The sequence below is a fragment of the Gorilla gorilla genome, chromosome 16 (genome assembly GCF_029281585.2).
Source record: "Gorilla gorilla gorilla isolate KB3781 chromosome 16, NHGRI_mGorGor1-v2.1_pri, whole genome shotgun sequence".
Classification (NCBI taxonomy): Eukaryota; Metazoa; Chordata; class Mammalia; order Primates; family Hominidae; genus Gorilla; species Gorilla gorilla.
In genome coordinates this window covers 96438028-96582206 of record NC_073240.2, presented here as the reverse complement: position 1 = coordinate 96582206, position 144179 = coordinate 96438028, and the positions used below count along the sequence as shown (strand labels likewise).

Here is a 144179-nt window from a genome sequence, read left to right as displayed (position 1 = left end):
CTCTTTATGCTCTGCCTCTGAATACTTAATATGGTGTGCACCTGCCCACAGACAGCAGTGTACACGTACATGGACGTCTACCCCCAAGGAACTTCATCTTACCAAGTGAGACCAATATTTTAAAAACTAATGATGCAATAAATTCTTGATGATCCCGGTAATAAGCATGAAGAGAGATCAGTGACGGGGATGTGCTAAGGGAATGGCCAGAGAAACCGGACCCCAGATAGTGGCTGGGGGGAGAGGAGGCTTCATGTCTGAAATGAGATTTGGAGCTTGATGTGGTTTAGCTTTGTCCTCACCCAAATCTCATCTTGAATTGTAGCTCCCATAATCCTACGTGTTGTGGGAGGGACCCGTTGGGACATAATTGAATCACAAGGGCGGTTTCTCCCATACTGTTCCCGTGGTAGTGAATAAGTTTCACAAGAACTGATGGTTTTATAAAGGGAAACGTTTTTCACTTGTTTCTCATTTTCTCTCTTGTCTGCCACCCTGTAAGACATGGCTTTTTCCATCTGCCATGATTGGGAGGCCTCTCCAGCCACGTGGAACTGTGAGATCATTAAACCTCTTTTTCTTTACTAATTACCCAGTCTCGGGTATGTCTTTATTAGCGTGAGAACACACTAATACAGAGCTCCAATAGGAACTAAGCAGTTGAATAGGAAGTAAAATACATTTTACACAGAAGAAACCTCTCTTTTTCAGCAAAATACCTTTTTAAGTTGGCTTGGTGGTCTGAAGTCTTCATTCAGAAGGAAATCAGCTTCAGCACCATTCAGTGGCAAGAAACCTGTTCCCTGAGTTACCACAAAGACACTTCTGATCTCAGGGTATTTCTGTGACTCTTTCTCACTCCACTGTGATTTTTCTCCAGATTTCACTCCCGTGGATTGTGTGGCTCTGGTGAGGCATTAGAAAGCCTACTGGGTATGAGGTATGGAACTGCAAAAGTACAACTCAAACCAAGCTCATTGCAGGGGGAGAGGTTAAGTTACGAAGAGGTAGAAGAAATATTTTACATGATATCACAATATTCAGAGAAGAGGATGAAAGAAAAGCAGTAGTTAATCGAGGAAGAAGGAGAAACTCTTCTTTTCTAAAGATGCTTCCCATATTGTTAATAGAAGACAGAGGCACCAAATGCTTAAATGACATTAGGTAAATAATAGAGAGAAAACCGGAGAAAGCAGACACATCTTTACATGTGAAAATGCTCTACTTCCTTCCCTCTCCCATCGTTCCCACCTGGTTAGATTTTGCGAGCTCTCGCCCCTCCTCTTATGAAATAATTTTCCCCTGCAGCCTTAGTTCTGCAAAGTCAACGTGGCTTGTGAAAATCAAGTTGTATTCTGTATATTTAATACATCGTCTCTAAGGATAATCATTCCAGAATCTGAACTTGTTTCTGTTATCTAGCTCCGCTTGACAATGATTTATGAACCAGAAAACAAGACAGCTTCATTTTCATAAAGCAAACGGAACCTTCTGGAGCAGGAGGAGCTGTGAAACTTGTTTTGACTAGTAAACTGAAACAAATATGACATAAAAGTCAATACAACTGCACCACTGGGCTCTCATTTTACAAAATAACTTTTTCTCCCACTGCAGCAGGATGACAGTTGAAATGTTGCATTAACCAATAGCAATTGTTATCTTCACTAATTACTAGCCTGTTGTGATGATGAAGGATGCTGAAAAATGAAAATAAGCACATGACAATCACCTCCTAGAACAGTCAGCCTCACCCAGAAAGCAGGAGCTTAGAAAATGTTTTAAAGGAAGTATCTATTAAAAACACTGCTGTCTTAACTTAATTATTTACTTGGTGTGGGAATTATTTACCCATAGTAAATGTTACTTACGATGAGAATTTGCAAAATAATTTAATAGTGTACATGAACCGCACTAGACATTGTGAAATCACTCTTTTGCCCATAAAAGTACATAACCTATGCATAGTTATAGTAATAAACTTTTTGCCCAATCATATGGTCTGGGAGAGGGGGCAATACATCAGAGCAGAATAGAAAACAAACCACCAGACTTCATACCCCACCACAGCCACTTACTTTGGTTGTCTCTTCATCTTCTCTTTGTATATTTTCTCCTCTGTAAAAGGACAGAATAATAATGATGATATGAGCCTTACAGCACAGTTGAAAGAGGATTTAATGAGATATTGTGCTTTGTGTGTTTTTCATTGTTTCCGATGAGTTGCTTAGTTCAGCAAACTTCATGGAGTGCCAGTCATCTACTCCTGTTTTCTTTTGGAAAATAAGACAAAGGTAAAAAGTATTCAAATGGTATCAACTATTCTAAAAGGCAAAAATGAGAAGATTTATCTAAATCTCCTAAAATTTTACAACAGTGGTGGCCTTACAGTTACATCATAAACACACCTGGGAGAAATGAGATGGTGTGATTGCGTCCAGAGTTGGTTCCTGCCGGTGGGTTCGTGGTCTCGCTGACTTCAAGAATGGAGAGGCGGACCTTCGTGGTGAGTGTTAATAGCTCTTAAAGATGGCACAGACCCAAAGAGTGAGTGGTAGCAAGGTTTATTGTGAAGAAGGAAAAGACTAAGCTTCCACAGCTTGGAAAGGAATGGGAGCAGGTTGCTGCTGCTGGTTGGAGTGGCCAGATTTTATTCCCTTATTGTCCCCTCCCACGTTCTGTTTCTGTCTATCAGAGTGCCCTTTTTGCAATCTTCCCCACGACTGGCTACTTTTAGAATCCTGCTGATTGATGCGTTTTACAGAGCACTGATTGGTGCATTTTACAGAGCACTGATTGGTGCGTTTTACAATCCTCTTACAAGACAGGAAAGTTCCCCAAGTCCCCACTTGACCCAGGAAGTCCAGCTGGTCTCACCTCTCAGGATGATGAAGGACTTATGTACACTGACTTGCGTCTGATTTCATGTTTGAAAATTGTCTTAAAAGGAGACAGGAACATAAAACAATGGGCATTTTAATGGACTGCATTCGACTAACTTAAGCATCTGAATAATTGATTAAAAGCTTAGTCTTCATACAGTTAACTATTAAGCATATATTAGAAGTATAGAATAAAGGAGATCTCATATAATTGTCACTTGTATTAAATAATCTCCATCTAGCTTTGATTTAAATCTAATATTCTACAAAAATATATTTCTATATTTCTATTTGTGAAATAATTTTGCACAGTGTAGAAGGCTGCCCATTTTTGTCTACATTGAAGAATACTAGATGGTCACTGTCAGTTTTATTCATTTATTTATTTTTGAATGAAAACGAGATGTGGGTTTGGAGTCATCTCCACCTCCTTCCTACATTTAATTATCTATTGTTTTTAAATTTTGAAATTTATACTAAAAAGATGCATGAATTGTACATGTGCATTTTAAATAATTAGCTTTTTAATTTTATTTTGCTTACTTTTTTGAGACACGGTGTCACTCTGTCACCAAGACTGGAGTGCAGTGGTGCAGAGGGCTGGCTGCAGCCTCGACTTCCGGGGCTCAAGGGATTCTCTCACCCCAGCCCTCCAAGTAGCTGGAACTACAGGCGCACACCACCATGCCCTGCTAATTTTTTGTGTTTTTTTTTAGAGACGGGGTTTTTCCACGTTGCCTAAACTGGTCTTGAACTCCTGGGCTCCAGTGATGCACTTGTGGCCTCCCAAAGTGCTGGGATTACAGACACGAGCCACCACAACAGACCCATAACGAACTTTTTAAAACATTCTTACTCTTACCCACCAAAGTTAAGAAATAGGACATTATCAGTGCCTTATGAAATCTATTTACCCTCACCATCACTTTCCCATCCCTCAGCCCCACCCACGCCTGGGATCACTATCCTTCCTGCATTTCCCGTTAACAATTCTCTTCCTTCTCTTTGAAGTTTTTTATCTTCATATAGATCTCTCATCAGACCAGAATTTAGATTTGCTAGCTTTTAAGTCTGATTTAAATGGAATCATATTAATACCTCTTTCTATGTCTTCTGCTTTTGCTCAACAGCAGTAAGTTTTTGAGATTCACTTATTTCATACACATAGTTATCAGTTCTTTTTCTCCAATGCATACTCCCCACTGAATGAGCATTCCACAGTTTATTTTTTTATTCTTCCATTGATAATCATTTGGGCAGTTTTCAGTTGTGGACTATTTTTATTTTTATTTATTTAAGAGATGAGCTCTCACTATGTTGCCCAGATTGGATTCAGACTCCTGGACTCATGTGATTCTTCCACCTCTGCCTCTCAAGTAGCTGGGAATACAGGCGTGCACCACCACATCTGGCTCAGTGGACTATTTTTAATAGTCCTGGGCACCTGTATAAGAATTTCTGCAAGTATACATCTAGAGCTCAAATTACTATATCGGAAGATGTATACATTTCCAAACTGTTAGATAATCTCAAACTGTTGTCCAAGATGGTTATATCAGTTCATTCTCCATTTTGCAGCAGAATGAGCTCCCATTGTCCTGCAACCTCACCAAGTCAAAATAATGGGCATATTCATTGAAAAAACAAGTCAACCTAAAAACATCATCGAGGTGTTTAAATCATCAAGGTGACATTTTGATTTTAAAATCAGTTGTCTTCGAGGCTTATAAATAAGGCATTTAATTAAAATGTCCTCATTTAATTAACTCAATATTCATATTTTTGGTGGAGCACTAAACACAGAGTCAAGATGCTCGGCCAGGAGTTTGTCTGGAAAAATCTCAGCAATTGAAAATGTCCTACAGTTTCTCGAATCTCAAAAGTGGAAGTGGAGAAGTAAATTAGATCATGAGACCTACAGAGGCCTGATTGAGAGCCCATCTTTTCTCCCCATGTGTCTCATTTGGGTTTGGGGAAGAAGACATGTAACAACCCTTGCCCAGGAGGTAAGTCAAGGAAGGAAGGCCCAAACAGTGAAGTTTTGATTTGCTGTTTCCTGTTGGAGTGATTAAGGAAGACCAACTACATGATGTTGAATTTTCCTTCTAACTCTGAATGTTGTAATACTGTCTTTGAATGTTGTTTTGTGTTTTTTTTTTAATGTGATGGTCAGTCAGATCTGCCACGAGAAAAGACAGAGGAGAGGTTCAGAAAAACAAAGTGTGTTAAACTCTCAGGTCCTAGCGACAGGAGGCACAGCATGTCACACAGGGCTATAAGGGGAAGACGTGGAGGTCAGGAGGCAGAAGACGGGAACCAGTGGAAGGCTTGGGCCAGAGGCTTTGTTGGGGTTTCTGTGGGAGAGGCAGTGGAGGGCAGGGTGAATGATTTAGGATGGGTTAGTTTGAATAACTTAGCAAACTCTAAACTATAGGGGTGGTCTGTAGCTGTTTGGTACCTGTCCCTGGAATGGTTAAGGCAGAGGAATGTTGCCTCCTGGAGTATAAGGGCCAGAAGAGGAGATATGGCTCTGGATTGGCTAGTGTGCATATCAAAGACATGCTCTTGTCAGAGTTCTAAGAATTGGCTAGCCCCTGGAGGGGCAGTCTCTCCCCAGACACAAAGGTTTTTGTTTTTGGTTTTGGTTTTATTAGAGACAGGGTCTTCGTTCTGTCACTCAGGCTGGAGTGCAGTGGTGCAATCAAGGCTCACTGCAATATCAAACTTTTGGGCTCAAGCGATCCTCCCATCTCAGCCTCCCAAGCAGCTCAAACTACAGGTACATGCCACCTCATGAGCCTGGCTAATTTTTGTATTTTTTGTAGAGACAGGGTCTAACTCTGTTGCCCAAGCTGGTCTTGAACTCATGGCCTCAAGTGATCGTCCTGCCTCAGTTTCCAAAAGTGCTGGGATTACAGGCATGAGCCACCATGCCTGGCCCCAAAAAGGTTTTTAAAGATGTCAGAACATCAAAATATACAGAAAATTATATTTATATATAGATACACACACATATAACTTGTGTGTGTACATGTAGGTATATACACACACATATATAATGTGTGTATATGTAGATATGTATATATCAATGTATATGTACACATCTATACACATACATAACTTACGTGTGTGTATATAGCTATGGAAATATATCTAAATATACACACACCAGTTATATATGTGTGTATATATAGATATGTACATATACATCTATATATGTATGTATAGATATCTATACATACACACACACACAAGTTATATGTGTGTGTATACACAGATATATAAAATAAACATGTCAGTACAACAATATAGAGAAAGTACGGGGCTGTTTAGAAAAATAATTGTGCAGAAGCTCTCAAAAACTTTTATTAATCTGATTTTACACATAAAGACTTAACCAAAATAGATCTTCTCAGTACGAAATGTGATAAACTTGATAAATTTACAGGCTTAAGTAAGTCTAATTCTTAGTGATTTCTAGCAATAAATAGACTAACTGATTTTATGAGCAGCCATGGGACTGATGAGCAACAGTTCCGAATCGGCAGATATTAAAAACCTATTCATGTTAAGTAGACTGTGTGAACAGGAACACGTTCACAGGACAGTTTCTCAGCACATCAAATTAATGGTTTTCCTTCAGATGAAGAGGCATAAAATAGTCAAAAAAGGTTAAGTTAGGTCCTCATGTGACGACCAGACCCCACTGAAAAAGACACAATTTAATCATTTCTATTCTAAGAAAAATCAGCCTTAGTTACTAGATAATGAACCCATCACAGGCAATTATTGTATTGACTATAAAAATAGACAAATATAGGTTTGACCCTGCCCTGTCTTCTTATTCAGGTAGGTAGAGAGTGAGTCCAATGTTCTTTTCACTTAAATTAGGCAAATGCAATAGGAATATAGAATTTACATGTCTGTTTAAACAAACTGCAACAAAACTATTACACTGACAATATTTAGCCTAATATTTCCACTTTGTGAAATATATTTTGAATATTTCCATAACCAAAGAATTTAAAGATTATATGCAGAAGTAGAGATAAAGATTTAAATTCTTCTTGGGTTGTTTTTCCCTTCCTATTCCCAAAATGATATTTTTAAATGGTTAATGATAAGTATTTTAAGTTCATTAGAATAATTTGCTAACAAACATTTTGGATTGCCTAGCAGTATCTATTTGCCAATATGTAGTGCCTTGAGATTATCTGCATGTGGTCTTGCTCTCAATGCAGAAGCATATATGTAAGTTAATAAAGAAAGGCAGAGACTGGATTAATCTGAGATCAAGATGGCATAGCTCCTCCCATCTGGTGCATGTTTATTTCTCAGCAAGTAACCTATTTTGATGGCCATGGGCCAATGGAAACATAAATCTCCATATAAGTTGGGAGAAATAATGAATTCATCTGTTCAACCTTCCAAGCAATATTTATTGATTACCTACGATGTGCTAGGTCCTGAGCTAGATGCAGTGATTTTGACCAAAAGGAAATCACTCCATAGACCTCTTGATTTCTCATTTGAGATAAAGGGTGCAGGAGATAGGGCATACATTCAGTAACTAGTTGAGCACACATTTGGGGCAATGTACAGTAATATTGATACGACTGCCTAGTAAGATTGGTGTTTTGGTCTGAGCTCAATGAACTAAATTTTGCAGACTCTAATGTTTTCAATTATAAAACTATTTGAGGTTTTACTGATAATAAATTTCCCTTTGATTGTCTCTGTGTGTGTGTGTGTGTGTGTGTGTGTGTGTGTGTGTGTGTGTGTGTGTGTGTGTGTGCCCATTCTTATTTTTGGTATAGATAACGCTATTGTTGACAATAGTTAAATTTTTATGATCAAGGTCACATATGAGAATATTACAATGTTATTAAGATGGATGTCCTGCTTAGAATGAGATATAAACCAAGTTTATCATTTTATTACCCTCACAAAGCAATACATGTTTATTTTTGAAATTTAAAACACTTATACAACTCAAACTATTGAGTCAACTCACAGGATTTCTGTCTCTGGGTTTACATTAGCAATGTAGATAGACATTCTTAAGTCAATATGCTCATCACTGAAAACAAGAAAAAGCCTTTCAGGATTTACCCAAAATAAATGTGGGTCCTTTTGAAATGCACCATGAACTACAGAACAGATTGTAATTTAGGCTAGTTTACAAAAAAGGGAGACATGTATGTGCAGAAATTTCAAAGGCGTCTGATTTAGGCCTTGCCTGTCTGGAAAGTTCTTGCAGAGTTTTGGTTCTGACTGGGCTCCTCTCTCCTGCAGGTGGCCTCCACAGATCTTTGGGGAAGGAGGGCAGAATGGAAAAACTCTTGGTACATAACAAATAACTGAAGTAAGCAGGCAGTGAAATTACCCACAGAAAGCCATTCATTATGTGTTTCCAATATCCTCTAAAAGGGTAGCCCACCCCTAACTACGTATTTATACATATTTACTTGATAATCAATAAAGGAAAATGGCTGCATTATTTTGATTAAAACATCAACTCTACGTGTTACTATAAAATCACATTTAAGAAACCAGAAACAAGGAGATAGCAGTTCATGCTACCCTCCAGCCTATGATATATGATATTTTCAGGCTTCGAGGAGAGCAGACACATTAAGAAAATAGTGCTAATGATATTAAAGTACTTTACAAGGCTTGTTACTAAGAGCTGACAAACCTGTCAAGTGTATAATGTAGGAGACTATCGTAACGTTCTCAGAAAACCATACCTCTACCCCATTTCACTGCAATCTCCTAATAATGGAGCTGCTATAAATTCTAGCCAGCAATGGGACCGAGCCATGGCTTCTCACCCCAACGTGAGGACATGATAAATATAAAAGAAAATGGCTGTCAGTTTTGGCGCCCGGACCTTATTACAAAGTCTTAATCTTACTGGCCTCAGCACCTTTTATCACCGCCTTGTTATGAGCTGATGGCTTTTTTATTTGCTGGGAGATGGAGGATGTGTCATTTGATGTCCTTTTATGTAGCCACTGCTCTGTCCTCTCATGAAAAAAAACATTTTATATGTTTATTACAGTAACCGATTAAATGCGAGACTCATGCTGTTGGCTCATGTACTGTGGGCTTAGGATTTAACAGAGTCTGGATTTAAATACATCATTATGAGTATTTATGTGAATGGGATTCAAATAGGAAATTAATTTTTCTCAGCACCGGAGAGACAGCATTTGCAATATTCATGATTGTTTATTCTTGCTATTATATTATTGCTATTGGGATTGGTCATTCCTGGTTCCAAGGTCAGCCGGAAATCCCAGCTCTGGCTTTTCCACTTTCTTCAGACTGCTAGCTTTGAGGAAGGAGACCTTGTAAACACAGTTTAGCTCCAACTCGGCTCGGGTTCAATGAGCTTGATCCTTAAGAAGAGATAAATTGCAATTATCTAAATATTAGTCTGACAATCTCCCAGCTCACTTCCCATCCTCTTCATTTATGGCCAATGAGAGTCTGAACCTCACTTGAAACACTGACCCTGACAGAACCTTTATCCACCAGAACTGCCGCAAAGTGGCGGCATCAGGTATTTCACGGAACCTGACATTGATGGGCTGGTTTCAAGCTGTAGCTGGAGACTCCATCACTAGATCTTATCTTCAATTTGTGTCCATAAAACACGATGGCCCAGAGTGTGGATACACAGAAAGGCTTATTCTGTCTGTTGTGCCTGCCAGCTGAGAGTCAGAGTCCAGAGTGGGGAAGTCACCATTTTCATTCAGAGGTGGGACTAGCTCCGTATCTGTATGCACAGGAGCCGGTGCTCAACATACCTTTCTCTTCATCCAAGGCTCTTGTATTCCAAAGTCAAAGGCCAAGGATGCCCTAGAGATTTATTTCTCTATATGCTGGAGGAAATTGCCAAGTTGGTGGCTTTAGCTATTGGCTCTATGTATTGCCCATCTCTGAGGTGGTGTGTATGTGAAGCTGGCAGAATTCGTTTCAAAATAAAAATTCATTTATACCACTGAAGCTTCCTTTAATTGCATCTTACCAAATCACTAACGTGATTATGTTTTTGACACAATGGGTTATTATTATTATCATTATTATTATTATTTGAGGCAGGGTCTCCCTCTGTCACCCAGGCTGGAGTGCAGTGGCACAATCTCGGCTCACTGCAACCTCTGCCTCCCATGTTCAAGTGATTCTCCAGCTTCAGCCTCCTGAGTAGCTGGGATTACAGGCACACGCCACGATGTCTGGCTAATTTTTGTATTTTTAGTAGAGACGGGGTTTCACCATATTGGTCAGGCTGGTCTGGAACTCCCGACTTCAGGTGATCTGCCCGCCTCGGCCTCCCAAAGTGCTGGGATTACAGGTGTGACCCCGGCCTGGGTTATGTATGTTAAGAAAAGGACGGAATAATAAATTGGGCATTGGAGAGGCACAAGTCACATTTTCTTCTTATTTATTATATCCTGAGAAATTGAGTTATGCAGGAACCCATTTGTTGTGGGATCTAGTTCTGAGCTATGAGAAGATATAGAAATATCTTATGTTATTTTCTTTGAAAATGAAAGAATTTGGGTGTTTCCCTTTCCCGAATGCACCTGAAGTGTGAGAGTTAAAAATCCCCTTGGGTCTTTTTTTAGCACCTTGACTTTTCACTTGCAATTCTCTGTTGAAGGTGTATTTATGCTTAAAATGCAGGCTTGGTATGAGTGGGCCCCGAAGTGGCCCCTCCTATGATTGTTCCTGTAATGAGCCATTCGTGATTTGCCACTATATGAGAAAAAAACTGATGAAAAACCTAATATATCGGAAAAGGCAAATTGCATGTCTAGAAATTTAATTAAAAAGGAAATAACCCTCCCTGTATAAGGGTTGGCAGTCCCCTTCACAATCTTCCTCATACTCCTCCTCTTTCCTCCTCTCTCCAAGTACAAAAAGTACTTTCCGGTGAAATCTACACATGCATATTAATGAGAATAAGCAGTCAGTTGCAAGTAACCCAGAGGTGCTTGGCTCCTTTGAAGAGGTGAACAGGTTAACTGGTCTATAACTTACAATATCTCCTCTCATTGAATTTCACTGTACATTCCTCAACCTATTTGTGAACTCATGATGACCATAATATCTACACTAATAATTTGAGCATTCCCTCATGTCTGAATCACATGTTACATTTTACAAAGCTTTTACATATTATGACGATGACATAAAAATATATATATATTTTATATTGTAATGTCATCCTCATAATCACCTCCTAAGTTAACTAGGGTAAGCATGAATACACTCATTTATTAGACAAGAGAATTAATACATGGATTGACAGATAAAATCCAGGAAGACCATTTAAATTTGAATTTCAAATAAATGACAAATACTTTTTGGAGTACAGTATATTCCAATTTACATGAGACATTTTTCATACCAAAAATTATTTGTTGTTTTAGCTGGACATGTGGGATTTTTATTTGCTAAATCTGGCAACCCTAACTGAGGCTCAAAGAAGCATTTGCCAGTTCATGCAAGTAATAAATGGCAGAGTTGCTATTGGGCTCTATAAGATTTATATATGAACTCATTTAATCGTGATAGTGTGAGGTTTCCCTCCTCATTTTCCAGATGAGGTCACTGAGTTGCTTAGGGCATAAGGAACTTCCTCAAAGTTGTGGAAGTGGCAGGTAGCAGAGTAGAGGCCCAGTCCCACATCCATGTTCTAGGGACTCTGGTATTTTCATCACTCTGCCATGTTTGGGGTTGGGATTCTGTCTCCGTCTTGCAGAATCCTACTCCATTGCACACTTCAAACAACTGCTTGGTGGATCTCAGCCCAAACGTTGCAGACCTCATAAAGGAACTGGAGGAATAGCATCCACGGATGCCCAGTGTACACTGGAGTGTCAGCTCGCCTTAGTAGAATTGATTATATGAGATTTTGCTGCAAAGGGCATCTTCAGTAACTGCCATTGCCCTTTGCTGAGAAAGTCAACATCATCAAGTGAAGTGCGACTTTCACCAAATGAGAACTAAGTTGCAGATTAAGGGCACCTTAAAGTATACAGTTAGGACAGATGGGGGAAAGCTGTGGCAGCAGACTTACTCTGCAGAAGGGTTACAGAAGCCCAGGAGGACTTCAGTAAAACATATTCAGATGTAAAAATACAAACAAAACAAACAACACCCCTCCCCCAACACATACATACAAGAAAATCTATAGATAGAAACGTTGTGTCAGAAACCAAATTGCTGTTATATATATTATCCCCCAAAATTTAGAAAAAGGTGAGAAGGGAAATCAACTTCAGAAGCAAGAAAATCTGTTGCAATTTTTAAGCCTGTTCAACGTTTGCATGCAAAGATAGACCATGGAGCTTTTACTTTTCTCCTAAGTTTTTGTTCTTGTTCCTATAAACTGCCAACAACACATGTATAGGATCTCTGGATTTTCACACACTATAGATACATGAATCAGACGGTCACTTAGCAATCATTTTGCTTGTTTATCGGCCAATAAGTCATTGAGTGTTTGATGCATCAATTTCCAAGCCTTAGTTCTGTACGCTCTAGTATACTTCCCAACACACTTAAACCATCAATGCATTTTCTTTCTCTCCTCCCTGTGTAGTCCACCTTAAAAAATGTCACTGTCTTGATTAATTTTCTGTTCCCCTTCATGTTCCGATGACATTTGGGAAACAGTTTTCCCTGGAGAACCAATTTCTCATATTCCTGACCACTCTATGGGACTATAAGTCAAGATAAAAATTAGCATACCCCTTGAAATATCCACACTAGTAAAGCGTAAGATGTGTTAATTACCTTGTTGTGACTACCTTGTAATCACATGACTAGCACTATGGTCATGCATTAGCAAAGTGGGAGAGCATTGACAACAATGCTAAGTGGTATGTTTTATGGATATTTACAAGAAGGGTCACTATCTTCTCCCAATCTTGTGTACAGTATAATTGAATCCAATTTCCTCTGTGAATTTAAAATAAAAAATGTCTTGTAAATATGCATAATCAGTGAAAAATTGTTAAAAGTTACACTAGTCTCATTCTACTCCCCTCCCCACACCTCCCAAGGTGAAAATTTAGCCTGAGACAAGAATCAAGTTGCAGGAGGAAACAGCTTGAAGGAATTTAAGGAAGTGTCTGACCTTTTAAGGGAAGAAAGAGAAGGTAAGAGACAGGTCAGAGGGAAAGAAGATCACAAGTATCCTAATCTTCCTTTCGTCAGGTTTTGGTCAAAAGAAATAAGCTTATTTGATAAATTGAGGGGAATATCAAGATCAGAGTTCCTTACATTCAGCCCAGTGTTTGGGACCTCAGGGCCTGCACACACACCATCTCAGGGGCTACCACATCACAGTGAACTTGTGGAGGTAGAAGAGTGAGAAGGAGGGCATGGTTTGCATTTTTCATGATGTCTTCAGTTACACCTGGAGTGGACCCAATGTAGAGAAATGTCCGTGTATGCCTGGAAATCTGCACAAAGGTAACTTAGTGAGGCACAGCCAAGCTGCCTTGGGGCCCACTGGGACCAGGAGCCAGTGTGACTTCAAAGTAGAAGCCACCAGGTGCACAGACCAGCCCTGGGGTCAGATGAATAACGTGATGACTTAGAGGATCTGGTTGTACTGAGAGAGATGACTTGAAGCCGCCTAGGGACCACCAGAAGTTTCAGACGAGGATGACTAAGGCAAACTGTAAGTTAGCCCAAATGCAGACTGCAGCTAGGGGGTGTGGCCTTTATGCTGAATATCACCTATGCAGGAAGCAGCCCAGGGCAGCACCATGGTAGGAGAGGCCAGAGATTCTATGATGACTCAGGGACCTCATCTCTCCTTGAGTCTTTAGGATAAAACAAGTGTCCCTAATATGCCAGATGCTAACATAGAAAAGGGAAAGGAGAATGAGGATGTATCTGAAAGACTGAAAATTTTACTTAAAAAAAGATCACGCTTTCTGAGGAAATGGTTCAAACTATGCTGTTAAACAGAAGTTACCAGATTATTCTCAAGTTTATGTCCCTTGCTCCTCCATGAAACAGAGGGAGCAAAAGCCCATGAGAAACATCAAATAAATTAATGCAAACATAAATAATGTATATCAAGTCCGCATAGTTTTTGAGTAATTACGTGATTCTGCTACGCTATGAAATATGAATTAAAACCTTTCACAAATTAAATTGAACAGAGTTTATTTGAGAAAAAAAAGTTCATGAATCAAATAGCACTCAGAACCAGAGATTCAAAGAACTCAGGTCTGCAAAAGTGGACAGTGAGTATTTATAGACAGAACAGGGAAATAAAGTACAGAAATAGCTTGATTGGTTATAGCTAGGGGTTTGCCCTATTTGGGACACGGTCTGAACAGTTGGCAGCCTGTGATTGGCTGAAACATGGCTGCTTGTGATTGGCTGAGACCCTGCTTTGTATTACAGAAATTAGACTCCTAAGTTAGGTTTTGGCTCGTTTACATACTGTGAGGTTGCAATTCCTTACATAGAAACTCAAAGTACAAAGACAGCCTCAGGCTGATGGCCTCCTGCTTATTTAATTTAACAAATGTAAATGTGAGTTTCAAAGATGGTGAATTATTTATAAGCCAAGAGTTGACTTACTCAAGAAAAATGCAGAGAAGTGGGCTTGGAGATCATGCATATTTCTAATTTTTTAAAAAATGTGACCATGTACAGGAGATGTTTGGCTTGGAAGTGCTCTGGACTGTGTTATCGCCCCATCCCCTCTGTGGCTGTGTTTGATGGGAATCTCTCATACACAGCCACTTAGCACCTGGGTTCCTCAAGACCTCTCATTGCAAGTGATGGAATATCCCAACTCAAAGCAGCAAATGGGAAAGGGGAGTATATTGTCCTGCATACCCCAGCCATGAAGAAGGGAGGGCTGACTGGAGGATTTTCTCATTTTTCATTTCAGCTCTTCTCAGCTTTTTCTTGCAAACCAGCTTTCTCAGAGGTTCCCCTGGCAATTCCAAGCTTGCCTCATACTTTATCTATCAGCTATGCCTCAAAAATTCCTGGGGAAACATATCTCTTTGGTCTAGGTCGGTTTTCCCTGGATACTCTTTTATGTGTGTCTTACTGCTGCTATATCAGAATATGACAAACTTAGTGGTTTTAACAATACAAATTTATTACCTTATGGTTCTGCAGTTTGGAAGTCTGAAATCGATCTCTGAGCCAAAATCAAGATGCCAGTAGAACTTTATTCCTTTCTGGAGGCTCTAAGGGAAAATGCATCTTCTTGGTTTTCTAGCTTCTAGACGTCACCTGCATTCCTGTGTCCATGGCCCCCTTCCTCCAAGTTCAAAGCCAACAACAGCAGATTGAGTTTTCATATCATATTGATCCAAACTTCTCTTCTGTGTACCTCTTCCATTTTTAAGTATGCTTGTGATTACATTGGGTCCACCTGGGTAATCCAAGGTACACTCTCTCTATTTTAAAGTCAGTTGATTAACAACTTCAATTCCATCTGCCACTTGAATTCCCTTTTGCCATGTAACATAACATATTCAGAGCTTCTTGGGATCAGGATGCGACTGTCCTTGGGAGGTCATAGTTCTGCCTAACACAACTCTTTAAGCCAAATCATTTTGGCAAGAAAAGTGAAACAGTCTGATTGGCCCATTCAGATCAGAGTTTTACTCATGTAGCCAGGGCAGCAGTTTATCTGACTGACAGCACCTATTGAAACCGCATGGCAGCGGGTAGAGGAAAGTCTGCCTTTACAAATAAGTGGTTCTTTTGCAAAAGGAGAAAGTAAAGAGTGGACGTACAGACAATAGAACCTGTCCTGTACTTTCTGGTAAATCAGTATGAGAACAATTGCAGATCACACTGAGAAACTAATGTCTCCAAAATATGTTGAGGTACAAAGCGCCAAATGCTCCTAGGTCACAGGAAATAAGATTGCAGGTGAAAACAAATTTGCTTTAACACTTTAGAGAGCTCAATTGGTAGGTTCCCTGAACATGTGATCTAAAGTCTATGCTATACTACGTCTTTATGGCGGCACTCCCCAAATATCAAATATCAGATAATACATAATAATATGGGGAAGAGACTTGGGAAAAGATGTGTGAAAAGAAGTGAATATCCTTTAATGAACATGTGTCAAAGTAGAATAATGGTTTTCTGGTTACAAACCATACATCCCTCAAGTACTGAAAATGTGTTTCAAAGAGATCACGTACCGTTGAGTGAGACTTACGGTCACATGGGCTGGTGTTACTGATGAGACCATGGAGTATTCTTTAGGGGTATCTTCAGGGAAAAAAAGACTCAGCATAACCTAGCAGGTGTTGGCTTGAACAGAGATACCTGAAGAAATAGATAACTAAGCAGTTGTACCATGAACAGAAATATCGACATATTATTGCAAAGAAAAATATTTTAAAACCTAGCATTCAATAGAGGAAGGGCAATGCAAATGAAATACCAGGTAGAAATTAAGTAGGAACTTCCTGGATGGCATTTTTTAAAGTATGTGGCCCAGTTAGAAATGAAGCTGGCATTGAGAATGGAAGCCTCCTTGATTGCATGTGGAAATTGAAGATTTGTCCCACTGATCTGACCTATTGTACTTAATATTTCTGTTCAGTTTTTCAAAATTCTTTCTTATACATTAATTCATTCATTGCTTATCACAATCCATTTTGGTGGGCAGAGCAATTATTATTGTCCCTCAGTTACAAATCTGTCATTTCGTAGAGCCTTGTGCATGTCATTAGAGTCTATCTCTATTTTACTCTACTATATATTTTTTCTTTTTCTTTTTTTCTTTCTCCCTCCCTCCCTCCCTCCTTCCCTCCCTTCCTTCCCTACTTGTTTGCTTTCTTACCTACATACATCTTTCCTCTCTAAAGTTGGCTTTGTCAACACATTGTGAGTTACTGGAAGCTAGGAATTTGTATCTCCATGCTTGGCATCATTCTTGGGAAACAATTTTAATACACATTCAGTGGACACACAATTCATGCTAGTTGCATGGATGTTTGAAAATCACTCATGCATGAACTGGAGAAATGAAGAAATGTGGCAACACGGGACACTTTAAACATATATGATCTCAGCACACTATTCAATAACTATGAACAACGATCTCAAATGAATCCCCCCAAAAGTAGAAGGAATGAATGAATAGTAATACAAATAGATTATATTGCACTAAAATGTAAGATAGATGACGATATGTCTAAACACTAGTCTCTGCTGAGACCAAGAAAATAGACAAACATGTGGCATGCCCAAGCAAGACTTTTTTTAAAAGGCATACAAAATAAAACATCAAAACAGCATTAAAAGTAAGATAAAGATATACCATCAATTTGGAGGAAATTTAAAAAATAATTATATGAGAATACTGTTTACTCCTTAATGCCAAAAATAGAAATCAGAGAAAAAAACCGTTTTCTAGAAAGACATAAAATATCAAGGTTCTATCAAGACCAGGAAAACCTGAATACACCAATAATCATTGAAGAAACCTAAAAGCTTGTTAAAAAAATGACTCCGTGCTTTTGAGACTGAATTATAGAAACTTTATATAATAATCTATGTTATGGAAAGTGCCCAAAGACACAAAAAGCAGTGGATGGCTTTCCAACTAATTAGATGGTGCTAGTATAATCTTGACACCAAAATTGTCAAACACACACACACAGACACACACACACATATAAACACACAAGCAAACTCACTCATTTACAAAGAGAGAAAACTGTAAACCAAAATATCAGTTATAAACAGATAGAAATATTAGCTAACACAATCCAGCAGTGGGTTAAATGAATCATGATCACAAAGTTTGTTCCAGAGATGTAAAAATGGTGCAATACCAAGAAATGTGTTAATATGAAACACTATATTACACAAAGGTGAAAGTTAAATGAAAATTTCTTTAATAGTTATAGTAGTACTATTAATTCTTAGTGAATATTATGTACTCAGCCCTGTTCACAGTTCTTTAGCACCCATGATCTTATTTAATTTGAATTTTAATTAATTAATTTTTTTATTTTTGAGACGGAGTTTCAACTCTTGTTGCCCAGGCTGGAATGCAATGGCATGATCTCTGCTCACTGCAGCCTCTGCCCCCTCGGTTCAAGCCATTCTACTGCCTTAACCTCCCGAGTAGCTGGGATTACAGGCACCTGCCACCACGCCCGGCTAATTTTTTATATTTTTGGTAGAGACGGGGCTTCACCATGTTGGCCAGGCTAGTCTCGAACTCCTGGCCTCAAGTGATCCACCAACCTTGGCCTCCCAAAGTGCTGTGATTACAGGTGTGAGCCACTGCACCCCACCTTATTTAATTTTTAAGATAACTCAGTGGAGTAGGTCCTATGATTTTATTCACTTTTGGATGAATACATTGAGGTACAAAAATGAAAGTGGTGGAGACATGCAAGTTATGTAAGATTCTGACTCCAAAATGTGCCCTCTGCACCTTATGTTACCTTCGTTATAAATGACATTCCTGATTTAAATGGGAGAAAGTAAACTACGACAATAGCGCAACATAAAAACTGAGACAGGAAAACCATGTCTCAACCATATCTACCGGAAATATACAGTTTTTATATAACACTTAACACTGGAATATCAGAATCATTCTCATCAAAACTCACGAAAGAGGGGCAGGGAGCCTGACTGTCATGCTGGTATTTATCACTAGGTTAGAGATTCCGGTTCATGAAATAACATGAGAAAAATATGACAGAGATAAATGTTAAAATGGAAAATACAGAAGGTCATAATTTAGAGACAATGTAATTATTTACTAAGTTTTTACGTAAAAAATGGAAAAAAAAATGAATGAAAGTAATATCGTTCATAAGATGATGGCCAGATACAAGACCAATACTGTGAAAGCAATATGCTTTCTTAAGAAAAAAATAATCAACTAGAAAATATAATGGAAATAAAAAAGGCCATTCGTAATTGTCATAAATATGTTATAGCTAGAAATGTCAATGTTATATCTAGGAATAACTTTAATTGGAAATAAATAATGCCTATGTGAGCAAAAAAATAAAATAAGACTTTGCCAGATAACATAAATGAACACCTAATTAAGTGAAATGGAGAGACGTATGTCAGAGAGAAAATTTAATATTAGAAAGATATCAATTTTTATAAATATATCTAGAATACAGTTAAAATCAAAATTGCAGTAGGATATTTAATAACACTTGACAAGTTGACTCTAGAAAAATACACAAATGTAGTCAAGAAAGTTTAGAAAAGAATAATAATGGGACCTTATTATATTAGATTGTAAGACACACTGCAAACTTACAGTAATTAAGACTGTGGTACTCACAAAGTCATAGAGAAAATATATCAATAGAAGAGCAAATACCAACACAGATCTATGTATATATGATTTATTTATAATAAAAATGTACATTTTAAAATAGTGGGAAAAGAACAAGCATTTCATAAGTTTGGAATTGAATAAGTGATTAACCCTTTATGGAAAAAAAATTAACTGAAACCTGTGCTTCATAGCACAGAAAAACATTTTAAGTGTACCAGAGAGGTACATGTAATCATGTGCTGCCTAACACCATTTTGCTCAGGGATGGACTATGTATACAATGGTGTTCCGCTAACATTCTAATTCTGTATGTTTCCTGTATCTTTTCTACATTCAGGTTTAGACACGAAAATACTTACCATTGTGTTACAGTTCCCTGTAGTATTCAGTATAGTTACATGCTGTACAGGTTTATAGAGTAGGAGAAATAGGCTATACCATGTGGTTGAGGTGTGTAGTAGGCTACGTCACCTAGGTTTGTGTAAGCGCACTCTAGGATGTTCATACAATGATGAAATCATCTAAGGGTGTGTTTTTCAGAATTATTTCCCCATCCCTAAGCAGTGCATGACTCTATTGAAACTATAAAAGCACTAGAATAAAATTGTGGACAGTATTTGTATAATCCTCAGGTGTATATAACCCGAAACCTTAGGAGCCATCATATTGATGACTTATGTATCACACATTTATGAATAAGAAAAGACACCATGAAACAAGGCACAAGGGCCAGTTCAGAAAAATATAATATACTTAACCAAATATTACTACTCAGAATATATGAAGAACTACCATAAATGATTAAGAAAATAACATAACTCTGAAGATGGGTTATGTTGAACTGAAATAACAAGTTTCTTCTGTTTTTTGTTTTTTGTTTTTTGTTTTTTGAGATAGAGTCTCGCTCTGTCACCCAGGCTGGAGTGCAGTGGCACAATCTTGGCTCACTGCAAGCTCTGCCTCCTGGGTTCATGACATTCTCCTGCCTCAGCCTCCCGAGTAGCTGGGACTACAGGCACCCGCCACCATGCCCAGCTAATTTTTTGTATTTTTAGTAGAGATGGGGTTTCACCGTGTTAGCCAGGATGGTCTCGATCTCCTGACTTTGTGATCCGCCCGCCTCGGCCTCCAAAGGTGCTGGGATTACAGGCGTGAGCCACCGCGCCCGGCCACAAGTTTCTTCTTTTGTCATTAAATGTAAAATACCTAATATATTCTGTTTTAAAAATATTAACCGTAAGAATAGCGTGTGTGAGAGCTTCCTTTAACCTTTCCCTGAGTCCTTTCTTCTAATTTCTCCTCTACTCCCTTACCCCCATTCCTTTATGCCCAGGAAATATAAATTTTCTACAATTTGATGGCATCCTTCCAAGTCCCCCTTTGATAAATTTCAACACACACATTGACACATACATGCTCATTTTTTGCATACAAACATATGAGTATTGCTTGTTGCATTTTTTTCACTTGACATGCCTCAGAAGTCCTTCCATGCAAGGCATGTTTAAGGGATACTTGGAGTCCTATGGCACAGATACACAAAGATGTATGGAATCACTTACCCACTTGATAGACATCGAGGCTATTTCCAGTGTTTCACTGTTATGAACAAGTCTGCCTTGAAAATACTTATGCATAAATCTTTCTGTACCCATGGTAATAGTTCTTTAGAATACATTTCTAGAAGTAGGATTGGTGGGCCAATTTACATTTGATAGGACAAAACTTCTTGCCAACTCCTATCAACTATATATGATTGTGTATCATTGCCAATCTTTGTTTATCAATATTCTGCTAATTACTGTCAATAGGGGGAGGTAATAATTGATAACAGTCTCTCTAATTGCTTTTATCTGATAACTAGTGTTTTATATGTTTATTGCTTTTTTTCTCGTGGCTGCACAATTCATGTTTTGTCCACTTTTCTATGGGATTTTTATTGACTTGTAAGACATTGTATACTAGAATATTAATACTTTGCTTCAAGTTGTTACAAATGTTTCCTCATAGTAAAATTTTAAAGGCAAGTAGGAGTTTATTAGGGGAGGAGGAAAGCACATTTTAGGCATGAAGAAACATTTTGACAACTTAATTGAATCAGGCAGGTAGTAGGTAACCAGTTGAATTTTAATCAGTTCAGGTAAAAAAGGTTTTATATGGGGCCAGGTGCAGTGGCTCATGCCTGTAATCCAGCACTTTGGGAGGCTGAGGCAGGCGGATCATGAGGTCAGGAGATTGAGACCATCCTGGCTCATGCGGTGAAAACCCATCTCTACTGAAAAAAGATACAAAAACTTAGCCAGGTGTGGTGGTACATGCTGGTAGTCCCAGCTACTCAGGAGGCTGAGACAGGAGAATCGCTTGAACCTGGGAGGCAGAGGTTGCAGTGAGCTGAGATCACGCCCACTGCACTCTAGCCTGGGCGACATAGCCAGACTCCATCTCAAAAAACAAACAAACATAAATAAATAAATAAACATGTATTATATGTAAACAGTCTTAGCCAAATTTGAATGCAAGAGAGCTCCTTCAGGTAACTTGAACTAGGGCTCCATGTTGTGTAAGAGTGGAAGAGCTTGGCATGTGGCTGTAAACGTAACACAACACAAAGTCCAAACAATCTGACCTACTAAAAATAATAAATACAATTTGTCTGCCATATTCGCTACAATTTCCTTCAATAAATTTGTGTGTGTGTGTGTGTTGGTGGAGGGGGGAGTTTTTGTTGGAGTGGGTGTGGATGCCCAAGATGGAAAGGGTATTAAAGCGTGCTGTCTAGGAGTATGCTGCTATTATTTAAAGGGTTAATGATATCTGGCATTGACAGCTGCCCAAATGTTGCTACATATGTCTTCACCCTCAAAGGTGACATTCTGAGAAGTGTAAGGCCAGTGTGTTCTCTTCCATGATGTTAAATGACTTGCCCAAGGCCAAGAGCTGGTAAGGAGGACAGGACGCCTTTTCCCTTCCCCCTCCCTCTTTTCCATCTTATTTGCCCCTAAAAATAAGTGCTGAACCATTAGTATGTTTTTTCTTTTTTGGGAAATGTATTTTATCACATAAGTTAACATACCCAGTAGTGATAAGGGAAGTATAAAAATGTGACATAGGTCGTTTTATCAGTTCATTCAAAACAATGCTTCTTTAACATGTACTATGCATGAGGCATAGTGCTGGCACTGGGGGGAACAGGACAGCAAAGAAATAGACTGCCTTGCCCTCATGGAGGTGACCTGCAGAGTCAGGGACTATGTACTTATCTTGGGATGCCCAGCTCAGAAAACAGCATCCACCACTTAGCAGGCAGGCAATAAGTGTATGTTTAGCAAATTGTAAACCTTGGAGATTTAATGAAACAGTAACAACAATATGAAAAACAAAAATAATTAGTGATGGAAAAAACACAGTTGACTGTCAACATTTTAATTTTCCAAAGAAGGCTATTTAAAAACTATTACTGACTATCACCATCATTGGATATGTAAAGAGAACATTTGAATCTTGAAATCTTCTCCTCTAGACGATGGGAGGAGAGGGAAAGCTGGTCCCCACCTCTGCCCTGTTGGCCATTCAGCTTCTCTTACCACCTCCTGCTCCTTCCGCAACGTGGAGCGCCTCACCAGCACATGTGTGGACACGAGGGCTGCTCCTCCAAGTTCTTCCACCTCCACTCCCTGAGACGTTCACACCGCTGAAGATGCATTCAAATATTTGGACCTGAAGGTCTGAGGGCCTAAAGTACCTACCTTTGCTTTCTACACGAATACAATGAAAATAAAGCTCTCTGTTACACTAGGGAGTCAGGGACCTGTGGCAGACATCGGGAGTGGTTGGCAAAGTTCTATACCAAAGGTATGTGCCTTCCAATTCACTAAGCTGTACATTTGTATCGCACATTTTTATGTATGTGTTATGCTTAGTGACAAAAGGCGCTTTGGCTTTTTTCTTTTTTTTTCTGGTGGCTGATAATTAGATCAAAACATCAAATACAGGCTGGGCACGGTGGCTCATGCCTGGAATCCCAGCACTTTGGGAGGCCAAGGCGGGAGGATCACCTGAGGTCAGGAGTTCAAGACCAGCCTGGCTAACATGGTGAAACCCTGTCTCTACTAAAACTAAAAATTAGCTGGGTGTGGTGGCATGTGCCTGTAATCCCAGCTACTTGGAAGGCTGGGGCAGAAGAATCTCTTGAACCGGAGAGGTGGAGGTTGCAGTGAGCAGAGATGGTGCCATTGCACTCCAGCCTGGGCAACAGAGCAAGACTCCATCTCAAAAACAAACAAACAACAAACAAGCAAACAAAAAATCAAATATATAAACGTCTGTGAGTTCAGAGTGGCATTTAAAGAAAGAAAATCTTAAAAACAAGAAACTTTATTGGTCATTTTGGGAGGTTGACAGGGAATGACGTCTCCATTCAGAAAAGTAATGAAGTGAAAAATAACTTATTAAAATGTGACCAAAACTTCCCTTGACTTTGTGCCTCATAAGTACACACCTAGCCTGAAGAGGGAAGGCTAAAATGGCAAGGACTGATTGATTAGATTTAGCCCATCCATCTCCTTATGACTCCCTCAATAACAGGACATGTGACAAAGAAACTGACAGTACCAGGGGGACTGCCTTTATGAGCCATGATGGCCAGATAAGGGCTACATCAACAACTCTAGGTGACTTCTCCTGACCAGGAATGATGGCAGACCCTACAAAGGCAAAGAAGGGAAACAATTAACCAACAGGGGTAAAAGGCAAGGGCTCAACTCTAAATCAGATTTATCCAGAGAAATCTCAGAGCAGTGAGATTTGCACACTTTGAAAATGCCCAGCATCATGGGCAAAACTCCAGAGAAACACGCATAAAGGACCAGTTTGATGTGGTAACAAAATATGTCATTTAAGGATCTTCATCTCTAATATTTTTAATATACAAAACCAACAGCACCAAAATTATGGTAGAAAAAGTTACTACTACTAACAGTGATAGAGACATGAGGCCAAACACAAAATCATCAATAGCACCAATGACTCTCAGCTATACACATGCCCCCTCTGAACCAGGCGCTGTGCTCCATGCCTTGTTGAATTCTGACAAACACTGGTTACTATTATCTCCATTTACACAGGAGATTCGTGGTCACCACAGAACAGATTAAGTAGCTTGCTCATAAGTGGCAGACATGGGATTTGAACCCAACTGTTTCTGGCTCGAATCTTTTGTCGATAAACACCGGAAATACTCTTCCCTCTTTTAATTACAACCTCAGGAAGAAGTTGCAAATTGTGAGGAAAACCTTTGCGTTTAATTTCCAATGATTAAAAAATCATTTATTCAAGCAACAGGACCTGCACTTAATCAGTATTTGCTGCCTGCCACCAAACTCAGTCTCACAATGGTAATATCTATTTGACAACCAGGGATAAAGTGATATTCTTTGGAAAACAAGGCCACGATCTAGTTTCTTGAAAAAAATAAAACTGTCTGATACAAGATATGTTTTAGTTTAATTTACCTCTCAGGAAACAGCTTGCCCAAAAATGACTTTTGCAAGTTACGTCGAGTATTTCAGTCTGTGATTTTATATTGACTTTCACAGCCAGAAATATATTGCCCTGGACTTGGGAAGCTTATGAAAATCATATTAAAGTTGGTAATACTTGTTTAATCTTATTTTCTATTCACTCCAATATTTACTCCACTATCTGCAATTCTGGAAGCAATAATATTATAGAACATTCTTAGATATCTAATAGTTTTCTTGTTAATTAGAATTTATTGAGGTTAATTCAATAAATCACTGTTAGTATATAAAGTTTTACTCAAACAAAGAATCATATATCCAAAATAGTTCTCTCAATATTTTGATGCTGACTAGCACATTTTATTTTAATGTTTTATGTAAGTATGTTTAAGGCCTAGCACTCAGTTTAATAGAGTTTGTATACATAAGTTGAATTCAAAATAACTTGCTTTAATTAAATCTTATATCATTGAATATAACTCTTCTATAATCTATTTTTCCTATTTTAATTTCCATCCTTCAATAATCTGTTAATATAAATTAATCTTATTTAATGTATGGTACCTTTTCCTCTGGTGGCCAATGCAGAACCCAGTTCTGCATCATTTGTTCTACCTATCGGCTGCATTTGTAGTTAGTACGGCTCATAGGCTGCATTTACTGCCATTCTCCACTAATGTGGGGAATAATCAGTTGCTGAAATAATTAGTAATACATTACTTTAGAAAATAGTATTTAAACAATATAAATATTGAGTTAACTTTAAGAAGACATCGGGACTTATAGTATTCAAAATTAGTATCTTCTTGGCCAGGGTGGTGGCTCATGCTTGTAATCCCAGCACTTTGGGAGGCCGAGGTGGGTGGATCAGTTGAGGTCAGGAGTTTGAGGCCAGCCAGGCCAATAGGGCAAAACCCTGTATCTACTAAAAATACAAAAAGTAGCTGGGCATGATGGCAGGTGCCTGTAATCCCAGCTACTCGGGAGGCTGAGGTAGGAGAATCGCTTGAACCTGGGAGGTGGAGGTTGCAGTGAGCCGAGATCGTGCCAGTACACTCCAACCTGGGCAACAGAGCAAGACCCTGTCTCAAAAAAAAATTATCTTCTAGAAAAAGTGAGAAATTACAAATTATAATATTTCAGTATTTCTAACTAATATTTTTGCAAAGTGCTTTATAATCACAAATAAAATAATCAAACACTTTTGAAAAATATGCTTTTCCTTTCCATTTTAACAGATCATCCTAACTATATTATCATCTATTTGTGACATGCATAAATATATACAACTGGCTCTGGATAAAGATGGTGAATTGAACACACTGTCATGTGAAAACTGGTACATAAGACCAAAGGTTTTCTGTTTTATTTTTAGGGCATAATTCCCAACTGGCCGAAAAACCAGAGAAGACAAAAGCAGAAATGAACAAACAAAAAAACCTAAAGCTGGAAAACAGAAGCATGCTTGGTAACTGATTTGGTGAATCGGAGAACACTGAGTCCTAAGCTGACCATGGGGAAAACCTAACACCTAAGGGAACTTATGGATCCGGGTACCTCTGTAAGGGCAGGCTAAAGGGAAGAGTTGCAATAAAGCAGTGAGGTTGCGAAGGATATGAACAGACACTTCTCAAAAGTAGACATTTATGCAGCAAAAAAAAAAACACATGAAAAAATGCTCATCATCACTGGCCATCAGAGAAATGCAAATCAAAACCACAATGAGATACCATCTCACACCAGTTAGAATGGCGATCATTAAAAAGTCAAGAAACAACAGGTGCTGGAGAGGATGTGGAGAAATAGGAACACTTTTACACTGTTGGTGGGACTGTAAACTCGTTCAACCATTGTGGAAGACAGTGTGGCGATTCCTCAGGGATCTAGAACTAGAAATACCATTTGACCCAGCAATCCCATTACTAGGTATATACCCAAAGGATTTTAAATCATGCTGCTATAAAGACACATGCACACATACGTTTATTGTGGCATTATTCACAATAGCAAAGACTTGGAACCAACCCAAATGTCCAACAATGATAGACTGGATTAAGAAAATGTGGCACATATACACCATGGAATGCTATGCAGCCATAAAAAATGATGAGTTCATGTCCTTTGTAGGGACATGGATGAAGCTGGAAACCATCATTCTCAGCAATCTATCACAAGGACAAAAAAACAAACACTGCATGTTCTCACTCATAGGTGGGAATTGAACAATGAGAACACATGGACACAGGAAGGGGAACATCACACATCCGGGACTGTTGTGGGGTGGGGGGAGGGGGAGGGATAGCATTAGGAGATATACCTAATGCTAAATGACGAGTTAATGGGTGCAGCACACCAACATGGCACATGTATACATATGTAACAAACCTGCATGTTGTGCACATGTATCCTAAAACTTAAAGTATAATAATAAAAATAAAATAAAATAATATAAAATAAAATAAAAAAAGAAGTGAGGTTGGGCCGGGTGTGGTTGTTCAGGCCTGTAATCCCAGCACTTTAGGAGGCCGAGGTAGATGGATCATGAGGTCAAGAGATTGAGACCATTCTGGCCAACATGGTGAAACCCCAGCTCTACTAAAAATACAAAAATTAGCTGGGCGTGGGGGTGTGCGCCTGTAGTCCCAGCTACTTGGGAGACTGAGGCAGGAGAATCGCTTGAACCCGGGAGGCAGAAGTCGCAGTGAACCGAGATCGTGCCACGGTACTCCAGCCTGGTGACAGAGCGAGACTGTGTCTCAAAAAAAAAAAAGTGAGGTTCATTGAAAGTTGTTTTAGAGCTCCATATCTCCTTTGTTCTTTCATGTTGCAGAGCAAATACCCTTCACCCACCACAGCAGAACACTGAAAAATTATTCTCTGAAGAGGATAAAATAGATGGCATCTATTTCATCTGAGCTGTAGCAAACTGAAGACAGTATTACATGACCATCAGTAGGGTAGATACTGAAACACACAAATGTGTTCTTCCACTGGAAAGCAAAGCACTGTGGTCTGTGCATTTACCTTCAGAACCTTCTCTGGGAAATCAATAGAAAAGAATAAACTGGGCTTCGTCAGTAAAATGGCTTGGCTAGAAATGGTCCAACTGTAACATATATGCTCCACCCATATAACCAGAGCTCCCAATCACATTTCAAATCCTCCTATTGTAGATATGAGCAGATGACTAAGGACCACCTGATATGTCAGGAAAATTTTTTGCATGAAAACTGGAGACTAAGACAAACAAAAATTAAAAAAAATACTACTTAAAAAAGAATATGCAAACAAACGAAATGTCAAATAACAACCCTTAACATCTTCAGGGAGGTAAGTGGAAGATAGCGCAACCTGAAACTGTACAAGTACTACAAAAATGGGAACAAAAATTAAAAAATAAGAAATCATAGAAATTTGTAAGACTTACATGAGAAGCACAAAACTCTATAGAAGTTCAGAAAACACAAGGTAGGATACCATATTCAAGGGGCCTCCTAAGTGCCTAGCACAATGGACAAACACTGACACTTACCAGTGTCCACCTTAGTGAAAAAGTTTATCCTAAACTTTCAGATAGGAGGAAATCACATGAAAAGGATCAGAATTAGAATAAATTCATACTTCTCAGCGGCAACACGTAGAAATGGAGAAATGCTTGTAAAACACAGAAGAAAAAGAAGTTCTAGTTCAAGCCAGGGTACCAAGTAAACTGTGTGTATAAAACAAAACATTTTTCGACCGCACCATCTCCACACCTTTTCATAGCAGCCGCTGGAGGACAGGCTCCACATAGGAGAGGCTAAAGCAAGAAAGAGACATGAAGGCTGGAGAAAATAGGAGCCCCAGCATAGAAGGCAGCTGCAGGAGCTCATGGCAGGAGAGATGTGAAGAGAGAGCCCAGGATGACAGCTGTGCCCAGACACCAAGGGCAACTAGTCTAGAAGAAGGTAGATGGAAAGCTCTGGAAGGATTTTTCCTAGAAAATCTTCATGAAGTAACTGATGTATGAAAATATCTTGAGAGGGAACTGAGAGATTGACCGAGAGTGTAACGATGGCTTAGGGGTAACTACCTAAAGCTAGTAAAAGGTAGGGGGAAGGGACTTAAAACAAATCAACTGTTAACACCACAACTGAAATTTAGCAAAATCAGTAAATAAATAACTGTTTACTCCCTAGCACAGCCCTCAGGAAGATTTATTACTGATAATACACACTGAATACTAATTTAACAAAAATTGCAATATAACTGTCTTCAGAAAATAAGAACATGGGTATAATTGGGGGTATGAATAGTATAGAGAGACAAATCTTCATCTTTAGTAGAAAGTCAAGAGATGATTTCTAAAACTAAAATAATACTAAGAAGAAGAATGGGAGGAAGACTAGCAGGTTCCATATCGATAGGGAAGTGAATTCTGAAAGAATACAATAGAAATGTTGGAAGTAGTTGCCTTTGGGAAAAAGAAAATGGAGCTGGGCACGGCGGCTTCCCAGCACTTTGGAAAGCTGAGGCGGGCAGATCACTTCAAATTAGGAGTTCGACACCAGCCTGGCCAACATTGGGAAACCCCATCTCTATTAAAAATACAAAAAATTAGCTGGGCATGGTGGTGTGCGCCTGTAATCCCAGCTAGTTAAGAGGCTGACGTGGGAGAATCTCTTGAACCCAGGAGGCGGAGGTGGCAGTGAGCCAAGATTGCACCATTGCACTCTGGCCTGGGTGACAGAGCAAGACTCTGTCAAAAAAAAAAAAAAAAAAAGGAAAAGGGAAATGGGTGAGTGAGAGAATATGTTTTGCTATATTTTGGAGCTAAATGTTGGAAACTATAATTGATATAATTATGCCACATATAATCTGCAACATATGTAAAGGTACTTTATTTAGGAGACCGAGATAGAAAATCCAGTTTAATCTGCAGTCATCAAAGTTCAAACTGTTCACGATTTTTAATAAGCAATGCTCTTATTCTATCACAAACAAAACACATGTTCTCTACTAAATAATATATAACTTCCCTTCTCAATTGTAAAAAATAGACATCTAACACCATACACAGTATTATTCTTTTTTTTCCTATTTTAAAACTTATTTTATTTATTTATTTTCTTTTTTTTTCTTTTATTATTATACTTTAAGTTTTAGGGTACATGTGCACATTGTGCAGGTTAGTTACATATGTATACATGTGCCATGCGGTTGCACTGCACCCACTAACTCGTCATCTAGCATTAGGTATATCTCCCAATGCTATCCCTCCCCCCTCCCCCCACCCCACAACAGTCCCCAGAGTGTGAAGTTCCCCTTTTATGTGCATTTCAGCAATTATTTAGCTGTGACAATGGGAGAGAATGTAGGAGCCAGGTTCTCCAAACTTTGTTTTACTAGCACAATGGGGTCATAAGTTTATGAATGAAGTTTATAAAATAAACATTTTGTGGTTTTGGGAATAAGAAACCATAACACAAGAATTACTTTAATTAAAATCACTTAATATTGTACAACCCAGCATTGTGTTATATTTCAACAAAATGGTGTACAACAATAAACATTCACTTGCATCTTTTAATGCATTTAATTCAATAAGTAGATTTTGGGAACTCATCAGATGTTCAGCTTGTGAGCATTCAGAGATGAGCGACGTCATCAAGGTGTCTGTCAAGTCTGCTTATCTAGTAAGTATGAGATCCTAGAATTCTTAGAATTTAAAAAAATGTTTCATCTACATTTTTATTTCATTGGCCAAAAAGTGTCTTCAAATTAAGGTCACTAGACCAATCTCATTGATCAAAGGTGAAACACCTTTAATTGCACCTTTAATTTGGGTGCAGTTGATTAAAGAGAGAGTAGGAAGAAAATAGGTAGCTCTATATTCATGAAAAGACTGTTTTCCAAAGTATTCTTACTACAACCTACTTGAAGCCTAGCATTCACTTTCCTCCGGAAAGTGGGAACAGCTATCACTTTAAGAAGAGTGTGTTTGGTGTCCTAGGGCACCTATGGCTTATTTATTTTCTATTGGCAATACTCATATAAGTGTGTTTGCACATGCAAATGTACCCCAATCATGTTGTGTCTGGGAAAAAATAACAGTATAGTCAACTGAGATAGTTATTAGTGTTTCTTTTCTTTACTTCTCTTTAAAGGCACACAGTCAGAGTACTAAGAATACAGACATGTGCCCAGAAGTTTCACAGTAGCTTACATTTCAGCATGCAATTCGGTATCGGATGGTATATTATTTTCTCCTTCCCATCAACATTTTTGCATGAACTGCATTATGCATAGCCTAGGATTTGGGGAAGGAGGTGTATAGATTAAATCCCATGGCCACGAACATTTTGCTTCAAAGTAAAATGCAAAAAAAAAAAAAAAAACAAAAAAACTTGTGACCTGAAGTCACTTCAATGTGAGTCTATGAAAATAAAGATGTTTGAGAGAATTACCTTTTTAAAAAACATTATTTTGAAATAAATACACCATTTTGAAATAGGCTAATGTGCATGAGCTCTTTCTTGGCCATATTATTTTAAATGTATGACTTTTTCATTTCAAAGGAAAGAAGCTCTTTTGCAAATGCCCTTTTCTAAAATGTAGAAGAACAATTTCCGTTGCAAAGTAGGTTGTGCAGAGCCTCTGCGATCTTACCTAAATTATTAATTTGGTTAATCAGTGCATTCCCTTCACAGATATTCTAAAGGGAGACTAGTCCCACTCCCTGTTCAAAATTTTACACAATATTAATTAGTAAATTTTTACTTAAAAAATGAAAACAGTATTAAACCCAGTCAATGCCCAGTTGTCGTATACAATATATATGATGCAAAAATTGGTATATTTCATTATAGTTTTCACAAAGGAATTTGGTCTATATTTCTCCCACACATACAATCTACATTTTATAACCGAACAAACCTCCTTTCCAAACCCACTACAAATAATTTCTTAAGATGTATAATTAGGACACCTGCCTCAAATCCTTTGATAGGTTTTTAGTTCATTTCTTGGGAGAAGTGTTCTGGTTGCTTCTTTTTTAATCAAAGCTACTTTGCTAAATTGCTTTCCAAGCAGACCTCAGAATATTTGCAGTCAAAGTCTGGCTCTGGCCTTGTCGCAATTTGAATATTAACAGTCATAGTTTTACAGCCCTTCCATTTTGAGTAATGCACTGCAACTTCCACAATTCAGCCATCATTTTTTCCCTTCCTCAGCCGGCCCTGGCCCTTAGAATGTTTGCGTGGTGTCACCGTGAATGTGCTCGGAGCAGAGTTATATGGCATCATTTGGAGAAACATTGCGTTAATAACCAGAGTTCAAGGGCAAAGGATATAAACGGAGCAAATTACAAGTCTGAACAGATATATAGCTTTTGCTAAAAGGGACATGGGCTGCTACTTTATTTACTGGGCACTGGTGCACTTGTGGAAGGTGCCAGAACGCAAAAAGGCATTTTTAAAGAACCACATCACAGCCTAAGAGAACAGCATACATCTTCAGACTAGGAAGAAAGCTAGTGCAAGGATCAACGATTCTATGTCTTAATGAGAGAATACGATTTGCTATCAGGTACCTTAAGTTTCTGGGGTAATTTCACAGAGGATAATATCATTTTATGTGCCACCATGGAAGGAAAGCAGAGGTTTGTTGGAAACCTGAATTCTATCAATCATTTCAAACTGCACCTTTGCTCAATTTGTGAAGAATTTTTTGCTGTAACCATTTTAACCAGGGTTATCACCCTAGTTCAAAATTAACACTATGAAAGAGTGATTTGTAAAAATGCTATATTTTATTTTTATATATCAACTTCAGAGCTATTTCAATGATTGAATAGAAACCAAAATCCAAAAGAGAGGAAAGAAATTTTTAAAGAAACAAAAGGACTTCATTAATAACTAAAGAAAATGAATATCAAAAAATAATTCCCACCTGCTACATTACCAAATACTTTTCCAAATAGTCTCAATAACATGGAGCATACTTTTTTTTAAGTGTGATACATTTCACAATGTATACATATATCAAAACATCACATTGGGTACCTTGAATATATACAATTTTTATTCGTCAATTTTTCTTCAATAAAGCTGAAAAAAATGTAATACAAGATTTTCCTACTGGCAGGATGGAATGGTACAATACTTTTTTTTGTAAGTTAGCTTGAAAATGATTGTAAAAAAACTATGAAAATGTTCCTAATGTATGGCCCATTTATTCCACTTCAATAAATTTCTTTGAAATTAATAATTTAAAACATGGAAATGTTGCCTCAAGATGTTCCTTACTGTGTTATTTACTCTAGTGAAATCCAAAAGCAACCTAAATATCCAACATTAGGAAAATAGTTGAGCAAACCATATATACAATTAATGAAAGATTATGCAGTTATTAAAATTGGTTAATATGGATATTCTCTAATAATATTAAAAAGTCCCTTCGACATAATGCTGTGTGAATCACTACATAATCCCACAATTCAAATGTACTCTTTTATAAGTATGTAAGCATACATATAAACAATTTTAGTAAGAAGCATGCATACATTTAATTTACATGGGCATTTTTTTTGTATATGCTGTCCCTGTTAGCCTGATGGGATTATTATGTTTCCTTTTCCCATTTCTTTTTTCTAAAGTTACTGTTCTGTTCATATGGTATTTGAAAGAGAAACACTTGTACTGAAGCTTTCTCTTTCCACCCACTCGCTTTTCAATCAGTTACATAAAATATACCTTGGTGATACGTTTCCATCTCATTTATTACTATTTTAAACATGGCTTTTACTTCTTGCGTGGTGGTAGTGGACAGGGCAGAGGAAGATGGTGTAATTCTAAAGCACAATTAAACAGAAAAACATTTTCCTCATAGAAAAAAAAATCTGTTTTTTTCTAAACTATGTTGCTCTCAGAAGTAAATGAATCAGCCCCGGCAGGACTGACTGACTCCTCGACAGGAGATGCTTTACCTTCAGCGTGGCGGCTTGCGCAGGAGAAATGCTTGCAGTGAATGGACCTGTCTGTCTTTCAGTTGCCAAAGAAGAGCCCGGATGACACAATAGCTCTCTATCAGCCCCATTTCTATGGTGGTTCACGACTTATTCTCTCCTGCCAACCGTCTGCCTGCTTCGACCCTCACTCTCAACCTAACCAGTGTTAAAAAGGACACTTCTTAAATAGAATTGCCTAAAACAATGCGCCGTCATCCTTTTGCAAGGGCAAACAAAACATATTCAAATTGCTCATGACTTTTAAACAAGTAAAAGCTAGATAAATTATGAAAATGTTGCATATCCTAATGTGCAAAATATATATATATCTTGGGCACATCCTTCTATTTTTTTCTTTTTCGAAAAAAAAAGTTTACTAGCGTTTACTAGCCAATTATCTTATATTTTTAGCCTGTGTAGAATATCTAAAGTGTATTGTCCACGCCCCTCCTTTTTAACCCATTTTCAATAGGTTTAATATTGCCCGAGATAAGGGGATGCAACTGTTCAGGTCTGATTTCCTGTTGTTTCTCAGACACTGATAGGGCATCATTCACATAAATGACAAATAAGACTTCTGAACTGTTTGCAATTTGGGAAGTGGAGGCTCGCGGGTTGTTCCTTGGCGAAATGATTTGTCAAACATCAGTCCGAAATTATTCGGGGGTTCTTCGCCCTCCACTTTCCCATAGCGCGTTTTCCTTTCTCCCACAGAGATATAATAGAAACTAATCTTCAAAATCCAAACATTCCAAGCCCCGTCCTTTTGTGCAGGCATCTCGCTGTCTGCGCTGGGCGCGGAGCGGCGCGCGCGCGCCCGTCTTTCCCTCGGCGGCCCCCCGCGGCTCGGACCCGGGCCGGCAGACAGGCCATCCATCATCCGCCCTCCTCCCGCGGAGCGCCGCAGCCGCCGCGGCCAATCCGGCGGCAGGTGGGGCCGCACCTGCGGGACGGCCGGCCGCTTCCCTCCGCTCTCTTCGCCGCGCCTCGCGTGCTAGCGGTGCCCTTGTGAGCCACTGCGTTCTCCAAGGCCAGAACGGGACAGGTACGCTCGGGTGACAGGGACCGTACGTGCGCTGAGCCCGCGGCTGGCAGCCAGGGGGGCGGCTGGAACGTGGGAGGACACGCTGTCCCTTAATGCACACGCGTGCTTTGGATGGGTGTGTCATCTATTTGTGGACATACGGGCCCTCACTGGGTTTAGCCTCTTGAAAAGTTGAAGAATTAAGATGCTTACCTTTGGAAGGGAAGTGTAACTGAGAACACGTTTTAGTGATAGAATGTGTTGCCTCTGGTCTGTTTCTTGGGTGAACCCATGGTGCAGTTTCCAAGCCACGTCTGAATTCCGCAAGCCCCCTACATACTTCAGGCAGTATTCCCCTAAGGCCTAAGTGAGAAATACTGACTCAACACTAAAGATTAAATAGTATCCATAGGATACAAAAATTACCCCAAACAAAAACCTAACCTAGACCTCAAGGACCATGAAAAGACTGTAACAACTTAAAGAAAAAATAGGACCTCAAACTACAGAGAAGCTTTCATTTTCCAAATAGGCAAATTATTTGTAGTGCAATCCGCTTGTTTTTGTGGGGGCTAAAGCGGGTGTAGAGTTGCTTGGCTATTCTGTGGAGGCAGCTAGATAAGTCCTGCTAACATGTTATGGATTTTGTAAGCGGGCTCAATGACTCCCTTTGGTTTAAAAGGTCCAAAACATATATTTTATCATGTAATTTGAGAACAAATGAGAACAAGCAGAATGCCTGCCTCCCCCGATATGTTCCAGGAGTGTGTCTATGTAGATGTCAATTACGTAAGTGCAAGGCCTTGGAAAACAACAGCCCTGCAGGTGGCTTCAAGGCTTCAAGATTTTTCAGAAAAGCATATTTCTTAAAGAAAAATACAAAATAAAAATAACAGCAACCACAGCCGCAAGCGTTACCCTCCAACCTCCTGCCCCTGTCTTGCTTCTGAGTCATAAATCATGAAAAAGAGAGAGACAATGACTCCAGTTTTCCTGCCTTTAACAACTGGAACTGCTAATGCCAAAAAGGAAGAGAAATAAACAGGCGAGCTGTATTGCTGCAGAAGAAGGAGAGGTGCCCTTGGGAAACTGGAGGTTCCTCATCTCTAAGGACCTCCCTTCCCTAAAAAGGGTCTCTCCCTTTAAAGTTAGTGGTTCTCAAACCTGTCTTCATGTGAGATTCACATAGGCTTTTGTTTTTTGTTTTAAGAAATACAAATGCCAAAATTAATACTCTGGTTTGATTGGTCTGGGGTGTGGTGGAGGCAGAAGCACTTTGGGGTTAGGCATAGGTATTTTGGGAAAACCTTTCCAATCCTTGGCATGTGCAGCCATCCAGCTGTGCATTCCAATCCTGTTCTGTTTCATGGGCTACATGAGATATTATTTGATTCTATTTCATGAGATATAGGAACGGGATTCCTGGGATAGTATTCTGTTCTGTTTCACAGGATATACTTATGCCCCCATCCCACAGTTGTCTCCCCTCTCCACTCAAGCATATGCACAGAACCCACATTGGGTAAACAAGATCTCTCTTTTTGTTTCTTTTCCACTACTCAGTTCTATTAGCATTTTAGTGTATTCATTCTGGTTGTTAAAATGTATCACTCCTCATTTTAACACCTTGATAGCAGTTTGGGATTTTTGTTATTTGCTGTTGGTGCATTTATATTTACATATTATTTTTTAAAATACTGAGTTTCGGGAATTGGAGAGCAAGTGATAGACTTGCTGTGACAGTTTGAAGTCTAAAATGTTTTTATCAGAACCTGGAAGCCCAGCATGTTGGAGAAGCTCCCCCTTCAGAGCGTGGCCTTTGTTCATCCCCTTCAGGCCCACCTGAGCCACTGAGGATCGCCCGCAGAAGGCTGGCTGCACATTTTGTATGAGCAGAACATTCTTCCTGTTCACCAAAGTGGAACTGAAGTTTCTCTTTCCCTTGGATTTTCTCACTCTCCATGGCCAGCAGCGCCACATTTCTGGATTATGTTGTACGCTTTACCTTGAGAGATAGATGATCTGGTCTTTGATTAGACACCCTGACCTTTTACGAGTGTTGATCATTGATCATGATCTAGGCTGGATAGAAAGCTCTTGACTCTGAAAAGTTACTCGGCTGCTGACACCACACGGAAATGCAATTTCTGAGTCCTGGTAGTCACTGCAGCAGGACTCCCCCTCAATTGGGATTTCTCTTGTTATTATTTTACTTTTTTTAAGCAAGCTGCAGCCTCTACTCTCCAGCTCTAGCTTTTAGTTACGGTAATCAATTTTTCTGTGTAACTGGCTGTAATTGTTGGCTTGGATATTGAGCTTTCATGGAGCTTAGACATAGAGTGTTCCCGTGAAGGGTCTTCTCCATGCCTAGCAGACAGATGGGTAATAATGCCATATATTAATACCTCCACATTGGTTTATGTGTGTTTGACCACAGTGCAAGCATAATTATTTTTGCCCAGTAAAAGCTATTAGAGATCTATTTGGTAGGTTTTACGATCAATAGCTCCTGTGATATTTGTGTAGCAGCCACAGAATAATCAATTGAAGGTCATATAAAGTAAATTACCATCCTCCTATAATGATTCTTTTTTCTAGATGAAAATTGGGTTTTATTATTTCATCAGGAGCCTCTCACGACGCATGCACTGTCTGTTTGAGAAAGAGAGAAATAAAAGTTGTGAGCGTGTTTTGAACATAGTATTAATATCCATTACTTGAATTTATGGTATTGGATTATTGAATTAGTGGATTCACACTGGAATTCCTTCAAAACCCTTTCTTATGTACTCAGTGACACACTTAACAGTCGAGAGCAAACGGATGCCTTTGCCGCGTGGTGGAGTGAGTCACTTTGCAAAAGTCAATCTTGGTAGCTGTCTCTTTAAAGCAAATTTAGAGTTAGTTAAATGTGTTATATTGACAGTATGACCGACTGAGCTTCTCTCTGCAAACCCTTTTGGAGAGTGAGTGGTGAACTAAACAGGAGATGGAGTCAGGAATGCTGAATACTAATGCATAGTCCATGAGTAGCTCAAGGTGAAAGGGGGGCAAGTGGTGGGTGGAGAGGAGATAGGCCTGTGCACCTGCTCTCCAGCCAGGTCTCTCCCTCATGCAAGATGCCTAACCTGGATTTCAGACTGGCAGTGCGAGCCAGAGTGATGGCTGTGCCTCTATAAAAGATTGCAATTTGCCAACCAGAGGCATGCAATCCCCCAACTGTCTTAAAGGGACCCATTTTCAAAGTTTAGCCTTTCTTTTTGTGGGTGCAATCAGTTGTGCACTGAAAAACTGCAGCCACAGTTGGATAACTGCAGGCACAACAGGCCACGAGAGGCCTCTTTGCTCCAAATTTTGTACCTGCAACTAATTGCACTTACAGAAAATGGGAGTGTGGTAGGAGTTTTTTTAAAAAATTGGGGCCAGTAAATTCTCCATGGAAGAAATAGGCAAGGAAAGAGACAGTGACTCACTTTCTTAAGGACAAAGGCAAATGGAGACATCCTTTCCTTGACACACCCCATCTGGTCTATAGAGCATGGTCTAGAAGCCAAATACCAGGTACCGCAAATGCCCTTATCATCTGGGACGTTGCCTGGGACTCAGTAACGTCTTGCAAATGTACAAGAAATAATCTATGAAAAGTAGCCCAGAGAAGACATTAGTGAGTTTGAGACGATAACTCCAGTGATAAATTAATGAAGTGTTTTATAATAAATAGCAGAGGGGATTTTCTTTCTATTTAAATAAATTGTTAGTTACTTCTCATTTGCTTTGCAGATAACTCATGCAAAAATTAAGATAGTAGAGACTCTGGATTTTATTCAAAAGGTAAATCAGGAGCCTCTTTGCATTTACAGATATTTATAAATGTACATACATAAGATATGTATGTATTTATACATATATAAATTATATATGGTATATCTGTATATGCACTTATATACACATATTTTATACGTATACTTTTCTTTTTTTTTGAGAGATTGTCTTGCTCTGTCACCCAGGCTGTAGTGCAATGGTGCAATCTCAGCTCACTGCAGCCTCTGCCTCACAGGTTCAAGCAATTCTCCTACCTCAGCCTCCCGAGTAGCTGGGACTACAGGTGTGCATCACTGTGCCTGGCTAATTTTTGTATTTTTAGTAGAGATGGGGTTTCACCATGTTGGCCAGACTGGTCTCTAACTCTTGACTTAAGGGTGATCCGCCAACCTCAGCCTCCCAAAGTGTTGATAGTACAGGAGTGAGCCACCACACCCGACTACATACACTTACTTTAATTACTTTTTTGATGAGCCTAGGGAAAGGACAGTCTTGCAATCTTTTTTTTTTTTTTTTCCTTGAGACAAAGTTTCACTCTTGTTGCCCAGGCTGGAGTGCAATGGCGCGATCTGGGCTCACCACACCTCTGCCTCCCGGGTTCAAGTGATTCTCTTGCCTCAGCCTCCTGAGTAGCTGGGATTACAGGCATGTACCACCACACCTGGATAATTTTGTATTTTTAGTAGAGACGGGGTTTCTGCATGTTGGTCAGGCTGGTCTCGAACTCGTGACCTCAGGTGATTCGCCCACCTCAGCCTCCCAAAGTGCTGGGATTACAGGCGTGAGCCACCGTGCCCGGCCCAGTCTTGCTTTTTAAGGGATGCACAAATACAACTTGGGTGACTCCCAAGTCCTAGTGGGTGAATTTCCTGCCTGGGGGCTTGCAAAGTTATGTCTCACAAGGAACCCATCTTACCATCTATTCTGCACAATTTAGTGACAGGCAAGTTGAGACTCAACTCAAAACCTTGTTTTCTACCTTTTGCAGATGACCATAAATTAAGCTTATAGCCTGGGAATTGTAAATAAAATACAAAATAACATTTGTATTTTGAGATTCTGTTCTTACAGAAATAGTCTGAAATATAATTTTATCCCAATAACAAATTGAATCACCAAACAAAACAAGCAGAGGTTTTAGTAGTTCTTACGGTTCCCAGGAAATTGATGATAGAGTAGTGTAACAGGAATTAAAAATTGAAGAAGTCCAGACAGAAATATAGAGCAATAGAATAGAATAGAATAGAGAGCACAGAAATAAATCCATGTATTTGTGGTCAACTCGGCAAGGGTGTCAATAACACACAATAGGGAAAGTATTGTCTTTTCAACAAATAGTGTTGGGACAAGTGGACATCCACATGAAAAAGAATGATAGTGTACCTATATCTTATATCATACACAGAAGTTAACTCAAAATGGGCTAAAGACCTGAATCTGTAAAACTCCTAGAAGAAAATAGAGGGGGGAAATGTCATGACATTGGTCTTGGAAATGATTTCATAGATATGACGCCAAAAGCACAAGCAACAAAAGCAAAAGTAGACAAAGGGCAACAAAAGCTTTTGCACAGCAAAGGAAACAGTCAACAGAGTGAAAAGGCAACCTACAGAATGGGAGAAATTATTTGCAAACTATTCATCCAACAGGAGATTAATGCCAAGAGTATACAAAGAGCTTATATGACTAAATAGCAAAATAATGATAATAATGATAGCCAATTGTTTAAATGAGCTATGGATTGCAAAGACATTTCTCCCAAGAAGACATATAAATGGCCAACAGGTATATGAAAAACAAGATGCTTAGCATCACTTATCATAAAAAATGCAAATCAAAGCCATAATGAGATAGTATCTCATACTTGTTAGGATAGCCATTTTCAAAAAAACAAATGACAAGTGTTGAGGGATGTAGAGAAACTGGAACCCTTGAACACTGTTGGTAAGAATGCCAAGTTGTATAGCCACTATGGAAAACAGTATGAAGGTTTCTAGAAAATGTAAAAATTGGACTGCCATATGATTCAGCTATCTCACTTTGGTATTTATCCAAAAGAATTAAAATCAAGATCACAAAGGTATACTCCCATGTTATTGAAGCATTATTTACAATAGCTGAGCTGTAGAAGCAAGTGAAATGTCCATCAGCAGATAAATGTACACATAAAATGTGGTATGTACCTACTATGGGATATTATTCAGCCTAAAGAAAAGAAGGAACTCCTACAATATGTGACAATATGTGATATTATGAAATATATATTTGGTCTTGGTCCCCACTTCCTGGCATATGACTCCTAAAATTCTTGGAATCGCCAAAGAGAAAAGTGTGTTTTTGTATGCTTGAGGCTTGACTAATGGCTGGCAGTCCCTAATAGCTTCAGGATGGGACTTAACACTGCAAAGATGAAGAGAGAATTAGAAGGTTGGGACTTTTAAATCCATCCTTCAACCACCTAGGAGAAGAGAGGGGCTGAAGGTGAAGTTGGTCACCAATGACCAGTGATATAACCAGTCATGAGGTAATGAAATTACCATAAAGGACTGGGTGTGGAGAGCTTCTGGAAACCTGGGCAAGCTGGAGGCTCCTGGAGGATGGTGTGCCCAGAAAGAGAATGGAAGCTCTGCACACCTTCCTCCATATCTTGCCCTATGACTTTTTTTTCATATGCAACCTTTGCGGTATCATTGAATAATAAAACCGTAAATGTAAGTGTTTTCCTGTGTTCTGTGAGCCACTCTTGTAAATTAATCAGACCCAAGGAGGGGGTCACTGGCTATAAATCCCAATTTATAGCTGGCCAATCAGAAGCACAGGTGAAACAACCTGGGGCTTGTGATTAGCATCTGAAGTGGAGGCAGTCTCATGAGATGGAGCCCTCAACCTGTGGGATATGAGGCAGTCTCCAGGTAGATCACGTCAGAGTTGAATTGCAGGGTGCCCGGCTGATGTCTGCTGTAGAATTGATTGCTTGCTTGATGTGTGGGGAAAACCACCCCAATGTGTGGTGTCAGAAGCATGTCGTGAGACAATAGAGAAAATGAGTTTGTATCTTCCACTCAACACGGATGATACTTGAGGACGTTATATTAGGTGAAATAAACTAGTCGCAAGGGACAAATACTGCATGTTTCCACTCATTTGAGATGTTTAAAATAGGCAAACTCTTACAGGCTGAGAGTAGAATGGTGGCTGCCAGGGCCTGTGGGGAGGGAGAGATGGAGAGCTGGTAATCAATAGGTATAAGGTTTCAGTTATGCAAGATGAATAATTTCTAGTGATCTACTGTGTAGCATTGTACCGATAGTTAAAATATTGTATGGTACACTCAAACATCTGTTAAAGGGTAGATTTCATGTTAAGTGTTCTTACCACAATAAAATAAAAGTAGAAAATTTTTTTAAAAAAAGGAGACACTTCAAGATATCATGGGAAGACACTCTCGGAATAAGGCAATTAAAGGCCAGGAGTCCTCCAATTCAGCCCATCTACTGCCTCCTTAATGCAACATGAGTATAAATCACATTTTGAAACTTGGGTGACTTTTCCCATAGAGTAACACTGAAAGGAATTTTTACGTTCTCTCACATGTTTACTTAATAATTGACTCAATGTAAATATGAAATTCAGCAAAACAGCACTGAATGGATTTTGGTATCGATAACAGCATTTGTTTTCATCTAGGTATGTTGACCTGGGAATCTAGTCTCCCAGCAAAACCCCTTCAAGAGAATGAAATGCCACTAGAAATACAAATAAGCCCTCAAGCAGCTTATTAAGGGCCACCCGACCTGCATCATAATGGGAACATTTGAGATTGTGGAGCTACCCTTTCATCTTTCCCCACCTTTCCTTTCAAGACACATTGTATAAATGAAGCCTCTACCATTATCCTTTGGAGAGTAAATTAAATAAGGGATGATTTTCCCTTATTCATTCAGCTGGCCTTCGGCATTCAGGTTTGGTCCCACACTTCAAAGAGGGGCGGAGAACTTCTAGGGAGTTCAGAGAAGACGAATACGAATGATACAAGCAATAGAATCTGAGCTATGTTCAGTAAATTGTTCTACAGAGGAAGAAGGTACAAGGTGACAGGAGTATGAAATGATGAAGAGGAAATGGCAAGATTATTTTTCTTCAGGGGTAAAAGTAATAACATTTGGGGAAATGGGCTTAAATTAGGAACAATTTTACATGTATAGTAATATATTCCATTAACTGTGAAAGCTAAAAAATAAAGTGAAGCTATAAAATGGCAATTCTTATAAGTCAAAAATGCCCTATGCAAATGAAGTGTTCAATAAAAAACAGTTGTTATTGGAACCGATTGATGATAATGATGATTAAAATTATTTCCTTGCAAGTTTCTGTAACAACTTGGCACTTCCTAGTCTTTCTTAGTACTTGCCTTGCCGAACCCCAACCTTGGATTAGCACCACCATGTTCCTTCTCCACACCTGTGCTGGCAGCTTCACTTGGCTAATTGTGGCTGATCCTGGCTAATCTTGGTTTCACTAGAAAGAATAAAATCTTGGCTGGGAATGATGGTGTGTGGATGTAATCCCAGCTATTCAGGAGGCTGAGGCAGGAGAATCGCTTGTGCCTGGGAGGAGGAGGTTGCAGTGAGCCGAGATCACACCATTGCACTCCAGCCTGGGCGACAAGAGTGAGACTCCATCTCAAAACAAACAAACAAACAAACAAACAAACAGACAAGCAAACAAACAGAATAAAATCTTAATGTCTCTAGTGGACTCTCACCACTGTCCTGCAGCTTTAAAAAGTCTCCCTATTGAATTGAGTCTCCAAGACAGTGTCTTCTCCCTACTCAAACCAGTGGCTTACACTAAACTGACCTTGCCTCAACTTTCACTTGGAAAGTAAATGCCATCAATTGAGAAATCCCTCGTCTTTCACTTCGTTTTCTAAATATTTTTAAATTTTTTAACTCACCTATATCCACACTGTCTTTTTTCCTTCAAGATTACAACTGATGAAAGGTGGCTTCTGTTTTCAAAGGTCAGGGGTTTTTTTGTTTTGTTTTTTAAGATCTTATCCTCTCATCCTTCTGAAGAATTCTGTAGACTTTGGGTCATGACTCTCCTGCATCCAATGTACCTTCTTTACTGGATCAGTGTACACACTAGGCAGTATAAACACCTAAACAAAACAAACAAAACTCAAGCCCAAAAGATGATAGCTGACTTCTAATTTGGCAAAAGATGATAGTTGACCTCCAATATCCATTGTTTCCTTCTCTCGGTACAAGAATCTATGCTTCTGTCTGGGTCCATGAACACCTGGAACGGGCAATGTTCCCCAGCTTCTCTTGCAGCTAGGTGAGGCCATGTGAATGAGTAAACACATGCAGTATTTCAAGCTCTTGGAAGCATCCTCAATGCAGGGATCTGAGCCCTTCATCACTTCCTCCTATACTGATGTTGGCAGAGCTGTGAGAGAGAAAGATCTTGGCCCCCATTGTTTGGGGAGCCACCATAGCAGCTCTGGACTTCTTACCTCCTAACATTATCAATGGGAGAGAAAAATAGACACCTACCTAGTGTAAACTGTTGTTATATTTTTCTATCACTTGCAGCCTAATCTAATCTCAGCCGATAAACGAACACTCCTTACAACTCGTGTCCCTAAAACTGCCTCGCCCTTAGTTTTTCTTTACAGACAGCATTTTGAGTTATCTCCATGTGCATCCTTCACATTCTCACTCCTGTCACACCTTGACCTGGTCCAGTGTGGCTTCCACCATCATCCTGTAGAAACTGCATTTGTCAGGTGTACTGACCTCCATCTGCCAGTCCTCATCTTACCCAACAGAGCAGCAGCACTGGGCATCCTCCACTTTCTCACAAGTCTCTCTTTTCTAGAACTCTGTGTTATCACACTGTCCTGAGTTTTCCTTGGCCCCTCTGGTTACTACTCCTCAGTCTCCTTTGCAATCCTACATTTCAATTGTCTGCTCCATCACTCTCCTGTTGGTTTCATAGGCATTTAAACCTAATGTATCTAAAATGAGACTCTTGATTCTCCCACCTCCCAAACCTGGTTCTACCTCAATCATCCTCATATTAGCAAATTCACCGACCTGATTTATCTAGAATATGGGAGTCATATCCCATTCTGCTCTCTACCTCGCTTCTTAGAGTCCTCATCTCAAAGCAGTCCTGATGAGAGGTCCATCTCAAACATAAAAATCACATCCGTCTATTTCTACCCATCTTTACTTCTGACATCCTATCGCCTGGGCCATGGAATGGCATCTGTTCTGATTTTCCAACTTTCCCTCTTTCCTTTTCAATCCCAGATTAATATAAAGAAATAAAGCATATAGCTCTGCTGCTCCAAGCTCCACAGTGGATTGCTACTACATTGAGGACAGAATCCGAGCTCCTTATCAGAGAGCGTATGGCCCGATAGAACATCATTATCCCTCACACAGGTTTTCTTGAAGTTCCTCCCAAAAACCAAAGTATTTCCTACCCCAGGACATTTGTGCAAGCTGGTCCTTCTCTCTAGTAGTCTCTTCCCATGTCAGTTCTTGTGAGTGGCTCTTTCTCTCCATTCAGACACCCCATTAAATGGTATTGCCTCTGCAAAACCTTCACTGGCCACCTTGCTTAAGGAGACACACACCTATGTGTACTAATGCTTCGTAACTCCCCGGTCTTTAATTCCTTTAGAGCAATAATCATTATTTTTCAAGTAACAATTTATGGGTTTATTGGCTTAATTGATTTTTAGATATTTTAACCACTTTATTGAGGTATTATTTATTTACCATAAAATTCATCTGTTTTAAGCAAACATCTGATTTTTTATATTTTAATAAATTTACTGAGATATGCAGCCATCACCACAACTCAATTTTAGAACATTTCCCTCATGGCCATTTGGAGTCACTCTTCATTCCCCACTAGACCCAGACAATCACTAATCGACTTCTTATCTCTATAGATTTGCCTTTCTGAACATTTTATATAAATGGAACCATATAATACGTGGTATTTTGTGGCTGGCTTCTTTCACTTAACATCATATTTTCACATCCATTTTATAAGTGATAACACATACCAGTACTTCATTCCTTTTTTTATTGCCATATAAATTTCATTGTATGGATATACCACATTTGCTTTTTTATTCATTCATTGGTAGTCATTTAAATTGCTTCCAGTTTTGGGCTATTACATATTATGTTGTCTAGTACTTACTACTTTCAACTATACATTTTTTTTTTGAGACATAGTCTCTCTCTGTCACCCAGGCTGGAGTGCAGTGGCTTGATCTTGGTTCACTGCAACCCCCACTTCCCAGGTTCAAGCGATTCTCCTGCCTCAGCCTCCTGAGTAGCTGAGATTACAGGCATGCACCTCACACTGACTAATTTTTGTATTCTTAGTAAATACATGGTTCCACCATGTTGACCAGGCTGGTCTTGAACTCCTGACCTCAAGTGATCCGCCTGCCTCAGCCTCCAAGAGTGCTGAGATTACATTTTGAAACTTATTTGTATATCTCTTTCCTAAACCTATAAGCCTGATAGCACTTGACTGGCCTGTTTTGTCACTAATGTGTGCTTAGTACCTAGAAAATGCTTGCTATGACTAGAAGCTTAGTATTTGTTAAATGCACGAATAATAACTAACTCCATGTTGATTTCCAAATATCTCTTTCTAATGATTAGAGGCCAATTTAGATTATTGTAGAGGCTGGGAAAAGGGTAATTTTCTAATTTTTGGATAACATCAGCTCTCAGTAGCATAATCTTCTGAATCTGCTTCTGCTTCATCTTGTTGTACCAACTGGAGAAATATCATTCTGGATTGTGGGAAGCCCACATTCTGTAAGGGTGGTTTGCTAAATGTCCATCTCTGACTCTCTGGAAAGTTTGAGAGCATGCAAAAAGTGTGACAATGTTATTTCGCATTTATCTGGAGCTCAGGAAAAGATTCTTTGAAAGCTTTGGGAAGTCCCCTCCATACAGTTAAATTAGAGTACGTGATCCAGGAACCCGTACCTGAATGGAAAACTAGGAAGCAGTTTCTGGATGGCAGTGTATGTAAATCTTGCCAAGCCTAGAATCCTGCTTTAGGCCTTAGTCCAAGTAGCTTAATTCAGCATCTAGCATGCAAGTTTAGGCAGACTTTATTCCCCATGCCAAAATTAAGGAGATTTGAGTTTCAGAAACTGAGACTTAGAGTACAGTGTGAACCAGAAGGGCTCTTTACCACCTAAGAAAGAGGTGGAAACTAGTAGTAGCTCTTATGAATAGCTCTTTATCTGCTTATTTGAAACAGATACACTTTGCAAACATACCTTGGGTATGCAAAACAACTTTTGCAAAGAACTGTAAACCCCATTGCTTCTTTATGAAATCATCAAATAAAATTAGAGTATTTGTGAACTCATTATTGGAAACTATAAGCCCACTGAGAGCTGTGGTGATTGTATCCTGTTCCTAGGGGAAGAAGAAGTCCAAGAAAAACAGAAGCTGAGGAAGGGGACTGTGAGAAGCCAAAAATGAGGCACATGAGACCAATCTAGCAGGGGCTGGGAAGGTGCCAGGGTCTCCATATCCAACAGGCTTAGGGAGGGAGGGTAAAGCCCTTTTCTTCCCCGGTAGGTAGGGCTGGCTTGGTTTTACTCAATAATTTAAGCAAAATCTAAGAAGACTGTAGCAAATAAATAAATAATTCCCCCATAAACATTATATATTTATTGGAGGAAAACAGAACGAAGCAACCCCAAACAATGTAAATGAGCTGATTTTTGGAAGAGTCATTAGAAAAGGTGTCTGATGTGTTGGCCCTGTAACAAGTATTGAACTAGAACTTGCCTGTTTAGGATAGGAAGTCTTGGAAGAGTGATTCACTCCTATAATCCCAGTGCTTTGGGAGGCTGAGGCAGGAGGATCATTTGAGGCCAGGAGTTCAGTTTGAGACCAGCCAGGGCAACACAGCAAGAACTTGTTTCTACACAAACAAAACAAAACAAAAATTAGCTGGGCATGGTGGCATGTACCTATATTCCCAGCTACTCAGGAGACCGAGGCTGAAGAGTCATTTAGGCCCAGTAGTTCAAGGCTGTAGTGAGCTGTGATTGCACCACTGTACTCCATCCTGGGCAACAGAGTGAGACCCTGTCTGAAAAAAATAAAATAAAATTTAAAAAATGAAAATAAACAAAGTGGAACAAAAATGGAGACCAAAAAACAAGCTTTTAATAGAACTAATGGCAAGAGCAGGATGATTTCCTGAGGGCTGCAGAGTTTCAGGGGCAACCAGGAGGACGTTTAGTGCCCAGAGATAAGCCAGCTGGAAATGACTGGGAAACAGGAGTAGACACTTAGAATATGTCATTGTGGGGTAGGGTTGGGGAAAACAGTGGACTTGATAGAGAGGCCTAGGGAATATTCCAGTTAAAGCAGAGGATAGAATTACTGGGAACAAGTGACTTTAGTTGTGGAGAGAAGGATTTTGACCTGGAAAGGAAGGTGGGCCAGAAAGAACTAAGCAAACCTAAAGACTTTAAATCAATTCTGTTACCAGAATACAAATAAATTTGGAAGTATGCAGAATCTGAAGCTGCCTATTGAGGTGCGTTGAACTAGTTTACATAATAAGACTCAGCACCCATCACCGATTCCCCGGTGAAGCCTATCTGCCTGCTCTCTCACTCTAACATGGTGTTTCTCTTTCTGCTTGTCCCATGCTCCTTTCCTCTCATGTGTTGCATAGCATTTCCTTGAAGAGAAATCACGTGTAGACTTTGGTTTAAAATTCCATCTAAATAATACTCTTCCCCCCATGAAGTCATGGAAAAAGTTAAAAATGAACCCTAGCGTTGACAAACTTTTGCCAAATTGGGAACAATTTCCACTAACTGGAGTATTGATGAAAGCAGCCAGAAGAGATAAATCAATCCATCATCTGTGCTGTGCCATCAGAGTTTAAATTAAAAGATGCTTTCTGTGCTCTTCCAGCCCCCTCTCAACTCTCCACCCTGACTGCCTCCCATGAGAATCACCCTTTAGGCTGATTAAGAACATACTATGTACCTGCAGGTTCTTTGAGGCTCTCAGAATTTAGTTTCTCCCTTCTATTTCCTCTTGATTAATAGTTAACTTTTTAACATTGCTAGGAATTGTGTATTTCCAAAAAAAGATAAGCAGACACAGGTGTTGTCGAGTACATGTAATGGGATAACTGTGTGGCATTAGGTGGGGAATCGCCTTAGCAAATGTCACTGTGGGAGATGCGGTCCCTACAAGAAGAGTCCTTCAGGACAGGTAAATTCTATGGGGCGTAGTTTTTATGTATAAATTTAATTTATCACATACAAGGCAGTAGCCTTAGGATAACATCCAATTTTTGTCTAGCAGATCACTGGTATTAAATACTTGGAATTGGGCTAGGGCAATTGACATGAAACTGATAGCAGCTGAGACTCTGAGAAGAGATTTTAGTCAGCACCCAAGTGGAGAGTGAGTGGTGCTCCAGAGTGCTCTACTCAATACTAGTTCTGGATGGAGGGCACTTTGGTTAAGCATGAGTACAGAGGGAACAACAGCAACCATAACTTGGAGGACAAAGAAAAGTATATGGCAGTTGTGATAAATGGCATGTGCTCTGTTGTCAGAACCAGAGAAAAAGTCAGAACAGTTTGGCTCAATCAGTAAAATACAAGAAGACTTGGTGTTTATGAAATTGGAGCAAAATGCAAGAGAATAGACTGAGTAACAGGACAGAAATACGCCACTAAATGATAAGTTATGAGAAAAGCCAAAGTGAGAGACTGATGACAGGAGGGAGGATTGCACACATAGCAGGTGACAGGGGCAGCACTACCAGAGTGTGTTCCTTTCCCCTGTCCAGGGGCTTCCTTCCCTTTGGGACCCAGTGGGAAGTAAACTGTGAGCTGGGGATGCAGCTTACCACAGAATGCAAGTCAGTCAGTCAGTCAGTTTCTTAAAATTAATTACTGTGGGGCCTCATGCCCGTAGTCCCAGCACTTTGGGAGGCCAAGGCGTGCAGATCACAAGGTCAAGAGATTGAGACCATCCTGGCCAACATGAAGAAACCCTGTCTCTACTAAAAATACAAAAATTAGCCGGGTGTGGTAGCACGCCTGTAGTCCCAGCTACTCGGGAGGCTGAGGCAGGAGAATCATTTGAACCCAGGAGGTGGAGGTTGCAGTGAGCCGAGATCGTGCCACTGCACTTCAGCCTGGCTGACAAAGCAAGACTCTGTTTCAAAAAAAAAAAAAAATTAAATACTGTGTTAGGCTGTTCTTGTACTGCTATAAAGAAATACCTAAGACTGGGTAATTTATAGGAACACAGGTGTAGTTGGCTCACAGTTCTGCAGGCTTTACAGGAAGCATGGTGCTGGCATTTGCTTGGCTTCTGGGAAGGCTTCAGGAAGCTTCCAATCCTGGTGGAAGGTGAAGGGGGAGCAAGCATCTTACGTGGCAGAGAGGGAGCGAAAGAGAGAGAATAGGAGGAGAGGTTCCACACATTTAAACAACCAGATCTCATGAGAACTCACTCACTATCACGAGGACAGCACCAAGCCATGAGAGATCTACCGCCATGACCCAAACACCTCCCACCAGGCCCCACCTCCAACATGAGGGATTACAATTCAACATGAGATTTGGTGGGGACACATATTCAAACTATATCAAGTACATTTTTAAAAATTACCATTTTCAGGTGGCAGAGAGAAACATTTGCAAAACAGAATAGACAAATAGCTAGGAGGTGAGATCAGGTAGAAATAGCTTGCTGGCTTAGCCTGGAAAAATCTGTATTATAACCCCATCAACAACAGTGTCTCTTCTGCTTGCCTTTCTAGGAACCATCCTCAAAAATTCTAAGCAACCTGGAAAGGGAAATTAGAATAAAAAGCCTAGTTTATGTACCTGCCTGTGACTAAGATAAAGATAATAGTATGTAAATTTATCTGTGGTGGGTTGAATCATGCCCCCACCCACCAAAAAAAAAAAAAAAAAAGATGTACAAGTTCTGCTCCTGGGTACCTACAAATATGTTACCTTGCTTGGCAAAAAGTAACCTTACAAATATGATTTAGTTACGATTATTGAGATGGGGGATTATACTGCATTGTCCAGTGTATTTACAAGGGTCCTTTCAAAACGGAGCCAGGAAGACCAGAGGTAAAGAAAGAGCTGTTACTAAAGCACAGGTGGGAGTGATAGTGATGTGGGTCCATGAACCAAAAAATGCACTTGACTTCTAGAAGCTGAATAAAGCAAGGAAGCAGATACTCCCCAGGAGCTTCCAAAGAAGCATAGCTCTGCCAACGTGTTTCAGACTTCTGACCTCCAGAACTGTGAGATAATAAATGTGTGTGTTGTTTTAAGCCACGAAATTTGTCACAGCAGCAATAGGAAACTAATGCATCTCTTAAGGAGCATTCCAGGAAATAATAACATTATACGTTTTGGCATCTGTGGAAATGAGGACTGTTGGAGAGAAATTATGCTGATTTATAAGGTAAAGAAATGACCAGTGATACATCAGAGTTAGATACTAAGCAAAGTTCAGTATGAGTTGGATACTATGAGCTTTGCATAGTATCTAACTGTGATGTATCATATCAATTACACAAAATAAACTAACATGCGATTGCAGAATTAAAGCAAAATTTGATCACCATAAAGAGTGGGAACTATACTGAAGAAAGGAAAGACAGAAAATTCTACTAGTGATATCATGAACCAACTTCATACACTGAAGAACTATTACAAATGCTAAGAATATGGTATTAGTTTGTAAGAATATATAGACACTGATAACAAAATGAAGATAGACTCTTAGAATTTGTATAGTTTCTGGAAGAAGAAGACAGGACAACTAGAATAGAAACAATAGTTGAAGACAAAATTAAAGAAAACTTTTCTGAATTTAGAAACAATCTGGATATGTAGTTCAGATGGGCCCATAGCTTTTCAAGCAAACTCAGTGAAAAGATAATCAGGCTGAGAAGATTATTAAATTATTAAAGTAAATATATAAACATACAGAAATTTATAAAAAAAGAAAAAAATTACCTGTAACAACATAAAATGGGCTGACCATAGACACTTCTGCTGAAATGCTAAAGGTAATAGAGAAGCATTTACCTAGATCTGTGGAAAATTGACAGTGACTCATCTATTTTTGTCACTAATAAAGCTTTCCCCTAGTAGATAAAGGCTTCATATACACATTTTCAAATAATCTCAAAACCGATCATCCTTGTACCATAATTCTTGAAAAAGAATTCACATTTGTGACTGACCAACTGAGAGATGAACCAAAGTTAAGAAATTAGGAATAGGGGCCGGGCGCAGTGGCTCATACCTGTAATCCCAGCACTTCAGGAGGCCAAGGTGGGCGGATCATGAGGTCAAGAGATTGAGACCGTCCTGCTGAAGATGGTGAAGCCCCATCTCTACTAAAAATACAAAAATTAGCTGGGCATGGTGGCGCACGCCTGTAGTCCCAGCTACTCAGGAGGCTGAGACAGGGGAATTGCTTGAACCCAGGAGGTGGAGATTGCAGTGAGCTGAGATCGCGCCCTTGCACTCCAGCCTGGCAAAAGAGCAAGACTCTGTCTCAAAAAAAAAAAAAAAAAAAAGAAAAGAAAAGAAATTAGGAATAGGATTACATGGCATAAAACAGCCCCATCTTCACTTTTGCAAGTTGGATTCCTATCTTAGAAATACAAATTGGGAAACCAATTTAGAGTGTTATGTGTTGAGAGCTATATCCTATCACCAGGATACACAATTGGCCCTGCCTTGCTATCCTTAGCTGCCCTTAACACAGCTCCCAGAGTCAAGGAAGGAGTGTAACACGGTATCATTTGATAACTTGGCTTGGCCACTACTTAAAACAATAACCAATGATGCTCAGTTTCAGCCTTTATTATAGATGGTACCTCTACCTGTTTAGGAAATAATGCTCAGCCAGTTATGAACTATTGCCTTCTTTCCTTCCTCAGCTTTCTAGAAGGTGTACACAACAGTGAAATGAGAACCACTTAGTTTCCTAGGAAATGGCCCAGTGAAATTTTTGCACATCAAAACTTGAATGACCCAAGCCACTGATTTCAGGTTTTCATCTTTGTTTTTGACTGAGAAAACTATTATAATAGTCTTAAGAGGGGCAGTGTCTCTCATGAAGCTTCATTTCCTCAAGATTTTTAATTATAAAAAGTACTATATGTGAGATTAATATTTTAATATAAATTTCTTTATACCTGTATCCACATATAGAAAAAATACAAAAATGTGTTTCCTTTCCACTGGCACTATGTTTTTGTTATTCCTTCTCTGCTCAGCTTGTAAACTCACTTCAGTCTCTGCTTTCTCACCTCACATCAGCCCAGCTCCCCACAGGGAAATAATACGAATTACGCAGTGCTAATTCTTTCATATTTCCAAGCACATATATTCTTATACAATTATAATCCTTTGATCCTCTATGGGTGGATATAGATGGTGCATGTGATTGTGTGTGTGTTTGTGTGTGTGTGTATGGTTGTGAGTGATTACTTGTTTTCCCAAAATAGGCTATATGCTTCCTATATAAGTGTCTTCCTACTGAGTAGTTCTTCATGGAGTTCCATCTAAGTCAATTGATATGGCTCTAATTTATTCTTTTTAGTTATTGCATGCTATTCCATGATATGAATGTATTATGCTTGATTCACTTTTTCTTTTTTTGTACCCAGGAAGAATGCTATGTGCTATATATACATTTGTTATATCACTCTTAACTATAGTATTTCAGGCTGAATAATATATACATACATACATATATATTTATACACACACACACACACATTCTGCATATTGCCTAAAAGAGGAAGGCGTTTATTTCTTGAGATGGATTGCTAGGAATGGAACTGCTGAGTGGAAGAATACACACACACACACACGTGTGTGTGTGTATAATATGCATGTGTATGTATATATATATATGTATGTGTACGTATACCAATATATGTGTACACACATATATTTTTTAAATTTAAAACATGCTATCAGATTGCTTTTCCAAAATGCAAAAAAGTCTTCACATTTTTACAAGTGATGTATGAATGTACCCTTTTCTGCACATTTCTGCCTGCAATTGGTGATTTTTTTAAAAAAAGTTGCCAACTTGATGGATGTAAAGTGATACTTCACTGTTTTGGTGCTTTCCTTTTCCTGCCACCAAGTGAGTTTGACCATCTTACTTGCTTGTGGGACGTCTAAATTGGCACTTCTGTCGACTGTCTCCTCACAACCCGTGCTAACTCTTCTACTGGGCTGCTCACCTCCATCCTGGCAAACGTTAGCTATTAACCCTTTTTCTCTATTAGTTTTATATTTTAAAAATCTTTGTTTTAGCAAAAAAGGCAGAAGATTAAAGGATCTGAAATTCATTCAACGATGAAAGTGCTTAAAACATTCTATCTTGGAGAGATTTACATTTTAATTGGTAGCAAGCTTGAAAAGAAAAGAATGAAGTTCTTGGATACTTCTAATCATCAAGGAAAGGGTACAAATCAAACTGCTCTGATGGCCTGATTTGCACTTCTTCTACAGGTATTGAATTTGCACACTGTAGTGTTTGGTTACATAACAATGCGGAAAAGCTGAGTATGCTTCTCACTACTTTAAGTACTTCATATAAGTGGAATCATAACGTATTTGTCTTTTTGTGACTAGGTTATTTTATTTCGTGCAATGTCCTCAAGATTAGTTTGCGTTGTAGCATATGTTAGAATTTCCTTTCTTCTTCAGGCTAAATAATATTTCATTGTATGTTGCCATGGACTGAACATTTATGTCCACCGAACATTCCTGTCTTGACGCTCTCCTTCCAATGTGATGGTTTGGAGGTAGGTTCATTGGGAAGTAACTAGATAACGAGGGTGGAGCCCTCATGAGTGGGATGGTGCCCTATAAGAGGCCAAAAACATAGCTAGCTCTCTTTCAACCAAGAGAGAACACAGCAAGAGGTTGGCTGTCTACAACCCAGTAAAGGGCCCTCACCAGAACCTGATATGCTGGCAGCTTGATCTCTGACTTCCAGCCTCCAGAACTGTGAATAAATTTCTGTTGTGATATTCTGTTATAGCAACTAAAACTAACTAAGACATATCTGTGTAACACATTTTGCTTATCCATTTATCTATCAACAGACACCTGGGTTGCTCCCACATTTTAGCTATTGTAAATTATGCTGCTGTGAACATTGATTTGAACGTATTTTTTCAGGACCTTTTTCTCAATTCTTTGAAGTATATACCCAGATGTAGAATTGATGGATGATATGGTAATTCTATTTTTAATATTTTGAGGAACCACCAAACTGTTTTTCACAATGGCTGTATCATTTTACACTGCCACCAAGAATCTATAAGAATTCCAGTTTCTCCACATATTCACCAATACTTGTTATTTTCTGTGTTTTTCTTTTTGATATTAGCCATCCTGTGGGTGTGGGATCATATCTCATCATGTGCTTATTTGCCATTTGTATATCTTCTTTCGACGGACCTTTTGTTACAAGGTTGCCACAGGTTTGTCCCCACAAAAGGAGCTGCTATTCAGGGATTTCTTTGTTTGTTTGCTTGTTTTTTCATGAGATGGTTTCTTGCCCTGTCATCCAGGCTGGAGTGCAGTGGTGCAAGCAGCCCCAAACTCCTGGATTCAGGGGATCCTCCCATCTCAACCTCCTGAGTAGCTGGGATTGCAAGCACACATGATCAGACCTGGCTAATTTTCTTTTACTTTTATTTTTTTGTAGAGACAAGATCTCCCTTTGTTTCCCACGCTGGTCTCAAACTCAAAAAGTCAGTGACAACAAGAGGTCTATGGGCAAATACTCTTCTTAATCTCTATGTCATCTGGCCATTGGTGCCTAATGTGGTCCAAATGTAGGCTCTATGACTACTTGAATAAACTTGGACAACTTAGATATGATACTCACCTTATAGGATGAACCTTGACTTGCTTTTCTGTAAGATTAGAAAAATACCTCCAGAAGCTGTTAGTAGGATCAAGCATTAGATGTACATGAAATTATTTTGAAATGTCTTTAAAACATAGAAATGCTACTACTTTGACAACTTATCAGACAAGGCCAAATTTCATTCTGTGAGCTGGTAAGACCTGAAAAGTAATCATTCAACCCCTTGAGTTGAATGAGTGAGAATAAGATAGCAATTTAAATTCAGTTCCTTAAATATGTTTACACATTATAGAAAGCTCTGCTTCAGTAAAGCTGTCAGACTTGGCTGTGCTAGGATGGTCCTACCGAAAGGGTACAATTCCTAAGATAAGGTTTTGAGCAATCAAATCTGCTCCCATTCCCCCATCCAAAATTTCCAAAAGCACAGATGAGCTACTGGCCAGTGAATGCAGGGACAATCAGCCTTTTATAGATGAGAAACGAGGTCCTCATGGGGGTGACAGGCAGTCAGAGCTTTGGCCAGAACCCCTAAATATGGCCCACGTCGTTCTCTGTACTTCCTCCTTATGATAGACAGGTGCTTTTTGTACCCAGAAATATTGTTTCTGCCATTTGCATTGTATTTTTTAAGGCTGGGATATAAGTAATAGAATTAAATCCGTTGGTAGGCAAAGTGTGCTATGAATTGTGGCAGTTTTCTGAAGAATTTAAGCCAAGAGGATATTTTTGGTTTGACTAAGTAATATAATTCAGGCCAAAATGGCTTCCAAATTTGAATTTCCAAAAACAGTGATAGTTCACCACTTCACTTGGCTGACACAGAGAAGGCGATCCCAACTTCTAAGATGAAATGAAACTTCTAGGAAAAATCAAAATCAGCCACTACATTTTATCTCTGGAGGGCATGGGAGGAAGAGGCAAGATAGGGATCATTACAACGTTGTAATCTGTTAGTCATCCAAAAAAAAAAGAAAGAAAGAAAGAAGGGAAACGTTTTCTCTATGTTCTATAAATTCTATTCCAGCTGCATAAACTGCACTAGAACTGAACACAGCCTCCACTAAAATAAAATTTTAAAACAACACAACAACAAAAAACTCATAAATGAGCTGGGGACCACTTTAATGGCAAAGTGGTCATAAACCAGTGTGTTGGAATTTCATCAATATGACATCATTCCCAATGTGACATGGGAGAGCCCACCCTCCATTTCCCTTCCAACTATCCCTCTCACACGCCCCCTTTCCTCTTAAAGAGATGATGAAGCTGCCTGCGCAGCACAGAAGGATAATAAAAACCTGTATCCCTTAAGCTGAATTCAGCCCAATGAACTGCACAAACAGCAATAACCAAAACAAAGCTAGCAGGAAACGTTTGCACACAGCATCTGTTATGATCGCATAACCACGAGACAGCTGTTTAATCCCAACTGTTAACATAAGATCATTTGTGTGTTTGAAGAGCGATCCCATTTGGATTTTCCCCTTTATTTATTTATTTTCTAGCTTTTCCAAGAGTGAGGCTTTCTCAGCTGTAGGATGCAATTTGTGTTTCTGGTTTTTTCCACTTTCACCCTCAGCTTCCGAATGAGAGGGGTGGTGTGGTTTCTTAACTATAAATACTCAGAGGGGAAAGAGGACGGCTGTGTGGTCTCCTAGCTGAGCAGGGCACAGCCCTTTCTCAGCCTCCGGGGCCGGCTTTCTGCTCCCCAGAACATTCATAAACCATTCTGGTCAGATTATGGGAAAAGGCCCTCACATGAAACGCATCTGGTGGTCTCGGCCAAATTCTAGTGAAGCTGAGTTTTCTCAGCACCACCCAGGATTGGAAGCAATCTTTGTAAAGTTCAGTTCCAAAACGCGAAAACAAAGTCATTAGGCTCACAATTGCTGTGAAAAGGTCAATGAAGGATGTCAGCAGTTTGGGTGGCCTGTGTGAGTGCCCACATTGGAAGCCTGAGCAGGACACCTAGATAACTTATGATGGTGAGGGCTATGATCAGACTTTCTTTTTTTCCATTTACATCGCAACTCACTGCCTGCAGGCTCCCCAAATGTTCAGTAGAGAATATGCATGCTTTACTGTTGAATTGCAGCCAACGTGTCACACAAGTGGCTGATGACAGTGACAAGCAGTACAGAGCTGCCCATGTGGTCCTTGGGCGAGAGGAATTGGCCATGAAAATTTGGACAAGCATTAACCTTGAAAGCTGCCTGAAATTAGCATTACATAAATCTTTCTTCACATCCTCCATCTTTTAATATTTCATCCCAGCAAATCCTCCATTTTGATCCCAACAGGATGATAACATGTATAATACTAAGTTTATCTTTCCAGGAAAAATGAAGCTCAAGGCCTTCTAAAGCTTGAAAGTGAATGTCTTAAACCTGATTCTTAGGGCAAGTTCATTTCTGGGTCATATGAACCTTGGGAATAAAAGGGACTTTTCACTTCTCACTCATTTTCCGTTATAACTTTTTAAAAATATAAATTGTTTAAGAGAAACTTACATCTCTTTGAAATGAGAAATATCACGATAATAGTTTCTGAATGACCTCTGAATTTCTCTTAAATATAAGAACTTCTTTTATTCTCTCTGGTGGTTCCACCTTCTCAAAATTATTGCTCTTTGCTCCATCTCTTTCCCCATAAAGAAAAATTATGCACAATTTTTGTATGATTCTATTTTGTATTTTCTATGGAGACTGTCATGGATATTAATTTCCTGAGATTTACTAAGAAATACAAAATCTATCAGTGGGGGCAATCGTCAAAAAATTCAATGTTTAGGTCAGTCTATGGCGTGATTTCTTATCATACTGAGATAAATTTTTTTTTTACTTTTAGCCTGGCATTCTTATCACATGCAAAACAGTTTGCATCCCATAGCAAAGAGAGTGAGTGACCGTGGTCCCTTTAGATTATGAACATCCACCTTAATGTTCAACTTCCCCTACACGGGACAAAATCACCAACATCTTTGATGAGAGAAAATCCTTTATCGACTGATTCATTTCCATGTTTTGTTTCTGCAGCTAGACGGGATATCCTGTAAGGTGGTGAAAAGGGAGGGAAATTTAGTACTATCCGTTTGTGATTTGCCATCATCATTACTATTATTATTATTTCTACTCTCAAGTTAGTATTATGTTTATCTACTGATTTTCATATATAAAGTCTATCTTTGGTAAATTCTTTTTCCTTCTCTCCCTTCCCTTTCTATATTACTTCAGAATTACTTTTGGCAGGATTTGGAGAAGAATTTATCTTTGCTACATAAAAAGTCATATCTTTTAATATTTGCCACTTTCGTTAAAACTAAATAATCAAGTAGTTATTATGTACTCTGAGTTACTGAGTGAAAACCGTAGTTAAATTTACTGGCTTTATTTAAGCATAGGGCCAGTTGGGAAAATAGTTTTGAATGATTTTAAAAGAAGAGGAACTACCTACCCAAGCTGGAGAGAGAGAAATCCCAGAGTGTGAGTAAGCACAGAGAAGTTACAAGTGTCTCTTAGATGCTCACTAGTCAGCAAAAACCAGGAAATACATCTCCTACTGTTTTGTGATCACCCCTGGCTACTGTCGTAACAGGAAGCGTAAATGAGAGGCAGATGATGTGAGAACAGGAGTTTCAACTGGGCACCAAGCCCTTCACATACCACACCCACCATGATACTTACCTTGGCAAAAAGATCCCAATTAGTCTACCACACTCATGCTTGAAACCAGCCACATTTACTTGTTATTATTATTTTATATGTATGTATGTATATACTTATTTATTTATTTTTGAGACAGAGTCTTGCTCTTGTCACCCGGGCTGAAGTGGTATGGCACGATCTCCGCTCACTGCAACCTCTGCCTCCCGGGTTCAAGCGATTCTCCTGCCTCAGCCTCCTAAGTAGCTGGAATTACAGGTGCTCGCTGCCACACCCGGCTAATTTTTGCGGTTTTAGTAGAGACAGGGTTTCACCATGTTGGCCAGGCTGGTCTTGAGCTCCCAACCTCTTGATCCACCCGCCTCGGCCTCCCAGTGTGCTGGGATTACAGGCGTGAGTCACCGGGCGTGGCCTATTATTTTTTAATATCTTACGCTTTTTATTGAGATAAAATATACAGACACAGTTTACCATCTCTACCATTTTTCAGTGTACAGTTCAGTATTTATGTTCTGTTTTTTTTCCCATCATCCTTCCATCCCCCTTACCCTTCCAAGCCTCTGGTAACCAACATTCTACTCTGTCTTCAGGAGATGCACTTTTTTCATTCCCACTTATGAATGAGATCATGTGATATTTGCCTCTCTGTGCTTGGCTTGTTTCACTTAACATCATGGCCTCCAGTTCCATCCAGGTTGCTGCAAATTACAAGATTTCATTTTTTGTCTAGATTATGCAGATCTGTTGCATTTTTGTCAAATACAAAATGCTACATGTCAAGGTAGCATACATCTTTGAAACAAAGCTTGAGGATTTGCCTATTATATACACTTTAGTGTTTCACAGACCCTAAGACAGGTCTTGGCAAACAACCACTCATCAACAAGCACATTGGAAGTGAGGATAGGTAGAAAGAAAATTGTTCGACACCACCAGGGGGAGAAAAGCACTGAGAAAATTAACCAACTCTGAATGAACCAAAGACTTTGTTTTGCAAGGTAGATGGTCCCTGTGCTTCGATCTACTTATTTTTTGCATAATATGACTCGTAGAATGGCAGTCTGCTCTCAAGTTAGTCATTTTGAATGTAAGAAACAAATACATGAGCAAACAATCAGCCAAAAAATACCCTAAGTAAACAGACAATGGAAATGTGGGCTTAGGATGTGGACAGTGTACCAGTAGGAAACCCTTAGTCCTGCTAGTCTGCAGTGCTAGGAAATGCCTCACTCTGCATTCCTTGGCGGTACGATCCATCCTTTCCTGGCAAAAGTCTTTCTCTCCCTTCCTCACCAGATTATAGTCCCTACATCCAATCCACCTCCTGCCTGTCCCCGGGATCCCTGATTTTTCCTTGTGGGTCCTATGTCCTATAGCCTGTGTGGCTGTGACATTCAGGGTTCCAGCTTTGCTTTTTTCTAATCTGTATTTGCCTTCAAGATTGGACTAGAAGCCAAAGGGAGTTTTTGTTTACCTATCTACTCCTCTGATGATTTCATAGTAAGTCAATTTTCCGTGTGACTCCTTTTTTTTTTTTTTCTTTTTTTTTTTGAGACGGAGTCTCCCTCTGTCACCCAGGCTGGAGTGTAATGGCGTGATCTCGGCTCACTGCAAGCTCTGCCTCCCGGGTTCACGCCATTCTCCTGCCTCAGCCTCCCCAGCAGCTGGGACTACAGGCGCCAGCCACCATGCCCAGCTAATTTTTTTTTGTATTTTTAGTAGAGACGGGGGTTTCACCGTGTTAGCCAGGATGGTCTCGATCTCCTGACCTCGTGATCCGCCCTCCTGGGCCTCCCAAAGCGCTGGGATTACAGGCGTGCTGTGTGACTCTTAATCGTAAGTGCTACCTAAGAACTTATTCAACATCTTTTAATATAAGACATAGGATGTAAAATTAGGAGCACCCCCAAAATTTGCCTTTCACACGTCATTGGGAAGGCTTGTATCTGACTTAAGTTTTGGAAAAAGAAAATATTTGCAATCTCTTCTAAATTATTGGAAAAAAAATTAGAAAATATTTACAACCTCTCTTGTCTACCTCGTCTTCAAGCCATCTCCTCACCCCACACTCACTAACATGCATGCACTATGGGGGCAAATATAGTGCATATCCAAGACTGGCTTGCCTCTATTTGCCACCTGTAAATTCAATTTGGAATAACAGCATAATATGAACAGTATATTTAATTTCACTTATTAGAAAAATTCTGGCCAGGCGCGGTGGCTCACACCTGTAATCCCAGCACTTTGGAAGGCCGAGGCAGTGGATCACTTGAGGTCAGGAATTTGAGACCAGCCTGGCCAACATGGCAAAACCCCATCTCTACTAAAAATACAAAAATTAGCTAGGCATGGTGGCGTGCACCTGTAATCTCAGCTATTCTGGAGGTTGAAGCAGGAGAATCATTTGAACCCAGGAGGCGGAGGTTGCAGTGAGCCAGATAGCGCCACTGCACTTCAGCCTGGGCAACAGAGTGAGACTTCATCTCAAAAAAAAAAAAAAAGAAATAAAGAAAAAGAAAAATTTCAGGGAACATTTTATACCTTGAAATATCTGTTTTGAATTCATTAATGACTGGGTTGGTTTATTATTATTATTTTAAACTAAATTGATAGAATTGATTGGTAATTTGGGTATTGAAAACAGGAAGATTCTTTTGACAACTGAATCAAAGTGTATTTAATTTTTTTCAAAATGGCTTTTCATTGAGCAAAAAAACCACTTTGAGAAAAATAGTCGGACTAAGCATTTTATATAATCAGAAAAGAAAAATTTATGCCAGCCAATTCCTGATACCTCATTCCCTCAAACAACTAAAGTGGTAAATGGAGGCAATTATCCTAAACACCTTTCCTTAATTACAGGGACTCTGTAGGTAAGAAAGTTCTGGGCCTAAATTTTTGCAATAACTATTTTAATTTGCACTTCGTTTTGCATGTGATGACACAGCCTTAGCATTGTGGTCACTTATAATTTTGTATCCAAACTATGTAGCTAAACACATTTGAAAGCAGAAATTCATCAAAAAGGTATCTTAATATCACTACTAACTTGATTTTTTTATCTTAACTCTTTTTTATGGCATTTTCCAAATTTTCTATAATGAGTGTGCATAACATTTATAATTGGAAACAAATGAGCATATCAAAAATTATATTAGAATAAAATACCTTGAATTAATTTACGGAGTTTCTCAGTGGGTGGTCTGGGACAGGAGTTTGTTGCAGCCATCTTTGGAAACTACAGTATGTCACAGAGCCCTTCTGTTAATATGTGGTACCTGACCACTTCCTTTCTTCGAAAAACCACAGGCTGAATGTTAGGAGACTTTTCTAGTTGGAAGATCTTGCACAAATGTGTAGGTTTGATTTCCATGAACAGGTTGTTCCCTTAAAGGTGAGCTGTCTTCCCTGGTCTGTTCCATAGGACTTGCTCCCTGCATGTAGGCAGCCCTTGGTTCCTTGACTTTGGCCTACCTCTCATCTCTTTAATGAGGCAAGAACAAAAGCAAGGCGAACTGTTACTGTCAACTACTGTGATTTAGGCAGACCCTCAACACCATTTGGCTTTGTGTTAGGTACTGCTTTATTTATATTATTTATTGTTCAACAAAAAATCTGAAATATAAAAGTCATGATGCCCATTTTACCAATGAGGAAATCTGAATCTTGGAAAGAATACCTTGTGCCCAAGGTCACAAAGTCAAGAAGGAGAGACACACAATTTGCATCCAGGTCTGTCTGATTGCCAAACCTAGAGTTTTTCTGCTTTTCTCACCCAAAATTAACAATGCCATTGGAACCACTACAGAAAATTTTAAATGAAGACTAAAATCCTTTCTGCAGTCTCTCAAACCGGAAAGACAACTTCAGTTCAGTTCACCAAACTCTACCTGGCGCATATATATATATATATATATATATTTTTTTTTTTTAAACAAGCAAATAATAAAATCTTGAGATATTACCAAATCAGTGAAAAATATGAGTACTTCAAAACTCCTTTCTCTCAGAACTCACTTTGAGGCAGAGCCTTTTACTACACTTTGTTAGGGAAAAGAAGGGAGAAAAGTAATGATTGAACTTATTTCTGGCCAGATATTTTACATATATCCTTTTATATTCTTCTCACACCCAGACAGTTTGATCACTTTTCACTTCAGAAGAGATCAGAGAGATAAGTAACTTACTCAAGGTCACAGAATCCACAGATCTGGGACGCCAACTCAAGTTCTTTTAGAATCCAGTTTGGGGCAATCTCTTCCAGCACAGAGTTTCTCAACCTTGGCACTATTGACATTTTGGGCCAGATCATTCTTCGTTGCACGAGGTCAGAGCTGGGGATGGGAGTGGAGGTACCATCTGTGAATCGTAGGGTATTTAAGAGCATCTGGTATTTCCCAGGTGCCAGTGGCACCCCCCAACACCACCACCAAATTGTGAGATGTAAAAATAACTTTATACGTTTCCAGACACTGCAAAATGTCTTTTAGAGGGGAAAAACACACCCCTAGTTCTAGTATTTGCATATATCCAAATTATTCCATGATGAGAAAAATAGTTAAGTGAGTTGATACTTGAAATAGATTATGCTTTGGGCAATTTTTTTTTATAATTGTTTTTCGAGTAAGTTGGAGATTTTGAACAATAAAACCAGAATTTTAAGAGGCCTGTAAACACAACAGCCTCTTCAATGAACAATCATACCTGCATATCTTGTAAAGTAAGGGATAAAAATATAGTGGCTAGTAGATTTGTGATTAGTTTAAATCAGAGAAGATTTTGGGAAAACTCAGACTCCATTTTTCTAGTTATCTATCCAAACCCAATGGAAGAGGGCTTTTTATAATTAATCTAGTTAGATGCAAAAGCATTGAATATAGGCAGTATTTGAAGCAATTTTGAAATACATTTCTCACTTTGGGGTTGAGACATGGGTCACCAAACAGGCATTTATTTGGAAAGGCCACAGTAGCTGAGCCTATAAAAAGAGATCACAACTGCTTGGCCTTAGGAGATAGGCAGTCTTTAAGAAGACTCATAGCTCACAATATGGTAAGTGGCTGCTTCCTACTACAAATGAGATGGATGTTTGCAAAGAAAAAGAAATGATAACCCATAGCTGAAGTGAAAAAAAAAAACAAAAACAAAAAACCAGGAGCAAATAAAGTGTTGCCTTCAGAATTTTGCAAAAAAACATCTGCTCTCCCCAGGTTACACCCAGTTGCCCAACTGGTACCTGCTCTCTGCTCCGCCAACCTAAGTGAGCCGGAACAGCTGCCTTTATCTTGGCAGAGACTTTAGAGGGGCTGTTCTGCCTGTGTAGTCTTTAAGCATTTCATATCTCTGTGTGACTGGCCATGTCTGTATCAGGCAGTGCTCTGACAATAAAGAGCCATTCAAGTTTCCCTCTGTGACCTGATCCCATCAACACTCTGATACTGGAAAAATGCCATAAATACTGTTCACTCATTTTGTAGCCTGGAATAAAAGGTCTTTACAGGAAGTTATTATCAACGGTCTGTAAAGAAAGGGGTCAGAGCTTTGCTTCCTCCCTTAGTCGTGGGAGTCACCCTAGCCAAGTTGGGACAGGTGAAGAGGCTGCAGAGAGAAAGCCCTACACGGCCTGGGGGGCACCTTGGGTTCTCCCCACCCCCACCCCAAATGACACCACCAAGATGACTCCATCATCATCACAGCCTGCGGAAACTGTACCTGTGGGAGATCCAAGAAAGGGGACAAAGTAGAGAGGAGGTCAGATGCAGAGTGCGGAGATATGCCACACAACATCCTTCAAATCCAGAGCTGCAAAACCTCAAAGCTCCTCTCCCTGGGAAGAGTGACTGCTTTCCCTCCCCCAGGAACTGTCCAGCCCCATCCGCTGGGCTCCCACCCCAGCCCCAGGACTCTCATTCTGTAAACTTGGTTGCTGAAGAAAAGTTAACTTGGCACTCGTCTTAAGTATTGACTATCTGTCTTGAGGGTGAGGGCTGTAAATTCTCTCTCCTAAGATCCAAGTCGATTTGTTATCAAATCAGGCATTGAGAAGCTGATTCATTGCTATTCAGCGCTATGCTGATTTATATGCAGAATGTAAAACAGATGCCTTATGTGATACATATTTATGGTGAGTGCTGTTCTAGGAAGATTTATTATGGATTCCTTTGTCGGGGTTTGCATGAGCAGAGCCATGATGACTTGTATTTCCTCTCAGCTGCCAATGCCAAACTCATTAAAAAGAGGTGTGACTATTAATATACATTGTAATACTGACAGGCTCTAATTTATAACACCCTGGCTGGTTGGAGCATTCTCCTGACTTGAGAGGTGGTTTCTGCATTTTTTTCTGTCTTGCTAAATGGTACAAATAGAGATGTATATTCTCTCTTGCCCCCTCTCTCCTCTCTATTTCTCTCTCCCCTTGCTCTTGCTCTCCCTTTCTCTCATCCCTTTGTCTTTTCCAGTCGTCTAAGTGAACTCACAATCTGCTGAAAAAACCAAGTACTGCACCACTACGGAGATCCTTTTTTTTTTTTTTCCTTCCAGGTCAAATACGCCAGGGGTTTATAACAGTGTAGAGCTGCGCTTTAATGCCCGTAAACACATGTTAATGGTGTTATTCTCCATGCTGGCACGCTGTCTCTCTAGGCTGAATTAGCAAGGAAGAAGTTTGGAGCAGGCCATGTCAAGTGTCTTGGCAGTGGCTGTGTCTGACATGAGGCTCCAGAGTTGAAGAACATATGTTGCCCGGTACAAGGACATCTGAAATCCACTGCCCAGAGGGCAGCATTGGGGAGAGACGCATGACTAAGAACAGGAATCCACAGCAGATGGGGGCAGTTAATCAGGTGAAGGATGAAGGGAAATGGATTGTTACCTGGAAGAGCTGGCAAAGGAGCCTGGGCCTGATTAGAAACCCCTCTCTTGGGAAGAGGTTTGACCAGGGCTCTTGGAAGCCATCAGAGGAATGACGTAAGACAAACAGTGTGCAGGAAAATCGCTGTTTATTCCATCCTAAATTTGAAAAAAACTAGTTCCTAGATAGAAAAATATCAGTGCACATAGCAAGAGTTTTTATTTGAGTGTTGGGAGCCCCCAAAAAGCACCTTTGAGAGAGGAAGTGGAAAGTCACCGTCTATAAATGTGTTTTTAGTGAATCCACAAAGGATGTTTTGGCTAAAATTGATTTCTGTGAAATCTTAAAAAGCTGAACAGACAGAAACAAACAAGCGAGCCTCCATCTTTCCACGTGAGGCAAGCCAGCAGGGATGGACCGTGAGGCACTTCTCTGGGTACAGAGTTTAAGGAAGCACCAAAAATCTCAGTAATCAAGAGAAAGAATGTTAGAATGAAATATACTGAAAAATCAAAATGAGTGCGAACAATCCATGACAAACAAAATATCAAAGTTCAGGCCGGGCATAGTTGCTCACGCCTGCAACCCAGCACTGTGGGAGGCCAAAGTGGGAAGATCATCTGAGGTCAGGAGTTTGAGACCAGCCTGGCCATCATGGTGAAACCCTGTCTCTACTAAAAAGGCAAAAATTACCTGAACATGGTGGCACGCGCCTGTAATCCCAGCTACTCTGGAGGCGGAGGCACGAGAATCACTTGAACCCAGGAGACGGAGGTTGCAGTGAGCTCAGATGGCACCACTGCACTCCAGCCTGGGCAACAGAGCAAGACTCTATCTCAAAAAAAAAAAAAATTGTTCAAAGGCTTCACTCACCTCACTCTAATCCCAGGCAAGGCGAGGAAAACATCCTCTTTTACATCTGTGTGCCCTTCCCTGAGTTGAGCACAGTATCTGTTAGTCAACAGCAAACCATTCAATAGTGGATGAAGATGATGGTCATGGCAATGATTTGACCACCGATGAATGATTTCAATATGAAGCTACCCTTATTACATCTTTTAAAATCAGTATAGCTAAATGTCACCAAATCATTTTGAAATTGGAGCTAATTTTTTTATTAGAAAATTAATGGGGGTTAAAAAAAAGCATTTTTTTTTAGGTCAAAAGAGTTTTTCTAGGCAACCCTGACACCAGAAATTTCTCCATTTCATCCAATGTTTAACCATGTATTTCTAGAAAATACCCCTATGGAAATTTATGGAGGTTTTATGTTGAGTAACTTAAAGTGAAATACATATGTAATCCATACATATGTAATATATGTATATTTAAAGAAGCATCAAAGTCCTCTTACTGCAAATTATAGGCAGAGTTATAGGGAGTGCCATATCACGGCAGCAGGAAGCAATGTGTGCCTGGGTAAGGAGCCTTACCGTTCCAATGTTGTAGCATTTTGAGTTCTTTCAAGATAATGAAATTCTGCAGCAAGGAGAAAGAAACACTGCGATTTTGCCACACACCACAGAATGTTCTATGTTTCCCATTATAAAAAAAATACTGGCATCCAAGATCTCCTAGATATGAATAATTTTTGCCTGTGTGAACAAGGATGAATTTTTTTTTCCTCTAATTAAACTCCCATGAGACTCAAGCTGCTTTGGAGTTGATCTTACTCAGAGAATGCTTTTCTCCTGTCCTCCCGCTCCTCGCTCTCCCCTTCCTCCTCCCCTTCCAGTCTGTAGAGAGCTTCCCAGAACCCCACTCAAAATCTCAGTAATGTCAGCAGCCTCTCTTAAGTACAGAGCTAGACAGCAAGACAGCAAGATAAGAAGTGAGCGCCTCTCGGTCCCTCTGTGGACCTGTGGTTCCCTGGAGCAGTTTTTAAAGAAAGGCATAGACTGACATGGTTACAACCCAGTTGACATGTCTCAAAATAAGAAAAGCTACCTAGTGTATGAATTGTTGTTTTGGACTATTCTTCTTGAGTAAAGCATTTGCCTTTTATACTGAAAGAAATCAAACAATAGCAAGAATTCTGCTTTAAAAATACTATTGATTATTTGTTATCACTACAGCCATAGCATTCTTTTTGAACTAATTCTGACTGTGTCATTTGAATGCCAGCCAACACACCTTTACAAGCCAGGTACTCACCCTGCAAAACCAGTCTGAAAAGAGAAGGCTGGCCAAAGGCTACTCAGATGTAGCCTGGTGGCAATGAGGGCTCTGGAAAATGTGTAGCTGTGACTAGAAATCAAATATGAATGAGGAGAAAGCCTCTCTCTTTGTCCGAGGGAGTGATCACATGTTGACAGCTGGAATTTACATGGCTCCTTATTCAATAAACTAGCGCCTTCCCTGCATTCCAACATCAGCAACACAATAGTGGCACAGAAGCAAACTGACACATTACACATGGTCCAGCTGTCCCGCCTGTCCACTCTCCACGGACGCCTCCTCCTCCTCCTTCTCCTCTTCGGTCTGTCCCGTCTTCCTCCAACATGGGGTTTCACTTCTGCAAGATCTAAACACACACTCATTGGATGATGCCTATATCATGGGTGCTTGATTTTGTGTGGCTTCCAACACTTGCCTGCATGCAAGATATGAGTTCTACATTAAAGATGAATAACAAACAAGCAAGAACTCAGGATACGATAAAAACTCAAACAAATGTCTTCCACTTCGTTGTCAGCTGAAAAAAAAGCTGTACATGATGAACGTTTCCCACATCAAAATCTTGTGGACATCACAAACCCTTACTTTGGGTGTGCGTGGTTTTCTTTATGAACTTGAACACAAACGGAATGTGACCTGTGGAGTAGTAAGTGGTATAACTAGTGCAAATTGTTTTTATTACCTCCTGTACAAAAAAATGGTCATCTGAAAAGAAATGTGAAGTTCCACAGTATCTGACAGTATACCATGCTTCCTCTGAATATATATATGTGTGTGTGTGTGTGTGTGTGTGTGTATAATATTATAATTTTGGCAACACCATGCACTTTTTGGTTAATAGCTTCTATTAAGAAGTCCCAAAATTTTCCCAGAAGGAATGTTGTATTAGGGACAATGTCTGTTTATAGTGGTAATGTATATTGTTTGGCAAAGCACAGCAGAGTACACAAAACATACATCAAATGACCCTGTGCCTCGTAAACCTGTCCATTCAGTCTAGAAATTTTCCTGTTTAAAATATACACTTTACAGATTATGACAAAACTCGTCAGTAATTCCCACACTGCTCTATATCCTTAACATATGGAAAAGAGGGGGGAAAAGGCATTACGTATTATGAAGCAGCCATTAAACTTTAATCTCTACCACTAGGGGGCAGAATGCAGTCTTTTCTAAACTGCCAGGCAATCAACCATCACATCATTGTAACATTGAAGACACTTCAAAAAGACTCAGATGTTTAACTATTGTGCTAGTGATCATACATTCATATTGGGCTGCAGGCCAAAAGAGAGAAGAAAAAAAAATCCAGAGACTTGCAGCTGAAAAGCTATAAAGTGGTGAATTTTACCTTAGAGCAAAACCATCTTCAGTGACAAATTTCAAAGGCCATATGTATGTGATTTTCATGAAAAGCAGACGACCCTAAATTTCTTTGTTTAACTGGAAGCAATCTTCCTCACAGAACCAGCGGGTTCTTTTTTCTTAGTTCCCCTTGTTTATTGTGCTGTTAGAAAATTCACTTTCCTTTTTAGCGCTACAATCAGGATTCTAGAAATGCTATTTAATGCCAACGGGTATTTCATTAACACCGCCACCTCCAGCATCTTCAAGGATATCACCTCAGGCACAACATTACTGATGGAGAATGTTTAGAGTGTTCTGATAAAATAGGGTTCTTTCTTTTTCCTTTTTAAATTAAATCCTCCAACCCAACCTTTATTCTATGGTAACAGCCCGATATTCCCTATCAAATTTTCCCAAGACAGGACATTACAGTTTTTCCCCTGTAATTAAAGCCACAAATGTCTAAAAGTGATGAGTCAATAGGATTACAGACATTACTTCTCACAAAAAATTGAGTTTTGACTCACATGTCCTATTGAGGGGATTTGCGACTTAATAGCCACATATTTCTATTTACTTTTTAGGCCCTGTAACCACATAGTTGTAATATAGTTTAGACTATTGTAAAAGCTGAGAAACACACCCAAACCTAATCAGTGGCAGGTTTCCTAGGTTAATAAACTTAAGGAATAGTTTTGGGCTTATGGGCAGGGTTCACTTGTCAGCTAGACATTCTGAGAGTTTGCAAATTCAAATTCCAATACATTTGGTTTTCTTCAAAAAGGAGACGACTTTTGCTCAGTTCCTATTTTCATGAAATTGTGATCCCAGGAAAGCTGGAAAAGTACCCAGTGAAGTGCTGGGTTTGACATTGTCCCTGCCCCCACCTGTGCTTTCTTTTAAAGCAAGGTGTTTCCTAAACAGAGATAGTGCCGAAAGGAGTCACATATCCCTTTTTGCATCAGGAGTGTTACTTGATACGTATCGATATTTCCTGTCAGCGCCAACAAAGCAAAATCTTGGGCCTTACGGTATCCTTAGATGGCTAAATATTGTTTGCTTAAGTCAGTGCGTTCCAGACCCTTTATGTGGCCTGACAGTTGATTGGGAGAAGTCCCACGAACTTTCTTAAAGTGTGCAGTCATCCGTTTGGCGGCCGGCTCTGGGGGTTCCACATGAAATCCTCTTTAGATAAATTCATACTTGCACAGGGTGATTAGCCTTACAGCTTGGTTGGCTCACTTATCTTTAAAAGCTAGACTTCCATGATCAATGTGGGCCTAAGATTGTCTTCCAGTAACTACCTCTGCTGCGGTCTCCAAAGCTCAAAGCTGGTGAAGGAAGATGCAACCTAAAAAAAAAGAAAGGAAGAAAAAGAAAAGCAATTCTTTTTTTCTGCTCAAAGATGACAGGCTGAAGTTGACAACCTAATCCTTCAGGCTTGTCTTACTTACTGAAAGGCTCAAGTAATGTCAAAGGAACCATCTGATAACAGTCTACATGCCAAACCTAACAGCTTTATTGCAACAAGAAACTTTCACATTAAATTTCCATGTGTTTTCTCTCCACACTCCTTCTTAACTTTACAGCACACTCCCCACCTTTTTTTTTCCCAAAGAAAGATAAGTCTTCCCTGCTGCAAAAAAACAAAACAAAACAAAACAAAAAAACCAACAACAACAACAAAAAACAAATAGAAACTGCTGTATAGGCCAGCTGGGATATAGTCAAATTAGTGGATTATTATTACCTTGGGGACATTAGAAATCAAGTTTGTTATTGGCAGTTCCTGTTTCTGTAAGAGCTGTTAATAGCTAAAATTTAAAGGGTGTTTGTCAATCAACAGAATGTTATTTTCTTAAGTGGGTAACTGCCATTTTTCTTCTTCACGTTGCTCCTGCTGCTGCTACCTGGCACCAAGTTTACCTAAAAGTTCAGCCTCCCTTATAACTAGAAATAAAGGCAGTTTTCACAGAAACATAAAGCACGCCTTTTTCTGGACTTACGGTTGTGACCTAGGAGAGCAGGTGGATGAGTTAGGAGTCTCAAACTAAAAAACCTTTTAGAAAATGGTATCAACTTGTTAAGCACACTTGAAAAGATAATAAATACAGACATTGTAATATAAGTAATGGTGGCTCATTCTTTTCGTGTTCTCCGGGTGTTATATAAAGAATGTTTTCAGTAAAATACAGATCCTTCTGTGCTTACACTTTGTGACATTCTTGCTGGGACAGTTTTACATTTTGAAGCTAAACAATTCATTTAAGAATTTTAGCTCAAGTCCATGGTTTTTTTGTTTTGTTTTGTTTTTGTTTCAGTTGACGATGGTCGTACTTCTCCATGTTCTGAGACCAGTTTAAACAAAAACAAAAACCAGACAACAACCTTGCAAGGGAAAGAATTCAGAGTAAATAAACAGTCTTTTTCTGGGAAGTAAAATATTTCCCTAAGGTAAGTTACTTTTCCAAGGGAATTACAGCATATCCCAATGTGGACTAACAGGCATTTTTTTCTGGTCTGATTAACATTTAGGAAAAAATAGATTCCTGAAAATAGCCTATTGTATAATTATGTGTCTGATTGGAACAGCAAAATGTCTTTGTTAAACATCTTTTTAAAAACCAATTTTACCGTTTCCTTCCAAACATTTGCTAATTTAATTGTGTTAACCCTTGCATCCACATTATTGGTCATGTGGCTGGATTGATTAAGAACAGACAGGGATATAGGTTTCCACCTACAGAAACGCTTTTCAAGGGGTTAATCAGCTGGTAACCTGAATTACAAATATATTGGGGAAAATGGTACTTTTGGTAAGATTTCTCACAGTGTATTCTTCAGCTATTTTTGAAAATTATACCCACAAGTTACATCACATCTGTAATAAACTCTGCACTTCAAGCTGCAGAACCTTCCAAGATATTCTGTGGAGTTTGTTGTATTTTCCCCATTTCTATATTTAAAACAAATTTCCTACCCATCCACCCCCTCCTTGAATTCAGGGAAACACAAATAACTCATAAGCTTTGCACTGAAATGAGTTTGTTTTGCTTTCATGCCTAGTATTGCTTTTGAAATTGTTCAGCAGTAAAGAAAAGAAAAAGCTGCTGGTATTAGCTTTAAACAACCACCACAAACATATTGTCTTCCTATTTATTCTAGGTTTTCTTTCAGCCAAAATCAGGCTTGCAGAGTTATTCTAGAGCAGTTGGATGACATACAAAATCACAACCACCAAAATATACACTATATCTTTATAATGGGTTTTATGTACTCACAGATACACACACACACTATGTATATATTAAACAAAAATATGAAATAGACTCATTACAAAAGTAACCATCCGGGTATGTGAAAACTAACAATTGTGACTGTGATATTAAGATATGTCCATTTTGCAGATGGAGAAATTGAGATGAGAGCTCATCCACAAGATTACCCATCAATGAGCACCAATAGCAACCAAATCCACTAGAAGACTGGGAGCTTTTAAGTCAAGAAACTTACATCAGTATCATCATTCCAAGAAGCGGCATCCAAGCTGTTTTATCAAAAGTGTGCATGGGAGGTAAGAGTTGGGAAAGATATCTGCAAACTAAATCTGGGGGATGCCTCTTCTTGAGGAGCTGGGGAAAAAATCACCATGCTCAAGAATGTTCCTCTTTTAACAGAAACCCCTTCCTGAGGCACAGACCGTGCAGGCTCTGAAGAAATAGGATAGATTATTTCAGCTCTCTCAGCTTGGGAAGTGTGTTTGGAAGAGCATCTTCCTAGCTGCAATAATAAACAGCTCCAGCTGCAAGAGCTTTGCTAAACAAGCCTGGGCAAAACCGTTGGATTCCTTTCCTTTGACCATCTTAGATTTCCCCTGCAAGAGGCAAGGCAGGGAGCCGGCCCTGAATGTCCTCCCAGCCCTGCCCTGTGCAGCTCTGCGCTTCCCCTGGAACACACGCCCTCCCCCAGTCCGCCGCCCCACTTTTGTTTTATTTACGAATATGTTGCCAGAATTCCAATGAGTTATCTATTCTGTGGCCCCTTCATTTTCCCACCGAGGCCTTGTCGCCGGCTGACTCAGGGTCCAGTCGCAACAGTGAGAAGAAAAGAAGAGAGCAAAAGAATTCTTTTCAACTTTTTTTTTTTTTATGTTTCACTCATTTCTCTCTCTGTCTCTCCCCCAGGCCTCCTCCCCTCTCCTGCTCCCTCCTTCCCCCCACTCCCCAGCCTCCTAGGCTCTCCTTTACCCCCTTTATGTTACACGATCGCTCAACTTGAAGCTCAGGAAGGTCCTATAGGGAATGCATAGGAACCCTGGGAGAAAAAAGCCCCCAACAAGCTATACACCAGATGTATAACGTTATATGGTCAAACTGGCAAACACAAAAGCTGAAAAACAAAAGGCGTGAATTAGGGAGACGCATTCAAAGGCGTGTTTTCAAAACAGCCCGGCCAAGAGCCTGGATCCCCCTCCTGAGACTAAATGCTTGAAAGAAAAGGTGCTAAAGAAAGAAAGGAAAAGAAAAAAAGCCCATTTTTTCTAATTAGCTGAGGCCTAACAGGCGCTGAATTTCGCAACTAGTTTTCATCAAGGGGGTTGTGGCTCGTGAAACTGAAAAAAGATGCTTTTGAAACCTGTGATGGAGGCCCTTTCTCGGACCAAAGCTGGTCTCTCTCCTTGAGCTTTTTTCTCCCCCTCGCTATTTGGGTTCTGCCTTGCTTCATATCTTGATCCCTTTTTTGCACCCTCCCCTCAAAGTACAAATATTATTTGGGCTTAAAAAGAGAGCAGGAGGGAAAGCCACAATAGCCCTCCCCGCCCCTCTTTCTGTCTGGTAGGCAGGGGGTTTTCCTTGCCAGCAACAGTCCTGAGTCGCTATGAATCTCATTCCAAAGCTCCGCAGAGCACCAAAGGGGAGGGAAAAGGTGTCACTGCAGGCTGAGTGTGTGTGTGTGTGTGTGTGTGTGTGTGTGTGTGTGTTTTCTGTAAACGCTGGGATTAAAATTAAAAACCCTCCACTACTGTGATTTTAGATATTTGGAGGATGGTCTCTCGCTGAGTGTTTTTTCAAATGCAACTAGGCAATGTTTTCTAGGCAGCAAGGTAGATTCCCAGAGCAAAAGGTTTTGCTCCTCCTGCGCTTTCAGAAAGGACACACACAAGCAACCTGAATTTTTTTTTAATTCTGATTTGAAGTGTATAAAAGGATGTTGCAACCAGAGAGTTACTAGTCTTCTGCTGCATGAACAAATTATGAACTTGCATTCTTCAATCACATTTCTAATAGGAAAACAAAGCAGAACTCGTGGGTGAGAGTTGGTGGGCCGCCCGCGTTTGGAAGGCAGGCAACTTTAATTGCCGTGCTGTCTGGCTCGGATCCCTGTGGTCCTGCGTGGTGTGTTTTAGTAACAAACACTTGTTCTAATGAATTGGCCTTATTAGGGGGCTCCTCATATTCTTTTATAAAGAGCAGAGCTATTCTGAACTTCTGAATGCAACAGTCTCTTGATATTCTCACACTGAAGGCCGTAGTGTGGGATTGCATTCCCTCTCCTGTATTTTCATAAGGCTCATATTTTTTAATGGCAGAAGAGTGAGCAGTGGTAGAAAGATAAGAAAACTACAGAGCTTGCAGGTACCTGCCATCCATGGACCCAGGGCCATCAAAGAGGCTTGCAAAATCATTATGCTAAAAATGTATTTGCCTTCACAGCTGAACAATCCGGATTTTAGTTCAGTCACCTCCTGGCACATTTAAAAAAAAAAAAACTCATGGCAATGGATAAAATAGATTCATTAGCTTTGATTAACCTTCTTTAACTAGAGTTAAAAACCTGCTGTAGGCAGCTCAGCTACCAATGCAGCCTTGAAGATACTTTATCATGTTTAAGACCCAATTACTGTTGCACTGAGTAAGAATAAAACATCACAATAAAATGTGGTACAAAGCACAACTCTAACGCACACAGCAAATAATCATTAATTTACAACAGTAACTTTCCCATTTCTATGGCTTTTCTGATGGCTGCACTTAGTTCAAGTTGAATACCTTGGAATTCGATGCTGATATGAGAAACTAGTTCCCCAGCTGTATTGATTGATGGCTTTTTTTTTTTTTTCTGTCTTATAGCTTTAGTTTGGAGACTCAGAAGACTCTTTTAAAAATTTCCAAGTAAAATAAAACAGAGAAACTAAAGTCAAAACAGGGTCTGTGGAACCAGGTTTATGTAAGAGACAGGGAGGGAGAGAGAGAGAGAGAAAGGATTAAAATGGTTGAAACTTTAGAATTTTGTAACAATTTCTTATTAATAATTAGAAATATTTCTAGTTAGAAGTTGTAAATATTAAAGAAGCACAGCCCAGTGAAGTCAGCATTGAGTTAGTTCAAAGAATTATCCATATGATATGCAAACTTCTTAAAGAGCTACAGTGAGGTCTATTTTGTGCATCTTGTAAGAAAAGAGAGCTTGAGAAGAACTCCAGCACACAATGAGTTAATTTTGGACAGGATTTGACTGAACAGGGAATAATGAACAGTGAGATACTGCAGCTTTCAGGCAAAACAGAGTAACAACAATTAAAAAGAGAGAGAGGGGATAAAGGGAGAAAACAATCTCCAGTCAGTTAACTAACAAGAGCAGCCCAGTGTTTGAAACAGATAAAACAGAGGCCACCAGGAACGCTGCTGCTGCTGCCGCTGCCACTTGCTTTATGCCTGGGTGTGGAAAGCATTACAACATTTGTGAGCCAACTGTTTGTGGGTTTCTTCTCATCTGCTTTAAAATATTTGGTTTTGCCGTATTTCCATAATAACCACAACCACACTCTCCTCTCCAAAAAACCCCCACAACAACAGATGTGTGTTCTAAAAGGAAATAGAGACACTGATATAATCAGACACTAGTTAGAGTGCTTTCATACTAAATTCTCCAGCAAATTCACAACAACAAAAAACTCTCCACCACTGATGAAATTAATCTAAGATCCTTGATTATTTGAAGTTCTGAAAGTTTTCATTTTGCATTTTGTTTTTGAATGTATAGTGCTTTATTTATCAAACTGCAGTGTAATTTTCCCTTCAGTTTGAGGCTGTGATTGTGAAACAAATAAATTGAAACTTAAGGGCCTGTTCTCTCCAAATTTAGTTCCATTATCACTTTAAGAATGCACACTACTCAATGATACAAAAGGGATGTATGTAGCTGGTTATTTAGTTGCTAACTCAGCAATATGTCAGTTAACACGGCACTCCCTTGTAAAACTCCTTTTACAAGGTTGTTTTCTCATTGGAAGTCTCCATTTGTGTGTATTTGTGTACCTATATGCGTGTGTGTGTGTGAATATCGGCTATTACATGACAGCAAGATATCTCCTAAATATTTAAGATTTACAATTTTAAAGAGAGAAAACAAGAATAAAGTTTTGCAGAAGCTTAAAAAAATTTAAAATCTGCACACTTTGAGCTAGAATGGGGATAGTAGTGATATTTCAAATATAATAATTATATGCCTCTCTCATAGCTATGATATTCTTGTATGTATTGATATGCACTCACTTAAAGTATATTATGTGCTCTACATAATATTAGATATTCTAGAGCATTAAAGAGCGTCAAATGCATTTGGTTGCTCTCTACAGTAAGTAATTTTGGCCTTACAGAAAGTCATTTGGCCACAGTGAAGTAGCCTTTAACTGTGCTTTACTTGGAAAAGTTTATTTAATCGTTATCCTCTGCACATACTCTTAGAACATGTCCATATAACAAAATTGTAGTTGAGGGAGGAAAGTAGAATTGTGAATTAAAAAAAAAAATACTTATGGTAATGATCTTTTTGGCTTCCTGCCTCTATATAGAAGCTGGAACCACTTAACCCCAACCTACAGGTCCAGCCCTGACATGACTGGAACTCATCTTGACCTTGGGTAAGGGGAATTCAGGGAGCTGTAGACCAGGAGTTCATCAGCCAAGCGTGAAGTCCCCTTGGCCCCTGGACAAACTCTTCTCTCATTTCTCGAGGCTGGGCTCAAGGTTGATTTCATAGGACAAGGCTTTAACTCCTAGTCCAGTTTAATGTGTTTCATCCTGCCCATGTGCCCAAGTGCAACTCATTGCCTTGTTTTCCTGTATAGTACCCCTGTTCTGGGCACCCTACAACAGGTTCTCTTAGAGTCCTGGCAGCTCTCCCATTTCCGGGGCTCAAGACTGGAGATTCATGTGATCTACTGTGTTTACCAGATGCCCTCCATCTTGGATCTCTACCCATGTCTGTTGCTAGACAGCCGTGGAGCCCTATTTTGCATTGTTGCTTAGTTATCCACCAGTCAGCTACTCTTGGACTTCCTTAGAAGCCCAAACTTTTTAAAGATCAGCCCCTGGTGATTGGTCAAAACTCCGGGTTCCGGCCAGTTCTGCTCTAGCTGGTCTCTCTCATAACCTTTTGAACTGGGCAGAGATGCTAGCACAAGGGGTAAAGAAAGATGAAAAAAAAAGCAACAAAACTATCATCAAGATTGTTGGAATCTTCAATAGGCTTTCTTCCACATATCCCTTGCCTTCATTACCTTATATTAACATTCTTAAGTTCTTGAGTATTCATTACCTTATATTAACATTCTTAAGTTCTTGAGTTTTTTTGGAACTATCCAGTCTCTAGTTGTTATGCCAGTCATTATGTCTACCAGAGCTATGGGAATTTTGTCTCCAGCTTTCCAGTCTACTCCAAGTGACAGCCCGGCAGAAAAAGATTTATAATCTCAAACCCAACAAGGAACATCAACGAACGTTTTATAAATTCAGTAGTCATTTGCAACAGTCATTGACAGAGGCAAGCTGGCTAATTTCAAAAGGAAGTATCCCCCTAGTCTGATATGTGGGCATTTGGAGGAGTGGGGAAGGCCTTGTCCTGAGGCTCCTCTGTGTACTGTAAAGAAATAGAGCCCACAGCATGTGCTCTAGAATCAGACCACGCCAGCTTCCTCCTAATAAGCTGCCTCTGCATTCCTAATGTGGAAACGAACATGAAGCTTCACAGCAAGTTATTATCTTAGAAGGCCCACCTGGATGATATCAGTTTTCACTGCCAGACCCTCTTAATAATTGACCTTTGACACATATCCAGGTGTCGTCTTAGATCATAAACAGCTAAGTAGCTGTAGGAATAGTGATTTGAATAGCAGCCCTTTGCAAATTTCCATCTTAAAACCTTTAAGTAAATCGTTCTTAAGCCTGACTGCAATTGGAATCACTTGGAAAGTTTAAAAATAAAATGCCCAAGTTTCACCCACCAACCTGTTGAGTTCAGTTAGTCTGATGTGAGGGTACACATGACATCTTGATTAGGAGAGGTTCAGGGATTGTTAATATTCCACCAGAATAGAAGACACTTCTTTACATCTTCAGACAGCTAAATACCAGCACAACCATTACTCTGCTGAGCGATGGGAAACCCAAAAGGAGTATATACTTTCATCTTCACCCAAACTCAGTTTCTTATGCCTGTAAGATCAGCGCTTTCTCCTCTGGTCAGCTGACAGAACAGCCTCACCTACTCTAAGTGACACCCTTCTCTGAGGACCTAAGCTGTATAATTAAGGCACAAGTACAAGTCTTTGGGCTTTCAAGGCAAAGTTCCCTTAAGTCCCAACTCACCCTTGCTAACTACCTCTCTGATTTATGGAAACCAGGCTCTTCCTTTGCTGGTCACCAGAAGCCTGACTTATTCAGAACCACTGAAACCCATCCTGTCCCCTCTCTTTTTACTGTCTGCTTCTATTCTTTGATAAGCTGCTGAAACATACTGCTGTGAAAACTGCTAGTAATTGGGCACAGTTAGATTAAGGAAACCCTTCAGGTAGCCTCAAGGTCAAAAAACTGCTTCTTATGCCAAGATCCTCCCAATGACAACATCCTTCAGAGGAGAGACCAGTTTTTCCTTCTTCCCTGCTACCAGTTTCAACTCCAGTCTGTTGGAAGATTGACTTCCAGGTCCTGGAAAGCCAGAAGCCAGAAAAAGATTTATTACACATTAGTTCAGAGAAATAGAAGTGAAATCTTCTAAGAACTAGAAAAATTTTCACCGATTAGTTCTTCATCCTTCCTCTGCCCATTTTTTTCTTTGATGATGTTACAGAAGCCCTGCACAGTAGTTCAAGCAGCCTTATATCACTGGCTTGTAACCTGTTTATAGAATAACTGGAGAATTCTTATAAATTCCTGGGCCCTGACAATATCTAATACTTGCATGGCACATTATGGTTTAGATAATACTTCACATGCATTATCTCATTTAATCTTCATGGGGAAAGTGGCTGACTCATATATATATAAAGAAAGAGAGCCGAACTTAACTATACAATATTGTTGATAGCACAAAATAAAGTGGCACTAAGTGAGGCACCGCTCAGGAACTGCATAGGTTTCTTTTGTAATCCTCTCCTGAATGTGTCCATTGCTTATATAATGCCATTCAGTACAAGATAGTTACCATATTATTTCCCTCCTTATCTCTTGGTACAAATAGTGAACAAAGTAGGAAGATTAGCTGAGTGATGCTTAAAATCTCTTCTAGTTATATCTCTTCTTTGTTAGCCTTCTTTACACATTATCTAAGCACAACTTTGGAAGTTCTCGAATTATTTTTTCCCTAGGAAACTGCATGTCTTCAAGTATATCATTGGTTGAAAAAGGCACAGACAAAAAACTTAATTTGATATTAAACTTAAGTACAGTGTAGCATTATAGATCCCTCCCTTCTGTTTCTAGCTCTCATGTGGTTTTCTCAGCAGCTGTATGAGCACTGATTTAGTCTGGGATGTAAACAGTGCACCTTTAAGGTAACCTGTGCACTTCCGTTATTTTGTTTTCTGGAAGCCTATGAGAAGGTTAACGTAGTTCATTAAGGTTTGCATAACTTCTTATGTTTGAGGACTCATTCACAAAAATGAAAAGCAGGACTTAGGATTTGTTAACCAGAATTATGTAAACCGTATATCTAGCATATCTGGGTTAAAATCCCAACTCTTTAACATTTTACTAGCTCTACATTCTTGTGGAAGTCTTTGAGTTATAGTTCCCTCTTTTGTAGAACCGAAAGAATACTACCCATCCCATAAAGCTTTGTGAAGCCATAGTACCTGGTACATAACTCTCAATAATTGGTAGTTGTTTTTATAACAGTGCTGGTAGTAGTTATTATTCTAACTACAAATTATAAGTTTTACTTAATAATACAAAATAAAAGCCACTACCATAAATAACTCCTGTGCCTTCTACTTCCTACCCCAAAATAATTGAACCAAACTCTGCTCTATTCTCTGGACAACCCATGGATCAAATAATGAAGCACAACATTTAAAAGCTTAAAATATGGCTGGGTGCAGTGGCGCACGCCTGTAATCCCAGCACTGTGGGAGGCCGAGGCGAGAAGATCACCTGAGGTCAGAAGTTCGAGACAGCCTGGGCAACATGGTGAAACACCATCTCTACTAAAAATACAAAAATTAGTTGAGCATGGTGGCACACGTCTGTAATCCCACCTACTTGGGAGGCTGAGGCAGGAGGATCACTTGAACCCGGGAGGTAGAAGTTGCAGTGAGCCGAGATTGCACCACTACACTCCAGCCTGGGTGACAGAGTGAGACTCTGTCTCAAAAAACAAACAGAAACACATAAAAGCTTAAAATGTTTTGGGAAAGTGCCTACTCTGAATGTATGAACAGATTCCAATATATGTAAGAAGGTGGATACCAATTCATGGTATTTCTCAGGGATTTCATCAGAGAGAGAGACATCTTCGCCACTGCCATGAATTTTCAAGTACAGAACTCTTCCTCGTAATCAAACTATTTCTATGAACAATTCACTCATCATTGTGGGAAAGTCTATTTTTCATCTTAACACACAAACAGACAATAACAAAATTTGTGATTTGGATAATCTGGATCTGATGTTCATGCTCAAAATGGAGGCAATTCGTAATACTGGTCTGAAGCATTTAGTCATTCATTGAGCAGATACGTTAGGAGCAAAAGGCATGGGCTGTGTTTTTCTAGGCACTGTGAACACAGCAGTCAATGAAGTCAAAAACCTCTGCTCTTAAGGGACATGAATTGCCAAATGGAAACACTAAGTTTTTCTATTTATGACCTAAAGCTAGTCAAATATCTCCAGAAGTAAGGTAGCTGAGTGAAGTGGTTCATAATCTTTCCATGGGAGCCAAATCCTCGGTGCTGTGACTCTTTTAGATAAATGATAGTAAAAATGAATCAAAAGTTAATTAGCTTGCACCTCAATAATCCAGTCTCCATCACTGATGGTCATCGTGGAATCTGTGTACAGAGGCAGCTGTATACAGATGACAGAGACAGCTCTAACACGTGACACATTTAAGCACACAGAGGCGGAAGGACATAAAGTTCCTGGTTGATTTCCCTTTGGTGTTTGTGGGGAAATATCAAGGTCATAAAAAGTCAGTTTCTAATAATCCCTCCAGTCCTCCATTCCATTTCCTAATTTGTGTGCAATGGCATTTAACATTTTGACTTTGCTTAAAATAAAATGTGTGTTTGTTTTAAAATAAATCTAGCTTCGATACCGTCAACCAAAGTCCAACACAAAGCATTTAAAGAATCAAGAATAGGTATTTGAAGGTGTGGTGCGTTTCTCAGACTCTGGAAATGACTTGAGTGAGACTCAAGAAGGCAATGTACTCTTTCTTGTCCTGACATACACCAACAAATAAACAGCTTCCAAAAGCCCAGCTCTACAGACATAAAACATCTGGATGCTTTAAAAAGAAATCCACATTCTTGGCAGTGTGTTCAAACTCAGAATCCAGATCTTCTGAAGTTCAGACATCACCGCTGCGACAAAATGCTACCCTGTCACGATATGTCTCCATAATATCATATCAACATTATCTGTTCTGCAGAGCATCTCCTTAAAATGTTGACGACCTGAGGGGAAATGTAGTTTTATCCTATAAGGTCCCGGAATTTGATCCTATTTGTTCATTATGCACAGAAGGTACTCTATGTAATATGGAACTCATGATGAAAATGCTTGAAAAGGTCATTGACTTAGTTCAAATAAACAAATGCCTTCTTTATAACATTCTGGCATGATAGAGAATTAGAGCAGTGAAAAGACTGTAGAGTATAAAGAAAAAAATCCGAGGCCAGTTCAGTTGAGGTTTAGGATATGACTATTCTTAGTATACTGAAAGATGGCTGGAAAGAAGGGAGTGGTGTGTAAAATGAAAGAAAGCTGGCCACATAGTCTAGGTTTAAAATAGAGAGCGATTAATTATGTAAAATGAGAGCCCATTTTATGTCACTTGTATATATTTCAGGTCTGATTGGTAGAAACCTGCCATCCTGAGAACCTGGCCTTACTTTTCTCAATGAAAACTTTCTATCACTTCAAACTTCAAGGTAATAGAAGGAGAAAAGAGGCTCTTTAGGGACATTTCCAAAAGCCTCATGCTGACAGAACTTAAAGCAAAACAACTGACTGTAGGAGGTTTGCTGATTTAAAAAGCAAATTCCTATAGAAAGTTTACTTAATAGATTTGTGTTTTCTATTTTTTAATTAAGGGCCTACTACTGCTGGGCTCTTTATGCATAATTTTATTTAGTCCTCACAATAATCGTAGATCTACACTAACTATAGTGTGTACTATCATGTGTGTGTGTGTGTGTGTGTGTGTGTGTGTGTGTGTGTGTGTGTATGAGAACAACTGAGCCGCTGGGGTTAAATAACTCCCCCAAAGTCTCCAGTGGCAAAGTCAGAATTGAGCCTCAAGACAGCCTTTTCTCCAAAGCTCAGTCTTTCAGCTACCCATAATGCCTCTTGACAATGAATCAGAGTGAGGCATCTTGAGATGCCCCCAGAAGAATTTCAGGCCTTGTAACTGACAACCAACTGAATAGTGACATTAAATTATTTTTCAAGTGTGGCTTCACCAGTTGCTGAGTTCATGGACTCTGAAAAGAAATCAGGTGTGAAAAGAAGTACTCGACATGTTTGCAGTGGGCTTTAGCTAAAGAGCGCCTTGAAAAGCCAACTGCTAGATTTATGGGGAAGGTCTTGCCTAACGAACTTGTGAAAGTTCCCTGCAGATATTATAGTGTTCTCAGCCAGGAAACATGCTGGATTCTGTACCCCATCAAAGAAAAGCATTTGATGAGACTTCATATCGAAATGTACTGCTTGCAGTAAGAAGTCAGGCTGTAGTGAGTCTCAGAGACCAAAACAGGGCTTAGAAAGAGATGCAGTGAGATGACTTCTCCAGCCTGAAAGAAGCTTCCAGCAGGGCAGCTCAGGGAACTGTTTTAACAAGCTCTCATGTTTACATTAGTAGTGAATGACTTAGGGATAAAAATGTCAAAATGAACATTCCAAGGGTAAGGATAATACTCAGCAGTAGCATTAGAAGTCCAAACCTCTCTGTGCTTCTGATTTTGTTGCTGTTTTTCAGATGGTGCTGTGAGTGGGGAGTGAGTCAAAAACTCCGCTGGGGTGCACAAAAGGCTACTCAAATGTCCACAGCATCTGTGGGGAATGGAGAATAGTTGGAGGATCTTTCTCCAGAATCCTTCTGTTCTGTAGTACAAGTATTACTCATTATAGACTAGCACGAAAAATCAAGTGAAGTGCGAACTTAAGAGTTTAAAAAGAATAAATGGTGCTTTTCTGACCTATTAGTAAGAAATTAAAGAAAAATAATTTTAATTTGTAAGTAAAGAATGCTAATCTACATTGTATTAATTGGGCTTAACCAGAGAGTTTTTGTTTACATACATTAGGCAAACAAACAATAGGAATGAGGATTTTTAATGAAGAAGGAAGCCAGAAACACACACACACAAGCACACACACACACACACACACACCAAATAAGAGAATACTAAAAGATCAGAGAAAATGTAATTATACTTATCAAAAATGTTTTAATGCAGTGGCCTATTAGTTTCAGAATATAAAATTTATTTGATTTGTTGAGCAACTTGGAGCTTATTTTTTAATCCTTTCAAATAATGGGAACTTGAAACATACTCGGCTGTGTATAAGATATATGTGATATTAGAAAGTCATATATATCTGTTAATATATATTCAAGTATATTACTAAGCAAAAATATATTTACATGTTTATATCAATGATGCAATTAATAAATGTTTTCACATCCTGTGTCTCAATTTATCCTCATATAAAAGAAGTGAGTTACTTATTCTTTAACTTTTCTAGGCAAATTTCAAATATTTTCTGAATATAACTACAGAATGCTTGGTTTGTGTCTCTATGAAAGGTCTTAATACACTCCTGCAATGAATTATATGCATATGGCTCTCCCATACTGGGAATACCTAGAGGAGAGAAACCGTCTTCTTACCATATATGTATCTATGGTTCATGCCTGCTCCACATAGACCCCTAGGTTTCACTAGAGAGTTCTCAAGACAGTAGGTTTGAAGTAAGAGAATGGGAGGATTTAGAGGCGTCTCAACTATACTGATATACTCTGTAATCAGCTTGGCATCTGGGAAATGTTTTGCTGTCTGCTTCATCTCCAGTGCCTTGAACAGTACATGTTTCTCTGGAGCCCCTGCAAGGTTTGTCGAAGGAGGGCATACATCAGGTATTCCATAATTTAGCAACATTCCATAATGTGGCTGCTAGTAAATGGTTGGCTCAGGATTTGAACCCAGGTCCTCTGTGTCATGTTCTAAATGTTGGGAGAATAAATCCCTCCCTTGTCTGAGTGAAGATTTCCAAGCAGCCCTGGGTTGTTGTGTATAGGTGTTTAGCTTATGGGATGGGACTGGAAGGTGGTGTAGGGACACAAAAGGAATTAAACCATGTAAGTTCACCTTGGTTGGCATTTTCATTTCTCCTTTGGATATCAAGCCTGAACAATGATTCTCAAAGATATGTATTAAGTTCAATAAGGATTTACTACTACTGCTCACCTATTAAGTGCAAGGAACAGTTGCACTTAGTAGGAATAAAAGGGTAGCTGGCACAAACTATTCTGCCTGTTTTTTGTTTTTGTTTTTCGTTTGTTTGCTTGTTTGTTTTTTAGACAGAGTCTTGCTCTGTCGCCAGGCTGGAGTGCAGTGGCACGATCTTGGTTCATTGCAACCTCCACCTCCTGGGTTCAAGAGATTCTCCTGCCTCAGCCTTCCAAGCAGTTGGGACTACAGGCGTGCACCACCATGCCCAGCTAATTTTTGTATTTTTAGTAGAGACAGGGTTTCACCATGTTGGCCAGGATGGTCTCAATCTCTTGACCTCAGGTAATCCGCCTGCCTCGGCCTCCAAAAGTGCTGGTATTACAGGCGTGAGCCACCACGCCTGGCCTATTCTGCCTGTTTGTTGACTGCAGCCATAGTATGTTCTTGCTCCTCCCTGAGCTGCTTTTGCTTTGAATAAAACCATGGTGTCATGGAAAGAACAAAAAGCTCCAGGGTAGGGCACATGTTTTCAAACTTATTACAAGAGGGAGCCTGGATGAGAGTATCTTAATATACCTTTTGGAGCTGATGTGTCCTTCTCTCCTTGAGATCCAATTAAATTTACTTTCTGTGAGTTACATGATAGAAAGTGTTACATTGTACATTTTAGCAATTTCAGCTTATTCAGATCAAACAAAAAAAATTAGTTGATTTGACTTGCTACAGTTTATCTCTGACACCAAAGTAAATAGCATGGACTTGAAGGTGCCATCCCAACTATTGCCCTGACATTCCATCACCTGCATTTTCCAGAAATCAGGTGAACGATATTTTTCAGTCTTGCTGTTTTTCACTTCTGGAGTGCGTAGACCCAGTCTTAATGTGCCTAAACCAAATGAGATGTGTTATCCCTTCCAATGGAACTAAGCACTTTAAATAACTAAGGAATTGGAGAGAGAGAGAGACAGAGAGAGAGAGAGAGAGAGAGAGAGAGAGTTTTCTAAATTCAGCAAGAAAAAATAAGGTAGTTGAGTTGTGTTTCAAACCACTTCTATAATTGGGAGCTAAACAAATTTGTGGAGAAAGTACTTGGTCAACTGTATAATTTCTTCTACTATTAACTATCCAAAACAAACAATTAATTAAAAACTAAATTAACACAGATAATGAAGACTATTTTCTAAAACTGTGAACTTTGGAAAGGGGCGTGCTTTATGGATATCTGTAAAGTCCATATTTGGACAACTATCAGTTTAACTTTTAGTAATCTAAAATGCTCAACTTAAACTTCATTTCCCACTTCTGCCAAAACCAGAAGAATCAAAAATACAGTGAAGGGGCATGAGATTTCCAGCTCACATTTCCAATCTCCAGAGGTTTGAAAAACTTCATCTATCTATTTGAATGCCTTGGTTGTGATCCAAACTGAATTTGAACTTTAGATACTTAAGAGTGACCCATCACTGTTTAAAAGTCCAAAGTGGCCACAGAGAACCCTATGGACCATTACTTCATTGTTTATTCTTGTAAATTATAAATATTTTTAAAAATTCCAAATTATGAAGTTCGAAGGGGATATTTTATATCTCTCAGCCACTGTCATTTTCTTCTTCCCTTCCTTGGGTGTTGGCCATATATCTATGAGTCCAGTTGGTAAAACAATCAGTAGCATTGACAGGATGATGTACTCTGGTCTGAAACTACATTTCTCAGCTTTTTCAGTTCTCAGAAGACAGCGGAAAATGTACTTAGCAAACTCTATTATAAAGGTCCATGTTGTTCCTAATATTTAGTTGTACTTGAAGTAAAATCATGAGTTCAAATGCCAAGTGAAATAAAGCATAATTTTCACACTGTGTGATGGAAAGACTATTTATCATATACATGTCTTTCTCTTAGGATATTATTGTGACAGTATAGCAATATAATGGTTTATAATTACATATATATACACACAATATATTGTATAGTGTAACTCTGCATCATTGTTCTGGACAAGGGTGAGATATGAAAGTCCTAAAAGCAAATATTGAGACTGTTAAGTTATCAGAGTCTAAACTGTGGGAGTAGAAGAGAAATAGAAAGAAGAAATGGAACTGTGAGATATTTCAAAGTGAAAAGACACTATATGCATGAAGCACCCACTATTATTTATTCTACAAATAAGTATTCTTGCCATTACTTTACAGATAAGGACCCTGAGGCTCAATAATTAGCAAATAATGGAGCATGGCTCAATTCTGTAGGTATATTTGACTTAAAAAATGCACCCTACTTTTTCATATTCAGTTCAAAAGATTAATGATGGGACAAAGAACAAAGAAGAATTTGGTACCACCAACTGAGGGCTGGTCTGGTGTGGTAGTTGGTAGCTATAATAAGTTAGTCCAAACATGTTCTGCTCATGCTACAAGAAGCCAACTGGTGGAGACATCAAGAACACAGTCAGAAATATAGCAATTTTATTTAGGAGAGAGCTGGGAGCTATAGATTGAGCCTCTACATTTAATTGGTAGCTAAAGTAATGAGAACTGTATGAAGGAGAATTAGAGATAAAAACTTCTCCTCAATAAAAATAGTGGTAAGAAGAAGCAATGAGAAAACAATCTTGAGGATTGTCAACACCATGAAAGTCTTAGTTGTTTGATTATTGTTTTAATAGTAGAGATGGGGACATTGTATGTGTTAAACCAGTGGTCCAAATAAGTTCTGCATCTCAAAAGTTTTGTCGAGTGTTAATGGGTGTTACCCAAAGGGAAAAAAAAAGATAAAGTTATAAACCATTTAGGAGACCCTAATAAAACTAAAGTGAATGAGGTTCTTTACTATCTTTAATTGGCTATATTTGTCTTACAAATATCCAAAATGGTGACATGGTATATCATAGTTCCTAAGATTATTTGGCTACAGAGCCCAGATTTCTTGGAGAATCATCTAGTGGTACAATTAATTGGGAGAAAAGAGCCAATGAAGAGGGAATCTTGGAATGCCAGAGACGGCAGGGTACCCCTGATGGACCTTCTGAGGGGACAGCAAGGGAAGAAATTAAGAAATCAGAAAGGGAGGTCTTGAGGATGAGAGGTAGGGCCTTCAATTAGAAATCACTACATGGGCCAGGAACGGTGGCTCACGCCTGTCATCCCAGCACTTTAGGAGGCTGAGGTGGGTGGATCACCTGAGGTCAGGAGTTTGAGACCAGCCTGGCCAACATGATGAGACCTCATCTCTACTAAAAATATAAAAATTAGCTGGGCACGGTGTCAGGTGCCTTTAATCCCAGTTATTTGGGAGGCTGAGGCAAGAGAATTGCTTGAACCCAGGAGGTGGAGGTTGCAGTGAGCTGAGATTGCACCACTGCACTCCAGCCTGAGCGACAAGAGAGAAACTCCATCAAAAAAAAAAAAAGAAGAGAGAAAGAAAGAGAAAGAAAAAGAAAGAAAAGAAAGAAGGAACGAGAAAGAAAGAAAGAAGGAAAGAAAGAAAAGAAAGAAGGAACGAGAAAGAAAGAAAGAAAGAAGGAAAGAAAGAAAAAGAAGGAAAGAAAGAAAGAAAAAGAAAGAAAGAAAGGAAGAAAGAAAGAAAGAAAGAAAGAAAAGAAAGAAAGAAAGAAAGAAAGAAAAGAAATCACTACATGGAAATAGACGCAACTAATGAAGACCTGCAGACATGCGTTGAAGGAATGAACAGCATGTTGTGTAGACTAGGTGGTCACTATCTTCTCAATAACTCAGCAGTGAGGTCTCCTTCCAAGACCATGGGAAAGCGTTGAGGTATGGGGATATATTTTAGACTCTTTACTGTGGGACTATAACAAGAACTAACTGGACGTGATACTGATGGAAATACTAGTGATGTCCATATCCCATTCAGCATGAGTAGGCATCTTAACAGATGGGATGCAGAAATTTGGTGACTGGTAGATTCCAGCTGAGAATGGATATGAGAGATATGATCAAATGACGAGGATGTGGGAAAGTTGGTTGGTAGGGAGGATAAGGATGCAACGTCTGACTGTGGGGTGAGGGAAGAGGTAAATTTGCATAGTCCAGAAAACTAGAAATGGTGGAAGAGAGGTCACAGTGAGAAACAATTTGTCCTGCACCTGTGAGTGGTAAAGAGAAAGGAGATTGTTGTTAGGCAGCAGAAGCTCTGAGAGATTTTGGAGATAGAACAGTTCTAAGGTACATTGCTTTGTTTATGTATTCTTATGTTGAACAAAACTATATGTCCAACATATCCTGCATATGACCTGTACTGGCAAGAAATGTACCAGACACTAGAGCAATGAAAGTCAATAAGAAATGAAAATCAATCAGTACAAAGCTGAGAGGTGGACACAAAGATGGAAAATTCAAATCCAGTGCAATGAATGATGTCATGGAGATACGCTCAAGCTGTAGTCCTTCGGACCCTACTGATAGGGCCTCATTGGCAGTGCCTATACTTTTCCTTTCTGATGGTTACACCTTTCCCTTCTTCAATCCTGTGTCTCTTTACAAAGCCTTTCTGACCACTATGACATGGAATTTTTTCTTTTTATAATGACTGAGCCTGGAAGAGGTAGAACCATGCCTTACATGTTGGCTACTCCATTTATAAATTTATTTTTCAGTAGTAATCTTTCCATAATGATAACATATATGTCTGGCCATTTGATAATGCCAAACCCTTGGATACACATTATTCCATAGTAACAGAGATCCACAACTGCTCCATGAAATACCCAAAGCAAGTAATGTGACTTCCAGTCTCCATCCAAAAACAAAGTGACCTGGAGGGGTTAACTGGTTCATGCAAAGTCCCATAACTGATGTCTGAGGTCTCAAGGAGTAGAGCCAGGCATGGGGATCTCATACTGAGCTCTTGCCACTCCACCCTCTTGGGTTGTGGCGGGGACTCAGTGCATTTAGGATAACTTACTGAATGCCCAAATGAACAAACACATACGTTTCTAAGTGTTTGATTTATTGAAGGTGTATGCATATCCCAAGGCATGGACTTATGTGCAAGCATGAATACTGTCTAGAATCACAAATAGAACCAGGAAGTATGAAATTACAGCAAATCTGTCCTGGTTCTCCACACATCCTTAGGCATCCACTTTATTTGACTTTTCTCTGTGCTGTTGTTAAGCAGAGAGAAGGCTTCATCTTAGCTCAAAGGCAGCAAGGATAAGAGCCATGGGAAGCACACACATTCTTCAGGATTCAAACAGCTCCCTAGGAAGAGGGAGCTAGCTCTAGGGAACAGGAAGTGGGCAAGGGAAGTTCTAATTCACTCTATTTCAGGAGTGCATTGCCCTCAACATAATAGGGGAGGTTTGAGGTTGCCTTCCTTATTGCTCTCAAGTTGAACTCACGGCTGCTTAGAATCAGGAACAGACCACCACTGCATTTTTATGTTTTTTCAGAGCAAAATACACTGAGTAAAATTGTGACTGATCACGAGATGCTAAGAAATAAAAGCATACAACCAAATCTAATCTATTTCCAGCCTGTTTCTTTTTCTTTTGTAAAAAAGTATATTCAGGGGGTACATGTGCAGGTTTGTTATATGAATATACTGTGTGATCCTTAGGATTGGACTTCTAATAATCCCATTGGCCAAGTAGTGAGCATAGTACCTGATAGACAGTTTTTTTAACCCTCTACCTGTTCCCTCCCTGCTTTGGAAAATCCTGTTGTTTATTGTTCCCATCTTTGTGTCCTTGCATACCCAAAGTTTAGCTACTACTTATAAAAGTGACAACATGTGATATTGGTTTTTTCTGTTTCTGTGTTCTTGGGCTTAGGATAATGTTCAGCCTGTTTCTTTATAGAGAATTACCCGGGAAAGAAGAGGGCAGGTTAGTACTACCTTACCCTATTGGTGAAAGACCACAAAGTCATCTTGGAAACTCTGAAACCAAGAAAGCTCCATTCGCACAGAAGCAAATCTTGGCAATGTCACGGTTGCCATTGGATGTTTTTGTTGTTGTTTTAATTCAACATTGACAGCCAGGGAGCTCTGTCTACCTCTGCTTCCTGTTTATGATCCTCTATCCTTGTCTCTAAAGGGTCTCTCTGTCCTAGGCCAGGGTTGCTGAGATTCAGCTGAACATCACAAGCAGCTGATAAAGTCCAATGATCTCTTTACTGAGTGTTAGAAAGTGTATAAGATGTAAATTTATTTAATCACTAGGCACTTAGGCTTCAGAACGTTTAAAAGAACCCAATCACAAGAATTCTGACCTTCAGTTTGAGGGGAGAAAAAAAGCTGAAAGAGATCACATGACCAATTCACTGGTGATAAACCATCCACTGCCAGGTAAAAGGTGGCTGATGTTCAGATCTTATCTCTGGGAACTTCATATATTTATGAGTGTTTATTTCATTAGGCCATTACCAGGGACAGAAAAAGGGCACTTTTTATGGGTTGAAAAATTCCCACAAGAGTCACAAACTCAGAAATTAGAGATGGAAAAACCATGTTCTGTTAGACCGAGCCAGTTTCCTTTGGCTTGGTCTCCCTGTCCCATCCCCACACCCCCACTGAGTTTTATCCAAACTAGTCTGACTCAGGCAGTGGGACATCTCCCTCTTCCCTTGAGGTGCTATTTCCCAGATCAAATATTTTTCTAATATACAATCTAAATTACTGTCTCATGAATTCATCCTAAAATCATGAGATCTGAAATGCCTTAAGCAATATTCATTTTTTAAAATGGGAAAATCGTAAGCCTAGGTTTTCAAAGAGCAAAAATGCCACCTTCAAGCATAACAGTTAACTAAGAAGTAAAATCAAGACATATTTCCCTCTTCTGAAGTCCACCCATAAGAAGCAATGAAGATCCTACTTAGATTGTGTTATAGTGATAAAAATTCCACATACGAAAGGGGGTTAGGTAAACTTCTAATGGGCACTAAAACCCCCAAAGGAGACCCACTCTTTAAACTTCCATGATTGGACCATCTGGTGCTCTCAAGAGCATCTTAGTTTTGTTAAGCACCAACAGCTGCAAATGAAGTACAACCAGATCTACTTACACAGGACCTATACAGTAAAACCCTGCAGACAGACGTGATGCCCTTCCTCAGCGGTACATAAGAAATCTTGTCACATACAAATTCACTTTCTTTGGTATTCCCTGCCCATTTCAGATACGATTCTATAACCACATTATGATTTTTGATAATTAAAATAGTAATGCTTCACCAAAAGACAATAAAAAATAAAACCTATTGGAAAAGTTTCAAACAGGGAACAAACAAGGACTGTTGCTTCAGATAGCTCAATCATGGCAATTTAAAAAGTGGCATCTCACGGCCAGGCGCAGTGGCTCATGCCTGTAATCCCAGCACTTTGGAAGGTGGGAGGATTGCTTGAGGCAATTGCAGAGACTGCAGAGACCAGACTGGGTGACATAGTGAGACAGAAAGATTTTAAAAATTAGCCAGATGTGGTGGCATGCACCTGTAGTCCCAGCTACGTGGGAGGCTCAAGCGAGAGATTCACTTGAGCCTGGGAGGTGGAAGGCTGCAGTGAGCTGAGATCACACCACTGCACTCCAGCCTGGGCAACAGAGTGAGACTCTGTCTCAAAAAAAACAAACAAAAAAAAACCAAAAAAAAACCCCTCCAGATTATTGATATAAAATTGTGGTCTGCCAAGAAGTCCACAAAAGGGCTGCTATAGAATTAACAAGGAGAGACAGAAGGAGGTCAATGCTTCAGACAGAGAAGTAAAAAAAAAAAAAAAAAAAAAATTCTCTGGGGAAGTGATTTATACACTGAGATCCCGTGGCTGAGGAGGATCTAGCTAAGGGAGGCATGGAGGAAGAACACAGTGGCCACCATGTGCATACGAGGTCATGAGGTGGGAAGTGCGTGCAGAGACTTCTTGAGTAATTGCCAGAAGTTCTTGTGGCCATAGCCCAGGAAGAGAGGACCCAAGACTGGGGAATGATGGAGTGGCACATACATGTTGGGCTGGGCCTGGAGGACCAATGAGCTAGGGCCTGGCCATGGAGGGGAAAAGACAGGACCTAAGGTAGATCTGCAGCTATATGGCTTCAACAGAGTGGTGTGTAAAATGCAGAAGCCAGGAAGACGTGGGGGTGGGGCCAGGTATGGTGTGTAGGGCACGGGGATGAGAAGAGTCAAGATGCCCTGTGTGGATCTGTTAATTCCAAATAGAAGTTGTGAGACCTCCAGGGCTCTCCACTTCCTCTCTCTGTCCTCCTTTCTCCCACATTTATTGAGCAATAGGGGATGGGAGACAAAAACTAACAGGATTCTGGTTAGGAAGATCACAGCCTCCTGGAGGTGGATGTGGAAACACAGAGGAGTAAATCAATAACCACAGCGTGGTGAAAGCTACGTAAAGGGACCCAGGGAGCAATGAGAGGACAGCTCCTCTCTCTGTTGCATAGACTGAAAGGGCTTATTGCAGTGAAAAGCTAGTTATAGAACTAAGTTAGTGATAGAAACTAAAGCTAGTTATAGAAACTAAGGGATATGGATCCTGTATCAGGTTGAGAAAAGGGGAAGGGAATTAAAAGCAGCTGGAAGTCTAACAGTGGAAAGACTTACAGTTGTGAGAGGAGAAAGTAGACACAAGGCCAGTTAGGTAGCTCTGAGTGGCCAAGACACAGAGTGCCTTCAAGGAAGGGGTTGAGTAGTCAGGAGCCTTGAGGTCTGTGCTTAGGCACTTGGTCTTAATCCTGCAACCCAAGGGTTACCACAAGGTGTGCATGAAGACAAACATCAGGCAGCAGGCAAGAGGAAGATATGGGGTGGTGAGAGGCAGGAGGCAACATCCATGAACCAGAGTCCAAACTCAAGATGCTAATCCCTGAGCTGTAAGGATGATTCCAGAAGCTGTGACGTGAACTCCCAGGGATGGTGGGCTGTGGCCCATAGTAGCTCATTCTCACTAGAGGCCAATGATGGTTGGGACGTACTGTCAGATCTTATAGCTATTTAAGGATGAGGGAGAAAATAACGAGGATGGTTGTTTTATTAGTCAATGGTAAATCTTGGATTAAAACATACTTCGGACTCCTATTTTTACCAACTATGTTGCATACCCTGTTTTGGCACTTTGTGCTTTTTAAGATCCAAGATAAATAGACAAAACCCTCTTCAAACCTTTATCCCCAGACAAGACCTGCTAACAGAGTCCTAGATGGTAGAGGATGATAAATTTGCATTTTTCTAATGGTCATGTTAACATTCTTCAAATATAAATATCACCACTTTTATAAGCTAAAATAAGCATTTACAGTTTCCTGAAGATTTTTGAATGCGCATCAGCAATTACATGTGAATTATAAAGTCAGCTGAGATGTGAGGCCAGACTGAATTCCAGAGCAGATCCAAGACAGCACATTCGAGTCAAGAGGCTGCAGCTGGCCAAGCCAGGAAGGAACGGTTCTTTAAAAGGACAAATTGAGCAAGCTGTTGACAACGACCTTACGATTGAGTATTGTTCTGAGATTAGTTTAAAGAGGAAAAGAAAAGATTCCTCAAACCCTGAATCATTTATTAGTTTAGGATACGACTGATCCAGTTCCCAGCCCAGAAACAGAAGTTCAAATTCTGACGCCCTGGGACGTCTGCATGCAAGCAGAATTCAGTTCCAAGACCAGTGGATCCAAGGAAGGAGCGAGATGAATTCCATTTTTACTACAATTTCAAGGGGGATTACTTCAAAAAGGAAAGAAAAAACATGCTGAGGCGAGAAAACTGAAATCAATACACCCAGGGTGACGGATTCAATTGAAATAAGAAGAAAGTTTATTGGTGTATCAACAACAAATTCCCTTGCTTTAAGATGATATTTTGAGGGAACATAAATCTTATGGACTACTTACGTGTCCATAGAGCTACACTTGGGTTGCTTTATCCGGGACAAATGATAGATTTGTCTCACCATGAGTGCTCACCTGGCTCCTCAAATGCCAATCACAGGCAAGACAGAGGCCAAGGAGACCTTGTTAGTTTCTTAAACCTGTTCAGTTTCTACACAAGGGAAGAAAATAAAATAGTTGTGATGGAGACATATTTGGGGTTTCGTCATTATTACATAAACGAACCAAAAGTCTTCATGGTAATTTTTATTAATTCCCAAATCAACAGCAGAATATTTGGTATTTTGTTTTTAAACTTTGATTTGGAATTCTAAGCAACTGTAACAGTCACCCATCAATACAAGCAAATATTGATTTGATCAACAAATGTTCTCAACTCTCCACTCAAAAACGATGTTAGTTTGTTTTAATAGGTAAAAACTGTTTGCTTTTATGAAGAAATTACAGGTAGTAGATGACCTCACCTTTCAGCCACCCCACAGAAACAGCACATATGGGCCACAAAGTGATTTCAGTTCTTGCTTCAGGAAGTCAGAGCTGACATTAATGCATTTTTGTGCCGTGCCTTCACTAAGTTCCAAGCTAGTGGTCCTACCTTGTAGAGGCTGTCAAGCTCTGTTCAGAAATCAAGGCTTGCCTGTTACAGCAGTTATATTTTATTTTTACAGCCTTTATTTTTAATGAAAGAGTTTTTTAAGGCACAGGATTAATTTAGAGGAAGTGAAAACAGACATAGCTACCAGTCTTTCGTAAGCAGGCATACCCCTGTACAAGGCTTCCTGGTAAGTACTTTGATTCCCACAAGGTGGCCTTGCTCTTGTTAGAATTAAATTTGGAGGTAACTGGGGCAACATTTGGTGAAAGTCCTGTAAAATAGGTCACCTACCACACAGTGAAAGAGGAGAAGTGACTCAAAGGGTAGCTGGGAGCAAAGGCATATCACCATTCCGAGAGAATAGGATTTAGTGATTGTTACACAAGGAAACTGTGTCCAAAGACCCTTTCAAAGGGCTTAAGAAAGAAGTCTTTGTTGGTGGGAGTGATTGAATCTACCTCTGCTTCCTTCTTTTACACATCACAGTATCCCATGACACACCAAGCACACTGTTTAGGGAGGTGAACGTCATGCGATACAGCTTAATAAACACAAAGACGTAAGGTTGGTGTTCTGTTCCCAACTTCTGCCCTACTTGCTGTACCACACATTAAACATCGGAGCACTCTGTTCTGGGCTGGGCTTAGGCCCAGGCACACTTGAATGAATTAGGTACAGTATTAGGACCAGCTTCGAATCAGCTTCTGTTATTTTTGTTAAGCCAACCTCTGTGTTACCCCATCCTTACTTTTATTACCTGATTTTACTGTTTCTCGGAACACATCTGACCTCTGCAAAATGGATCCTTCCACATGCGCCTTAATCCTGTCTTCTGTCTTTTCATGAAACATCATTTTGAAAATCTCCTTCACATTAGATTGCATACATATCTGTTTATCTGGGGTTATTTTGAAGAGTGTAAATTTTTTGAAACCGAATTTAGAAATATGTACACATTGAATAATAGATATTTCTTCAGATGAATATTATGTAGTTATGTTCCCATTTTCCAAGTTTCTTCTTGGTATTAAGGGCATACTTTAACCCTTTTAGGAGAGAAGTACAATTGTACATTATTCCAGTAATGCTTAATATTTAATATTTATGTAACCTCATATGCTTTTTAAGTTGCTATTTTGTACAGTTTTGCTTCTTGTAGTCCCTTCACATAGATGCAACATGTAGCCTATTGTTTGCATTAGTCGTTCTTACTTGTCAGAATTATGAGTAGTATAATTGTTTTACCGATGAGACAACTCTGGAACAGAGAGGTGCATAACTTGTCCAAAATTAGGTGGCAAATTGGCTCATAACCAGTTGAGATATGTTTAGAAGCTGACTGACTCCAATAAATACTAAAGCATTTGCTATTATGGATAGATCTCAAACTTAGTTCGAACAATGCCAATAATAATAAATAATTATAATAATAATTATTATTATTATATTAAAACCAAAGAGTTGTTATACAAATTTTCACAGAATGACCCTTTGTCACAGAATGTTTCAGCATGGACTAAGCTAAAAAGCAGTGAAGTGGTTCTCAACTAAGGGTGATTTTGCCCTCAGGGACATTTGGCACTGTCTGCAAATAGTTGCAATTTTCATAACTGGGGAGAAGAAAGTTACTACTGGCATCTGGTGGGTAGAGGTCAGGGATGCTGATAAACATCCTATCATGCACAGGACAGTCTCCCACAGCAAGGGCTTATCTGGCCCTAAATATCAAGAGTGCTGAGGTTGACAGACCCTGCTGTGGTCTATTTCAAAGGCATGTTTGTACACACAAAAAATAAAATAATAAAATAAAATATCAAAAACTGAAAAGTGAGATAGTCAGAAGAGTAAAACATTGGTTGTTCTTTTGAAGTATTTATCAAAAATTTGATAGCTACCTAACTGAAATCCAGGATGCCTCAGTTTAAGATGATTTAAAAGCAATTAACTCTTTACCATAGCTTGACAAGGGACACTTCCTGTGGGTCTATTATTAAGTGAAGATTCCAGAGCAAGACTGACATAGGAAATATGTACCCAGTATCAGAAAATTCTGCTCCGATGATAAACTTCCTAAGAATGCAAGCTTTGTTTCTTCCTGATAATCTTTCATTTTTCTAAACTCTTTCTCTTGCCTTATACTGCAGATATGAATAAGCCTGGATAAGATTCAACAGAATTGAGCCACAGAAAACCACTTTTTAACCTCAAGGTTGATCATGAGAATCATTTCTAGGATTCATCCCTTTCCTTTGCAGATTGGAAATGCTTATAAGGATAAAAGATTAAAAGATAAGGGAACGGCTTCATCCCCAAACCCTTTAAATGTTAGGATTCTCTCTCTCTGTCTCTCGTTTTAGAGGGATACCAATGAAAGGCACTTATGGGCGACATTCAGACTTTTTATATTTTTACCACATTCCAGTAAAAGTCCCTCTCCAAAGAAATTTGGCCCAAGATGGAATGAAAGAATGAAAGACATTTTATTTTTTCTCCTAGATGTTGGCAATACTCCACTCCTACATGTCTGAGGTTGTTTTCATCTTGCAAAGGACTTTGATATTTGTGAATGTGGCTACAAGGCTTAAAAAAAGAGCAGTGATAATGTATACTAACTATTCAGCTTTTACATTAATGCTTAACAAGAAAAAACAATTTTATCGTCCTTGATTATGGCTATAAAAATTAAGAAACCCAGAAGGAGCGGGAAGATCTGTGTCCTTAAAAAAGCAAGCAGCTCCCATTTTACTGAGTTGTTATATCTAATTCATTCAGTGCACCCTGAAAATGAGACCCTCACCTTCTCTAACTTCCAGTCTATGCAGAGCCAGCTCTGACCGGGGCTGGTATATTTGTCCTGAGGTTCTGAGCCAGTCCTGAGGTTCTCACCCTTTTTGGTGTTGGCAATGAGTCTGCATCAGGAGGAGACTTATCTCCCTTTCTCTGCCTATTCTTTCCATCTCTATTCAAGATGAAATTTTAATAAATCAGATATATTCATATTAATTCAACATTCCTCTTGCTAGGTTTCTACAGAAGCTTATAATATTAATTGGGGTAGGGGCACATCATGATGAATATTTGGAAGCTGAAACCCATAAAATGTGATGTTCTGGAATATAAACTGAATAGTAAGGAAATTATCTGGACTACTGAGTAAAACAATGAAGTTGGTTTAGGGGTGAGGAGTAAATAACGAAGTTGCTTATATTTTATTACATCTGTAGGTCCTTTGAAGTAGGTCTGGAATAACAAGTAAATACTTCTCTTTAGTTTAGTCGTTGGAATGTCGCTATTTCCTTTGAAAATTGAATGGCAGACCCCAGAGAGGAAAACTGTCTGAGGAAGGCCATCTGGAAGGGCAGGAAAGAAGATCTTGGGAGAAGCTGTCAAAAACTCTCTGGATATTAGCTCCCTGTATGCAAGCCAATTTTCCCTCCGACGCTGTTCACATTGAGCTGCATGTTTACCCTCCCCTGCCCCATGCCCACCCCAGACCTTATAGAGGGGCCCAGAACCCAGGAGTCTCTTTGATGTGTGAAGAATTTAAATGTCTTGGTCAGGCCTGGGCAAAACCAGGACATCAGATTTGAGGACAGCCTTCCCTCTTGCCTGCCATGCTAAATCTCTATCCTGTCAGGAAATAAACCCAATATCATAATTCTTCTATAACTGATTTTCCTCGGAAGGGATTACATCCAACTTGGTAACCAAGCAGTTGATATTCAGGATAGTTTTGCCTTCTAATGAATTTGTGCCAAAATTCAGAATATCACATTACAGCATTTGCAAAAGAATAGTGTAAAGGCCAGAGAAAAAATGAGCAATGCAGAATATTGCTCCTTAAGTCATCAAAGAAATGCAGACAATGTGTCCTATTACGACACCTCAAATACCTGTCACTAACTCCATCCAGCTGTGAGTGTTCAGGAGACAATATTAACAGATGTGTGGTTGGAAATTAGCTGTTTGGGGGGTATTTTTAATGAGATAGTTCTTTATTATTTTTTCTAGAATAAATTCCCCTTCTTTAGTTAGCCTTGATAAAACAGTGTCCAGGGTAAGTCTTGGAATCTCATCAGAAATCTCAAATGATTATTTTAGCTCTTTCAACTTTCTCCTCTTCAAAGCCATTAAACAAAGCAACTAATGAGTAAATATATAGGATGGCTTAAGATTTATTTCTTTCTCCACGGTTTATTCAGAAGTAATAAAGTATTAGCAAAGGTAGGCAAGGCGGCTCATGCCAGTAATCCCAGTACTTTGGGAGTCTGAAGTTAGAAGATCACTTGAGGCCAGCAGTTCAAGACCAGCCTGGGTAACATAATGAGACCCCCATCTCTACAAAAATAAAATAAAGTAAATTCGCTGTGTGTACTGGCGTGTGCCTCTAGTTTGAGGTACTTGGGAGGCTGAGATAGAAGAATTGTTTGGGCTCAGTAACTCGAGGCTGCTGCAGTGAGCTATGATTGCATCACTGCACTTCAGCTTGAGTGACAGAGCAAAACCTGACCTTCAAAAAAAAAAAAGGCAGAAAATAGTAAAGTTAAAGAAAAAAATGTTAATAGCCAAATCCCGGGTTGATTTTCATAGATTGAAAACTCAATTTTAGAGGAAAAGAAGGGTCAATTGAATCTCCTGCATGTCAGGTGCTCACTTAATCTTCCCAATGGAGTCAGTACCTATGAAGTACAAATGAGGTGCCAGAAAGCTGCTATGTTCCAGAACCAAGTCTTTTCTTTGAAAGACTAAATTCTCTGCTTTGTCCTTGCTGCTTTGAGAATTTGGTTACATATATGATAAGGCCGTGTAATAATCTTGACATCTATGACTTCTATTTGAAGACCACAACTATGCATCTTTTCTGCATCCTAATAGAAGCAGACCTATTCAGAGACAAGAGTCTTTGTGCATAGTTTCAACTTTCATGCACTTTAATCACCTGTTTTTTTTTTGTTTTTTGTTTTTTTTAAGGCAGATTTTGACTCCAAAAGTCCAGGATGGGGCCTGAGGTTCTGCATGTCTAACAATTTCCCAGCTGATGCCAAAGCTGCTGATCAGAGTCTACACCTTAAGAAGTAAGGACTGTCAGAGAGCAGTGAGCTGAAGTGCCAGGGTAGAGACTTGGGATAAGGGGCCAAAAGGACTGGCTTCTGTCAAAGTTAAAACTTGGCGCCCCTAGGGAAATTCCTTCAGTGGATTGTGGAGCCATTTGCAAAACAAGGGCTAGTGTAGTCCTCTGGTTGGCTTTTTCACCAGCAGGCTTGAGGTTCTCTACCCATACACAGCTCTCCTGAAGTCCACCGCTGTTTTGTTTGGACAGGCTGGTCTCAAGTCTGAGCTTGCACACAAAGAGCTTATCACCAACACTGGCCTTTCTCTGGCAGCTGTTTTCCTTCCGAGTCCCAGGGCTCTAGTCTGAGGACAGGAAAAAGGCTTGCTGGAGAAAGAAGGGGTGCTATCAGCAAGCTGTGGTAGATGCCTGGCTTCAAGACCTTGCGGGGGAGTACCTCTCCCACACATACCTCCTTACACACACCCCAAAGATCAGCTTCTCCACTATGTCCTTGCGCTAGAATAAGTATGAAATAAGCAGTTTGATAAATCTATCGGTTTTGTCCATAAAAGCTGGCGAAGAAGCAGAGACTAAATTACTTCCTATAATAAAACAAGGAATTTCTATAAATTACAAGGACTGAATGTCAAGTCCTACAGAAAAACCTGCTCGTGGGCATATGTGTCCGTGATGGAACAACACATATCCCACCAGCATGAGGTCAGGCATACGAAATCAGTATGAGGTATATGAGTGCCACATCTAGGAGAACTGATAAAAATCAGAGTCGTTGTCAGCTGTGTAAATTGAGAGGAAAAGGCGCCTTCAGCGACTTCCTTTGGGGAAGGCTTGTTTTGTGCTGGTGAACTGCTCCCCCTGGTGGATCAGAAATCGTCATGGTCGGGATTCCATTCTGAAGGGAGCAAACATGCTCTGGAGAAAACTGGGCAGTTGCAAGGTATAGAGATATCCTCCCAAAAAAAGCTAATTTCTGAGCCCCCAGAAATACATTGAATACCTTCTGGGACCCTAACTGAGTCTTAGTGTGGCCATGATGTGAATTGCAAAGTTTGTCTTCCCACATTATTGGAGATGTCTTGTGTATTCTCATTATTATGGTTGTTTCAAAATTGTGGCTGTATATTGATTTGAGAGATACGGAAAAGTCTTAAGTCCTGTATTTTATTTTATTTCCACTTTAAAAGCAATTCTGGATATTTACAAGGGGAAAAAGACGAACAGCGAGGAGAACATTTTTCTGTGAAATCATTTGTTTCCCTTACTGTCTACTTTTAACTCCTCTCTCTGAGGTGGTCATGTCGATTGTGATTAATTTATGCCTGGGCCTCTTGTTCTACTTCCCTCAACCTAAAAATAAGTTTTGTGATTTTCTCAGGATGAAATTTCTACTTTCATTATTTATGTCAGTGCCAATAGAGATAGTTTATGTTGTTGTTTTCGTTAAAGAGATTTTTTGTATGCCCTGCCATGCACAAAGAGGAGATTTTGCAGGTCAGGCAGAGATGAAAATCTCTGACAACACTCTCACTCTTTCGAACATTCTGCAATGAGGATTGCAGCTTCAGTCCAAACAGTGTATAAGCTAAATAAGGAAGTGTTTTAAATATTTATTTAACAAGACATATTTTAAATAACCTACATATGTAAATAGAGCGTTCTTAGCCTGTACATTATTGCCAGGTCGATTCTCATGTTCTGATATATAATTAATTATCGGTTTATTCCTCTGTAAACCGAAGCAGGGAATAATTCCGTGATGCCAGGTCACTGATGTCAGCAAAATGTAATACCCTTTGTCAGTGGGATCTGTGCAGGAGAAATTGAGACTGTAAAATCTGTGATGGTGGGTGCCAAAAGGTGTCCAAAAAACAAGTTCCTATCTCCATTTTAGTTGTTTTCTCCGGATGTGTAGACTTTTTCTCTATGTTATCTAAGTGGGGTTAGAATGCACATTTTTTATGTTAATGCAAACTCAGAATGCCTGTGCAGTCTAAACTATGCATTTTATAAGTCACGTAAAGTGTCATCTAAGGTACATGCATATCATGACCATTTTAAGCAGCACTATTATATTTAGAAACAATAACAACACAAATATCAATCATTTTGGTAATTCTTGATCATTGAAAAAATGAATTTTTAAATGTTTAAGCAAAATCCACAAGTCATTTTTAACTTTTTGAGAGAAAAATATGGCGATATATATGTATATATATATAATTTTGTTTTCACTTAAATGAGCACCTGTCTTTCAAATTGCTCTACTAAAAACTTCTAAAGGGCAAAAATTCTGAACATCAAATTTGTCAAGGGTATAGATAGCCCTAGGAAAGAAAAAAGCAGGCAAAAATGTGGCACCTTTTCTCCTTAGACTTCATTTCTGATGATGTAAAATAAGTAATCATCTCCAATACCTTAGCACTTTGCTCGTTTGGGTCGTGGTGCAACAAGCATATTTCATTTAAACATAGCACATGTCAGTTACCAAAAACCCAACTCAAAGTTTTTATTCCAAGCTCTCTGAATTAGCTCCTCAACTAAATTCTAGCTAGTGGATTAATGACATAAAATATCTTGGCTCATGGCCACAACATCCGGGAAATTTAGTGTGGAAAATCATGTAAAATGATTGGTTTATGCCATCATAACATACCAACCTATTGGTTATGTCACCTTTTAACCATCATCTACTTGTTTTGCCACGCTTAAAAATGTTCTATATTAAATCCATAATAGATCTTTTTGCTATTCTTGCGGGGCACTTTGGCTCATGACTGTAATCCCAGCACTTTGGGAGGCTGAGGCAGGTGAATCACTTGAGATCAGGAGTTTGAGACCAGCCTGGCCAACATGATGAAATTCCATCTCTGTCAAAAAATACAAGAATCCAGGCATGGTGGCACACACCTGTAGTCTCACCTCCTCAGAAGGCTGAGATGGGAGAATCCCTTGTATCTGGCAGGCGGAGGTTGTAGTAAGCCAAGATCACGACATTGCACTCCAGACTGGGCAACAGAGTGAGACCTTGTGTCAAAAAAAAAAAAAACTTTGTGCTATTCTGCTTTGGGAAGAAATATTAAAGTGTTGGGAAAATAAAAAATGGCAGTAACAAAAAAATAGAATTTTATGGTCTGAGTGATCTTCAGAAGCACTGTTAGATGCTGCGTCCATCTTTTCGTTGATGGTACATTTTGGTGCTTAAAATAAATGCCATTTCTGTAATTAATGGTAGGGCTAGTGAGGTATAAATTCGTCTTGGTAGGTTTGAACTCAGTGCTGTTGTGCAGTTGTATGAACAAGGAAATTAAATGTGAAAAATGGCCAATCTGTCTATCCTCTGGGTTCCCTCAACAACGCGGCCTCATGAAGTACTTGCTGCCATATTGACCTCAGTACACATACAGAAGAGCCAAGGGAATTGCTTCTTTGGGGATTGGAGGTGAATTTTTAGATTTGGCATAATCTACATATTATTTTTTCAAATGAAAATGTCGATTAAGTTTAAGCCTCCATATCAACGTGGAAAAAGAATTTGTCCCTTAAGATAAATGGTAGCAATAAGATACTCAGATTATCTTCTCATTAAATATTATTATGATTGACATCTTTGTTTTCACAAATGTTCTTTAAAAATGTTATACTAAGGATGAAGTACACATAATTTTATCTATTATTCCTTCTATGTACAGATAAGACTCTGAGAATTTATAGAAACAAACATTAGAAGGCAGGAATGTGGAGAGAAGAAAGCTACCTGACGAGGGAATCTCAGGATACAAGGAAAACACCAAGGTGAGTTTCCTGACTTTTAGCTTTGCCTGATATATCTCAGACCTAGAGTTCAAGGAACCAAGAACCCCAAAATAATAATGGGAAAAGACAAGAAAAGCCCCAGCGAAAGACTACTCTGTCTCTGGCCAAAGGACAAGGAAAGGGGCAACCAAGCAAGACAGAAAAACATTTAGATAATAACCACTCTATTCTAGCCAAATTCCACAAAAACTAATTAGATGGTGTCAGAGGAGGCTGAGTAGGAAGGAGGGACTTTACCCCTGCCCCCTAATCCTGTGATATCAGTGGAAGCCATGTGGAGAGCAGCAGCAAGGCACTTCCATCCCTCACATGTTGGGAAGTATAGTGGACCCTCGAACAACACAGGTTTGAACATCACAGGTCCACCTAGGTGCAGATTTTGTTAAACAAAAATGTAGCAACTTCCTAGCATGTTCAGATACTCTTCTAGGTACTTGGAAGACAATAGTAAAGAAAAACAGCCAAAGCCCCTGCTGTCCTGAAAGATGCAGGCAATGGAAGAGGTATTAGTTTAGGGACCCACACAAATAAGTAAATTTGCGTATATGCTAAGAGTCATAAAGGGGTGGCATGTGAGCATGTGAGAATATAGAATAGACACATCTGCTTGGCTAAGGGCAGTCAGAAAACACTTTCTTCAGAAATGAATGATTTATTTAAAATCTTCATAATTAATTAGGCAGAGTAGGCCAAAAGTTATCTAAGTACAGAGAATGTACCTGTGCAGTTTATTTTATTGACTTGAAAATTAATTTCCTTCATAGGAATGTAAATCTCTGTTTACCATAAGCCCTCTGTCTCCACAAGTTCTGTGTCCAGAACTGAAGGCAGATCCAAATACAATATTCATGGGATGCAAATTCCCATGTATGCCAAGAGATAACTGCTTTATTGGAGGCCTAGGGGGGAACTGAAACTCCCACTCCTGCTTAGCAGGAATGAGAAGCCCCCTTTCAGAGGTCAACAGAAGCTGAGTTAAGAAACCTGAACTTTTACCCTACCTGGCAGTAATGAAGCGACACCCACCTTCGTCTGTGAGGATGGTGTGAGATGAAGGTAGTTAAAACAAAAGGTTTAAATAAGATTCAGAGTCTCATAATATTGAAATGTCCATATTTCAGTGGAAAATTACTCATCATACAAAAACAAGAAAGAACTAAAACTAAGTGAGAAAAGATAATAAATATATGCCAACATCAAGATGACACAAATGTTAGAATTATCTGGCAAAGCCTGTAAAGCAGCCATCATAAAAATACTCCAATGAACAATTAAAACATTCTTGTAGCTAATGAAAATTTATTTGGAAAGCTTCAACAAAGAAATAGGAAGTCATAACCAAAAATAGAAGATAAAAGAGTCAAATGGAAAATTTTGAACTGAAGAATACAATAACCAATATAAAAAACTCAATGCATGGGCAGAATGGAGGAGACAGAGGAAATATCAGTGAACTGGAGGAAACAATATAAATTGACCATCTATACAACAGAGAGAAAATAGAGTGAAAAAAAGATGAAAGGAACCTCAAAGACCTTTGAGATTATAGCAAAACAAAACAAAACAAAACCAAACCAAAAACAAACAAACAGACAAAAAATTAACCTTTGCATTCCCTGAGTCCTAGAAGACCGGAAGATGGCAGACCTGAAAAACATTCTAAGAAATAATGGCTGAAATGTGTTTAAATTTAGCCAAAGACATAAATATACAGATTTAAGAAGCTGAGTGAATCCCAAATAGGATAAACTCACAGAAATTCATAGTAAGACACTCATAGTCAAACTTTTGAGAACTGAAGACAAAAAAGAAAAACAAAAAGTCAATCCAGATGTCCTTCAAGGGGAAGATGATTAAACCAACCGTGATACATGCATGCTAATAGAAAAAAACTACTGATGCCTGGAACCACCTGGATGAATCTCTAAAGAATTATGGAGAGTGACAAAAATAATTTTAAAATGTTACACAGTATATTGTTTTATTTATATAACAACATGATTGAAATAACAAGATCATAGAAATGGAGACTCATTAGGGGTTAAAGAGGGGGAAGGATAAGAAGGAAGAGGGAGTGGCCATAAAAGGCAGCACGAAGTATCCCTGTGCTGATAGAAATATTTCTTATCTTGACAGTAGCAATGTCAATATCCTGTTTGTTACACTACAGTTTTGCAAGATGTTAGCATTGGAAGGAACTGGGTAAAAGATCACTCTGCATTCTCTCTTACAACTGCAAATAAATCCACAATTATCCTAAAATAGAAAGTTTAATTTACAAAAACATTTCTGCAAGCCTTGTAACTCAGTGGCTACATAACTCTGGACTTAGACCCAAAGAATTTTGACTGTCACTTTAATCTCATGTAACCCTGAACAAGTATTCAGCCAGTCTGAGCCTACTTTCTTGTCAGTTAAATGGGCATAATGATAGCTACCCTACTTATTAATATTTTACCAACTGTAGTCAGGATGACATAAAAATGAAATAATGATCAGGAAGGGCTGCTTTTTTATTGTTCTTAGGAACTTTTGTTAAAATGTCTACTAGAGATCAAGGCTCCCAACACAACTAAAGAGACATTGACACAGGAACTGGCGGTGGGCGTGAAATACCTAAGACTAAATGAATGTTATGTAATCCCAGCACTTTGGGAGGCCAAGGCGGGTGGATCAGGTGTTCCAGACCAGCCTGGCCAACATGGTGAAACCCTGTCTCTACTGAAAACACAAAAGTTAGCTGGGCGTGGTGGCGTATACCTATAATCCCAGCTACTTAGGAGGCTGAGGCAGGAGAACCCCTTGAACCTGGGAGGTGGAGATTGCAGTGACCTGAGATCTCGCCATTGCACTCCAGCCTGGGCGATAAAAGCGAAACTCTGTCTTAAAATAAAAGAGTGTTAACTCTTTTAACTCTAAGACTAAATGAGTGTTAAAATGAGTGCTAACATATGTAGAAATTTTTACAGTCTGTCAACATAGATCAGTACAATTATTAGAAAAGGGAAATTATCTAGGTGCAGTGGTGTGTGCCTATAGTCCCAGCTGCTCGGGAGGCTGAGGCAGGAGGATTGTTTGAGCATAGGAGATTGAACTGCTGTGAGCTATGATCGTGCCACTGCATTCTAGCCTGGGCAACAGAGCAAGATCCTGTCTCTAGGAGAAAAAGAAAAAAAAGACTGAGGTTAGCCTAAGAAAAACCTTCATAATTTGCAGCGGTATTATTATTATTGTTGTTCCTAACAATAATAATAACAGAAAAAGCTTTTCTATTTTTGTAGACGTAAGAATTACAAGTGCAGTTTTGTTATGTGGATGTAGTGGTGGGTATTGGTGAAGTCTGGTATTTTAGTATAAACATCACCCAAATTGTTTACTTTATACAAGAAAGGGCTTCTTATCTCTTCAAGTACCACAGCAGAAAGAACTCACTTTTGCTGGATGCTAACTGTGTGCCAGGCTCCAAGCTAAGCTGAATGCATTTTTTAATTTATAATCTATGTGTTAGTATTTTATGTGAAATCTTTAAAAGCAGGGTTCCATAGCTGAATGGCAGAGTATGTGATATTTAACAAAGCACCACTAAAGAGGAATTCCCATCTTTTATATCTTCCTCAGGCATTCAAGAGTTTCCAAGTTCAGAGGCTACAGTAAACTCTTAATCCCTGACCTCTTCAACACTCTGAAACTTCAGATATCCTCTCCTTCTCCTTTCCTTAAACATGCTAAATCTAACCTACCATCTTGGTTCTTCAGTGTCCTTTCCCTTGCTTGCTGTGCACAGCTTAAAAAGATGAGCTACACCAACAACCAACAACCAGCCTCCCTGCTGTGCAGTTTTTCCTTTGCACTACCTGCTTTCTAGAGGACAATCAGTCCTTAGGGCTTGGTCCTTTTTCTCTTTACAGCACCTCCCTAATACTGTGCCACTAGACTGGGAAAAGACAGAAGAGTTTGCAGCTAGATGTTGCTGTCTTCTTCTTAATACATTCCACCTCATGTATTATCACAATTTACAATTGAGGAAATGTTAGTCATCTACTGAGAACATACAGCTATGTTAGTTTAGGAGGCTTAGGAAATGTTTAATTAACAAAGAGATGACTGTTCCACATTGTGCATGAATTTGTTTTCTGTTTTCTGGTTTTTGCTATGAGACTCTAGTACAAAGAATCCATTTATTTGTTTATTCATTCATTTGTTGATTCTTTCATTTATTCATTTCACCATGCATTCATCAATGACCTAACACCCACTAATTGCAGGGCTCTGTGGTAGACCCCAAGGATATGAAGGTGAACAACATATAATCTAGAGAGATACACATGAAAACAATAAAATGAGAATATGGTTCCTGGTGTATCAAGGCGTGAAGGTGTCGTCATAACACAGAGAAAGAAGCACTTCACTATGGAGCTGTCACGGTACCTAGAGAGCGTGGGAAACTCAGATGGCTGCAAGGGCCAGGCATACAACGAACTCCCATGTTGGGGAGTACAAGGAACAGCCCTGATGAAATTTGATTGAATAAATGAATAGAAGTGGACCTAGTGTTCTAGGGTCTAGGAACATTATATGTAAGAATGATATCCTGTGGGCCCCATCTTTAACATTTAGCTCAACTGACCATTTGTCACCATATCCAATAAAACCCTCCTACCTCTCCTCATGCCACATGCAGTAGCCTCCTATTTAGTCTCCCTGTTTCCACTCTTGCCATATTTCGTCTTCTTTACTTGTCAATCAGAGGGAGATATAATGCATAAGTTCATGCAACGTCTTCACCCAATGGCTGTGACTGAGAGTTGAAGCCAAAGCCTTTATCTTTGAAAGCATGTTTTTCCTAAATAAACATTAGAATACCCTACACAGGATTTTTAAAAATATCAATGGATGGCCCCCACTCTGGATGAATTCTGCACCCCCAAATTGTGGATGATATAAGGTGGCTCTCAGGCTGCTGCCATTCCATCATCTCACTCCCTCATTATTTTACTCAACCCAATGTTGCCTTTGCACAGAGACCTTTGCTGGCCACCTTGTCCAAGCATCACTGTTCTTTCACATCTTTGCTGTTTTCATAGTACTCTTCACAATCCACATGCTCTGTTATTGGCTTAATGTGCTTCATAGTCCATCTTTCTCTACTAGAAGATGTCTGCTAGAAGAGTTCAGGGATTTTACTTGTTTTTGTTTACTGTCCTACATCAGTGCCTGTGAAAGTGCCTGGCACTCACGCCTGTAATCCCAGCACTTTGGGAGGCCGAGGCGAGTGGATCACCTGAGGTCAGGAGTTCGAGACCAGCCTGGCCAACATGGTGAAACCCTGTCTCTATACAAAAATTATCTGGGCATGGTGGCAGGTGCATGTGATCCCAGCTACTCGGGAGGCTGAGGCAGGAGAATTGCTTGAACCCAGGAGGCGGAGGTTGCAGTGAGCCGAGATCATGCCTCTGCACTCCAGCCTTGGCAAAAGAGTGACACTCCATCTCAAAAAAAAAAAAAAAAAAGAAAGAAAGAAAGAAAGAAAGAAATTGCCTGGCACATAGGAGGCATTAAATAAATAAAGTATAAAACAAACTGAATTGACAATGATGAATTGAAGAAGAGTTTAACATGTTCAAGGGAAGTGGAGGGAAGTTGATTGAGAGTAGAAACAAGCAATAGGAAATGATCCAGGAAAGAGAAGAAGGCTTGGTAGAAAATAAGGAGCTAGGATATTTTTTCCCTAAGAAGATGAGGAGCCTTATTCATTTTAAACAGGAGACTTTCACAGCTAGCTTTGTTTTTTAGAAAACTCAGTCTTGCTGAATTTTGGGAGATGAGTTAGTCCAAAATAGAGTTAAGGAGACAAAAATGCAAATACCTGTTAGGAGACTCTCGTAATCCTTAATGAGAAGAAGTTGAACAAAACTATGGCATATTTCAACATCAATGTATGGAAAGAAATGGAAACTGACCCACATATGGGTTTGTTTTGTCTTACTTGGTATTGGGCACAACCCTGAAGAGTGAATGGTCACTTGCAATTAAGTTTATAAGCAAGTAAGTTCACGGCTTCTCTCCGGCAAAAACTCAGGTTTGTCTTTGGGGCTCTCTCTCTATTCTGGTTAACAAATACAAATTAAGGTAGGCTTAAAAAAGACAAACTTAAAACATTTCCAGAAACCAAACAGAGGTCACTGAAGCCCCTCTAGGCCCCTTCTATTCCCACATTCTATTCCCCAAGTGCGGCCTACATGATCCTGGTTCCTCTCCATTTATAACTTTGCCTCATAGGCCATTCTGCACATTTCTCATCCCGATGTGAAAAAGTGCTACAGGGCGTCTGTTCTAAATCTTTTCTAATTTCTATTTATGCTTCATTGTCCTATAATCGGTTCAAAGCTGAAAATAGAACTAAGGTATGATCTCAGCATAACCTTTAGCAATTAATTTTATTACTATTTTATTCTAACTGAACAAACTCATAATAAATAAGAAAAGCTTTATCTGTAAAATAACCCCAAAATAGACCTCCACCTCTTACCCTTCATCCCTCTCTAAACTTGCTAAGCCAGTATTAAGTAGAGTCTCCCCCACCCCGCCCTTCCTTCCTTCAACCCAATATTACTTTGGTTAAAGAAGTAAATCTAATTAAAGGAGCATGGGAAATGGAAGTCGTTTTGTGAGTTAGAGAAGCTGGCTCTGTGTATCTTTCACCGGTGATTGGGCTTACAAGATGGAAAATTCCATACACTGCTAAGCAAAGTGCTCTCAGTGTTGTTGCAACATCTGCTTTTCTTTGTGTAAAATGTTTTCCACGGGGTGGGTGAAGATTTTTATTCTAATTGAATTTGTAGTTAATTCCAGATAAAGATAAGCCGGGGTTTTTTTTTTGGTTTTTGTTTTTTGCTGATGCTGCTCAAATCAGGGGTTCCAGGCCCATCCCTCAAGGCCCACTTTTACCCTAAATGAATCAAAAGGAGTAGCAGGTGCTTTGGATTAAGTGACCCTCCATTTCTTTACATTTTTAGAAAGAATAAAATACTTAGATTCACTTAATTCCTGATTTGGTCTTTTAAATTATTTGTGATAGGAGAACAAACTCTTGTTTCTTAAAGGCAGTGTTTCTAACCCATTAAGCAAGGATGCGGATGGGCCTTGGTTTGAAGATCGCTTACTACCCTCTTTGAGAATATTAATGTAGTGTTAATTGATCATCACAAGAAATATGTTTATGGTCCTAAACCATTCTTAAGAAACTAAGGAGTCTGTCTTCCAATATTTGTTGCAACATTTGTTAAACAAATTAATAAATGGGTGAACAAAAGAAAGAATAAAATATAATACCTGTGAGCCTTCCAGTGGCTTTGCCATGCCACCTACTTGATAGCCTTCTGCCTGTCACAGTGGCCTTTGGCAATGAATAATTTCCATCAGTTTATATTTTGGATGTTATGAAATAAGAGAAGACTATTCAATTACAATTACTTTTGTTTTTCCAACCAACCTTGATAAATGAATGGACCCTCATCTCCTCTCCCTGCTACATTTATTTGGGACGATAAAACAGAAAGTAAAACCAGGACCGAGAACCAGAAGTAGCTGGAATCCATTCCTGTACCCTATTAGAGTCACTTAACAAAGCGGACTTCATATTTTCTCCAGAGGGTTTGGACTCAGAGAAAGTGCGCCCCCTTCCCTCCCTAGAAGTGGGGTTGGAGATGTCCACCAAAAGCTATGGGTAAAATACATTAATGTAATCTTGACGTTTTCAAAGGTATTATGTATTGTTGATATTACTGATATTGGCTAACCCTTGTGAATGTTTACCATTTCTTATCACATTTAGACCCAAAGCATGGATTTGAACTTTTCCTCCTTGAGGGTTCTGCCCTGATTCTTGCAGTTGAGTTAGTTGTCCTTGATCTCGACCCTTTAATATACAGAACATATTTCTTTACCTATCATTGCACATTTTTTAATTGTTGTGAGCTTTATAGACACATTATCTCCCCAGAAATCTGTTTATTTGGTCAATTCTAGGACAGAAGGAATATTACTAATTTATTCTTAAAAGTCATCAGATACTCATCAATGATTTATAAATTAATGAACTCAAATAGTTGTAGAAGATTTCATAGGGAAAAAATGCATTTCTCTTATTTGGCCAAAGTTGCAAGCCATCATATGTAATAATGAGAAATGTTGACTATGTTCGGTCAAATTAAATACAGTAAGAAAAGAAAGAGCCATCTCAGAATAACAGTAGATTGATTCCAATTTTTGTAATATAGATAATATTGCAATAGACATTCATGGAAAAAAATGTTAAGTGCATTTCTGGTTATAGTTGTAATGTTCATTTCATAGAAATAAATTACTGGACCAAAGAAGGATATAAACCTCACTTTTGCACATTTTCATTAGCATTGCCTATTGCAATTAAGCATATTAATAATTAATACGTAAATGTAACATCTTTTTGTTTTAGCACACTCGCTCTCTCTCTCTCTCTCTATATATATGCATGTATGTATGTATGTACATGTATGTGTATATATAGGTGTGTATACTTTCCTACTCTTGATTTTGAGCTTCCTACCCTTGATTTTGAGCGTGGTATTGTGACTTCCTTTGATGAATTTCCAGTTAGAAGATATGTAAGAGGGACTTAAAATGAGATTTCATGGCTGTGAGAGGTGAAGCCAGCTGGACTTCTGGGTCAGGTGGGGACTTGGGAGAACTTTTCTGTCTTACAAGAGGATTGTAAAATGCACCAATCAGCACTCTGTAGCTAGGATTGTAAAACGCACCAATCAGCACTCTGTGGCTAGCTAGAGGTTCGTAAAATGCACCAATCAGCACTCTGTAAAAACTCATCAATCAGGGTTCTGTGGCTAGCTAGAGGTTTGTAAAATGGACCAATCAGCACCCTGTAAAATGGACCAATCAGTGCTCTGTAAAATGTGCCAGTCAGCACTCTGTAAAATGGACCAATCCGCAGGACATGGCGGGGACAAATAAGGGAATAAAAGCTGGTCACCCCAGACAGCAGAGGCAACCCACTCGGGTCCCCTTCCAAGCTGTAGAAGTTTTGTTCTTTCACTCTTCACAATAAATCTTGCTGCTGCTCACTCTTTGGGTCCACACCACCTTTAAGAGCGGTAACACTCACCGTAAAGGTCTGCAGCTTCATTCCTGAAGTCAGTGAGACCACGAACACACTGGAAGGAACAAACTCTGGACACAGGTGGTCATACCTTCCTGTATTCATTCCATCCCCGGAAGCGCCTCATGCCCCACTCTGCCTGCTGGTCATAGGAGGACGATAAGCCAACTTGCACTATGAAGCTGAGTCATCTTGGCTGACTGAACAATAAGTAAGCACTTATTGTTACATGACACTAAGATTTGAGATTATTTGGTACATAGTCATAGCTGACTCACACATACCTTAAAACAGGGCTGTTATTGAGGCTATGCAACAATGAATAAAAGGACAACAGTTTTTATGTAACTTGTACTGCATTGAGGGAAAAAAGGTACAAATAGAATAGTAGTGTTTATATCTATAGTGTCAGGTGGTGATTTGATTTGAAGAAAAAGTAAATCAATAAGAATAGAAAATGGCATTGGAGGAGTATATTTCTTTGATTGCTACTAAAATTGAATATTTTGCATTTCCTTTCTGAAATTTGCCTCCTAATGTGCTTTACAAATTTTTCCTTAGAGTATTAATCTTTTTCTAATTTGTAATTATTTTCATATGTTAGTTATATTACCCATTTACATATATTGACTATTAAAGTGTTACAAATGTTTTTCCTAATTTGATTAAAATGTTATATTGTTGTTAAACAGAAATTCTTCAAATTATAATTTAATAGACTTTTGTTTTATGCTTTACTGCATATTTAGAAATATTTTATATTTTAATTTTTACATTTAACCATAATTGTGATTTATTTTAGTCTATATGTGAGGTGAGGACCTAACCCCATCCTCAGCCTTGACAAAAGTTTCTATCATCAGTGCTTAATTAATTCAATTTCTCCCAGTTGATGTAAAATGTTACCACTGCAAGCTATCAAAAATTGGGTGGCATATACTACTATTGCTAGTTAATATATAGCCAGTAATATTCTGCCTTAATGATATTAAATGGCATTAAGTAGTGTGTATGAAATTACTTTCTATGAATGAAAACAGGTAACACATATGACAAAATATGTCGCTATTCCTGTAAAACCAATATATACATACAAACACATGGGAGGGAGATTAGAACAAACTCCAAAATACTCATAACCTTTCACTCTAAGTAAATGGAGGGATAATGAGTAATTTGTATTGCTTCATCACTCTTTTCTATATTTGTCTATACTTTTTATCTAAAGTAAGCATAAAAAACTTCTAAAAGCAGAAAAGAGTTAAAAATAAATAATTTTTTAAAAAAGAAAACAAAATAGGACTTCATAACTTGAAAAATTTTAACCAGAGCCTAAGTTTTTTTTTATTTAATTGCATTTTAAATAAAACAGCAAACTATTCGTTGATATCTTCATTTTTTTCTTATTTTTCTTTTGAGACAGAGTTTCGCTTTTGTTGCCCAGGCTGGAGTGCAATGGCACGATCTTGGCTCACTGCAAACCTCTGCTTCTGGGTTCCAGTGATTCTCCTGCCTCAGCCTCCCGAGTAGCTGGGATTACAGGTGTGTGCCACCACGCCCACCTCGGCCTCCCAAAGTGCTGGGATGATATCTTTATTAAACAAGAAGCCATTTAGTTTGCACTTAGGAAAAACAAAATTTAAATTTCCTTCCCTTCTTCTAGAAAGCGATTTCCTAATCTCTCTACTACTATTTTTAGGAATAGGGTCTATTTTTTGTTTTAGGTATAGGTAACTCCTGATATCTTCACAGAAATGAGGTAGGACTGTATGGAGTAGCATGCTTTGCATGTGGTGTGTGTGTGTGTGTGTGAGCTATAGTTTGGATGTGTGTGTGTGTATGTGTGTGATATAATTTTGATATCTGTCCCCACCCAATTTCTCCCTTTTGGAACTGAAATGTTTACTCAATGCTTCTATCTCCATTGTATTTTTTTTTTTTTTTTTTTTTTTTTTGAGACAGAGTCTTGCTCTGTCGCCCAGGCTGGAGAGCAGTGGCACAATCCCGGCTGACTGCAACCTCTGCCTCCCAAGTTCAAGCAATTCTCTTGTCTCAGCCTCCCGAGTAGCTGGGATTACAGGCACGCACCACCATGCCCAGCTAATTTTTGTAGTTTTTTAGTAGAGATGGGGTTTCACTATGTTGGCCAAGCTGGTCTCCAACTCCTGACCTCAAGTGATCCACCCGCCTCGGCTTCACAAAGTGTTGGGATTACAGGCATGAGCCATCGCACCCCGCTTCTCCATTGTATTTTGAAAGTAACTACTTGTTTCTGATTTTACAGGCTCATAGGTGGAAGGCATTTGCCTTGTCTCAGATGAGACTTCGGACTTTTGAGTTAATGCTGGAATGAGTTAAGATGTGGAGGGATGGTTGGGAAGGCAGGTTGTATTATGCAATGTGAGAAGGACATGAGATTTTGGAGGTGTCAGGAGCAGAGTGATACAGTTTGGATATTTATCCTCGCTCACATCTCATGTTGAATTGTAATCCCCAATGCTGGAAGTAGGGACTGGTGGGAGGTGTTTGGATCATGGGGTGGATCCCTCATGGTTTGGTGTTGTCTTCATGGTAGTGAGTTCTCGTGAGATCTGGTCATTTAGAAGTGTGTGGCACCTCTCCCCAGACTCTCTCTCTCTTGCTTGCTACTGCTTTCACCATGTGACATGCCTACTCCTTTCCACTTTCTGTCATGATTGTAAGCTTTCTGAAGCCTTCCTAGAAGCCAAGCAAATGCCAGCATCATGATATCTGTAAAGCATACAGAACTTGAGCCAATTAAATATCTTTTGAAAAATAAATTACCCAGTCTTGGATATATCTTTATAGCAACACAAGAATGACCGAGGCTGGGTGCAGTGACTCACGCCTGTAATACCAGCAGTAAGGGAGGCCAAAGAGGGAAAATCACCTGAGGTCAGGAGTGTGAGACCAGCCTGGCCAACATCATGAAACCCCATTTCCACTAAAATTACGTAAATTAGCCAGGCATGATGGTGCATGCCTGTAATCCCAACTACTTAGGAGGCTGAGGCATGAGAATTGCTTGAACCCAGGAGGTGGAGGTTGCAGTGAGCCAAGCGAGCCGAGATTGAGCTACTCACTCCAGCCTGGGCAACACAGTGAAACTATCTCAAAAAAAAAAGAAAGACAAAAAACAAAAAAATACAACAACAACAACAACAACAACAAAAACAGAATGGCCTAACACTGTGTGTGTGTTTGTGCACACACATACATATATTTTCAGAGACAGGGTCTCATGCTGTTGCCCAAGCTAGAGTACAGTGGCACCATCATAACTCACTCGAACCTCAAACACAGGCTCAAGCAAATCCTCCTGATTGCTTAGGCCTCCTGAGTACTTAGGACTGTGGGTCTGCACCACTATGTCTGGCTATTTTATTTTCTTTCTGGAGATGGGGGTTTTGCTATGTTTCCCAGGTTGGCCTTGAACTTCTGGTCTCGGACAATCTCCCTGCCTTGGCCTCCTAAAGTGCTGGGGTTGCAGGCATGGGCCATGGTGCCCAGCCAGAAATGAATTTGTATTAATGTTCCTATTTCTTTCCTAGAGTCGTCTTCTATGGATTGCAGAGGGAACATCTTCGCTTGTTGGGAAGTTAGGCTCCATTTCTTCTGAGGATCCATTTAAGCTGTGGTTGGACAGTTCCGTAAATTATCAAGACAAGGCTTAGAGTAGGCCAGCCACTGCGTGGCTGCACTCTTGAGGGGAAGCCTAAACCTGAGAATGGAGATATTTACAACGTGGGGGAAGAACACCTGGCTTCCTTGCTCCATCACAGAAACACATCTCAACACATCCAAGGTTATGAGGTAATAAGGAATTAACTATGGCCTCTCCTTCCACGTGTCAAAGCTGATTCTATTCTAGATGAGTCTTAATTATGCCAGCGAAGTGTGGAGTTTAATAGAAAGAACCTGTTTGTTGAAAATGTAACTTTTATTGTAAGGACTAAGAAAGATTAAAAGTAAACTTTGCTTTACATGTGGTGAGCTTAATTTGAAGCTACAGAATTAATTTTTGAGGCAAAAACTCTACATCTCTCTTAAACAGTGTTTGGCTTATTGTCATTTCCTGTATGTGAAATATCTCAACCTAGGGAGAATCCACATTTAGAAAATATTTAGCCTCTGATTTTCTGAACCTGAGACCTTCTTATACTCAATTTTAACTCCAATTTATTCTCTTTGCAAAGGATATAAATGCTAGCAACGTGTAAGTATTTGCTTTTTTATTGCTGGAAGCCACCACTTTTTGAAAGCCTACTCTGTGCCAGACATAGAGCTATGGGTTGGTTTTACAGACACTATTTTTTAATACTGTACTACCACTGTATGGGAAGTATAGTCTTTCCTTCCTTCCTCCTTCCTTCTTTCCTTCCCTCCCTCCCTCCCTTCTTTTTCTTTCTTTCTTTCTTTCTTTCTTTCTTTCTTTCTTTCTTTCTTTCTTTCTTTCTCTCTTTCTTTCTTTCTTTCTCTCTTTCTTTCTTTTTCTTTCTTCTTTTTCCTTCCTTCCTTCCTCCTTCCTTCTTTCCTTCCCTCCCTCTCTTCTTTTTTTTCTTTTTCTTTCTTTCTTTCTTTCTTTCTTTTCTTTCTTTCTTTCTTTCTTTCTTTCTCTCTTTCTTTCTTTTTCTTTCTTCTTTTTCCTTCCTTCCTTCCTTCCTTCCTCGCTTCCTTTCTCTCTCTCTCTTTTAGAGGGAGTCTTGCTCTGTCACCAGGCTGGAGTGCAGTGGCATGATCTTGGTTCACTGCAACTTCCACCTCCCAGGTTCAAGCGATTCTCCTGCCTCAGCCTCCCCAGTAGCTGGGACTACAGGGGCATGCCACCACACCCAGCTAATTTTTGTATTTTTAGTAGAGACAGGGTTTCACTCTGTTGGCCAGGATGGTCTTGATCTCTTGAGCTCGTGATCCACCCACCTCAGCCTCCCATAGTGCTGGGATTACAGGCGTGAGCCATTGTGCCTGGCCTTCTTTTCTTTTCTCTTTTCTTTTCATTTTCTTTTATTTTCTCCCCTCCCCTCCTCTCCCCTTCCCTTCCCTTCCCTTCCCTTCCTTCTCTTTCTCCTTCCTTCCCTTCCTCCCTTCCTTCCTTCCTTGATGACTCTGAGAGACAAAGAAATTAAGAACATGTTCTAGGTCACATCACTTATAAGTGACTGAACTGGGACTCAAACCCAGGTCCATCTTACACTAACACTGGACAATCCTCCTGAATACTACATCCTATCCTACAAGGGAAGCCAAAATCTGATGTCATTCATTTCACTAGTGCATTATATGATTTTCCTAGAGATACATATATGAGCAATATGGATCATTACTTATGCTAATAATATGTAATTACTTATGCTAAGAATGTTATTAACAAATTTGATCTAAATGTCAGTATTCATATTTATGTAGGCACTGTAGTGCACGACTGCCTGCGTAAATTATTTGTTTGGTGGGTTACCAAATTAACAGTATGTTAGCCAATCTCTGTTTTTAATTCTCATCATCATTAAGTTCTTTAGGTTAAAATTTTTATTTAGGAGAACTCTGCTAAAGTGCAAAAATATAGGATATGACAGGCAATTATGCAATTGCAATTGTCACATAATAATATATGTGCAGTTCAGTTTTTCAGGTTAGATGATTGTCATCTTGAAGGGAGGGAAAGAAGACAGAAGTGGAAATAATTCTCAAAAATAAGGATATGGTAAAAATTCAAAGGTTGTGATATTAGCCAAGAGGGCTGGGGATGTCTTGGAAAATAGCCACTGGGTACCAAAAAAAGATGATTGAAAAGGGCAAAGCAGTAAAAGAACTGGTAGAAGAGTTACTGAGTTCTGACTTCACTTTTGAAGACTCTATACTAGCAAACGAATGAAAAATGAGCTTCTAGAGTTTTCGAGTAGAGTGGGTTTCACTGTGTGGTCTTGAGCAAGCCATAACTTCGCCAAATATTTGTTTCCTCATGGGGCTATTAATAACAACAATACAGATATCAAGGGGTTGTTGAAAAATTCAAATAAAGCAATGTGTTAACTAATATTCTAGAGCTGACGTTGTAAACACCATTCAGTAATAGTTTAATGTGGCCAGGCTCATGCCTATAATCCCATCACTCTGAGAGGCCAAGGCAGGTGAATCATGAGGTCAGGCGTTCAAGACCAGCCTATCCAATATAGTGAAACCCTGTCTCTACTAAAAATACAAAAATTAGCTGGGTGTGGTGGTGCGCACCTGTAGTCCCAGCTGCTCCAGAGGCTGAGGCAGGAGAATCCCTTGAACCCGGAGGCAGAGGTTGCAGTGAGCCGAGATCACACCACTGCACTCCAGCCTGGGTGAAAGAACAAGATTCCATCTCAAATATATATATAAAAATATATATATAAATAAAAAGATATAAAAATAGATATAAAATATATAAATAGATATAAAAATATATAAATGTATAAATATAGATAAAATATATAAAACTATATATAAATATAGATAAAATATATAAAACTATATATAAATATAGATAAATATAGAAAAATATATAAATATATAAATGTATATATAAATATATAGAAAATATATAAATATATAAGCATATATAAATATATATAAGTATATAATATATAAATATATAAGTATATATAAATATATAAATATATAAATATATATCTAAATATATATCTAAATACATACATAAATATATAAATATATATCTAGATATATACATAAATATATAAATATATATATAAATATATACATAAATATATAAATATATATATCTAAATATATACATAAATATATAAATATATATCTAAATATATACATAAATATATAAATATATATATCTAAATATATACATAAATATATAAATATATATATCTAAATATATACATAAATATATAAATATATATCTAAAATATATGTAAATACATATAAATATATGTATAAATATATAAATATATATCTAGATCTATATAAATATATCTAAATATATATATCTAGATATATATGTTTATATATTATATATTTATATAGATCTAGATATATAAACATATAAATATATATATAAATATATATAGATCTAGATATATAAATCTAGATACATAAATCTAGATATATAGATCTAGATATATAAATACATATATAAATATAGATAATATATATGTAAATATATATATCTAGATATATATAAATATGTACATCTAAATATATATATATATAAATGAAATCTCTATCTATGAAATGAAACGAGAGGGTGAATAAAGGAAATTCATATAGCTTAATAGTCCCTAACTAGAGCTTTTAAAAAATCAAGTTTCATTAGTTTATCTTCTGAACTCTACTTTCTGATAAAGGGAGAAGCAAAGCCTCTTTTATATTTAAATCTTTGTGACATATATTGCATAAGATCGATTATAAACTTGCAACTGACTCATCTAATTTTGAGCTGGAGGGAGGCCCTCCCATATACCTGCAATTCCCATTGGATAAGTGAAAGTTTCTCTCTTTTCTCTTTGATGTGATAAATTCCTGAAAGCCATTAGTGATTTAGGGACCTTTCTCAAGAAAATCTCTCCTTGAATAGGAAAGCAGCATTAATGTTTTTAAACAGCCACTGGCTCCTTAGATTTAAGGAGCAGCATCAGCAACAGCAACAAAATGATTCAAAGTAAGAATGAATCAACTAAGCATTTCCAAACTTTATTTTTTTTTTCAGGAAACCAGATGGTAACAGATCATTGACATTTTCCAAATGAGGCATCGGTAGGGCCAAGCAGGTGGAATTAAAGAATCCAGAGCTGCCTAAATTCAAAGTAGCATCAACTTTAGCAGCAGATACAGGGCAGTTAAAAGTCCAGGCAGTCATTCATTACTTAATCTCTACAGATATCCGTTCCTTTAAGGGACTTTGCTTTTGTTATTTTTAACTTAAAAAAAAAAACTGTTAGTGTTTTTCTTTTGAAATAATTAAAGGGAAAGGAAGTCTAAAGAGAGGCTGAGTGACATCCAATATTCCCAAATACCCTCTTGTTGCTTTAGGTGATTGGTATGCTTAATTAAGAAGGGTCCTAGGTCTATCATCGACCAGGGCCTGACCTGGGGGGGGAGGGAATGGGCTGTAACCTGACCGAGCCCAGGTGTGTGCCTGCAGGTCATACACTGGGAAAACATGTGGCCTCAGTAAGCCTTTCCCAAGCCTGACCATGCCTGTAACTATTTCAGGTCTTTCTCAAGTGTTCACATTGTCTCATTCTTAGACTATGTCAGCATGCTTTCCTCTAGATTAACATTTTCAAGTTGGAAAAGGAAGTGCACAAGGTGAAGGGACTTGTTTCAGGCAATAGAGTCTAAGACGGTAGAGAATAGAACCCAACTCTTCTGGCTTCTAGTCACTGCTCAGGTCACACAGCCCAGTGCCATCGATCAGGCCAACTCTCACTCACTCACAAACACCAGTTATTGACAAGAAAAGTTTTCCTCCTCTACAGCATCTCTTTACTTTATCTCCCCTCCCTCCCTCCCTCCTTTCCTTCCTTCTTCTCCCCCTCCCTCTCTCCTTCCTTCCTCTCTCCATCTCTCCCTCCCTTTTTCACTCTCCCTCTCTCATCCTTCCTCTTTCTCCTTTTCTCTTGCTCCCTCTCTTCCTCTCTCCTTGTGTTCTTCCTTCCTTTCCCCTCTCTCTCCCTCTTTCCCTCCTTTCCTCTTTCCCTTTCTTCATTTTCTTTCATTCTTGTCATAGGCAAAGCAAACTTTGCTGTCACAGTGTTTCAGGAAACTCAGTTCTTGTGTATCTGGCACATGGTGTTAAGGAAAACACAACGGCCAATGATGTTTGTTCTCTATAAATTTGCCTCTTCTGTAAGAGGTATTTGCTTCCTTTTCCTGTTGATTTTTGCTTCCTTTGCCCCCAAACAATTATTTTCTAATGGAAGTAGTAGCAACTAGAAGGTTCTGAGCCTTCTGATCACTGAACTGGTTAATTGGTGTCCTGGCCTCTCATTAGTTCTTTCTATGTTTGTATCCCCACTGACTTCTCAAAGGTTATGTTTGGACCATCAGGATGAAGCAAAGATAGTAGATAAGGATGCCATTCCCTCTTTCTTTCCTTTCTCCTCTAGTTTCCTCTGACCTTCGAAACCCAGGCAGGAGTGCCAGGATCAGAAGTCCAAAAATTCCGAAGTCTCACTCAAAACTGCCTTTGCTACATCTTCTTATACATAATTTGGAACATGTTTATTGTTACAAAATTCTGCTCTCTCAAATTGGAGAATGCTAAAAGTAAAACCTTGTCACATCTTTTTTCTCACATTTTAATTTTGTTACTATGTTCTATTTTGCCTTCTCAACCAAGAGGCTAAGATTTTATTTATACATTTCCAAGCCTTTCAGTAAATAAACAGAAATTTTGATCAGTTATTAAGACTACTCATCTACATATTATCAAATAAACAGATATTTGAGATATTCAAATTCTTGGTTTCTAAGAATACTAACACATTAGTATGTGCTAGTAAGAATTACAAGGGGAGAAACATCCCATAATAAATAAGTCTGTGAGGCTGGGTGTGGTGGTTCATGCTTGTAATCTCAGCACTTTGGGAGGCAGAGGTGGGCAGACTTCTTGAGCCCAGGAGTTTGAGACCAGCCCAGGCAACATGACAAAACCTCATCTCTACAAAAGAATTAAAAAATTAGCTGGGTGTTGTGGTGCATGCCTATAGTCTCAGCTACTCGGGAGGCTGAGGTGGGAGAATTGCTTGAGCCCAGGAGGTCAAGGCTGCAGTGAGCTATGATAGCACCACTGTCCTCCAGCCTGGGCCACAGAGCAAGACCCTGTCTCAGTCAATCAATCAGTCAATCAATCGTCTATGAAATGATGTGCTAAGTAAAGTTAGCTGGATTTTATAAAAATTACATTTTCTAAACTACTGATTCACAAAACTGCTTTCTTTGGTAGAGTAGGGCTGGTACTTTCAGGAAATGCTGGATATACAAGAGAGTGATCAGATGTTGAGCACGATCATCTGAAACGTAAGTATTGTACTACAGTTGATTAAATAATAGAACATGTTTCTACAAACAAATTATAAGAAGCGAACAGAAGTGTTTTAATGAGATTAAAGTTAGATTGTAAGGATACTTGTCTCTGTCAAAGTTAATGATAATGACACACCCATGCACCCCACACTTTACACATGTTAACTGCCCCCAGGATTCAATCAAGAAAACATTGCATTAAGTTTTAAAGTGTTTTTTTATTTTTATTTTTTTATTTTTTATTTATTTATTTATTTTTGACAGAATCTCGCTCTGTTGCCCACGCTGGAGTGCAGTGGCGTGATCTCAACTTGCTGCAACCTCCGTCTCCTGGGTTCAAGCAATTCTCCTACTTCAGCCCCCCAAGTAGCTGGGACTACAGGCGCATGCCACCATGCCTGGCTAATTTTTTGTATTTTTAGTAGAGACGGGATTTCACCGTGTTAGCCAGGATGGTCTCGATCTCCTGACCTCGTGATCCACCAGCCTCAGCCTCCTAAAGTGCTGGGATTACAGGCGTGAGCTACCACGCCTGGCCAAAGTTTTTTAAAAGTATGAATACAGCACTTTTTTCTTCGAAGAATGCAACAGGTCTACCTATCTCTTAATGTAGCTAATTCATCCAAATAAATTTGAATAATTGGATTTCAAACATTTTTCAAGAGGAAAAAAAATTTAGAAAATTTAGTTTCCATTCATATCTTGAAACTATGTGGTTATAGCTCTGGAACTGAACCAATCCCAATGAGGTAAATATGAGCAGAAACATGCATTCTACTGACCTTCACAAATTACTATATATTTAAGTGCCATGTTGTCAGTAGTTTTTTTCTAGTGCAAACTTTTAAAAGGTAACACATTCATTATTATAACTTCATAATTTTTATCTAAAATTTGAACATATATATTCAGTTCAATGTGCATGTGACTTTAATTCTGTTTGGAAAGAAGACTGAGTTAGGTCAGCTGTTTTTCCACTTTAATACAAAGATATGGAATAGCAGATTGGACTGTGGTGACATTTTAAAGTATGCGCTTTTTTCCACATAACAGCCTTGAGTTCCATAGCGTTAAAAACTTTATCAATCAGATCAAAGAAACTAAAAAAAGAACACTTGAAAGAAAATTTCAGTGCAAAAAAGAAAGCAAAATAAAGGAATGACGAATAGAACAAAGAAAGGAAAAAAGGAAAGATATTGATGAAAATTAAGATTATATTTGGAGAAAGGTCTCTTTACATGACAAGAAAGCAATGGCCTGCTTATTTTTATCTAAGGAGACACACAGACTATTGGAATGAGCATATGTTTACCTTTTCAAAAATTTGATACCGTGCATCTAAACTGTAGTAGACATCATTTGTTTTTGCCTGTCCACCATCTATTTTCTATTTGTCTGGTAGTAGCACCTTGATTTTCCTTTGAAGAAATTCTTAGCCCTACTGCATAGAGTCCAAGAGTGGTGAAGAGTCTGTGTCTATTCTTCTTTACCCAAGGTGTGGGCCGTGGCTATACCAATGGAATTCTCTATCTCAGAGATTTAAATCTTAGCATAGAGAACCTGGATAGAAAAATAAAGAGCTGATTCTTCTTCAGGAAGAGAATGTTCTTCAGTTTTCAGCTCACTGACTGTCACAGTATAGATATCTTTTTCTACTTTACTTTGATGGTATTTCAAGAATCTACTTATATGTTGGGTTCTTCAAATGCCTCAATTCTGTCATCTCAAATGAATCATTACTTGTCAAGCAATCAAATGAACAGCCCCTTCCTGGCTCTAATTCTAGCTTTAGGCTCCATTTGTGTCTCATGCACACATCCTGGATAGTACCTACCCTACATGATCTTCACTAATTACCACAGAGTCCCTAGACTGATGGATAACACTGCCCCATTACTCTGAGCATTGAAAATAGTGATGTATTCTTTTTACTCTGATTTGGCCTAATTAAATAAGTAATATGCAAGAGAATCCATCCACCCCAATAAAAATGATATGTAATTTTCAGAGTTTATGAGATGCAAAGCCAAGTTATGGGGAAGAAAGTGAGCTATAAGTGGAAGGGACACCTGTGTTATTATGTGGTCTCACTTTCTTGCATGTAATAATGGAAGGGGTTTGATATGGTTTGGCTGTGTGTCTCCACCCAAATCTCACACAGAATTGTAATCTTAAATGTTGTAGGAGGGTCCTGGAGGGAGGTGACTGAATCATGGGGCCAGACTTCCCCCTTTCTGTTCTTGTGATAGAGTTCTCACAAGATCTGGTTGTTTGAAAGTATGTAGCACTTCCCCCTCCACTCTTTCACTCTCTCTTGCCAGCCATGTGAAGACGTACTTGCTTCTCCTTCACCTTTTGCCATGATTGTAAGTTTCCTGAGGTCTTCCCAGAAGCAGAAGCCTGGAGAGCCTGCAGAAACCATGAGCTCATCAAATTTCTTTTTCCAGTAAATTACTCAGTCTTAGGTAGTTTTTTATAGCAATGTGAGAATAGACTAATATAGAAAATTGGTACCAAAGAAGAGGGGCATTGCTATAAAGATACATGAAAATGTGGAAGCAACTTTGGAACTGGGTAATGGGCAAATGTTGGAACAGTTTGAAGGGCTCAGAAGAAGACAGAGAGATGAGGGAAAGTTTGGAACTTCCCACAGACTTGTTGAATGGTTGTGACCAAAATGCTAATAATGATACAGACAGTGAAGTCCAGGCAGAAGTCTGATTCAGGGTTGGAGCCCTCATGTAGAACCTCTACTAGGGTAGTGTGAAAGGGAAACATGAGGTTGGAGCCACACAGAGTCCCCACTGGAGCACCACCTGGCGAAGCTATGAGAAGAAGGCCACTGTTCTCCAAACCTCAGAATGGTAGATTCACTGACAGCTTGCACTGTGCACCTGGAGAGGCTGCAGGCACTCGACACCAGCCTATGAAAACAGCCACTGAGGTTGTGCCCTGCAGAGCCACAGGAGTGGAGCTTCCCAAGGCCTTGGGAGCTCACCACTTGAATCAGTGTGTCCTGGATGTGAGACATGGAGTCAAAGGAGATTATTTTGGAGTTTTAAGATTTAATGACTGCCCTGCTGGGTTTTGGACTCTTGTGGGGCCTGGAGCCCTTTTGCTTTGGCCAATTTCTTCCTTTTGGACTGGCAGCATTTACCAAATTCCTGTACTTCCATTGTATCTTGGAAGTAGCTAACTTGTCTTTTATTTCACAGGCTCATAGGTGGAAGGGACTTGTATCAGTTGAGACTTTGGGCTTGGACTTTAGAGTTAATGCTGGAATGAGTTAAGACTTTGGAGCAACCATTGGAAAGGCATGATTGTGTTTGAAAATGTGAGAGGGACATGAGATTTGGGAGGGGCTGAGGCAGAATGATATAGTTTGGCTATGTGTCCCCAACCAAATCTCATATAGAATTGTAATTTTCAGTGTTGCAGGAGGGGCCTGGTAGGAGGTGATTGAATCCTGGGGGTGGACTTCCCCCTTGCTGTTCTTGTGATAGAGTTCTCAGGAGAACTGGTTATTTGAAAGTGTGTAGCACTTCCCCCTTCTCTGTCTCTCTTCTCCACCATATGAAGATGTGCTTGCCTCCCCTCTGCCTTCCACCATGCTTGTAAGTTTCCTGAGGTCTACCCAGAAGCAGAAGCCTGGACAGCCTGCAGAACTGTGAGCTGATTAAACCTCTTTTTTAAAAATAAATTACACAGTTTCTCAGGTAGTTCTTTACAGCAGTGTGAGAATGGACTTATGCAGGGTTAGAGGAAAATTACAGAATGGGCTCAGTGAAAATATTGCATAGCCATCTTTGCCCCCAAAATTGAAACTAGAATGAAAATTAGAAGAGAGAAATAATTAATTTATTGATCCAAGAGTTGGCAAACTGTAGCCTATAAGCCAAATCAGACCATGCTTATCCAATTACATATTGTCTTCTTGCTGCTGCACTACATTGGGAGAGTTGAGTGATTTCTACAAAGACCACATAGCTGACAAAGTACAAAATTGGCCTTTTACAAGAAAAAAGTTTGCCAACACCTGGATTAAAATGCATTCTACACATTCATGAGAGGAGATCGGAAACATTTTGGAAAAAATATTATTAAGTATCTACTCCTATTTTGAGATTTCCAAAGAGCATGGCATTTGGAAGATCTGGTTATAAGCTTCATCTCTCCTACTGAAAAGGCTGTGAAACCCAAGCAGTTATTTAAATTCTCTGAATTTCAATTTCCTCTCTATAAACCAAGCCTATCAATAACATCAAATTCTCATCTATAATAAAGGTTAAGTGCCCTGGTATATTTGTGTATAATTATGAATTTTAAATTATGTTAGTTTTAATAAGGAACACTCAAGAGTAACACCACAATTCCCCAAATACATTCTCTCCTCAGAGAAACAATCATTTCTGTCCATTTTTGTTAAAATTCTAAAGGTTTTTGCCTACAAATTATTGACTAACATGCTATTTCTATTTCTTCACTTAGTAACTTGAAATTTATCTACTGAATTTCTATTATGATAGGTAAGAATTTCATTTGCACTCCACTTGTAGTCATCTTTTTGTAGTTCTATTTAACAAAACTGAAACTTCACATCTTATTTTTCTACTTTTACATCTTCTTTTCCCTATCTACCTTTCAACTCCTGTCAGCTCTACTATTACTTTTACTTTATGAAGATCAATAACATGATTCTATTGCATCTAAAATCATTGCAGATTCTATAATTTTTCCCAGTGAAGAGTGTTTTTCATAGAGTAATTGGCTAACTTAAATATATATGTTTATGATGCATTGTAAAATAGTTGACTGACTACCTGTTATATTTAAATTAGTAATTTTGTACTGTAAAAATGTAGGAACATATATAATATGTACATACTATTAACTTAGAAATATTTTCTTACTTTCTTGTGTCTATGGGATAATTCTTCTCAGAGTCTCCACATTCACTGCCATCTTCTCTGGCATCTGGGAAGTCATCAAAGGCTGTGTTCAGAATCATTTGTGTTTTTATTTTAATAGTTCAGATACAGATTTTTTGTAATGCATTGAATGATGTCACTGTAATTTTATCCTAAACTGCAACTTACCAAATACAGTTTTTATTCAACAGGAAGAGAAAATTCATCATCTCCATAATACAACCCCTTACTATATTGCTTTTTAAAATGATCTTTAAAAGATTTGTTTCCAGCAACTTTCATCACTTGCAAATGTGAGATTTAGGAATAATGTCTTAACTTGTGCCAAATTTATTTGCTTCTACTGTTGTCAGCATGATTTTTCATTTCATAATAATAATTATTATTTCTTTTCCTTTCATTTCTCCTCCTCTTCCTCCTCCTCTTTCTCCTCCCCCTCCTCCTCTTCCTCCTTATCCTCCTTCTCCTCCTCGTTCTCCTTCCATATCTTTAGATAACCTATTTTCCCCACTCTGGTAACTTTTCAGATCTTCCTTTTTAATATCTAGGGTTCTGTAATTTCACATTAATATTTTAATTCATTTTCGTGACTCTTCTTTGGCCTTTGCCAGTCATTTTCATGCTGAAATTGCATGCCTTCCTGCGTGCAGTGTAGTCAATCTTTCTTTCTATTGATTTGACAACTGTCTTCTACCTCATTTGTTCTGTTCTTTCTTTATGATACTAATATTAATTAGACATTGAACTTTTGGAGTTAACTCTTCTGTTTCTTATCTTTTCTTTCACATTTTACCTTTTCACATTTTGTGCTGCACATTCTGAGAGATATATTATTTCTTCAATTTTTTCTCCTCTTTGTTTTTCCTGAAATTATATCTTAAATTCCTAGAAACTCTTCTGGTTCTCCAGTAGTTCATTTTTCATAGTAGACTGTTCTTGTTTGACAAATACAGTATCTTCTTACATTTCTCCAAGGACAATAATTTGAGTTTTTCTCTTTTACCTGCTTTCTCAAAATCCTGTTTGTTTTTAATTCTATTTGATTCTTCATGTTTTTTGTTTTCGTTTGCTTTTGTTTTCTGTCTTTGTTTCTATTCATGCGAAAATATTCCTCAACTTTCTGGAGATAGGTATCTGTTCCTATTCAAGAATGAGGAATGAATAAATCTGATGTGAGGCTCAGAGCATATAGGTGAGTTTTGTTGATGGATAGGCTTTGATTTAGGATCATGGACACAGACCCCTAAATACTACAAGAAAGGCATTCTTCTGTAATTCTAAACCTTCTCCAGCTCCCAGATTCTATGTAGATAGTTAAATTTCTTTAGAGAATGACTGTGTGATTTTTTTTTATTCTTTTAAACCTGGAGTAAATACCAGGTTACTAGTAATCATGCTTGCTGGGATGGAGGGGTTACCTGACTGTTGATCTTCACTTAATCTCTCTCTTTCAGGCTTACTTCTTTCTCACAGTATAATACTAGAACCTCTCTGGAGGGCACCAGCTAGCCTGGCAGCCCCTCCCCGCATTAGTTCCCTCTGCCCTCACTTTGAGCTGTGTCTTCCTGGTTGACTTCACAGGACAACACTCTCCTATACACTTTCTCCTTCCAGAAATGCGGCAAAATCTCTGGTTTTCTGGTGGTTCCGGGTTTTGTAGATTTATATGTATTTATATTCTTTATTATCCTTTACCATCATTTATGGGATATTTAGAAAGTAGAGGAGAAACATATCTGTGGTCAGTATTCTAAACTAGAATTTAATTTTAATTTTATTAGCCTTTATGTATTGATTTGATTTTCCAAGTTATTACACTTCCATAAATAATAAATTACAAAGTTATAATTGGAAATAAAGGAGATACCCAGATCCCACCTCCTTTAAAAGTTTAGCTATTCACAAAACACACATTCCCTCCCTTTGGCAAAGATGCTTCTGCAATTGTATTTTCTAAAAATAATTAAAAGAAATGATTTTCAACTTTTTTTCTTCTCTAACACTACACAAACAAATATCTTAGCCTTTTTCCTCATACCTCTCAAAAGATGTTTTAATTGCAATCTCTGAGTCTATCTAATTTAGGTCTACTTCATAATATGTTTAAAGAATCTTGACTTTGCAATTAAGGAAGCATGGAATATGTCTGCTACTGTCTCAAAGCATCATTCTTTCTGCACCAGTGCAGTGTTCTCTGGTAGTAAAGGGTAAATGAAACTTGGTATTGGAGTTCCAGGACAGCTGTCCAGGTAGCCTCCTCTAAATTCATTTTTAATGCCAGCTGTGGCATATCGATTTGAGCTGAGCTTTCATCTCTTCCCTCTGCATCTGGCTCAGGCCATATTGGCATTCTCTGATATTCAAAGATCTTGCTTTTTGCTTTTTTTCCTCTTTCTTTTCTTTTTCTCTCCATCCCCCAAAACATTGCTTTGGGAAAACCGGAATAAGGGATTTAGATTGAGTAAAACAAAACAAAACAAGACTCAGACTGGCTGAATCAGGTGACATACCCCACAGTCACACTTTGGTATTTTTTCTTCTTTACCATCCCTCTACTCCTCTTTCCCTCCCTCCCTCTTCTTGCCCCCTTTCCTCTTTCTTCCCTTCTCCTCTCCTTGTCTTTTCTCCTCTCTTTTGTCTTCCACCTTTTCCTCCTAACACATTTTCTCCCCCTCTTCATCCTTTGAAGTGAACTTCTTCGTGTAGCAAGCACTAAAGCTACCCAGGTTTCTGCTAAGCAGCTTCAATTCTCAACAGGGCACCTCTGTCATCTGATGTTATCAAAACCGGCAAAAGTCGATGGCTAAAAGTCAAAGATTTGATGAAAAAATAGGTGTTGAAAACACCAGCCTCAGCAGTTTAAGCAACAAGTCAAAGGGTTTTGAAGCCAGTACCAGTCAGTCTTCACAGAGGAAAATGTTAGGGAAGATGCTGTGAAGACCCCTTGTTTCATAAACAGACAAAGCTCCCTGCTTTGGCAGAACTGATTCCAGACCTGAAAATGTCTGGAAACGTTTAAGTTTTTCCCGTTATTTTTCTCTGAGGTGGGAACTTCCATACTGAGTAATTTTGAATTCTAGAGGTGGGGTTAGTAATGTTAATGCCAGTCATGGCTGAGATAGATGCCAGTCCACAAGAGTCTTTACCAAGTTATCTCTTTTGTAACTGTTTCAGCCTTCCGTGCACTTTTTGCCCTTTTGCATTTAAATGGATATATCAATGAGCTGGTTTGGTTAACTTAATCAATTAAACCTAAGTGGCAGGATTCTGGTTTCAAATTGTGCAGTGCAGATTAAAGGGGAAAAATGTATTTTGGATTCTCAGATTAGAAGTGGTTAGTATATAGTAGTTCTAATATATAGTAGTGAGATATTTTGATAGCAAATGAAGAATTTAGTTCAAACTAGAATGAAAAGGGAAAAAATCTACTCAAAACAAATGTGCTTTACTGATGCATAGCCTTTTCACCATGCATGGGCCCTACCATAGGCAAGGTGTCAAGAAACTAAAAAGAAAGTACAACCCAATGCCTTCAGGTATAAAAGTCCCGAGACAATGAACCCACAGAGAAAAATAGGTTTAGATGGAAAATTGAGGCGATGACTGGGTGTTGCTCTAAGCTCTTGGTGTTTATTATATTTCTTCCTGAAAAAGAGTTTGCAGTCTAGAAATTAACATTTTTCATTTCCATATGCTTGAACATTTTTCAGTGCTATTAAGAATGTCCATAGAAAATTCAGGTCATATTGACTACTTAGACTACACTTGCCAGGGCATATTTTTGAAACCTCATTTCTATTTTTGTGAGCTAAAATTTTGCAGGTGGTAAGGTGGTAGATGCAAATATCATAATGTGAATATGAGCCAATTAACCAACAACCACATTTTATGAGGTTGCAACCACCTAATTGTTCTGTGTCTGCAGCTAATTATTTCTGGGAGATATTTCTGCATATGGAAAAGGAGTCTGTTATTATAATTGAGTATACAGCAAAACAAAAGTTCTGCTGTAAGTACATCAACAGCAAGGATCACATCTTCTCTGTGTTCCATAAAATTCCATAAATCACTTCGGGCTCATGGATTCTAAATGAATATAAACTGCTAACGGTGACATGATTCTAAAGTTTGGAAAACAAATTGTATAGCCAGCTGCAATGAATAATATCCAAGATATAAAATAGCAACAAAATTTTGAGTGGTTGGTATTACTAACTCATTGATGCCGTTTCTCATAGACTCAGATAATTTTTCAGATGGAAAAAAATGGAAAAAAATCTACTCCAATATCTTTATCTTAAAGTTTGAAAATTGTGGTCATGATAAATTATGTGACGTACTCAAAGACTTGTGATGCTATTAGGCTTAACCCCTAAGGGGCACAATGTCTAAACCAGTGCCCCCCAGAAAAGGCTCAGCACTTTCCCAATTTTTACTTTAAGATGTTAGAGGCAATACGTGTCACCAGAAAACATGTCTATTAAACCCACGCATGCCAGGCCTAGGGGAGCTCTGACAAGTTTATTTAATTACAGGAGGCTAAACTTGTTCTTATAAATTGGTCTGTCCAGACAAAGTCATGGACAAAGTAAGCAGCTTTATGCAGATAGGTTTTATTTTTGTTATTATTGCAGCTGCTCATTGATATTTTAATGTAAGTTTTTATTGAGCTATGCCCTGAGGCTTTTTAAATTGAGGGTTCAATTATTTATAAAATCTAATAATTAAGTAAATTAATGAGCCTAGTCAGAAATCTGGCAACTTGACTGTATGGATTAGACACAAGAAATACTAATGGAAAGGAGGGTTTTTTTCCGTCTTTATAGGAAAATCTTTTAAAATATTTTAGACTATGCTTTCTAGATGTACACAAAAAGTCTGAGGCTGAGATTTGCAGATGAACCAGTGCACAAACGCAGGTCAGAGATAGAGCTTAACAACAGATGGGGGTGGGCTGGGCACACCTTGTGATCTAAGTTGCCCCTCTTGCCAAAGCAATTTAGAGTTTTACCAAGGACAGCTTCCAGAAATACAAAGGAATAGCACAGTGGTCACATTTCTTTACTTAAAGATTGAAAACTGATAAATTATAATATGCCCAGAAGAATGTAACTCTAACGGCCACTCAGAACCACAAGATGAGGCCAAATTAAAGAAACTAAACATGATTAACTTGGAGAAGGCTACATCCTCGAGTACATGATAAGTCTCTGAAAATATTTTAAAAGAGAACTATACTATTAGATGGGTGCAAAAGTGATTGCTGGATTTGCCATTACTTTCAATGGCAAAAACCGCAGTCACCTTCGCACCAACCTAATAAATCTGGATTACCCAGGAGAATGCAGCTAGAGATTCAGCTTTTGGTTCCACAATTCTTCCATTTTGTTGCTTTGCTGCTGGGGTAATGCTTCAGTCCTAACCCTGGCTGCGCTGATTGTTTTCCTCAGTTCAGTATGAGAGAGGATGCTGCTTCTCTTTGGTTATGGAGCCCACAGCCCTTACGTTTAAATCTGGTAACAAATCAGGCTTTTTACTTCAGTTCCACTTCCTGAATTCTGTGTTTGGCAATTTGCACGGCCTTCCCCCATCCTCTCACAGGACTGACTTGGTTTCATGCTGTGACACGAGCCTAACTGCTTGCTCATCTAAATATCATTTCTCTCATGTCCCCTTGAGCTATTTTTCACTCACTCTCTGGATTCTCCATGCTGCCTGTTTTGCTTGATTTGTACATGGAGATGGACAAGCTCCTGGACAAGATTTAATCCCCTTGCATAGTGTCTTGACACTATGGTTGCTTACCTCAGGAAGTTTGTCTTTAAAAAGATAGAGAAATGCCAGCATAGTATTTTTATAACTTTATCATCTTTATTGCTCACCACACATTCTTGTAGTACCATTATCACATTGCAGAGAAACAAAAACTGAGATTCAAGTGCTTTGAGTGACTTGCCTGAGATTTATCAGCAAGTCAAGGCATGCCCGGAACACGGGTGGTGATCTGATGGCAGGGCCTGTGTCGTTTCCGCCATAATCCCCTCCTCTCACTATTTCACACTCCAGATTATTATTCATTTTTATACAAAGACAGTGAAACTACAATAGGACTCTTTATGAAATATGGTCTGGTGTAGTCCAGGTGTGTTCATTATTCACACAGGACATAATTATTAAAACCAGTGTTCCAGGACTTCCTAAAGTTTAAAGGCTCTTATGGTCTGTATTTAATTCCTTATTGAACAAAGAATGTTTTGTCCTGGAGATGCCGATTGAATAAAGGCAATGTAATGGAAAATTTTTCCATAAGCAAACCAAATGATGAAACCTAAAAGCAAGGCGAAGACCTTAAAGGTAGAGTGGGCAAAACTAAGAAATATATTCAGGCACACCACCAACTGCGTAGGGAATTGCAGAAAGATTTTCTCTGCAGCTCCCTAGTCACACCAGCCCCTGCTCTGAATTCTGCTGAATCTGCGTGCTTCTCAGTGTTCTTGAGTGGCTGTGGTGGACAAGCTGATGGGAATGCTCTACTGGAAGAGTGGACAATGGTGGGTGTGGAGTGTTCAGCTTCTTAGGCAAAGATCTAAATCCAGTGAAGAAAATAGCCCAACTAGAAGAGAAATTGTGGAGAAATGGGAAGGTCACACTCTCCAAGTCAGAGGCTGGGGTCTCTTCCTAGCTGTGTGATTTAGGCCATATTATTTGTTCAATTTTTTCTGCTCTCTGTTGTCTCATCTGTGAAATAGGAATAACGCCACCCATCTCAATTATTTGACATCTAATTAAGTTCAATAACATGATATAAAATGTCTTCCATGAAAAGATGTTTAATGGAGAGTGTCTATTTTCTATACTGCTGTTCAGAATAAAATATGTCTTTTCAAAATCAATATACACTAGAGCAAAGAAAACATTCCATTTTAATTTGTTTTTCCTTGTAGGATATGAGAATGTCTTCGCTGCATTATTATTTTTCAGCATTGCCTCTGCTGACTTCATGGGAGGAATGGTGTTTCTTCTTCTCTCCCATGTCATGGAAGACACTCCTGATGGCATGTCTGTAGGTCTGTAGGAAAGAATAATCACCTCAGTAGCTTAGTGTATGTGTGTGTGTGTGTGTGTGTGTGTGTGTCTGACACACTGTAGGTACATAATAAAGATTTGAAAATATGAGTTTTTTTTAATCCAAACAGTGCCATGTGTTTACTTGGATTAGGTAATTGTATCAATCTACATTTTAAAGGTAAAACTAGCCATTCATTCTTTTGTTTCAGCAGTTGCCTAATTTTATTGTTTAAGTATAATGTGAGTGAAGGAAACTTCCTAGTTGGAAATCTATGAATATTAACTTCTTGTCTTCACTAACCAGAGTTGTTCTCAACTCATAACACGTGGTTTGGTAAACCGTTTGCAATGTAAACATAGCAGATTTTACTTGTAGTTTCATAATTTAGGCAGGTTGGCTCTATTATTTCTAGAATCACAGGTATCTAGATGAAGAATCACCATTTTGTCATTAGAGATTACAACAAATGTAGTTTATTCTTTTTAATGGTAATATCAATGTAAGCAAAAATTATACTTTTTAGCTAAGCATGTTATCTTCCCAGACTGGAGGAGTTATTATCTTCCATATTTTCTCTATCTTCCACTATACAAAGGGAAAATAGATTGGAATTGTACTGGCCATTGCTTTGTAAAGAGAATATAAATAGCAATAAAACATAAAGAAAATGACTGATACGTGAATTTTATCGAATTTAAAAAGTTCTGTTTAAGCCCAGCCACAGAGTGGGCGAAGATATAGGAAAACATATATTCGACTGTTAAAGAAAAAGATATTTATAGCATTTGTTAAAGATGGTTAAGGCAGACTTTATCTAGAGGGACTATTACAATGAGGTTTTGCAGTAGGAGTGAGAGATTGGGCTTACTCTAATACAAGGAAAAATGAAAATTTGTAGCTAAGGACCAAGGTGGGTGTCACTAGATGTACAAACTCTAGGAGTAAACGTAAAAGCTGATAGGGAATTCTGACTAAACTGGCTTGACAGAATTTTTGCAGAAGGGAGGCCAGGTGATAAGATATTGAGAGTGGGAGATAAGGAATTTGATTTGATATAATAAGTGGAGGATTTATATACTTGACTTAGGAGAATTTTTGCTAAAACTGGACTAAGAGGTCTTAGGACAGATCCTCAAGACAGAGTCTAGACAGAAAGAGGACTCAAAGGAAGCTGACGTAAGTTTGGTCAAAAGAGAGAGTCTTTGTCATGATAAATTGTCTAAACTACACGTTAGAAAAATTTTCTAAAAATTGAAAAGAAAAAGATAGACTAACCTAATTTAATAATTGGGCAAGAGACTTAAACAGTCATTTCACAAAAGAGGATATTCAAATGACAAATTCATATGGAAAGTTATCAATAGCTTCAGTCAATTGGGAGATACAAATTAAAACCACAGCCATGTCACTCAAGCCTGGGTAACAGAGTGACGGTCCATCACAAAAAAAAAAAAAAAACAAAAAAACAAAAAATACACAATGGTGGGACAGAGGGTAGAGCAAGATGGCAGAATAAGGTTCTCTGGTGATTGTACCCAAGCAGAAAAATCAATTTGGTCAACTATCTATGCACATAAATACCTTCCAGGAGTGAAGGAAACCATGTGAGAGATCACTGTACCTGGTTATAGCACAATAATGAGAAAAGATGCACTGAAGAGTGTGAAAAGGACAGTTTTACATTACCCAACTTACCCTTCCTTTAACCTTAGGTGGCACAGGATGGAGAGAGATGCTTTCCACTTGGGAAGGAAAGTAAGCATAGGACATTGCCTTGGATCTCAATACCAGTTCCACCACAGTAAAACTCAGCAAAAAAACAAAAAACAAAACAAAACAAAAACACAAAAAACCCAACCATGGCCTCAGACTCCAGATCAGTATTCATGGACTGAGCCTCTAGACCTGCCCTGGTACTAGGTGAGCCCCAGCAAAATGCATTCAAGTTTTGAACTGTATCACCAATGGCCAACTGCTGTGGTCTTAGGTTCTGGATAAACCTCAGAGACAGGCAGGCCTCATTGACCATGGGCTTTGGGTGTCCCTTGATGGCTATGGGATTCCTACAAGGTGCTGCAGCAGTCCTGGAGTTCAGGGTACTCCAATCCTGGCTACATTGACTGTGGTAGTCCTGGTCTTAGGGCACCCACTAACACTGCAGCAATCTTGGGCTTAGAAATTATAACAGTCTGCTTAGAATTTCTGATAAGCTTACTGTTGAAGAACATTCTCAGACAAAACCATACTGAAAAGACTATAATAAATACCTATTTCTTTAAGGTGAAGACACTTAAAGAAGGTGACATATGACCACAAGGATTAAGAACAATCAGGGAAACATGATATCACAAGAAAAAAATATGAAGCCAGTGACTAACCCTGAAGGGACAGAGATGAATGTACTGCCTGACAAAGAATTCAACATTTCTATTTTAAGGAAGGTCAGTAAACTTCAAGAAGATACAGAGGAACAACCTAGAAATTTATTAGAGATATTTAACAGAAAAATTAAAATAATAAAAAAATTAAAACATATTATAGAGCTGAAAAGTATAATAAATAAATACAATAGAAAGCATTAACAGCAGAATTGATCTAGCAAAATAAAGAACCTGAATGCAAAGACAGGTTAGGTTATTTGAAAATACACATACAAGGAAGAATAAAGAAAAAACAATGAAAAGGAATAAAGAAAAAATAATGAAAAGGAATGAAGAACTTTGACAGGATTGATGGGATAGCATTAAAAAAGGAAATATATGAGTTACTGGTGTTCAAGAAGGATTAAAGAGAGAGAAAGAGGTAGAAAAGTTATTTAAAGAAATAATAACAAAAAGCTTTTCAAACATGGAGAAAGGTAAACATCCAGCTACAAGAAGATCAAAAGTCACCAATCAGATTCAATTCAAATAAGACTACCTCAATATATATTATAACCAAATTTTTAAAGATCAAAGTTAAGGAGAGGATTCTAAAATTAGCAAGAGAAAAGAAGCAAATAACATATAATGGAACTCCAACATGCCTAGCAGCAGACATCTCAGCAGAAACCTTACAAATCAGGAAATAAAGAGAATGATATATTTTAAATGCTAAAGGGAAAAAAGTACCAACTAATAATATTGTACCCAGCAAATCTATTCTTTAGAAATGAATGAGAATAAAGACTTTTCTAGACAAATGCTGAGGGAGTTTGTCACCTTTAGACCTTTCTAACAAGAAATGCTAAAGGGAGTTCTTCAATTTGAAAGAAAAAAAATGCTAATAAGTAAAACACAAACATCTGGATGTATGAATCTCACTGATAAAAGTAAGTACATAGTCAAATTCCAAATATTATTATATAATAGTGTAATTGTGGTATGTAATGATAGCTTTAGTATGAAGGTTAAAAGCTAAAACTATTGAAATAATGACTACAATAATTTGTGAAAGTACATGCAGTATAAAAAGATGTAAATTATGACATCAAACTGTCAAAATGTAGGGGAGAGGAGTGAAGCTAAAGTATAGTGTTTTGTTTTTTTGTGTTCAAAGCTAAGTGTTATCAGCTTATAACCTGTTAAAACTATAAGATGTTTCTTATAACCTAAGATTGACAACAGAGCAAAGACCTATAATAGATACACTAAAAATAAAAAGCAAGGAATCAAAACATATTGCTAAAGAAAATAAAGGAAGACAATAGGAAAGAAAGATAGAATCTAAAATATAACTAGAAAACAATTAACAAAAAGGCAGCAGTAAGTCCTTACCTATCAATAGCTACCTGGAATGTAAATGTACTAAATTATCCAATTAAAAAATATGAAGTGGCTGAATGGTCAACAATAAAAGACCCAACTATAGGCTGCCTAAAAGAGACTCACTTTATTGCTAAGAAAACACATAGGCTGAAAGTGAAGGGATAGAAAGACATACTCCATGCAAATGAAAAACAAAAGAGAGCAGGAATAGTTCTACTTATATTAGATAAAATAGACATCAAGTCAAAAACTGTAAAAAAAGACAAAGGAGATCATTATCTAACAATAAAGGGGTCAATTTAACAAGAGGGTATAAGAATTATATATGCACCCAGCACTGAAACAAGTACATATACAAACCAAATATTAATGGGTCTAAGTGGAAAAACTGACTAGAATACAATAATAGTAGGGGATTTCAACACCCACCTTTCAGCAATAAACAGATCACCCAGACAGAAAATCAATAAAGAAACATCCGATTTAAACTGTACTCAAGACCAGACAGACCTAACAGACATTTAGGTCTGTTTGCAGTAAGTTTGCAGTAAGTTTGCGTAAGTTTGCAGTAAGTTTGCATAAGTTTGCAGTAAGCATGCCACTGCACTCCAACCTAGTGACAGAGCAAGACTCCGTCCACCCCCCACCCGCCAAAAAAAGGAACGTTTCATTCAACAGCCCCAGAATATACATTCTTTCCAACTACACATTTATATAGCAATAAATGCCTATCAAAAAGGAGAAAAATGTCAAATAAACAATTGAACATTTCACCTCAAAGAACTAGAAAAACAAGAGCAAACTAAACCAAAAATTAGAAGAAGAAAAGATATAATTAAGACCAGACTGGAAATAAAGTAAATAAAGGTGAACAAAACAGTATGAAAGATTGAGAAAAAAGTTGGTTATTTGAAAAGGTAAACAAAATTGACAAATCTTTATCTATACTAAGGAAAAGAGAGAAGATTCAAATAAAATCAGAGATCAAAAAGGAGACATCACAACTGAAACTGTAGAAATAAAAAGAATTATGAGACTATTATCAACAATTATACACCAATAAATTGAATAACCTCAAATAAATGGATAGATTCTTGGGCACACATAATCTATCAATTTTGAATTATAAGAAAATAGAAAATGTGAACAAATTAATAATGAGTAAGGAGATTGAATCAGTAATAGAATGTTTCCCATTAAAGAAAATCCTAGGACCTCATGGCTTCATTTCTGAATTCTACAAACATTTATAGTAGAACAAATACCAATTCTTCTCAAACACTTACAACAAATTAAGGAGGAGGGAACACTTCCAAACTCATTCTACAAGGCCAATATTACCCTGATAATAAAACCAGAGAAGGATGCAACCATGAAAGAAAACACATGCCAATACCCTTTTTGAATATAGATTAAAAAAATCCTCAACAAAATATTACCAAAATAAATCACATTAAGAAGATCCAGGTCGGGCACGGTGGCTCACATCTGCAATCTCAGCACTTTGGGAGGCCAAGGCAGGTGGATCATGACGTCAAGAGATCAAGACCATCCTGGCCAACATGGTGAAACCCTATCTCTACTAAAAATACAAAAATTAGCTCGGTGTAATGGAGCGCCTGTAGTCGAAGCTGCTCGGGAGGCTGAGGCAGGAGAATCACTTGAAACCGGGAGGCGAAGTTTGCAGTAAGCATGCCACTGCACTCCAACCTAGTGACAGAGCAAGACTCCGCCCCCCCCCGCCCCCCGCCAAAAAAAAAAAAAGGAAATCCTTCCCCATGATAAACTGGGATTCATCTCTAGGATGCAAAGATGGTATAACATAGGCAATTGAATAAACAGGATACATCACATTAACAAAAACAAGGACAAAAGCCACATAATCATTTCAATAGATGCAGAAAAAACATTTAACAAAATTCCACATCATTTTATGGTTAAAAACTTGAAACACGTTAAGTATAAAAGAGATGTATCTCAATACAATAAAGGCCATATATGACAAACTCACAGCTAACATTATCTTGAACAGGGAAAAGCTGAACACTTTTCCTCTAAGATTTAGAACAAGGCAAACAAATTCACTTTCACAACTTCCATTTAACATACTACTAGAAGTCCTGGCAACAGTAATCAAGCAAAAAAAAAAAAAAAGTTAAAGACATCCATATTGAAAAACAAGAAGTTAAATCGTCCCTGTTTGCAGATGACAAGATCTTTTATACAGAAAACTCAAAAGACTACATCAAAAAACTATTAAAACTAATACACAAATCCAGTACAAGTTCAGGATACAAAATCAACATAAAAAATCACTCGTGTTTCTATACACTAGTAGCAAACTATCTGTAAAAGAAATCAATGAAACAATTCCATTTACAATAGCTGTAAAAATAAAATACGTAGGAATGCAGTTAACCAAAGGTGTGAGAGAAATCTACACTGAAAGCTATACAACACTTATAAAATAAATGTAAAAAGACACAAATAAATAGACCAATATCCTATGTTCATTGATTGGAATAATTACTATTGTTAAAATGTATATACTACCTAAAGCAATCTACAGATTCAATGCAATCATTATCAAAATACCAGTGACATTCTTCTCGGAAATAGAAAAAAAAAATCATAAAATTTGTATGGAACCACAAAAGACCCCAAGCAGTCAAAGCAATCCTGAACCAAAAGAGCAAAGCTGGAGGCATTACATGATTTGACTTTAAAATACACTACAAAATTATAGTAACCAAAACAATATGGTACAGGCATAAAAACAAAGACATACACCAATGAAACAAAATAGAGAGCTAAGAAATAAATCCACAAATTTACAGCTAACTGATTTTTGATGCAGGCACCAAGAACACACAATGGGGAAAGGGCAGACTATTCCATAAATAGTATTGATAAATGGATATTCACATGCAAAATAATGAAAGTAGACTGTTATCTGTCAGCATATACAAAAATCAACTCAAAACATATTAAAGGAATAAATCTAAGACCTGAAACTATGAAACTACTAGAAAAAAATGCAATCTCATTCATCTGTGGAATCTAAAAAACTTGATCTAATAGAAGTAGAAGAAAACTTAGTGGGAAAGGTTTATGACTTTGATCTGGGCGATAATTTTTTTATTATTATACATTAAGTTCTGGGATACATGTGCAGAACAGGCAGGTTTGTTACATAGGTATACATGTGCCATGGTGGTTTGCTGCACCCATCAACCCATTATTTACATTACTTATTTCTCCTAATGCTATCCCTCCCCTAGCCCCCACCCCTCAACAGGCCCGGGTGTGTAATGTTCCCCTCCCTGTGTCCATGTGTTCTCATTGCTCAACTCCCACTTATGAGTGAGAACATGTGGTGTTTGGTTTTCTGTTCCTGTGTTAGTTTGCTAAGAATGATGGTTTCCAGCTTCATCCATGTCCTCACAAAGGACAGAAATTCATGATTTTTTTTGGCTGCATAGTATTCCATGGTGTGTATGTGCCACATTTTCTTTATCCAGTCTATCATTTATGGACATTTGGGTTGGTTCCAAGTCTTTGCTATTGTGAACAGAGCCACAATAAACATAAGTGTACATGTGACTTTATAGTAGAATGATTTATAATCCTTTGGGTATATACCCAGTAATGGGATTGCTGGGTCAAATGGTATTTCTGGTTCTAGATCCTTGAGGAATCGCCACACTGTCTTCCACAATGGTTGAACTAATTTACACTCCAACCAACAGGGTAAAAGTGTTCCTATTTCTACACATCCTCTCCACCATCTGTTGTTTCCTGACTTTTTAATGATCACCATTCTAACTGGCCTGAGATGGTAACTCATTGTGGTTTTGATTTTCATTTCTATAATGACCAGTGATGATGAGCTTTTTTCCATATGTTTGTGGGCTGCATGATGTCTTCTTTTGAGAACTGTCTCTCCATATCCTTCACCCACTTTCTGATAGGGTTGTTTGTTTTTTTCTTGTAAATTTGTTTAAGTTCTTTGTAGATTCTGGATATTAGCCCTTTGTCAGATGGGTAGATTGCAAAAATTTTCTCCCATTCTGTTCGGGTCTTGTCCCCATTTTTAATCCCAGGCTTTTTTTGCTATTGAGTTTTTAAATATAATTTGGATATTAACTCTTTATCACATATATACAATGTATAAGAAATATGCAGATATTTCATATCATTATGTAGATTGTCTATTTTCTCTGTTGACTTTCTTTTGCTGTGCAGAGTCTTTTTTGTTTGATGCAATTTCATTTGTCTATTTTTGCTTTTCTTGGCTATGCTTTTGAGGACTTATTTTAAAAATTATCTATAAAAAGAT

General features: G+C 38.8%; 1 long non-coding RNA gene across 3 annotated transcripts; it reads left to right on the top strand.

Moving 5' to 3' along the window:
• Positions 1-34271: 34271 nt before the first annotated feature.
• On the top strand, positions 34272-118054 carry LOC101151282 (uncharacterized). Of its 3 annotated transcripts, none has more exons than XR_008672266.2 (6): positions 34272-34774; positions 71931-72063; positions 73017-73183; positions 100985-101084; positions 104773-104875; positions 117623-118054. It is a non-coding gene; the product is annotated as an uncharacterized lncRNA (long non-coding RNA). The 3 variants fall into 3 exon arrangements; XR_008672267.2 differs by having other exon boundaries at positions 100981-101084; XR_004067364.3 differs by lacking the exon at positions 100985-101084 and having other exon boundaries at positions 34276-34774.
• Positions 118055-144179: the final 26125 nt, after the last annotated feature.